The sequence below is a fragment of the Coregonus clupeaformis genome, unplaced genomic scaffold (genome assembly GCF_020615455.1).
Source record: "Coregonus clupeaformis isolate EN_2021a unplaced genomic scaffold, ASM2061545v1 scaf0043, whole genome shotgun sequence".
Classification (NCBI taxonomy): Eukaryota; Metazoa; Chordata; class Actinopteri; order Salmoniformes; family Salmonidae; genus Coregonus; species Coregonus clupeaformis.
The window spans coordinates 4,186-114,998 of record NW_025533498.1 but is presented as its reverse complement, the minus strand read 5'-3'; the positions used below and the strand labels follow the sequence as shown (position 1 = coordinate 114,998).

General features: G+C 42.7%; 4 protein-coding genes, 1 long non-coding RNA gene and 1 pseudogene across 7 annotated transcripts; 3 read left to right on the top strand and 3 right to left on the bottom strand.

Moving 5' to 3' along the window:
- Positions 1-26,884: 26,884 nt before the first annotated feature.
- LOC121577805 (citrate synthase, mitochondrial) lies at positions 26,885-38,106 on the bottom strand. The gene is made up of 11 exons (XM_041891710.2): positions 37,915-38,106; positions 37,034-37,081; positions 36,766-36,873; positions 36,578-36,643; positions 35,057-35,188; positions 34,349-34,537; positions 33,926-34,125; positions 33,625-33,754; positions 29,479-29,580; positions 29,057-29,266; positions 26,885-28,697 (listed from the first exon to the last, which is right to left on the bottom strand). Exons 1-11 carry the CDS (start codon positions 37,966-37,968, stop codon positions 28,524-28,526), a joined length of 1,413 nt encoding a protein of 470 aa, XP_041747644.1. The 5' UTR covers positions 37,969-38,106; the 3' UTR covers positions 26,885-28,523.
- A 607-nt stretch (positions 38,107-38,713) lies between these two features.
- LOC121577806 (protein canopy homolog 2) lies at positions 38,714-41,295 on the bottom strand. The gene is made up of 6 exons (XM_041891711.2): positions 41,061-41,295; positions 40,659-40,764; positions 40,394-40,509; positions 40,003-40,200; positions 39,607-39,703; positions 38,714-39,427 (listed from the first exon to the last, which is right to left on the bottom strand). Exons 2-6 carry the CDS (start codon positions 40,762-40,764, stop codon positions 39,384-39,386), a joined length of 561 nt encoding a protein of 186 aa, XP_041747645.1. The 5' UTR covers positions 41,061-41,295; the 3' UTR covers positions 38,714-39,383.
- Positions 41,296-42,824: 1,529 nt separating this feature from the next.
- LOC121577807 lies at positions 42,825-45,373 on the top strand. 3 transcript variants are annotated; one of them, XR_006002680.1, is made up of 4 exons: positions 42,825-43,427; positions 43,754-43,977; positions 44,347-44,551; positions 44,639-45,373. It is a non-coding gene; the product is annotated as an uncharacterized LOC121577807 (long non-coding RNA). The 3 variants fall into 3 exon arrangements; XR_006002681.1 differs by having other exon boundaries at positions 42,825-43,442; XR_006002679.1 differs by having other exon boundaries at positions 42,825-43,977.
- A 4,035-nt stretch (positions 45,374-49,408) lies between these two features.
- On the top strand, positions 49,409-95,639 carry LOC121578798 (synaptotagmin-6-like). The gene is made up of 10 exons (XM_045212711.1): positions 49,409-49,574; positions 50,336-50,343; positions 50,927-50,978; positions 71,448-71,486; positions 83,088-83,508; positions 84,230-84,788; positions 86,038-86,158; positions 86,749-86,920; positions 89,128-89,278; positions 94,347-95,639. The coding sequence occupies exons 1-10, from the start codon at positions 49,409-49,411 to the stop codon at positions 94,416-94,418; spliced, it is 1,761 nt and encodes a 586-aa protein (XP_045068646.1). The 3' UTR covers positions 94,419-95,639.
- Positions 95,640-98,085: 2,446 nt separating this feature from the next.
- On the bottom strand, positions 98,086-100,951 carry LOC121578800 (annotated as a pseudogene).
- A 4,502-nt stretch (positions 100,952-105,453) lies between these two features.
- On the top strand, positions 105,454-107,538 carry LOC121578575 (probable G-protein coupled receptor 25). The gene has a single exon (XM_041892943.2). The coding sequence runs from the start codon at positions 106,074-106,076 to the stop codon at positions 107,274-107,276; it is 1,203 nt and encodes a 400-aa protein (XP_041748877.2). The 5' UTR covers positions 105,454-106,073; the 3' UTR covers positions 107,277-107,538.
- The last annotated feature ends 3,275 nt before the right edge of the window (positions 107,539-110,813 follow it).

The following is a 110,813-nucleotide window of genomic DNA, read 5'->3' as shown; positions in this document are numbered from 1 at the left end:
ATGTCTGCAATGAATATTATACTCTCTAACGTTATCTGTCTTCTTCAAGAAAACTAGCTAGACTAGTTTTTTTTGTGTTAGGCAGATATTTCAGCTTCTTTTTGGGGGGGTTGAGAAAATTAATCTTCTGTAGCAAGATTTACAAAGTGATGAACATAGAAATAGAATGATCATTATATTTCTATGGGGATGAACGCATTTCATTGACAACAAAAAAACAAATGAATGAGTCAGGTGGTTAACTACTTACGCAATTTAAGTGGGAGTGGCCTGAATCTGCTCCAAGTCGACAGCAGTGAAGATGGAGGTTTCTAGCCTGTGACTATCAGTGGACCTGACCGGGCAAAGTAATAAGAAGGGCAGAGGAAACTGTTTAATATGTAACTAGGTAAACTGTTATGGCATTTCATTCGATTTAGGCAAGGAGTCGAGCAATGTTAGCTAGTTAGCTAGCAAGCCAAAATCAGCTGATTCTCCTGTCACTAAAATGACACAAAAAATGTCATTTTGATAACATCAGCCAGTTAGGTAGCGCGCATGCTTTACAGAACGTGTGTGTGTTGTGAACAACATTAGCGTGAGCAACAATAGTGGAATCGTCGGTTCGCCTTCAAATTAACATTAACATTTTACATTTTAGTCATTTAGCAGACGCTCTTATCCAGAGCGACTTACAGTTAGTGAGTGCATACATTATTATTATTTTTTTGTAAAAAAAAAAAAAATCATACTGGCCCCCCGTGGGAAACGAACCCACAACCCTGGCGTTGCAAACGCCATGCTCTACCAACTGAGCTACATCCCTTCCGGCCATTCCTTCCCATACCCTGGACGACGCTGGGCCAATTGTGCGCCTCCCCATGGGTCTCCTGGTCGCGGCCGGCTACGACAGAGCCTGGATTCGAACCAGGATCTCTAGTGGCACAGCTAGCACTGCCATGCAGTGCCTTAGACCACGAGTGGCGCAGGGAATTAAAAGTCCCACATTGAAACATACAAATCAGTAAAAATAGTGGAATCATGCCACAAATCAATCAAATCAAATTGTATTTGCCACATGCGCCGAATACAACACCTTACCGTGAAATGCTTACTTACAAGCCCTTAACCAACAATGCAGTTAAATCAAATCAAATCAAATTTTATTGGTCACATGCGCCGAATACAACAGGTGCAGACATTACAGTGAAATGCTTACTTACAGCCCTTAACCAACAGTGCATTTATTTTAATAAAAATAAAACAACAACAAAAAAAGTGTTGAGAAAAAAAAGAGCAGAAGTAAAATAAAGTGACAGTAAGGAGGCTATATATACAGGGGGGTACCGTTGCAGAGTCAATGTGCGGGGGCACCGGCTAGTTGAGGTAGTTGAGGTAATATGTACATGTGGGTAGAGTTAAAGTGACTATGCATAAATACTTAACAGAGTAGCAGCAGCGTAAAAAGGATGGGGTGGGGGGGCAGTGCAAATAGTCCGGGTAGCCATGATTAGCTGTTCAGGAGTCTTATGGCTTGGGGGTAGAAGCTGTTGAGAAGTCTTTTGGACCTAGACTTGGCACTCCGGTAAATAAAGAGTTAATAAAATATTTACTAAATAAACTAAAGTTAAAAATATATAATAAGAAGTAATACATTAAAATAACAATAACGAGGCTATATACAGGGGGTACAGGTACTGAGTCAATGTGTGGGGGTACAGGTTAGTAAAGGTAATTTGTACATGTAGGTAGGGGTAAAGTGACTATGCATAGATAATAAACAGCGAGCAGCAGCAGTATAAAAAGAAAGGAGGAGGGGGGTGTTGCAATGTAAATAGTCCGGGTGGCCATTTTATTAATTGTTTAGCAGTCGTATGGCTTGGGGGTATAAGCTGTTAAGGAGCCTTTTGGACCTAGACTTGGCGCTCTGGTACCGCTTGCCGTGCGGTAGCAGTGAGAACAGTCTATGACTTGGGTGACTGGAGTCTTTGACAATTTTTTGGTCCTTCCTCTGACACCGCCTAGTATATACAGTGGGGAAAAAAAGTATTTAGTCAGCCACCAATTGTGCAAGTTCTCCCACTTAAAAAGATGAGAGAGGCCTGTAATTTTCATCATAGGTACACGTCAATTATGACAGACAAATTGAGATTTTTTTCTCTCCAGAAAATCACATTGTAGGATTTTTAATGAATTTATTTGCAAATTATGGTGGAAAATAAGTATTTGGTCACCTACAAACAAGCAAGATTTCTGGCTCTCACAGACCTGTAACTTCTTCTTTAAGAGGCTCCTCTGTCCTCCACTCATTACCTGTATTAATGGCACCTGTTTGAACTTGTTATCAGTATAAAAGACACCTGTCCACAACCTCAAACAGTCACACTCCAAACTCCACTATGGCCAAGACCAAAGAGCTGTCAAAGGACACCAGAAATAAAATTGTAGACCTGCACCAGGCTGGGAAGACTGAATCTGCAATAGGTAAGCAGCTTGGTTTGAAGAAATCAACTGTGGGAGCAACTATTAGGAAATGGAAGACATACAAGACCACTGATAATCTCCCTCGATCTGGGGCTCCACGCAAGATCTCACCCCGTGGGGTCAAAATGATCACAAGAACGGTGAGCAAAAATCCCAGAACCACACGGGGGGACCTAGTGAATGACCTGCAGAGAGCTGGGACCAAAGTAACAAAGCCTACCATCAGTAACACACTACGCCGCCAGGGACTCAAATCCTGCAGTGCCAGACGTGTCCCCCCTGCTTAAGCCAGTACATGTCCAGGCCCGTCTGAAGTTTGCTAGAGTGCATTTGGATGATCCAGAAGAGGATTGGGAGAATGTCATATGGTCAGATGAAACCAAAATAGAACTTTTTGGTAAAAACTCAACTCGTCGTGTTTGGAGGACAAAGAATGCTGAGTTGCATCCAAAGAACACCATACCTACTGTGAAGCATGGGGGTGGAAACATCATGCTTTGGGGCTGTTTTTCTGCAAAGGGACCAGGACGACTGATCCGTGTAAAGGAAAGAATGAATGGGGCCATGTATCGTGAGATTTTGAGTGAAAACCTCCTTCCATCAGCAAGGGCATTGAAGATGAAACGTGGCTGGGTCTTTCAGCATGACAATGATCCCAAACACACCGCCCGGGCAACGAAGGAGTGGCTTCGTAAGAAGCATTTCAAGGTCCTGGAGTGGCCTAGCCAGTCTCCAGATCTCAACCCCATAGAAAATCTTTGGAGGGAGTTGAAAGTCCGTGTTGCCCAGCGACAGCCCCAAAACATCACTGCTCTAGAGGAGATCTGCATGGAGGAATGGGCCAAAATACCAGCAACAGTGTGTGAAAACCTTGTGAAGACTTACAGAAAACGTTTGACCTGTGTCATTGCCAACAAAGGGTATATAACAAAGTATTGAGAAACTTTTGTTATTGACCAAATACTTATTTTCCACCATAATTTGCTAATAAATTCATAAAAAATCCTACAATGTGATTTTCTGGAGAAAAAAAATCTCATTTTGTCTGTCATAGTTGACGTGTACCTATGATGAAAATTACAGGCCTCTCTCATCTTTTTAAGTGGGAGAACTTGCACAATTGGTGGCTGACTAAATACTTTTTTCCCCCACTGTAGGTCCTGGATGGGAGGAAGCTTGTCCCCAGTGATGTACTGGGCCATACGCACTACCCTCTGTAGCGCCTTACAGTCGGATGCCGAGCAGTTGTCATACCAGGCGGTGATGCTACCGGTCAGGACGCTCTCGATGGTGCAGCTGTATAACTTTTTGAGAATCTGTGGACCCATGCCAAATCTTCTCAGTCTCCTGAGGGGGAAAAGGTGTTGTTGTGCCCTCTTCACGACTGTCTTGGTGTGTTTAGACCATGATAGGTTGTTGGTGATGTGGACACCAAGGAACTTGAAACTCTCAACCCACTCCAATACAGCCCTGTCGATGTGAATGGGGGCGTGTTCGGCCCTCCTTTTCCGGAAGTCCACGATCAGCTCCTTTGTCTTGATCACGTTGAGGGAAAGGATGTTGTCCTGGCACCACACTGCCAGGTCTCTGACCTCCTCCCTATAGGCTGTCTCATCGTTGTCGGTGAAAAGGCCAACCACCGTTGTGTCGTAAGCAAACTTAATGATGGTGTTGGAGTCGTGCTTGGCCACGCAGTCGTGGGTGAATAGGGAGTACAGGAGGGGACTAAGCAAGCACCCCTGAGGGGCCCCAGTGTTGAGGATCAGCATGGCAGATGTGTTGTTGCCTACCCTTACTACCTGGGGGCGGCCTGTCAGGATGTCCAGGATCCAGTTGCAGAGGGAGGTGTTTAGTCCCAGGGTCCTTAGCTTAGTAATGAGCTTTGTTGGCACCATGGTGTTGAACACTGAGCTGTAGTCAATGAACAGCATTCTCACATAGGTGTTCCTTTTGTCCAGGTGGGAAAGGGCAGTGTGGAGTGTGATTGAGATTGTGTCATCTGTGGATCTGTTGGGGCGGTATGCAAATTGGAGTTGGTCTAGGGTGTCTGGGATAATGGTGTTGATGTGAGCCATGACCAGCCTTTCAAAGCACTTCATGGCTACAGACGTGAGTGCTATGGGTCAGTAGTCATTTAGGTATTACAGACTCAGACAAGGAGAGGTCGTTCTTAAAAATGCAGTGTTGGTTAAGGGCTTGTAAGTAAGCATTTCACTGTAAGGTCTACACCTGTTGTATTCGACGCATGTGACAAATCACATTTGATTTGAATGACGAGGATTTGGGCCTGATCTCAGAGAAGCAGTATCACGTCGGACTCATTAAAGAAAGAAATCTTCGTCCAGTTCAAGGTGAGTAATCGCTGTTCTGATATCCAGAAGCTCTTTCCGGTCATAAGAGACAGTAGCAGCAACATTATGTACACAATAAGTTACAAACAATAGACTAGTCATTGCTAAACAAGTTTGGAATGTTATATAAATTGAACAAAATACAATAATTACTTAATTTGACAAGTAAAAAATCTGTTGAAATCGCAATGGGTGTATTAGATTAAATAATTGGATTGGGGCAGATTTATATTCCAATGTACAGCCTTACCTTTTGGATCTTGGGTCCATGAAATGGGGAATCAGGCAGAGTATGTGAGCGGAGCATGCCCAATTTGAGCGGAGTGAGATTCCCAAAGGCATGCCCGGCCCAGCATGCGTTTGTAGTTTACTTGTGTGCTGCTATAGCCCCTTGCTTTAGCTACTGTCATGGAGTTCGCTAAATATTTTCATAAAGAAACTGATAGAACACACAGGTGCTAAATCAAGGTGACTTCCAAAGATGACGACCAAGAGCAAGAGAGGGAGTGCAGTGATGTAGTGTCCACAACTAAAGAATCATTGTGGAATCTGAAAAGACACGTATCCCGAAAGCATGATTGTGTACATCCAGTCATCCAAGGTACCGGTACCCCCTGTATGTAGCCTCTTTATTTTTATTTTATTGTTACTTTTTATTAAAATTTTTACTTTAGTTTATTTAGTAAATATTTTCTTAACTCTATTTCTTGAACTGCATTGTTGTTTAAGGGCTTGTAAATAAGCATTTCACGGTAAGGTGACACCTGTTGTATTCGGCGCATGTGACAAATACAATTTGATTTGAATTGATTTTGGCCCAATAGGCCTGGCATATTCCCACTTTCAAGGAGCTTTCCATTTTGATTGGGTTATTTTGCCTAAAAACCTTTAGGCCTACCTATAAAAAGAAGAAATAAAAAATAAGAAATAAAAAAGAACTCTGCATCTCTGCCCAGCCTGGCAAGAGTGGCCAAAGGGTGTTTAGCATCCCCAGTGGCTCTGCAAGTGTGGAGAGCGTATTCTCCGCCACTGGCCTGCTCTCCTGACACCATCGCATGAGCCTAAAGGCACAGACTGGCCAAACTCCTGTTTCTAAAAATGAATTCTAAAAATGAATTCAAAGGCACTAATAAGTCATTTTTCATTTAGTTTGTATTTAATTCTAAGTAAGTCACAGCCTATATGCACAATCTATAGACTATAATGATTTAATACTACGAAATGTCGTTTAAATGCTGAGCCCTACCAGCCTATTGTGTCGCACTCGCAAATGCTTCACAATGTATTTCTTTGTAGGCTATAGCCTTGAAATAACCAAATTTTTCCAGCCTTTGGAAAAAAATAAATAATAATAATAATAATATAGCCTAAATAATAAATGTTAGTACCTTCTTAGGCTCCCTGTCTGGCTCCTGACCTATTTAGAGTATTTATGTGCTGTTTAATATGACATGTAGCCTATTTGAAATTATGTGCGCTTCTTACATTCACCTTTTCATGTTTATTCAAATATTTTTCATTCAAATACATATGGTTTGGTTTCAATACTTCAAAACCAAATGGTAGGTCCTGGTAGTAAAAAAAAAAAATCGATGGGTGTTGGTTAAGGCCAGGAGCAGTGTGCAAGCACCGCTCCATGAGCGATGAGCGGGATTTCCAACTGCTCAACTCCGCTCACATGCTCTGGTATCAGCCTACTCAGTGACAGTTAACACAATTATTAGCGTCGTAGCTCTTATTGCAGGATGATGGCGCTGCTGTGGATAGCTGCCGTCTTATGGGTTCCTGACCAATTCTGCTATTTTATGTTTTTTTTACGCTGATCGTAATATTTTTTAACATAATATTTCTGCCATTTCCTATGACCGAAAACAGCTTCTGGACATAAGAACAGCAATCACCAACCTCGATTTGGATGAAGATTTCTTCTTCAAAGAGTCGGCAGCTGTGGATGTACTGCTCATTCCGGACCAGGCCCTAATCTGTGGGAGAGAGGAAGAGATGTCAAAAGAGAGGCAAACTAGTGGGCTTCCTGGTGAGACTAAAGCGCCTCTACCCTCCGTTCTAATGGCAAACGTACAATCACTTGAGAACAAGCTGGATGAGCTCTGTTCGAGACTATCCTATCAACGGGACCTGATGAACTGTAATATCCTATGTTTCTCAGAGTCGTGGCTGAACAAGGACATGGATAATATACTTCTAGCTTTTTTTTCTATGCATCGTCAAGACCAAACGGCACTTTCGGGTAAGGTTAATGGGGAGGTGTGTGTCTCTTTGTTAACAACAGCTGGTGCGCAATCTCTAATGCTAAGGAAGTCTTGAGGTTTTGCTCGCCTGAGTTAGACTACCTCATGATAAGCCGCAGACCATACTATTTACAGAGAGAGTTTTCATCTATATTTTTCGTAGCTGTCTATTTACCACGACAAACCGATGCTGGCACTAAGACCGCTCGCACCAGAGGCTCCGATCCTAGTGGTCGGTGATTTTAATGCAGGGAAACTGAAGTCCATCTTACCTCATTTTTAGCAGCTTGTCACCTGTGAAACTACAGGTGAGAACTCTAGATGACCTTTATCCACACACAGAGATGCATACAAAGCTCTCCCTTGCCCTCCATTTGCCAAATCTGACCATAACTCTTTCCTCCTGATTCCTGCTTACGAGCAAAAACTCAAACGGGAAGTACCAGTGACGCGCTCAATATGGAAGTGGTCTGATGAAACGGATGCTAAGCTACAGGACTGTTTCTCTAGCACAGACTGGAATATGTTCCGGGATTCTTCCGATAACATACATATCCCAACCAGAAGCCATGGATTACAGGTAACATCCGCACAGAGCTAAAGGCTAGAGCTACCGTTTTCAAGAAGCAAGACAGTAATCCGGACGCTTATAAGAAATCCCGCTAATACCTCCGACGAGCCATCAAACAGTCAAAACGTCAATACAGGACTAAGATTGAATCCTACTACGTTGGCGCTGAGGCTCGTCTGACGTGGCAGGGCTTGCAAACTATCACGGATTACAAAGGAAAACCCAGCTGCGAGCTGCGCAGTGACGCAAACTTACCAGACAAGCAAAATTCCTTCTATGCTCGCTTTGAGGCAAGCAACACTGAACCATGCATGAGAGCACCAGCCGTTCCGGACAGCTGTGTGCTCTTTCTCTCCGTAGCCGATGTGAGTAAGACCTTTCAACAGCTTAACATTCCTGTGGGGCCAGATGGATTACCAGGATGTGTACACCGAGCATGTGCTGATCAGCTGGCAAGTGTGTTTACTGACATTTTCAACCTCTTCCTGACCCATACTGTAATACCTACATATTTCAAGCAGACCACTATAGTCCCTGTGCCCAAGAATGCCAAGGTAACCTGCCTAAATGACTACCGCCCCGTAGCCCTCACATCTGTAGCCATGAAATGCTTTGAAAGGCTGGTCATGGCTCACATCAACACCATCATCCCAGACACCCTGGACCCACTCCAATTCTCATACCGCCCCAACAGATCCACAGATGACGCAATCTCTATTGCACTCCACACTGCCCTCTCCCACCTGGACAAGAGAAACACCTACGTGAGAATGTTGTTAATTGACAATATCTCAGCGTTCAACACAGTGGTGATTTTAGCATGTACATTTTGGGTGTGGGTGGGATGCATGCCAGCAAAGCCACTACACAACACTTAACAATACATTAATTGCACTATAACGGTGACAAATGGTACCCACAATCTGTTAGGGGTTACATAAAGTCGTCCCAACACCTTACTGCTGCTACACCTGGCGATCAGCGGAGCCTTGTCTGGCAGCGAAACAGTTCATTCAGCCTCATTTACTGCCATTAAAAAAAACATAGCTGATATGGCTGACTTGCTTAAACAAATATGGTTTCTACTGACAATTGAGATGTACAAATTATGGCATAAGGGGATGACGAGCGGATAAGAGGCAATCCGTAATTTCGATTAAGCCATTAATGAGTGAGCTAGGACGGACGTAGTCAATATAACTATTTGTTCAGCACTTTTGAAATGTACATCGACAAAATTCAAAACATTGGCCGTTCTTACAGTATTCTCCCTGTACACCAAGTCAGAACCGTAGGATAAATAAAGGGGGCTTATAAGCAGACAATGAAAGCTCTTACAATATTCGATGAGGACATTTCTCTAAAACAGGCTATAGGCTACATGTGCACCACCAAGTCAGAACAGTAGGCTAAATTATGAGGGGAAAAGGGACCAAATTATTAGGGTGAGGCACATGGGCTACTAACAGCTTACTACACAACATACACTTAGTATTACTTTCTTAGCTACAGTATACATATCTGCCCACGTTCACCTCCAACGCGCCGTGCGTCGTCAGAAGGCCAACGCTGACCGCCACCGCAGTGAGGCCCCCGTCTTTGTACCGGGGGATCGGGTCTGGCTCTCGACCCGGAATCTGCCCCTCCGCCTGCCCTGCCGGAAGCTGAAACCGCGGTTTGTGGGGCCGTTCAAAGTCCTGAGGAGAGTCAACAAGGTCACATATAGGTTATTACTTCCCCCTGATTACCGTATTAGCCCCTCGTTTCATGTGTCTCTCCTCAGGCCGGTGGTAGCTGGTCCGCTTCAGGAGTCTGAGGTGCGGGAGGTCCCTCCACCTCCTCTGGACATCGAGGGGGCCCTGGCATACTCGGTCCGTTCCATCCTGGATTTGAGGCGTCGGGTGGGGGGCCTTCAGTACCTCGTGGAGTGGAAGGGGTACGGTCCGGAGGAACGGTGCTGGGTCCCGGTGAGGGATATCCTCGATTCCTCCATGTTACGGGATTTCCACCGTCGCCATCCAGCTCGCCCTGCTCCGCGTCCTCCTGGCCGTCCCCGAGGCCAGGGTCGGTGCGCTGCTGGAGCCGCGCATCAAGGGGGGGGGGTTTGTCACGACTTCCGCCGAGGCTGCCTCCCCTCCTTGTTCGGGCAGGTTTCGAGTTCGTCGTCACCGGCTTACTAGCTGCTGCCGATCCATTTATCATCACTCCACTTGTCTTGTCTAATTAATCACACACACCTGGTCCTTATCCCCAATTAGTAATTGTATAAGTGTTCCCTCTGCTTCCTTGTCTGTGTGGTTGGTTGATTGTAGTGAGCTGTGTGTAGCTCGGTTGAGCTACCCTTACCTTGTTGTTGCCAGGGTAGATATTTCCCCTGTGCCTGAGTTTTGTTGTCACATGCTTGCGCAACTGTTTATCGACGGAATAAACTCTTTGGATGCGTTTTACTCTCCTGCGCCTGACTCCTTCTATCACACGCATCACAGATTCCTTTTTTCCCCAATGCATTTCTCTGGGCTATAGTATTAAAGGCCAAATTCAATATTTTATCAAATAGTTTTTAAACATATTTTTTTGATACTTCAAGGGGGTGATTGAAAGGCTGGAGTACTGCTGAAAGGTGTGGGAGGAATCTTCTGTAGTAATTGATCAGTCCAGTGAAAGATCTCACTTCTGTCACATTTTGCGGTTGTGGTGCCTATACCACTGCATCGATTTTGTCCTGTGTTTTGTGCAATCCATTGCGGTCAATTTCATGTCCACAGAAGACAATCTTGTCTTTGAAGAACTCACAATTCTGTAAGTTTGCCTGTAGTCCGTACTCTTTCAGTCTTCTCAGGACTTCTTCCAGGTTAGCCAGGTGCTCTTTGTCTATGCGTCCTCTTATGATCATGTCATCCAGGATTCACTGGGTTCCTGGGATTCCTTGCAAAATCTGGTCAATAGTTTGTTGCCAAATGGCTGGGGCCGTTGCAATGCCAAAAACCAGATGGTTATACCCGTATAGACCTTTGTGTGTGTTTATTGTCAGGTACTATTTGGAGCTCTTTTCAACCGGTAGCTGCAGGTAAGCCTGTTTCAGGTCGATTTTACTGAAGTGTTTCCCACCAGCTAGTGCAGCAAAGATGTCATCCAGATGTGGCAGGGGGTATTGGTCCACATGCAACATTGAATTCACAGTTACCTTGAAGTCCCCACACATTCTAACTGACCTGTTTTTCTTTACAATAAGAACAATGGGTGTTGCCCATTCGCTTCTGTCCACTTTCGTCAGGATCCCTGTACCCTGCAAGCGATCGATTTCCGCTTCCACCTTTGGTCTCAGGGAGTATGGAACAGATCTGGCTTTGCAGAATTTTGGGGTTGCATCATCTCTCAGTACGAGTTTGGCTGTGAAGCCTTTTACTGTTCCCATCTGATCACTGAAAATTGTGTCATATTTCTTCAGCAAGTGTTCTAGTGTTTGGTCTTTAGGCTGGGACGTGTGGAGCATTTTCAAGTCACACCAGTTCAGCTTTATTGTCACGAATTCAGCCGAGGCTGCTCCTCCTCCTTGCTCGGGCAGGCTTCGGCGTTCGTCGTCACCGGAGTACTAGCTGCCACCGATCTATGTTTCTGTGTTCTACTTGTTAGTCTGTATTGCACACACCTGGTTCCAATTACGATAATAGTTTCCCTATTTTACCTTCTGGTTCCCTCATGGTGTTGTGCGTGATGTTCATTGTTTTGTTGTCATTAACATGTGAGTCTGTATTTTCTTCCCTGCATGGAAGATATGTTTATTTACTTGTGACAAGTAAAGTACGTCGTTGACTAAGTTCTGTGTCCTGCGCCTGACTCCGTCCTACCGCTTTACACTGACGCATGACAGAATCACGCACCATTATGGAGTCAGCAGGTACATCCATTCCTCCAGGATCAGTAGATGAACGCATCCAGCAGCACTCAACCATGCTACAGACTCTTGGCACAGCCATGGATCGAGTGGTACAGACTATGGAGCGATGGGAGAGGGGTTTTTTTTTCTACACCTCCTTCCACTACTATTCACTCCATACCGCTGTCCACCCCTTCACCATCTGTATCCAGTGGGATTCGGCTCTCGCTCCCGAGGGCATATGATGGAACAGCTGCCGGGTGCCAGGGGTTTCTGCTCCAGGTGGAGCTCTACCTGGCAACCATCCACCCGGCTCCCTCGGGATACGAGATCGTGTCTGCCCTCATCTCCTGTCTGTCGGGGAAAGCGCTCAAGTGGGCCAACGCTGAGTGGGGAGGAATAGATGCAGCATTGGTGCTCTATGAAGATTTCACCCGCTGTTTCCGGACGGTATTTGATCATCCACCGGAGGGGAGAGCGGCGGGGGAACGGTTGTTCCACCTCAGACAGGGGAAGAGGAGCGCACAGGACTTCGCACTGGACTTCAGGACCTTGGCAGCCAGCGCGGGATGGAATGAGAGGGCCCTGATCGACCATTACCGATGCAGCCTACGGGAGGACGTTCGTCGGGAGCTGGCCTGCAGGGACACCACCCTTAACCTGGACCAGCTGGTAGATTTATCGATACGACTGGATAACCTGTTGGCCACCCGCGGACGTCCAGATCAGGGTCCGTCCAGTCCATTCCCCAGCACTTCCGACCCTACACTGATGGAGCCCGGAGGTGCTGATCTAAGGGTGACCGGAAGGGGGGCTGTTTCCTGCACCAACTGTGGCCGCAGAGGACACACTGCTGGTCGGTGCTGGAAAGGGTCCTCAGGGAGTCGAGGCGGCAGGCAGGGCACTGGTGGACCATCCCAGGTGATTAGGCACCCGACTCACCCAGAGCTCCCTGTTGCGCACATGTGTGTTCACGTAGAATTTCCGGAGTTTTCCCCGCATTCCCAGCATAAGGCGCTCGTAGATTCAGGCGCAGCTGGGAATTTTATGGACCGTCTATTTGCACATAGATGTGCCTGTTGATGTGCCCTTCCCTATACATGCCTTAGATAGTCGCCCTTTAGGGTCAGGCCTGATTAGTGAGGTCACAGCTCCACTCTGGATGAAAACGCAGGAGGGTCATGAGGAGAGAATTAGTCTCTTCCTGATCGATTCTCCTGCGTTTCCAGTGGTGTTGGGGCTTCCCTGGTTAGCCTCTCATGACCCCAATATTTCGTGGCAACAGAGGGCTCTCAAGGGATTGTTTTGTTGTCATTGACATGTGAGTCGGTATTTTCTTCCCTGCGTGGAAGATATGTTTATTTACTTGTGACAAGTAAAGTACGTTGTTAAGTTCTGTGTCCTGCGCCTGACTCCGTCCTACCGCTACACACTGACGCATTACATTTATTTTGGACAGCCATTCCCTGCCAAATAATGGGGGGCCAGTTCCAGGCACCACATACAGCTGTAACTGTTGTGTTTGCTCCCCATAACTCACTCTGACCTGCAATGCCCCCATTGGGCTCAATCTCTCCTGAGTATGTCTTCAGCAACACATTTGTTTTCTTCATCTTGATAGCCTTGAAGTGCTCATAGTAGACAGTAGTGGAAATTATAGACACTGTAGATCCTGTGTCCAGCTCCATTTTGAGGGGTTTGCCTTTGATTTCTGGTGTAACCCATATTATGCTACTGCTGGGAGAAGTCACTGTGTGTAACTCCATTGTACCAAATAATTGTTTATCTAAATCACTGCCACTGTTCTCTGCTAGTGCATTCACAGACCCTTTCATTTTCTCAGTTTTCCTGTTGTGACTGTATTTTGCTCTGCATGCTCTTTGAATGTGCTCCCTTCTATTGCATTTGAGACACATTTTTGTCTTTGAAACGGCAGTCCTCTGCTCTGTGACCATCTCTATCATACCTGTCGCTACGGGGGCACTGTCGGCTGCGTGAACTTGTGCAGAGAAGTTTGTGAGAGGAGGTCAGTATTTATTTTACTTTGCAACTCAATTGCATATTTGGTCGCGATTTCCATAGCTACAGCAATTTCAATAGCCTTTGCAAAAGTGAGATCTGATTCTGTGAGCTAACGTTTCTTAATGTGTTCATGTTTCAGTCCACAAACGAATCTATCCCTTAATGTGTCATTTAGGTTTTCTCCAAACTGGCTCAGACAGTTTTTTCAACTCTGCTACATATGTCCTAACAACCTCCCACTCATTCTGGTTTCTCTTGTGGAAACGAAAACATTCCGCGATGAGGAGTGGCTTAGGTGATACAGTGGGGAAAAAAGTATTTAGTCAGCCACCAATTGTGCAAGTTCTCCCACTTAAAAAGATGAGAGAGGCCTGTAATTTTCATCATAGGTACACGTCAACTATGACAGACAAATTGAGAGAAGAAAATCCAGAAATCCAGATTTTTTATGAATTTATTTGCAAATTATGGTGGAAAATAAGTATTTGGTCACCTACAAACAAGCAAGATTTCTGGCTCTCACAGACCTGTAACTTCTTCTTTAAGAGGCTCCTCTGTCCTCCACTCGTTACCTATATTAATGGCACCTGTTTGAACTTGTTATCAGTATAAAAGACACCTGTCCACAACCTCAAACAGTCACACTCCAAACTCCACTATGGCCAAGACCAAAGAGCTGTCAAAGGACACCAGAAACTAAATTGTAGACCTGCAACAGGCTGGGAAGACTGAATCTGCAATAGGTAAGCAGCTTGGTTTGAAGAAATCAACTGTGGGAGCAATTATTAGGAAATGGAAGACATACAAAACCACTGATAATCTCCCTCGATCTGGGGCTCCACACAAGATCTCACCCCGTGGGGTCAAAATGATCACAAGAACGGTGAGCAAAAATCCCAGAACCACACGGGGGGACCTAGTGAATGACCTGCAGAGAGCTGGGACCAAAGTAACAAAGCCTACCATCAGTAACACACTACGCCGCCAGGGACTCAAATCCTGCAGTGCGAGACGTGTCACCCTGCTTAAGCCAGTACATGTTCAGGCCCGTCTGAAGTTTGCTAGAGTGCATTTGGATGATCCAGAAGAGGATTGGGAGAATGTCATATGGTCAGATGAAACCAAAATAGAACTTTTTGGTAAAAACTCAACTCGTCGTGTTTGGAGGACAAAGAATGCTGAGTTGCATCCAAAGAACACCATACCTACTGTGAAGCATGGGGGTGGAAACATCCTGCTTTGGGGCTGTTTTTCTGCAAAGGGACCAGGACAACTGATCCGTGTAAAGGAAAGAATGAATGGGGGCATGTATCGTGAGATTTTGAGTGAAAACCTCCTTCCATCAGCAAGGGCATTGAATATGAAACGTGGCTGGGTCTTTCAGCATGACAATGATCCCAAACACACCGCCCGGGCAACGAAGGAGTGGCTTCGTAAGAAGCATTTCAAGGTCCTGGAGTGGCCTAGCCAGTTTCCAGATCTCAACCCCATAGAAAATCTTTGGAGGGAGTTGAAAGTCCGTGTTGCCCAGCGACAGCCCCAAAACATCACTGCTCTAGAGGAGATCTGCATGGAGGAATGGGCCAAAATACCAGCAACAGTGTGTGAAAGCCTTGTGAAGACTTACAGAAAATGTTTGACCTGTGTCATTGCCAACAAAAGGTATATAACAAAGTATTGAGAAACTTTTGTTATTGACCAAATACTTATTTTCCACCATAATTTGCAAATAAATTCATTAAAAATCCTACAATGTGATTTTCTGGATTTTCTTTCCTCATTTTGTCTGTCATAGTTGACGTGTACCTATGATGAAAATTACAGGCCTCTCTCATCTTTTTAAGTGGGAGAACTTGCACAATTGGTGGCTGACTAAATACTTTTTTTCCCTACTGTAGGTGATTTTGCAATATCTCCACAATCTCCGTAAATGTTTTATTGGAGGGCTTCAGAGGGCCAATCAAACTCAACAACGCTGGTACTCTCTTGTTATCAGCAATGTCGTTTGCAATGAAGTACTGTTCCAGTCGTTCAATGTAAGTTGCCCAGTTTTCTTGCGTGTCATCAAACACTTCTATTTTCCCGATGCTAGCCATTTTCTTTACCTCCGGCTCTGCGGGTCTTTGATCTGCCACCTCGTTCTCGTCAGCACTCCCCTCGTCATCACTGCTTGCTAGCTGCTGTGCTACAGGGTTAAAATCTTCCTCTCTTTCTACGAGCTCCATCTGCATTTGTGATGCACACTGTAGGTAATCATCCTCGTCGCCATTGTAGTGTCTTAGCTCTTATTACTAATGGATATAGTAAGAAAGACTCAGAATACAAGGAAGTGAACTGGAGATTCACATTTACTAAAGCTAGTTAGTACAAGAATAACAGAGCAACACTGCACATGACCAAAGGCGCTCCGTTCTTAAAAGGGACATCCGTAATTAACAGAACATAACATTCTTAATGCAAAAGATGATGTGGTCTGATGAGACAAAAATGTAACTCTTTGGCCTGAATGCAAAGTAGTATGTCTGGAGAACCAGGAACAGCCCATCACCCGTCTAACACCATCCCTACCGTGAAGCATGGTGGTGGAGACTGGTAAGGACAGAGGGAACAATGAATGGAACCAAATACAGGCAAATCCTTGAGATGAGAACCTGCTTCAGAGTGCAAATGACCTTAGACTGGGGCAAAGACTTACGTTCCAACAGTACAATGACCCCAAGCATACAGCCAAAGCAATGCTGTAATGGCTTCAGAACAAGAATGTGAGAGTCCTTGAGTGGCCCAGCCAAAGCCCAGACTTGAATCCCATTGAAAATCTGTGGAAAGACTTGAAGATTGCTGTACACCACCACTCCCCATCTAACTTAACAGAGTTTGAGAAAATCTGCAAGGAAGAATGGGAGAAAACCTCCATATCAAGATGTACAAAGCTGATGCAGACATACCCAAGACAACTCAAAGCTGTAATCACCACCAAAGGTGCTTCTGGAAAGTATTGACTCGGGTGTGAATACTTATGTAAATTAGAGATTTTTGTATTTAATTTACAATCAATTTGCTAAAATTTCTAAAAACATGTTTTCACTCTGTCATTATTGTGTGTAGATTGGTGAGCAATAAAAAAGTTCACGCTGTAACAATGTGGAATAAGTCAAGGGGTATGAATACTTTCTGAAGGCATTATATATAAATATATAATACAACAACTATAGCATGTTCTGTAGTGTAACCTAATGTACAGTGCATTCGGAAAGTATTCAGACCCCTTCCCTTTTTCCACATTTTGTCACGTTACAGCATTATTCTAAAAATGATTAAATAAAAATGCTCCCTCATCAATCTACACACAATACCCCATAATGACAAAGCGAAAACAGTTTTTTTGAAATCTTTGCAAATGTATTAAAAATAAAAAACAGATAAAAAGATACCTTATTTACATAAGTATTCAGGCCCTTTGCTATGAGACTCGAAATTGAGCTCAGGTGCATCCTGTTTCCATTGATCATCCTTGAGATGTTTCTACAACTTGATTGGAGTCCACCTGTGGTAAATTCAATTGATTGGACATGATTTGGAAAGGCACACACGTGTCTATATAAGGTCCCACAGTTGACAGTGCATGTCAGAGCAAAAACCAAGCCATGAGGTCGGAGGAATTGTCCGTAGAGCTGAGAGAGGATTGTGTTTGCACAGATCTGGGGAAGTGTACCAAAAACTAATCTGCAGCATTGAAGGTCACCAAGAACACAGTGGCCTCCATCATTCTTAAATGGAAAGAAGTTTGGAACCACCAAGACTCTTCCTAGAGCTGGCCGCCCGGCCAAACTAAGCAATCGGGGGAGAAGGGCCTTGGTCAGGGAGGTGACCAAGAACCTGATGCTCACTCTGACAGATGGGAGAACCTTCCAGAATGACAACCATCTCTACAGTACTCCACCAATCAGGCCTTTATGGTAGAGTGGCCAGACGGAAGCCACTCCTCAGTAAAAACACATAACAGCCCACTAGGAGTTTGCCAAAAGGCACCCGAAGGACTCTCAGACCATGAGAAACAAGATTCTGTGGTCTGATGAAACCAAGATTGAACTCTTTGGCCTGAATGCCAAGCGTCACGTCTGGAGGAAAGATGGCACCATCCCTACGGTGAAGCATGGTGGTGGCAGCATCATGCTGTGGGGATGTTTTTCAGCGGCAGGGACTGCGAGACTAGTCAGGATCGAGGGAAAGATGAACGGAGCAAAGTACAGAGAGATCCTTGATGAAATCCTTCTCCAGAGCGCTCAGGACCTCAGACTGGGGAAAGGTTCACCTTCCAACAGGACAACAACCCTAAGCACATAATGCAAAGACAATGCAGGAGTGGCTTCGGGACAAGTGTCTGAATGTCCTTGAGTGGCCCAGCCAGAGCCCGGACCTGAACCCGATCGAACATCTCTGGAGAGACCTGAAAATAGCTGTGCAGCGACGCTCCCCATCCAACCTGACAGAGCTTGAGAGGATCTGCAGAGAAGAATGGTATAAACTCCCCAAATACAGGTGTGCCAAGCTTGTTGCGTCATACCCAAGAAGACTTGAGGCTGTAATCGCTGCTAAAGGTGCTTCAACAAAGTACTGAGTCATATTGATCCATTTTAGAATAAGGCTATAATGTAACAAAATGAGGAAAAAGTCAAGGGGTCTGAATACTTTCCGAATGCACTGTATGTTATTCTGTCATTACAGAGGTGAAGTGGAATGGTCAAACAGAGGGGAGGATGTTCTCCGCGTTTCTCTCCCTCTAACAAGATGTTAGACCTGGCCTTACCTGGTGCACAACCTGGAAGGGGACACACACACTCACCGGGCCAATCCCAAATTGTCCTCTAAATCCTGCACCCTATGCACTTGTGGAGATCTGAGAGGATTTGATTGGTATAGGCAATATGGTCTAACTTCCATCTAGGGTGGCAAGGTGGACCTATTATAATATTGCTTACACCTGTCAATCTCAGATCTCCACAAATTCGTAGGGCGTAGAGTTTAGAGGACAATTTGGGATTGGCCCTGTGACTGTGTGTGTGCATGATGATTTGGGATTGGGCCATTCTTACACTCTCACACGCTCAGTCACTGTTTCAGGGCCAGGATGTTCTCTGCATCTCCCTCTGTGTTTCTCTATTTGTCTGTCCTAGTTAACAGGATGTTAGACCTGGCCTTACCTAGTGAAACCTGGAAGGGGACACACACACACTCACCGGGCCAATCTCAAATTGTCCCCTACACCCTAATGTACTTGTGGAGATCTTATTTGATTGGTATAAGCATTATGGTGTAACTTCCTTCTAGAGGGCCAAGGTGGACCTATTATCATATTGCTTACACCTGTCAAATCATCTCATACAAGTTAATAGGGTTTAGGGGATGATTTGGGATTGGGCCATTCTTAAACATTTACTGATATCCTCCTCTTACTTTTTCGCTGAGGGCATCAGGATGTTTGTTTACCTGGCTCCACTTCTGAGACACCACACGCCCACTGCTATTGTGTATTGTTATGCATTTACATGCTCTACTCTATTACTATTAAACGTTTGCTCTACTCTACTACTATTAAACGTTTAAACTGATTATTTTGTCTAATTTGTTTTGTATTACCTAGATAAATGTCCTCTCACTAAACGTAATCACTAAGCGTCAATGGTTTGTTGGTTTTTGTTTGAAAGCTTATTAACAAGAAAGGTCAGCACTCACACTCAGGTATTTGCAGTGGTCATCACTGTTTATTTTCAAATTAAAACACTTTATACATGGGGCTACAACATACAGTTGAAGTCGGAAGTTTACATACACTTAGGTTGGAGTCATTAAAACTAGTTTTTCAACCACTTTACCAATTTCTTGTTAACAAACTATAGTTTTGGCAAGTCGGTTAGGACATCTACTTTGTGCATGACACAAGTAATTTTTCCAACAATTGTTTATAGACAGATTATTTCACTTATAATTCACTGTATCACAATTCCAGTGGGTCAGAGGTTTACATACACTAAGTTGACTGTGCCTTTAAACAGCTTAGAAAATTCCAGAAAATTGTGTCATGGCTTTAGAAGCTTCTGATAGGCTAATTGACATCATTTGAGTCAATTGGAGGTGTACCTGTGGATGTATTTCAAGGCCTACCTTCAAACTCAGTGCCTCTTTGCTTGACATCATGGGAAAATCAAAAGAAATCAGCCAAGACCTCAGAAAAAAATGGTACACCTCCACAAGTCTGGTTCATCCTTGGGAGCAATTTCCAAACGCCTGACGGTACCACGTTCATCTGTACAAACAATAGTACGCAAGTATAAAGACCATGGGACCAAGCAGCCGTCATACCGCTCAGGAAGGAGACGCGTTCTGTCTCCTAGAGATGAACGTACTTTGGTGCAAATCAATCCCAGAACAACAGCAAAGGACCTTGTGAAGATGCTGGAGAAAACAGGTACAAAAGTATCTATATCCACAGTACAACGAGTCCTATATCGACATAACCTGAAAGGCCGCTCAGCAAGGAAGAAGCCACTGCTCCAAAACCGCCATAAAAAAGACAGACTACGGTTTGCAACTGCACAAAGATCGTGCTTTTTGGAGAAATGTCCTCTGGTCTGATGAAACAAAAATATAACTGTTTGGCAATAATGACCATCGTTATGTTTGGAGGAAAAAGGGGGTAGCTTGCAAGCCGAAGAACACCATCCCAACCGTGAAGCACGGGGGTGGCAGCATCATGCTGTGGGGGTGCTTTGCTGCAGGAGGGACTGGTGGCCATCACTAAGCCCTGACCTCAATCCTATAGAAAATGTGTGGGCAGAACTGAAAAAGCGTGTGCGAGCAAGGAGGCCTACAAACCGGACTCAGTTAGACCAGCTCTGTCAGGAGGAATGGGCCAAAATTCACCCAACTTATTGTGGGAAGCTTGTGGAAGGCTACCTGAAACGTTTGACCCAAGTTAAACAGTTTAAAGGCAATGCTACCAAATACTAATTGAGTGTATGTAAACTTCTGACCCACTGGGAATGTGATGAAAGAAATAAAAGCTGAAAGAAATAATTCTCTCTACTATTATTCTGACATTTCACATTCTTAAAATAAAGTGGTGATCCTAACTGACCTAAGACAGGGAAGTTTTACTAGGATTAAATGTCAGGAATTGTGAAAAACTGAGTTTAAATGTATTTGGCTAAGGTGTATGTAAACTTCCGACTTCAACTGTAATTAGGGTGCAGCCATAACAGGTGATGAGAAAATCAATTGTGTGATGAAGTGCTTATTTTGGGATTTGATAGCACAAATCATATAGGTGTAGGAATTAATATACTGTCTCTCTTATACAACGGGTGGGTCTAATCCTGAATGCTGATTTGTTAAAACCGCATTCCAGCCGCTGTCTATGCCACAAGTTACCACAGGCTAAATCTATGACGTTAAAATGCCTATTTAATCTGTTCCATCTGACTGCGCAATCCACTCTCTCATCAGCCCAGCCAAGCAATTTATAAACTTGATCTCCACTATAAAAAGCATCTAGACATTATCTCACATTTCTTTTAAACTAACATTTAGTTTTCAACAGCGGAGATTTACAGCAGTGCTTCCAAACCCTCTCTGGGACAACCAGGCATGTCAAATCACATATTTGTTGCAGTTCTAAACTGGCACAACTGATTCAATTAGTCAACTATCACCAAGCACTTGCCTAAATCAGGTGTATCAGTTCAGCGCTACAACAAGTATGTGAAACGTCTGGTGGTCCCCGAGGAGAGGGTTGGGAAGCATTGCCCTACAGTATAATCTCTATTTTCTTTCATTGCAGTGTTATTGTAAGTCATTAAAAACCAGTTTGTTCTGAAGTTTGTTATGTGGTTAATACATTTTACTATGTAAATAAATCTATGCACACTAGTGGAGGCTGCTGAGGGGAGGACGGCTCATAATATTGGCCGGAACAGAGCAAATGGAATGGCCCGTACCATAACCCCACCGCCACCATGGGGCACTCTGTTCACAACGTTGACATCAGCAAACCGCTCGCCCACACAACCCCATACATGCTGTATGCCATCTGCCTGGTACAGTTGAAACCGGGATTCATCCATGAAGAGCACACTTCTCCAGCGTGCCAGTGGCCATCGAAGGTGAGTATTTGCCCACTGAAGTCGGTTACGACGCCAAACTGCAGTCAGGTCAAGACCCTGGTGAGTATGACGAGTACGCAGACAAGCTTCCCTGAGACAGTTTGTGCAGAAATTCTTCAGTTTTACAAACCCACAGTTTCATCAGCTGTCCGGGTGGCTAGTCTAAGACGATCCCACATCTAAGCCGGATGTGGAGGTCATGGGCTGGTGTGGTTGCACGTGGTGTGCGGTTGTGAGGCCGGTTGGACGTACTACCAAATTCTCTAAAAATATGTTGGAGGCGGCTTATGGTAGAGAAATTAACATTACATTCTCTGGCAACAGCTCTGGTGGACATTCCTGCAGTCAGCATGCCAATTGCATGCTCCCTCAAAACTTGAGACATCTGTGGCATTGTGTTGTGTGACAAAACTGCGCATTTTAGTGGCCTTTTATTGTCCCCAGCACAAGGTGCACCTGTGTAATGATTATGCTGTTTAATCAGTTTCTTGATATGCCACGCCTGTCAGGTGGATGGATTATCTTGGCAAAGGAGAAATGCTCACTAACAGGGATGTAAACAAATTTGTGCACAACATTTGAGAGAAATACGCTTCTTGTGCATATGGAAATTTTCGTGGATATTTTATTTCAGCTCATGAACCGTGGGACCAACACTTTACATGTTGCGTTTATATTTTTGTTCAGTATATTTAGCATTGGTCAAATGTGTGGGTAGGCAGGCATGTTCCCATTCAGTTGTCAAAACGTGGGTTGGGACAAGCATGCATTGGCAGGCAAGCTGCAGAATGGCAAGCAGGCCACTATTCACCATCGTTTATCAGTGCAATTTTGACAGTCAACTACACTCTGAAAAAGTTTGAGAGGGTTCATCTACTATTCCCTCATTAGATTTGAGATCAATTGTTGAACTTGTTGATGGGCATAGGCAACTGTGTGAGAGATAGCATACCTTTTCATGGTTCTTTGATCAATAGGACTCAATGGTGTAAAGTACTTAAGTAAAAATACTTTAAAGTACTACTTAAGTCATTTTTTAGGGTATTTGTACTTTACTATTTATATTTTTGACAACTTTTACGCCAATACATTCCTTAAGAAAAGAATGCACTTTTTACTCCATACATTTTCCCTGACACCCAAAAGTACTCGTTACATTTTGAATGCTTAGCAAGACAGGAAAATGGTCCAATTCACGCACTTATCAAGAGAATATCCCTGGTATCCCTACTGCCTCTAATTTGTCAGACTCACTAAACACAAATTCTTTGTTTGTAAATTATGTCTGAGTGTGCCCCTGGCTATCCGTAAATAATAATAATAATAATAATAATAATAATAATAATACAAGAAGTTGTGCTGTCCTGTTTACTTAATAGAAGGAATTTGAAATAATTTATACTTTTACTTTTGATACTTAAGTATATTTTAGCAATTACATTTACTTTTGATACTTAAGTATATTTAACTAAATACTTTTAGACTTTTACTCAAGTAGTATTTTACTTGGTGACTTTAATTTTCTATGAAGGTATCTTGACAATTGGGTACTTTTTCCACCACTGATAGGACTGTAAAGTTCCCAAATGTAAGAGGACTCCCATGGTACCTATTTGCAGAAATCCATTCAGGTGTATTTTGTGGCTTTTGGCGAATACTTTCTAATGATCTAAAGTCACGCTGTTGCTACTGCCTGTAAACACACAATCCAGATCGAAGTGAATGATGGCAGGCCTGTGTGGCAAATGTCTTATTTGCATATAGGCCTAGCTAATTTCCCCCCAACATTGGACACCCCCTAACTACGGACACTCTCTAGCGGTTGGAAGACTAAATCACCTCGAGCTCAACATTTAAATGGACTGGAAAATAACAGTACGTTTTGTGATTAACGACCCTTCTAGCTAGCTGACCACCGATTTTCAGTGGAATTTATGTAAGTGAAGTTAGGTTTTGAGAGTTTTATATGTAAAAATTTTGTGGAACACGCTGCATATTGTAAAATTCGACTGCGCGACAGACACATCATTTAATATCAAACTTTTTACCTCTGAAATATAGCTAACAGATTTTCTAATGTTGCTAGCTTAGTTGTTAAATGTTGATAGAACTACTAAGACAGCAAAAAGGAAAGAAATTGTAAGCGTTAGATAATACATATCACGAAAACAGCTGAATGTTGTCAAGCTTTACCGTATCAGCACCTGCTGTGCTCGCGGGGAGCATGATCCGCCTGCAAGCTCCCCTCAGGAGTGTAGATCCGAGGTGCCATGGGTGTGCTGTGACTTCTGCCAGCACTGGTTCCACTGCAGGTGTGTGCAGTGGGATCCAGAGGTAGAGGTGGAGCTGGATGTTTGTGATTTTTGTGACAATATAGGGATGGAGGTCGAGATTTAATTGTTTGTTTTGTTTGTGTTCACATTATTTATTTGTTTTAGAAACTGTTCTTCATTCTGTAAGCATTACATGGCAACACGTAACTTTTGATAGTGCAAAGTGTTATAGATCACTTGATATAATCCGATCCGTTTTATTTTCTTCAAAGTCTTAAGCTAACAAGGGGTAGGCCAGTGTTTTTTGACATTTCCTTTAATAAAAGGTAGGCCTATGGCAAACCCTCTCATACCCCCTCAATTCCAGTCTTGGTTTTAACTTAACAGCCCTTCACTGACACTGAGGTAGGCTATTTAAAGACTGCATGGTTGGTGGAGGAATTGACTGACAGATCTATGGATATAGCAGCCTATAGCCTAATTTCTTCTGTCAAACAGTAGGCCTACCTCTTATTTCTTAAATAGGAAAAAATAGGCTCTAACACAATGCCCTCTTGTTGTTAGTAAAGGCTGATTAAAATGAAGACATTGAAATGAATTATGCCTACTCGAATTTGCCTATTTTCAGCACCATGAGCTGTCCATTTCCGATTGATTGTGCCGGCTGCTGCTTCAAGTTTCAGCACCACAATGTAAGTTGAATCTGGCTTATTGTGAGGTCAATAACTCTGATAAATACATAATGGGCAAGAAATATATTGTTTTTAATCAAATCAATTATAGTAGTAGCAAGCTATCAAAGTTCACGCTCTCCTTCTCAAACTGAACAGAACATAGGCTATGGGCTAGTCCGCGTGCAAGACTAGGCCTAATCAACATTTATTTTCGGAAGAAACCTTTGACTCTCCTCTTGAACTGCCACCATAGCCCTACACAGCACAGCCATTGGTTAAGCAGCAGACAAAACGTTTTTGATCAGCAAGAGCAGAGCAGGCTGGGGATCAGGGTTGGAATATCCAGTGCAGTGTGTAATGCAGCCTAGTTTTATTTACACTTCCAGCAGCTATCTTAGAAATATAACTTTGCTTTGTGCTTCTCCGAGCATGCACTTCGCAGCCTATAGCCTATACATAATTTGATTGAGACCACACTAAATAGCCTATAGGGCCAATTGATATTACGTGCCCTGCAGAGAATATATAGCCTAATAAGCAACTTCTAAAACACTGAGAAATGTTGACATTTAATCAATTACAAATGACATGATCCCCCCTGGACTATATTGAAAAATATACTAAACCCTCCCCTTGACTGAAATGTTAAAAGCATGACCCACCCCCATTTTCCTCCAGATAACCATTCAGTACATCTCGATCCATCCCTAACTGACACCAACACAGATACAACTTTAATGGAATATTTTTGCTCATTTTGTGATACCTGTGGGTGGCTCTTAAAATATCATTTTGGGGTGGCACTGTGGAGGAGGAAGAGGATGGTCATGGATGGATCACACCACCGCCTACTGCCATGGGACTGCACCAGCTGGAAAGAATAAGTATTTGGCCCCGTTCTAATTTTCTCTACTTTGCATATTTTTGATGAAACCAAAACCTAATATTAGATAAAGGGAACCTGAGTGAACAAATAACACAATTACATACTTCCCGCCAATATCCAGCAACTTCGCACAGCCATTGAAGAGGAATGGGACAACATTCCACAATCAACAGCCTGATCAACCCTATGTGAAGGAGATGTTGCGCTGCTTGAGGCAAATGGTGGTCACACTAAATACTGACTAGTTTTCTGATCCAGGCCCCTACTTTATTTATTTATCTGTAAACAACATATGCATATCTGTATTCCCAGTCATGTGAAATCCATAGATTAGGGCCTAATTTATTTATTTCAATAGACTGATTTCTTTATATTAACTGTAACTCTGTAAAATCTTTGAAATTGTTGCGTTTATATTTTTGTTCAGTGTAGTATTATGGAGGAATATGATATTCGTGGTGTTTACATGTAAAATTCCGAAAATTCTTATTTGTCACATTTAATTAAAAGATTGCAGGGGACATTTATTTTACTGTCCTATAACACTTCCCTGATTTGCATTAAATGTTTATTTTGGTGGCTAAAGTTAAGGGTTAATATAGGTGGCGACTGTTGGTGAGAATCAGGGCTCCTAAGGTGCTGTCAGCCATTACAACTAGTCAGTGCTTCCCTTTATGTATTTTAGGCTCTGTAAAACCAAAGCCAATATACTACTACAGTACAACTGTTTGGTCGCATCTTTGTCAATATCAGGACATTTAGTTAACAGGGTTGTATGTCACAGGAGTGATTGGCAAATTAGGAGAAAGACCATCGATATAGTCAGCCCCCATCATTTTTAGGGCACCTCGTGAGCCCATTTGTAATTTGAACCCACAGTTGCTACATATAGCGATTTTATATTTCCTGACCAAAGCACACTGATTTGTTGTTTATTTGGACTTCAGAAGAATCCAGAGTCTCTGTACTACAGGCGCATGATGTCTTGACTAGGCCAAAGGGAAGCAGAAACCTGAGTGCTGTGGAGAAATGTCTGGAACACTATTAATAACAACTGAGACATCCTCAGAATACTCCACCCAGCCAACACATATGCAGTATGTACTATACACAGCCTGCACTGAATAACATGAGGCTTTGCTCTGTGGTACCCCGTTATGACCACACATTACGGTGTAGTCATTTACCTGACACTCTTATCCAAAGCACCTTCTAGAAATGCATTCAGCTAAGGAATGTGAAACAACCACATCTCCATAAATGTTGTGATAGGCAGTTAATTGTGGATTTCTATTGTAGGAAAGAATGAGTTGTTGCAGTTACATAAACACAGCAATAATCAGAGTATTAGAAAAATAGTAATTGTTAATAAAAACATTTATTGGACTTTTTGTTTTGTTTTCCATTTTCTCTCCCACAACTGCTACATTACAGTTCAGATTCCTCCTTCACTTTACAATGATCTCACATAAGATGTATCTCTCTTTAAACCAGAATAACCTGAGGTTTGATTAAAACAGGATAAAATACAGGAACAGGACAAACTTCTAAAACCTAAAATACATATATACTATGTGGGAAGGAATCAGCTGGGAAAAGACAGTGTGAGGGGGTAGAGAGTGTGAGGGGGTAGAGAGTGTGAGGGGGTAGAGAGTGTGAGGGGGTAGACAGTGTGAGGGGGTAGACAGTGTGAGGGGGTAGACAGTGTGAGGGGGTAGACAGTGTGAGGGGGTAGACAGTGTGAGGGGGTAGACAGTGTGAGGGGGCTGTTTGAAAACAAATTAAATGAATACCCAGGGGGTGGTGTTGGGCCCTCTGTGCCCAATTGGAGTGTATTGGATATGGTCTGCATTGAAACAGACTATTACAAACACATAAGGCCCCCCACCACTAGACCGGAGGGCAACCTTAAAACTAAACCAAGCAAATATGGTACCTTAACAAACAATCCAGTTTAACACAACCATGAGATTATTTGGTATGGCATTTCAGATGTGTACTTGCTTCATGAGCAACATGAGAGATCACAGTTGGATGTAGTAAAACCAGCAAACGTTCTAAAGCAAACATTTACAAAACATTCTAAAAGTACATTGATTTAACGGGTCACGTGTGCCATTAGTCAATGCTAGCCATCTCTTGAATTACATTCATATTGCTGATAAAAAGGGAAAATGTTACACATTCTCATAAGAAATTGATTGAGTTCAATTGATGTTTTAAGGTTGTCCTCAGGTCTTGAAGAAAAAGTCTAAAAGGAAGATTAATTCTCCCCCCCCCCAATCTGATAGAAAAATTTTAAATCAGTCAAAGTCCTTTCAGCTCGGCAAAGTGCCGTCTTACCCTGTTGATCACTTTTCAAAACAACCTCCCTTCCCAAGAGAACAGAGCTATTTAAGAGCCATTTGTGAAGCACTGTACAAAGCAACCGGCAGAGTATTCTGATTACCAGATGTGCCATGGGGTTGGTGAATACTGCCAGAAAGAGGTGGTGTAATAAGTGAACTCTGCCTTAATTGATAGCGGTGTGACGTCAGTCATTGATGAAAGGGGCAGCAGTACCCTATTACTAACCTACACACCCTTGTCATTTGCATACTGTACATATTCTAACCTGCTAGGCCATATTAGAGTGGTTATATTACAGAAGGACCTTGCCTGCCATGGAGTGTTGTCTTTTGTTTTGGTATTTTGGATAATTCCGTCAGACACAATGTGAGTGCCCCAGATTCTAGAACTGAAAAATGGACATGATATTTTGATTTCTTTACAAAACCAAGTCAGCTTAAATATCTCAAGACAACTACCATGGCTCAGTCTAACGAAAGGAAAAATATAACCTTGGTGTCACGGACATGAACCGACTAAATCCAGCAAAGGCCCTTTAATGTTTTCATAAGTGTACTATATATTTATCATCCCACTCCCCCTCCCCTATTCCTCCCCCCTTTTGTTATTCTTTGCCCTCCTCCTTCCCTCTTCCTTTGATACTTCATTTTTACCCGGACTTGTTGGCCCCCACCAGGTTCATGAGTCCGTCCGTGCTCATGGATTTGGGGCGCTCCAGGGGGAAGCCCAGGGCTCGGCTCCAGATCAGCTGGGCCAGCACCCCCAGGGCTCGGGACACGCCGAACAGCACCGTGTAGTAGTTCATCTCTGTCATCCCATAGTACTGTTAAGACAGGAGAGAGGGAGGGGATGGAGGGTTAATTTCACAGCACAGGGGAAGGTATTTCATTATAGTGCTCCCAATTGTATGTGATATATATAAGGGCTTTGCAGAAAGATAAAGGACAGCTAAAGTAGAGTAGGAGAGTGGCTATACTTTTTTTTTTATATGTCTCTGACAGTTCACTAGGATGGAACAAACTATGAAAAGATGCTGAAATTAGACTTTTTAGATTTTCCTTCATCCCTTGAAGAGATGGTGGAGGCCTTTCTTGTAACCTTTACACAGTGTCTCTCCCGATCAGTTGAAAGTGTACCGCAATAGTTGGCTCCATCCTCCTGTACCCCCGCCCCACCACTCACCTGTAGCAGCACTCCACTGTGGGCGTCCACATTGGGCCAGGGGTTCTTGGCCTTGCCCTGCTCCAGCAGCACGTTGGGCACGATCTTGTAGAGTTGGTGCACCAGTTTGAACATGGGGTCATCGGGCAGGTGCTTGAAGGCAAACTCCTGCTGGCAGGTGTACCTGGGGTCTGTCTTCCTCAGGACGGCGTGGCCGTAGCCTGGAACCACCTAAGAGAACACAAACAGAAGGTCAAAAAGTTAGGTTGAATATCTTAGAAGTTACATATCATTCCCCTTGCAGCTTATTCCTCAAATGAAGACATAAATGCGTCCTTTACTTTGTGCACCTGTTCACTCCACTTTTAGGTAGATGGAAACATTTCCTTTGGGTTTCCTTTCATTGACCCAACTTGGCATGACCTCCAGTCTAGACCACTTACCCTTCCAGACTTGAGGGTGTTCCAGATGTAGTCTCGCATGGCCTCGTCAGACACCTCTCCTCCCATCTCCTTCTGCAGGGCCGTCAGCCACACCAGCACCTCCTACAAGGGGCACAGTCAGAGGTAATGTAGGGGATCACTCCAACCTAGACAAATCACTGCTCTCATTCTCACTACTGAAGTTGTTAATAATCACAATAACAGAAAATTAGGTATTTTTAAGCAACTCCGATAGCATTGCTTTGAATGAAAACATTACATAATCATAGCTTTGGATAAAAGTGTCTGCTAAATAGCACATTATGTATATACACAGTGCATTCGGAAAGTATTCAGCACCCTTGACTTTTTCCTAATTTTGTTACATTACAGCCTTACTCTAAAATGGATTAAATAAAACATTTTCCTCAATCTACACACAATACCTCATAATGACGTGAAAACATAATAAAGTGAAAACATGTTTTTAGATTTTTTTGCAAATGTATTTAAAAAAAAGAAAAAGATACCTTATTTACATAAGTATTCATACCCTTTGCTTTGAGACTCAAAATTGAGCTCAGGTACATCCTGTTTCCATTGATCATCCTTGAGATGTTTTTACAACTTGATTGGAGTCCACCTGTGGTAAATTCAATTGATTGGACATGATTTGGAAAGGCACACCCCTGTCTATATAAAAGGTCCCACAGTTGACAGTGCAGGTCAGAGCAAAAACCAAGCCATGAGGTCGAAGGATTGTCCATAGAGCTCCGAGACAGGATTGTGTCGAGGCACAGATCTGGGGAAGGATACCAAAAAATGTCTGCAGCATTGAAGGTCCCCAAGAACACAGTGGCCTCCATCAGTCTTAAATGGAAGATGTGTGGAACCACCAAGACCCTTCCTAGAGCTGGCCGCCCGGCTAAACTGAGCAATCGGGGGAGAAGGGCCTTGGTCAGGGAGGGGACCAAGAACCCGATGGTCACTATGACAGAGCTCCAGAGTTCCTCTGTGGAGATGGGAGAACCTCCCAGAAGGACAACCATCTCTGCAGCACTCCACCAATCAGGCCTTTATGGTAGAGTGGCCAAACGGAAGCCACTCCTCAGTAAAAGGCATATGACAGCCCGCTTGGAGTTTGCCAAAAGGCACCTAAAGAACTCTGACCATGAGAAACAACATTCTCTGGTCTGATGAAACCAAGATTGAACTCTTTGGCCTGAATGCCAAGCGTCACGTCTGGAGGAAACTTGGCACAATTTCTACGGTGAAGCATGGTGGGGGCAGCATCATGCTGTGGGGATGTTGTTCAGTGGCAGGGCCTGAGAGACTAGTCAGGATCGAGGGAAAGATTAACAGAGAGATCCTTGATGAAAACCTTCTCCAGAGCACTCAGGACCTCAGACTGGGGCGAAGGTTCACCTTCCAAAAGGACAACAACCCTAAGCACAGAGCCAAGACAACACAGGAGTGGCTTCGAGACAAGTCTCTGAATGTCCTTGAGTGGCCCAGCCAGAGCCCGGACTTGAACCCGATCGAACATCTCTGGAAAGACCTGACAATTGCTGTGCAGCGACACTCCCCATCCAACCTGACAGAGCTTGAGAGGATCTGCAGAGAAGATTGGGAGAAACTCCCCAAATACAGTTGTGCCAAGCTTGTAGCGACATACCCAAGAAGACTTGAGGATGTAATCGCTACCAAAAGGTGCTTCAACAAAGTACTGAGTAAAGGGTCTGAATACTTATGTAAATGTGATATTGCCTTTTATTTTTTCCTTTTTAAAAACCTGTTTTTTCTTTGTCATTATGGGGTATTGTGTGTAGATTGAGGGGGGGAAACTATTTAATCAATTTTAGAATAAGGCTGGAACGTAACAAAATGAATACTTTCCGAATGCATTGTGTATGTATGTACAGTACCAGTCAAAAGTTTGGACACACCTACTCATTCCAGGGTTTTTATTTTTACTATTTTCTACATTGTAGAATAATAGTGAAGACATCAAAACTATGAAATAACACATATGGAATCATGTAGTAACCAAAAAAGTGTTAAACAAATCCAAAACATATTTTATATTTGAGATTCTTCAAATAGCCACCCTTTGCCTTGACAGCTTTGCACACTCTTGGCATTCTCTCAACCAGCTTCATGAGGTAGTCACCTGGAATGCATTTCAATTAACAGGTGTGCCTTCTTAAAAGTTAATTTGTGGAATTTCTTTCCTTCTTAATGCGTTTGAGCCAATAAGTTGTGTTGTGACAAGGTAGGGGGGGTATACCGAACATAGCCCTATTTGGTAAAAGACCAAGTCCATATTATGGCAAGAACAGTTCAAATAAGGAAAGAGAAACGACAGTCCATCATTACTTTAAGACATGAATGTCAGTCAATCCGGAAAATGTGAATAACTTTGAACGTTTCTTCAAGTGCAGTCGCAAAAACCATCAAGTGCTATGATGAAACTGGCTCTCATGAGGACCGCCACAGGAAAGGAAGACCCAGAGTTACCTCTGCTGCAGAGGATACATTCATTAGTTACCAGCCTCAGAAATTGCAGCCCAAATAAGTGCTTCACAGAGTTCAAATAACAGACACGTATCAACATCAACTGTTCAGAGGAGACTGCATGAATCAGGCCTTCAAAGTCGAATTGCTGCAAAGAAACCACTACTAAAGGACACCGATAAGAAGAAGAGACTTGCTTGGGACAAGAAACACAAGCAATGGACAATAGACCGGTGGAAATGTGTCCTTTGGTCTGGAGTCCAAATTTGAGATTTTTGGGTACAACCGCTGTGTCTTTGTGAGACGCAGTGTAGATGAACGGTTGATCTCCACATGTGTAGTTTCCACCGTGAAGCATAGAGGAGGTTTGATGGTGCTTTGCTGGTGACACTGTCAGTGATTTATTTAGAATTCAAGGCACACTTAACCAACATGGCTACCACAGCATTCTGCAGCAATACACCCGCCTCTGGTTTGGGCTTAGTGGGCCAATCATTTGTTTTTCAAGAGGACAATGACCTAACACTCCTCCAGGCTGTGTAAGGGCTTTTTGACCAAGAAGGAGAGGGATGGAGTGCTGCATCAGATGACCTGGCCTCCACAATCCCCCGACCTCAACCCAATTGAGATGGTTTGGGATGAGTTGGACTGCAGAGTGAAGGAAAAGCAGCCAGCAAGTGTTCAGCATATGTGGGAACAACTTCAAGACTGTTGGAAAAGCATTCCAGGTGAAGCTGGTTGAGAGAATGCCAAGAATGTGCAAAGCTATCACTAAGGTAAAGGGTGGCTACTTTGAAGAACTCAAATATAAAATATATTTCGATTTGTTTAACACTTTTTTGGTTACTATATGATTCCATGTGTTATTTCATAGTTTTGATGTCTTCACTACTATTCTACAATGTAGAAAATAGTAAAAAAATAAAGATAAACTCTTGAATGAGTAGGTGTGTCCAAACTTTTGACTGGTATTGTATATACACACATATATACACACACTGAGTGTACAAAACATTAGGAACACCTGCTCTTTCCATGACATAGACTGACCAGGTGAAAGCTATGATCCCTTATTGATGTCACTTGTTAAATCCACTTCAAAACAGTGTAGATGAAGAGGAGACAGGTTAAAGAAGGATTTTTAAGCATTGAGACAACTGAGACATGAATTGTGTATGTGTGCCATTCAGAGGGTAAATGGGCAAGACAAAATATTGACGTGCCTTTGAACAGGGTATGGTAGTACGTGCCAGGCGCACCGGTTTGAGTGTGTCATGAACTGCACGCTGCTGGATTTTTCACGCTCAACTGTTTTCCGTGTGCATCAAGAATCCAGCCAACTTGACACAACTGTGGGAAGCATTAGAGTCAACATGGGCCACCCATACACAAAAAGATAAATTTATGCACGCATGACTAAGTCGCTTTGGATAAAAGCGTCTGCTAAATGGCATATTATTATTATCCCTGTGGAACGCTTTCGACACCTTGTAGAGTCCGTGCCCCGACGAATTGAGGCCGTTCTGAGAGCAAAGGGGGGTGCAACTCAATATTAGGAAGGTGTTCCTAATGTTTTGTATACTCAGTTGACAGCATATACACACACACACTAGTAGGTTGGATGTTAACTTTGACATCAGCATCCGTACACACCTGGTTAGCCAGTCCATGAAGGGGTCCGGCCAATCCGTTCATAGCTGCGCTGAAGGAGAGGTAGGGGTCAGACAGGGCACTGCCCACTAAGTGGCTGGTGTGGGCACTCACGTTACCACCCTCATGGTCACTAGCGAAGGAGAAAAGGGGAGTGAGTGAATAAATAAGTGATGTAGCCACATAACTGCATTGTGCAATGACAGAGCAGGAGCTGAATATGCACATCTTAAAGTTAACAAGGTAATGGATGATAAAGAGAAAAAAAGATTATGAATGAAGTAGAACGCTCTATAAAACTGACCTGTGGATGGTGAGGTACAGGCGCATAAGCTCAGTGAACGTGGTATCGCTGTAGCCCAGCATGTTGGTGAAGTTGTGGGACCAGTCCAGACTGGAGTCAATTGCGCCAATGCTGCTGCCCTCGCGGTAAAGGTTGCGGTAAATCTTGGCCGCAACGCAAGGCAGTTTAGCGATCAGATCCATGGAGTCTTCATAGACAAACTGAGAAAATAGAATAATTTTCATGTCAATAGTGTAATCGGAAAAAAGGAACTCTTTCAATAGATCAATTAACACATGTTCAGATTCCACCATCTCGACTTCTTATAACTGGGGCGCGTTCAGACATTTTGCTACATTTCACAACGGTTTGTCCTACTGAACATGTTTTCCCACAACAGCGTGCACTGTTCAATATTCTTCAGGGTATGTTTCCTGAGCTCACCTCCCAGTACTTGGCCTTGTTGACTCCCTCAGAGTAGGCCCGAGCGAAGCTGCTCTCACTGTTCAGAGCTGTGATGGCGGCGCTGAACTGAGACATAGGGTGGAGGTTGGTGGGGAAGTTATCCAGCATGGTGACCACGTGGGAGGGAAGAGCTGCACGCTTGGCCCACTCCTTGGACAGCCAGTTCACCTGGGGACAGATACAATACACAGAATCAGCAATAGGGTAATTGGTCAAGCTATGCACACCAAACGTATGTATTAAGTCCTTACAATTACATTTTAGTCATTTAGCAGACGCTCTTATCCAGAGCGACTTACAGTTAGTGAGTGCATACATTTTTCATACTGGCCCCCCGTGGGAAACGAACCCACAACTCTGGCGTTGCAAGCGCCATGCTCTACCAACTGAGCTACAGGGGACCTACAATCACAGAGAGGGCCACTGAATATAGTTTTCTATGCAAAATATCATCCGTCACTAAACCAAAATGGAAGAAAACCTCCTCCCACAGATAAAAAGATCAAGAGCTATTGTCTGTTGTAAAGCTTTATGTTGTGGTTTATGCTATATGGGTCAACCTTTTTTATTGAATATATACATCATGTGATCTGTTCTCTGTACCATTATGAAAAGGGTTGTTGTATCAACATTTAAGCTGCTGTGCCATACTCTCTCTCCATAATGAGTTGCCTAGCTAACACTCACCTGTTCCTCTGTGGGCACCTGGCCTGTCACCAGCAGCCAGAACAGACCTTCAGGCAGGGGCTCGGCACCTCCTGGAGCCTTGGGCAACAGCTGCTGGCACTCCGGAATGCTGTAGCCACGGAAACGAATTCCCTTAAAAATAAAGAATAATAATAACAGACCCATATAAATAGCTACTTAGTCATAATCATTGCCATAAATAGATATCTACACTCCCCTCCATATGTATTTGGAAAGTTAGGCATTTTCATGTGTGGGGGGCTCTATACTCATCATGAGGCAACAGTACAGAATGTCACCTTTTATTTGAGGGTATCTTCATGCATATGTTTTACCGTTTAGAAATGACAGCACTTTTATGTATCAAAGTAGTCCAAATATTAGTATTTGGTCTCATATTCCTTGCACGCAATGACTACATCAAGATTCTGACTCTACAAACTCGTTGGATGCATTTGCAGTTTGTTTTGCCCAATAGTAACTGAATGATGACTGAAGCAATTTTCTTTATAAGTGAGTAGATAAGATGTTTCTAAACACTTCTAAATTATTTCTGATAATGCCAGGATTAAGAAAAATCATGAAAATCATTTTATTTTTATATCAGATAAAAATATATAGATTTGTGACAAAAGAAAGAAAATGGTATGTGCCTCATTAACATATATACACTGGGTGCATTTGCATGCATTAATAAATTCATATAAAGGGGTGGGACAGGGCTGCAACCACCAAAAACTTCCCTCTGTCTGTTTTATTGGTGGTCCTCTGTAGCTCAATTGGTAGAGCATGGCGCTTGTAACGCCAGGGTAGTGGGTTCGATCCCCGGGACCACCCATACGTAAAAATGTATGCACACATGACTGTAAGTCGCTTTCGATAAAAGCGTCTGCTAAATGGCATATTATTATTATATTATTATTATTCAAATACCTTTGACCCCACTCCCCACATTGACATTACATAACCCATAGGCCCTGTCACATGAGTGTTATCTTATGACTTTCAAGCCAATATCCACAAGTAGTGCTGACTGCTGAAATGACTGCCATCTCCCTCAGGGGAGTACTAAGCAAGTGTGCAAATCATTCTGTTTCAAAACAATTCTCTTCAGCTCAGCCACAGGAAATGAATCACTAAAGGGCAAAGACTTCAGCAAAAAATTAGTTTAATATAGGAAATCTGTTCCCAAGTATTCCTACAAATAAAATAAAAAAGTTACTTATGTGATCGTGTCTTTAATGTAATCAAGGTATGAAATGATTATTTGGCTTAGTTGTCATCAATTTGCAGTGTAGAAATTATTATAATTATGTTCCAGCCCCACCGACCATCCACTCGGACAAAAATCAGCCTACAGCTGAATCTAGTTGCCTACCCCTGATCTAGGCTAAGTGTAAACAATCTAAGATACTAACAAGCAACTGAAAACGGCTAAAATGCCCAATCTATCCCCCTACCCAATACTGAGCACGCATTCAATTCTCTGTCCAGGGGCTTTCCCTGCAAAGACCAACTCACCTCATCTGCATCCAGCACAGAGGTCTCATACACCAGGCCCTTCATACCTCTCATCCCACCGTAGATCTGTAAAGACAAGGGCACACACACTTAACATCAACAGCTACCATATTCACACTACAACTGGCACTGACAGGGGTACACCTAGAATGTAGAATGTTTACAAATGACAGTTGAACTGAATGTACCATATCCACAGTGATTGAGCCGATGTTGGTCTTGCCATACTGCGTTTTGAAATTCTTAATCCTACTCTGTTCTTTAGGGACGAGATCCGAGAGCACATCTCTCAGGTTCTGCAACAGCACAGAGAAAAATACAATAAATCACAGTTAGAAAGACAACTCATTTATGAGGGCCACTCATTTCAAAATGACCTCATCACAGCACTGCTAGGTAAAAAGCATGTGTGTAAATCAAATTGAATATTGAAGGAGGTCCAGCCAGAGTCCTTACTGTTGATGTAGTGGCATTTCTGGAAGCGATGAAGAGACATGCTGCGCTCTGCAAGGCACAAGATGGGTTGTGTCAGGAGAGAGGCAATCAGTCAAACCAGGTTGACTCTATCCCCAACAATGACCTAGCCTGTATCCCCAACAATGACCTAGCCTGTATCCCCAACAATGACCTTGCCTGTATCCCCAACAATGACCTTGCCTGTATCCCCAACAATGACCTAGCCTACCTAATCACTGCAAGACAGACTGAAGCTTGAGTTCCATGACAAATCAAATCAAATTGTATTTGTCACATGCGCCGAATACAACAGGTGTAGACCTTACCGTGAGATGCTTACTTACAAGCCCTTAACCAACAATGCAGTTAAGAAAAAAGATTTACTAAATAAACTAAAGTAACAAATAAAAGAGCAACAATAAAATAACAATAACGAGGCTATATACAGGGGGTAACGGTACCGAGTCAATGTGCGGGGGCACCGGTTAGTCGAGGTAATTGAGGTAATAGGTACATGTAGGTAGGGGTAAAGTGACTATGCATAGATAATAAACAGCGAGTAGCAGCAGTGTAAAAAAAAGTTTAGTCTACGGTACATAGTTTAGCTGGCTAACTAATAACAACATAGTTGGATTTGGCTACCTGAATGCGAACTTGTTCTAACGCGTTAGCAGTTTAGCAATCTACACATCACTTAGCTAAGGCCTAAAGTATTTTAACTAGTTAGCTAGCTACTATGGCTAAATGCTAACTTCACGTATGTTCTGATTGGTAAGTGGCTAACTAACTGGTTGGGCTAGCCAACGTTTTAGCATACTAGCTAGCTAACGTTATGGCATGGGCCGGGACAATGCAGCGCCCATCTCCTTTATCGAGCTCACCTTCGTTGAATTTAAGACCTTCGGGGCAAACCTGCAGGCGGACAGTAGGGACATGGTGGATGTGATGAGTTTGTCTTGGTAGATTCTGACTGTGCTGGTAAAAGTCCCCAGTACCTCGTTGAAGGTGCCCCTCCTGAGTTTGATGGTAGGTGAAGGTTGAGCGAGATGAACAGGCCAACAAAGGAGATTGGCTGGGAACAGGCATGGTTTGGGTGACGTACATAATCTGCCTGTGGGTAGGTGTCTGGTTGAATCTAGCGTCAAGGATTTAAATAGGTTGCATAAGTGTGATCTTCACCGACATGAGATTGTAATTGTAACATGCAAATGTTATTAAACGTTTAAAACACAATGGCTTAAAGATGCACTATGCATACATCCCTCCGCCATATCCGCTAAAATTCTAATTGCCTAATTTCAGTTTGTGACAAACAAGCAAGTATAGTGTAGAGAATCATTGTACCATCTAAACCGCTTTGAAATATCTCTTCCATAACTAAAAATATTGTATTTTTCAGCTGGTCTACAAAACCGAAAGTCTAGGACACAAAAACCTAAACTTAAAAACGGGAAGCATAGAAATAGCACACAGAACAGATCTACTGCTTCTTAGACTTTCTTTCATTGAGAATGACAGATCTATACCTCACTTTCTATGTGAATTGTCGGGTCGCCCAAAAAGTTAACATATTGCAGCTTTAAACTGCATGAGTATTGTCTGATTAGTTATTATTCTTGTCTTAACACAAACCCACTTGTGTGTAATGCAACACTAAAACACAACACTGAAAACAATGACTCCAGATTGTAGAAATATATTTCCATCAAAGTATGAAAAAAAGATGACTGTGACAAAAGATGAATACACAAAATAGAAAAGAGGAATGAGAGTTGCTCGAGAAAGTATAAATCAAACCTTTCCATCATTCACAGGATACAATTAATCAAAGCAACAAGCACAGCAAGATTTGCAACCATGTTGAACAATTTCAGTATCTAACTACTGTTACAGAATTTGATTCACCATCTGCTTCAAGAGTAAGGTTAAGAATGTTTAAACTCCTGAAATCATCCAGAGTGATACCATTTTTTTCATAGCTACAGCTGTGTTAGACATACTATAAATAGCACCCGCAATAACATCTTCTAAATGTGTATGCGACCAATACATTTGATTTGAATTCATTGCAGTAATATACACATTACAAGAGTGCTCTACCCACATCATACACACCTGCATAAGGACAATATAAATTGAGGCACAAAAGCACAAATGTGTGAGAATATAGTTGATGTCATGAGTTTTCTTAACAGTAGTCGCCCAATAAGTTATACCTTGCATCTATGACTTGTGATTGATAGCGCAGATCGAGCTAGTGTGTTGAGTTCTACATTTCCACCTCCCCACACACTAACGTGGTGGAAGGTAGCTGTGTGTAAAGCTGAGCTGCGTGAACTGCAGGATGGAATCATAGCTCATCATGAGGGATTTGCAGAGCATGGTCGCAAAGGTCTGCAGAGAAAAACCATCAATGAGTTACATTATTTTAGTATTAATTTTTCACTTTACACGTATTGTATTACAATTAGTTATGCCAAACACAATTTTGTAAGAGGTGTATCCCCAATAGCAGTGCATGTAGTCTCTAGTGGTCAATATAATGTATTGGATCAAGTAAGAGGGTGGCATACCTGTTCTCTTGCTGCAGAGTTTGTCTTTCACGTTGTCCGTTTCATGGGCAAAGAATTCGATGACCTCGTCTTCATGTTGTTCAATGATGGTCTCACACTAGGGGTACGACAGAAGATAATGGTTAAATAAGATGTAGTTGGTCACACATTTCAGTGAGATGCAGGAGCTTGGAGCCACTGGCTTGTAACCTACAGTACAAACATATGGATGTGGAAAGTTTCCACTGCATTGGTATGTTTGGGTGAAAGTTGCAACAAAGATGCAATCAACTGTAGTCATTATCATTCACTACATTATCAGAGGTTCTAGAATGTCACACTGATGAGCTATAGCATGTCATCATCCCTAGATCCTACCCCCTAACATGTGAAAATGAAAACAAAATGGCTACCCACAGCAAATTTCAGGCTGGATGTGACTCTGGAATCCAGTTTAGCCTCTGAGAGGTCCATGGGTTTGCCGTTCCGAGACGTGACCCTCTCATAGGTCTCCCTGCTGGTGATGGGGTCCAAGCGTTCCCCGTAATCCTTCATCTTCTCACATATCTCCTCCATTAGCTCCAGGAGGTTACCCTCCGAGCGGGCGAGAGGAACCTGGGGGGAACACAATGTTGGTGAGCTCAACAAGAGAGAAAGATGATACCCCTATCATAGGAAACACTGTGATCATACATTACTATTACTATGTTTTAAAAACAATGCTGTAGAATCCCAGCCTCCAAATAAATAACATTGAATGTGTAAAATAAGGCCAATGAAGGACCCAGTAGCCATCAGGTACAATTACCTCTCTAATAGACTGGCTACCATCTGGGTTGATTCTAAAGGACCCGGTCTGGATCATTTTGTTAGGATCCACCTGGGATATTGCCCACTCCATCTCATCCACCATGGCCCTACATGCTGATGGACAATAGCGAAATGTTAGGTAATTAAATTAAGGTATGCAGACCAAAAGTGGACGCACAATGTAGAAAATAAGGGGGTTGGGATCAAATTATGAGATTAAACAGGATCTAGTGTAGTAAAAAGGTATTAGTCCAAAGACTTACCTCCACATTTGAGATCCTGGCCCTGCCTGGTTCCTTGGCCGTGGCTCACAAGAAAAGCAAGTAGCACACACAGAGGAAGTGATTGCAAGGGATGCCACATCTTCATCTAAGCAAAATTAGAGAGGGTTGGAAAAACACAGCAAATATACATTATACTGAAGCAGATCATTTTATCAATAGTATGGCGTCATGCAAGTAATTTCTCAATGGGTTGTCAAAAAATTCAGGGGAATCGTTCAGGAACATTTTTTTTTGTCAAATTCAGGGACTATAGCTAGCTAATTTAAATCAAAAGAAAATAATGGTACATCACACTCACTGACCATTCATGCATTCTACTGTGCTGAACCGTCTCTGACGTGTAACAAAGACAAAATGCAACTTTTAATGATCAGTAATTACCTGTTGTTTGTTAATTTCAGCCACCGCTACAACGATTTGGAAATGTTCATTCCACGCTGTTCAATCCCATTTGGTAAAAACTGGTGACGTAGGCAACGGCCGGGACGCTACCGAGAGGTGTCCGAGTTTATGCCAGAGGCAATTAGGACCCAAACCACATTTCATCAGAGAACCAAAAACAACTTCGATTTCATGGCAAATATCCACCGGTCTTTCATGTAAAAAGTCATACGCATCACAGACAGAGAAACAGAGGTTTTTATTTAAAATATTAAGTGTATTGCATTCTAATTGCTAATGTACAATGATCCATGGCTGTCTTTCGTTTCGCCAGTTTGCATTTGAACTTTTTTTTAGCTAACCCTTCTCCTAACCTGCTACGTTAAATTAGGCAAATTCGAGTAGGCATAATTCATTTAAACCGTCTTCATTTTAATTAGACTTTACTAACAACAACAGGGCTTTGTGTTGGAGCCTATTTCTTCCTATAGTATTTAATAAATAAGAGGTAGGCCTACCTGTTTGACAGACGAAATTAGCCTATAGGCTGCTATAGTCATAGATTTGTCTCAACTCATCCACCCACCGTGCACTCTTTAAATAGCCTACCTCTGTGTCAGTGAAGGGCTGTTAAGTTAAAACCAAGACTGGAATTGAGGGGTTATTATAGTTTTTTTTTATTAAAGAAAATGGCAAAAAGCACAGACCTACCCCTTGTTAGTTTAAGATTTTGAAGAAAATAAAGCGGATCCGATTATATAAAGTTATCTATAACAGCGCTTTGGTCCGCGGTGCTTTATGCTAGACACAAGCCGTAAAATACCCGGAAACTACGTGACTCCGATACATATGGGGATATCGTTGTTCCGTTTCTTTGACATTCAGAGGCTGAGTTACGACCTTCTATAGCCGAGGAGACAAAAAATAGACTTTGCTTGTAGAGTAATCTAATTCTGTCACTATCAATTGATTAAGCTATTCACTTTCTGTACAATAGAAGATGTTTAAACCCAGACAGTTTTTAGGGAACCACTTATGACCTTCTCTCGTTGGGTTAAGCCACAGAAGAAGAGTAGCCAGCAGTTAAAGCTTAACATTTTTTGCATTGGTAGGCCTAACTTTTGAATGTACCATGCTCAGACTCCAAATGGCGTCTCAGATTTAATTATTTGCAAACAGGGACAGTTTCGTTGCAAACAAGACACTCATTTGGCATTGGAGAAATATGATAAGATGAACACATAGGCCTATCTCTCTGTCCATTCTTAGCCTGTCATTTCAGAAATTTGTGTGGTATTAAAAAATCTGCTAATTTGTAAAATGACGTAGAATTGCATGAAATGTTTATAAAAGGCAATTTTTCTCTAACCTGCAAATACGATAATAGATTCATGCAATGGTTTTACTATACAGGAGATATTTCCACCCCTACTCTTGTCCACGGTGGCCTGCGAATCCACAACCTTCTGGCCCGCAGCCCTATGCGCTATCAAAATGCCTACATTGTCATGTAATGCTTACACGACGAAGAACCGTTTCTAAAACTGCATATCTAAGGCTCTGGTCTGTCCTAGGAGTGAGGGTAAACGGGAGACGTTCTCTGCTATCCACTTTATTTAAAATTATTATTTTGGGAATAGGGGAGGGTCACTTTTTTTTTTTTTTCAAGCGTTCAGGGAGGGTTTAGGTCAAATGTATTTTGCTGAAGGGAGGGCCATCCATTTTCATTTCAGAGATGTCCGATTTTCTCAATGTAACCCTTATTATAAATAACGTTCACTCCCTAAATTCTCCTAACCTGCTATGAAAAGTATATTTTGAAAAAAAGCTGGACAAAACCCTCCAAACTGAACCGAGTTTGGCTGTGTTCAAGAGCACCAAAACGACTGCGTACTGACTGGTCTACAAATCACCTTGTATCATAAATAACGACTCATTATTATTTGTAGATCAGTCAGTCAGTCACAATTTAACCATGATACATTGTGGTTTTGATCCTCTCGGACAGGGCCACTGCTGAAGGCGCACTTGGGTGAGTGCTCTGTCATCAACAGTAAACAAACAAATAAATATGTATTACCATCTCAAATGCACTTAAGAAACAAGAAAACATTCTTAAGGATCTTTGAAATAATCCGGTTCTGCAATATCGGTCATGCTAAATATTATTGAACGCGTCAAATAACAATATGCAACCTATATGCAAATAGTGGCCAATCACTAATAAGGCGCATGTGAAGCCAGCTATATGAAAGACATCTCACCAACAAACGAATAAGTTATGTCGAACCTTTAAACCATGAGAGACCTCTTTTTAAGTTTTGCCAACCAAGTACAACCACCCCAGGAGGATCGGGTGGTTCAAAGGTAGGATTAATTCTGGTAGGTAATACCTGGCAAAAGTCAACATTGACTGGTACAGCTACCTAACGTAACGCTCTCCCCTTTCTATTATTAGCCTACCTAGCTAGCTATGTTATCGTTTGTTATTTAACAGTATGCCCGTTCCAGTAAACTAGGCCTTTCTATTGCTGTTATGTTGTGTTAAGATTTCGTTGACTTTTTCTTCAAATTCTTGTGATTAAACATAGACTTATTGAATGTTATTTTACTGATTTTAAATATCATGGACTGTTTCCCTGTGTATATTAGGATACTTTTTATTACATTTAAATAATGTTTCCATATCTCAGTATCTTTAGAGTATCCTGTGAGGCAGATCAAAGTGCCCTGTGGTCAGGAGGAGAGCAGCATCTTGAAGGTTTTCGGGGAAACATTCCCCCAGATGAATCCAAATGTAGAGGCCTTTAAGACAGACAGGAGGAGGAGGCTCGTTCCCCTACAGCTGAACAGCATGTGTCCAGCTGCAATCAAATCAGCTGGGCTAGGGAGGTCTGTCCTGTACTTAAGATTGAAGGTATTTCATAGCTTATGTGTTAGGAAGGGGGAGGTAGATTGAGCTTTATTATGTCACGTGATAAATGCCAGAGGTAATGAATTAATTTAAAAAGAAACTGGATTTCCCTCTGTATACAAAAGTAAAAGTATTTGAGCGCTTAAGGAGGCGTTTATCCCGCTTATACCACAGTTGCCAAAGAAAATAATACTAAAGCACACATTTATCGGCAGAAATCCTGCTGCTGCTTGCGGCTACTGTGAAGTACTTGTCATTATTTCCTCTAACATAAGTATTTTGAATCGGTCCACTCCCCTAAATCAATACACATCACTATATTGTCCTTAACACTTTAAAAAATATATACATACTGTCTCTAAACCATAACAGGTTCAAATATGGTCTCAACTCTCTTGTGCTGCTGGAGGCATTGGGGAACCACCCGGACAGCTTCCGAGCACTTCTTGTAGACTCCATAAATCTTCCACTGCCAGGGACCTGTTTAAAGTAACCTATTCCATACCTGGCAGCAACCGGCGGTGGTTGGAGAATGACACCATCTGCCACTGGTTCAACTGGCTGGCTGAGGAGCAAGGTAAGATAGTAGCTCAATTGTTCAAGTTGATCGGTAACTGCGTATTATTCCATTTGTGATTTAAATGTTTTACTGTGTACTCCTCAGATGGAGAATGTCCTCCTCTAACAGTGGCAATGGTGTTGGGAGTTTGATACTGGGGCAACGCTGGTGCCACCCCTGGGGTTTGAGGACCCCCCCGACCATCGAATTCCTCCACACAGCGCGAGGGAGTCTCGCTGGGCAGCAGAAGAAAAAGTACCCAGAGGCAAACACGTGTGCTGTGACACTAAGGCTCCCTCTTCATAGCACCTACAATGCCTTTAGGGAATTCATGACCTCCGGTATTGTGAATTCCCCACATTCCGGTGTTGCATAAACACACCTTAGTGGAGAGTGACACATAATAGTTAGAACATTGGAGGGTGAATTACTTGTATTCACAAGTCTGTGGGACTTGTTCTGCCTTCTCTCTTCCACTGTTTCATATACAGTATGTACTGAAGACTTGTATATTTCCGACCCTGTTCTTTGAATGTCTTAATGTACCTCTTTCTGCCCACTTGTCAGACTAATGGAGAAAAGTGAGCAGATATATTTGGCCGCTAAATTCATTGTTTTTCAAAATATTTATTTGTATGATACATAATTTATAGAATTGTAGCAGTAAGCTACAGTAGCAATTGAGTGTTTGAAAATGTAGCTGCACAACCACATTTAAGCATTTATCTACTTACCGTCTATGTATTGTTAGTATAGTGCATTCTGACATTATTCAGACCCCTTGACTTTTTCCACATTTATTATTATTCTACAATTTATAAAATGTTTTTTCCTCATCAATCTACACACAATACCCCATAATGACAAAGCAAAAACCGGTTTAGACATTTTTGCAAATGTATAAGAATAAAAATACATGGAAATATCACATTTACATAAGTATTCAGACCCTTTACTCAGTACTTTGTTGAAGCACCTTTGGCAGCGACTACAGCCTCAAGTCTTCTTGGGTATGACGCAACATTTTTATTTATTGAATCCATTTTAGAATAAGGCTGTAATGTAACAACATTTGCAAAAAGTCAAGGGGTCTGAATATTTTACGAATGTACTGTATATCCGTATTGGCTGTTAATGTTCACGTAATGATCGTTAATATTAAATTAATTATACAGTCCATATTGTTGTTTGTCTTAGTGTTTTATGGTTTAGTTTTTTTACAAACACTTTACTGACACTGAAACAAATAACCAAAATCGTTTGCTGATATTGACTGAAGTACTGCTGCCATATTGCAGCCAACTCATCCAAATCTGAAAATGTGATGTCCTATATTTAAGAACAAATTAACTTACACCATTTTCATTAAATTAGAACTACATGCAATGATGAGGCTTCCCATCCATTGCATTAAGTGACAGCTCCACTTCTGGGAACTACACCTTTGTAGTGACTTAACAAATTTCAAATGCATTGATCTAAAAACTAGATCCATTAGTCCAAGGCTCTCCAACCCTGTTCCTGGAGAGCTACCTTCCTGTAGGTTTTCAATCCAACCTCAGTTGTAACTAACCTGATTAACCAGGCAGGGTGTGGACTCGAGTCTGTCTTGGCTCGCTCGATCATTTATACTTCCTCGTTGTACTTGCACTCGACTTGATTTAATCAATGCTCAATGGCTTGCTGAGGATTTTAATTTTAACTGATTTTATGGCTTCTCTCTATGACTTAGTCGAGGGCACTATGTTGTCCCTCTTAACCAGTAATTATTTAAATCAGGTGCGCTAGATTAGGATTGGAGTGAAAACCTACAAGACAGTAGCTCTCCAGGAAAAGGGTTGGAGAGCCCTGCACCAGTCCATCTTCAACCACATTATTCACACATTTACGTTATGTTGCTAACTGTAATAGGTTGCTGTTAATCACTGATATAAAATGTAATGGGAGCCGAACCACTGGTCCAGTAGAATCCCGATCTTCATTTTAAAAAAACTGAGGAGAAGACTGTAGGGCGTTCCACACATTTATTTTAACAATTTATAAAAGTCCCGATTGGGCATTACAAAAGGTAAAGTTATGTTTTAATAATGTCCTTTCAGAATGTTCCGTTGTCCTCCCACGGCAGGCACGCTCTGAAGGCTCCAATCCAGTGCTTGCAGTAGGCCTCTCCTGGGTCGTGTTGTACCGAGTGGAAGATAAATATTGTGTCAGCAGATGGGGCTGTTCTGCTAAAGCGCCATAGAGCAAAATACAATAACCATAAGCCGTATATCTTAAAAGTACCTGACTCTCCAAATATGACCAAACAAAATCGTAATGAAATTGAGAAGTACTTAACTTTTGTTAAGGCCACCTGTGTCTAAACTCTGTTCCCCATCCATTTAGAGTTGAAGTTGTCTGTCGTACCTTTACGATATAGGGGGGAGGTTGGATGGGGTTTCCAAACGCAGGAATACAGTAATGGCAAAGAAAAAGAAAACATTGAATAAGAGTGTACGGCTTAAAGTGGTCCTATGGACAGATACTCCAATCTCCGCTGTGGAGCCTTTTAGCTCCTTCAGGGTTATCTTTGGTCTCTTTGTTGCCTCTCTGATTAATGCCCTCCTTGCCTGGTCTGTGAGTTTTGGTGGGTGGCCCTCTCTTGGCAGGTTTGTTGTGGTGCCCTATTCTTTCAATTTTTTAATAATGGATTTAATGGTGCTCCGTGGGATGTTCAACGTTTCGGATATTTTTTTATAACCCAACCCTGATCTGTACTTCTCCACAACTTTGTCCCTGACCTGTTTGGAGAGCTCCTTGGTCTTCATAGTGCCACTTGCTTGGTGGTGCCCCTTGCTTAGTGGTGTTGCAGACACTGGGGCCTTTCAGAACAGGTGTATATATACTGAGATCATGTGACACTTAGATTGCACACAGGTGGACTTTATTTAACTAATTATGTGACTTCTGAAGGTAATTGGTTGCACCAGATCTTATTTAGGGGCTTCATAGCAAAGGGGGTGAATACATATGCACGCACCACCTTTCCGTAATTTATTTTTTAGGATTCTTTGAAACAAGTTATTTTTTTCATTTCACTTCACCAATTTGGACTATTTTGTATATGTCCATTACATGAAATCCAAATAAAAATCAATTTAAATTACAGGTTGTAATGCAACAAAATAGTAAAAACGCCAAGAGGGATGAATACTTTTGCAAGGCACTGTAAATCTATATATTCCTAATCTGGACTCCGATTTCGTAATCCTGCCTCAGATTACGAAATACTGAAAATCCGACCTCTGTGGCTGGAGCCTCTCTCTTTCTCTGTCTGTTTCTCTCCCTCCAAACTCTCTCTCTGTTGCTGTCTTGCTCTCTCTCTCTCTGTCTCTCTTTCTTTTTCTCTCTCCCTCGCTCTCTCTCTTGCTTTTTTTCTCTCTCTCTTTGCTTTCACACCTATTATGTCACCAGCAGGGTGCAGTATGAGTGGGTTAACAGCTGTATTTGATGTCATTATCAGTTTTTGAAATGAATAGATTTCCTAATAAAGCAACACCAATTTGATTAATTTGTTTATGTATCACATGTGATTCAGACCATGTACCACAATTCATATGCATATTTGTCTCACACTTAAATACTTATTTCCATTAATACCCACATTAAAAAAGACTACAGTTTACTATAGTATAATACTGTAGTAATACTATAGTTAAAAAAAAACTGCTGTGTTTTTGTGGACTGTAGTATACTGTAATATTAACTATACTGTAGTGTTTTACAGATATTACTATAGTATACTATAGTAGTATACTATAGTCTGAACGGATAGTTCAGAGCTTCTGCTCTTTTCTGTAACCTGTATTGAACACAATATATGGTCTATACTTGGCATGTAGGTTTCTAACTTATTGGTGGCACAAATTGGGATATGGGGAAGGACAATGGGCAGGGTATATGCAAATTAATTACTGTAGTATTACTTTAGTTAAAAAACTTTTTGTGGACATTACTGTAGTATTTACTGTAGGGTTTTTGCGGACTGTAGTATACAGTATACTACACAATTCTATGTTAAAGAATACACATGATCAAGGGATACTACAGTGTGTATTATAGTATTCTACAGTATACCACAGTTTACTACAAAGGTATATAGTATGTACTGTAGTATTCTATAGTAAACAGTAGTCCTTTTTCATGTGAGCACCTTCCATTTATGTCTTTTTATTTTATTTTTTACATTTGGAATAATTTAGAACTAATTTGCATGCGTCACACCTGCATGGTTAAAAAAAAGTGCAGACATGTTCAGTGTTTGAGAACAGTATTTAAACACCATTTGAGTTGTATTGTTGAAATACAGTGACTCCTATCATCCCTAGTCAAAGTAACATGTACACTCTTCTACACATCTACTTACACATGAGTGCATAAGATAAATACACTCAGTCTGTAGAAAGACCTCTAGAGACTCGTTCTCTCTCCTTTCTCTCTCCTCTCTCTCTCTCTCTCTCTCTCTCTCTCTCTCTCTCTCTCTCTCTCTCTCTCTCTCTCTCTCTCTCTCTCTCTCTCCACCCTCTGTCTCTCTCTTTCTAAGCATGGATATGGCATGATGCAACACTCCTGCTCCAGGAATACCTGGGGGGTCCCACTGCTTCATCAAGCCCCCTCACACACACTCTCTCTCACGCACACACAGACAGACACACATACTGATACTGACTGGCTGTACATTCAGGAGCCTGAGAGCCAGAGAGAGCCAGAGTGAGTTACAACAAGAGGAGAGTGGCAAGTAGCATCTATTTTTTTATGCAGCACCACCACCACCCCTCCTCCACGTTCTCCAGTCCTGGATGAGAGCTAAAGACTGTGTGGGACTCCCGTAGGAGGATGAGTTCTGCGGAGGAGAGAAAGGACCATGACATGTACTGTGAGAAGGCGGTGGCCCTCATCATTGACCTCTGTCTGGACGACAGCCCCCTGTTGCAGCCCAACACCTGCCAGGACTTCATCACACTGCTGGCCACCAACCAGAGCCCAAACTCTGCATGGTCAGGTATGCCCCACAGCCCAACAGCCTCCCTCTGGTCACCACTGTTTGTTTGTGTTGTGTTGTGAGTGACTGGGAGCACGTGTTGTGTTAAACATGCTAACTTCTATGTTTGTTTGTTGTGACTGACTGGGGGCAAATGTGTTGTGTTAAACATGCTAACTTCTATGTTTGTGTGTTGTGACTGACTGGGGGCACATGATGTGTTGGAAATGCTAACTTCTATGTTTTTGTTAGTGGTCCAGTGCAGGTAATTTATCATTCCTGCCAGACAGGATATTCACCTGGGGGATACTCAGAGGTTGGCTTGGTTGGCTAATTGAGCTAGGGTACTTTCTTAGACTTAATTACTTATTTCTGAAACATGGCAGGAAAGAAAATAAAATATGTCGGTTGCTAGGGTGATTTATTTAAAGAAAATGCAAAGTTGTTGAAATCGAAAAGATAGGTTCCTTGAAAGATAGGCTTTGTTCCTGGAATGAAAAGAGAAAAAACAATTCATTTATTTTAGGTTGGTGACAGAATGGATGTGGATTGACAGATAATGTATTTCCCCAGGGAAATAGATGACATAAAATATAATATGTTTTTTCTATCATTGTGTTAACTATTGGCTCTCAATAGGACTCCCTTGTCATACTGTTGCACATTCCTCGATGGCAGATGCAGTCTTGATGACAGCAACCCCTGTAACCCTTTCCTCTAGTCAAAGGAAAAAAGCTGTTTTTCTCTACCATATTCTCCTCCCACATGTGTGTGTTTCTCAGACATGCGAGTGAGGTCATCTGGAAATCCCCTCTGTGCCATAATTGTATCATACAAGAAGATGTTTCTCTGAACAAAGCTTTGGGCCACTTTCTCCCTACAACACACTTTTCCTCCTAACTCCAGGAAGCTTTTTATGACGTGCCAGCCAAGGGGAAACTGACTGACTGACACTACCCCATTAGTCATCATGGGGGTGGCCTTGCCCTTTACAAAGTATCACACAGTTTACTTCACATTGGTCTCCAGTTCCACACAGACAGACATCCACTGTCACTCTCTTCTCTCTCTCTGTCAGGTGTGGGCTCCACAGTGCTGCTCCGTCTTTACATTTTAGTCATTTAGCAGACCCTCTTATTCAGAGCGACTTACAGGCGCAATTAGGGTTAAGTGCCTTGCTCAAGGGCACATTGACAGATGTTTCCCTTAGTCGGCTCGGGGATTCTAACCAGCAACATTTTGGTTACTGGCCCAACGCTCTTAACCGCTAGGCTACCTGCCGTCTTAACCATGGGGTTTATTGGCAGATAATTGAAGTGGCATTAGCTCAAACTGATTGTGCTCTAATTAAAGAGCTGTGCTGTGTCTGTCAGAGGGAGCGCCCGCAGCTCAGCCAGGAAGAGACCAGAGTGCACCAGTCCACAGGTAGTAATACCACATGAATAGAAGACTGCCACTGCCTCCGCATATGCCCTCGCATAGCGCTGTACACGGCTTCCAAAAACCAAAGGTCGCAGATTTGGATTGGCAGGTTGGGCGCCCGTTTGTGCTAAGGCGAATGTTAGAGTTGGATGTGGATGAGTTTCTCGAAACTAAACTGGCTGCTTTGGTTTGTTCTGCCTTTCAGACACACACACACACACACACACACACACACACACACACACCACTCTGATAGCATCTGGGAGGGGAGTGTTGTTGGTAGTAGTAGGGTTGGCAAAAACAATTATTTTCACCATGGGGGGTAGTAGTTGTTGTAGCTCATAGTGTAGTGTTAGTATAGGTAGTTGTTGTAGCTCATAGTGTAGTGTTAGTATAGGTAGTTGTTGTAGCTCGTAGTGTTAGTATAGGTAGTTGTTGTAGGTGCAGTACAAGTAGTGCTATGAAGCAGAATAGCTCTGGACAACATCACAGCTAAAAGAAAGACAGCCGTTGTTTACAGAAATTCTATCATGGAGTTGTCTGTCTCCTCTGACCAAAAAGTCACCATGATGACCCAGGCTGTTCTCTCGCTCTCTCTCTGTCCTTGTTTTGAACGTATTCAATATAGTGCCAGTTTGGATGAATAGACGTACATCTTGGTGCAGATGAAATCGAATTCCTGCTAAAGCACGTCTTCTCAATAATTCTGATTGTTTGATAATTCAATAATTTATTGATGCTTATATGCTTTGCAGTATCTTATGGGGGATCTGTATTTTGTTCTATTGCATTAGCCTTTATTGTATGGATATGGTAGGGTTTACCGTAACTGCTCTTGATTGAATAAAGGGCCTGAGGTTGCATCATTATTTGAGTGTGTGCAGGCAGTGAAATTAGGTCATGGTGTTATCCAGCGTTAGGAGCATTAGATCAATCACTTCCAGTCTCTGAAGAGGGATAACCAAGAGTGGAGACGGAGGGCAATGGAGGAGGAGAAAAGATGCCTGGGTTTATTTGACAACTGGAATCTAAATAAAAATCATACAGGAGAGACAAACACCTGCACTCGTACGAGAACATCTCTGCACCGCCACAGTCACCTCTTTTCTTTAGTTTTCCAATTTAGGTTGTAAAATGCATCTGGAAACAGCAAATATTACAGAAGGCTGAAGTCTTATCTTTAACATCTAGAGGAGTAGCAGCAGAGCTGTGCAGTGTGCTCCCCACCACCACCACCACTGCAATATGTGACCATGAATAAATAAAGTAGTTGGGCTGAGAGTATGATAGGAAAGAAAATAGCATTCATACAGAATGTACAGGTCGTGGGAGAGTAGTCTAGTCTCTGTAACCCACGGGGGATTATTACAGCGATGTTAGGCAGCAGGCCTATTGAGCCACATGTAAATAATTCAGCTGAGTGAGGCGCTGTTTTCCAGCCATGTCAATGGCATGGATTGGTGACTTAAGGCTTGCACCTGGCTCCCTAAGCCGATGCTTAGCTACTTTTGTATCCCAGGTATGGATTTTAGAGGGCATTGGCTGAGTTGACACAAAAGCCCATTGGGTAAAAGCCCACTTATGTAAAAAAAAAAAAGATCTGATGTTGTGCTGAAGCCCATAGATTAGAGGTGTGTGTGAAGTGCTACAATGAATACTTTATTGTTGATGCCGAATTATAGCTGAGCACAGGAAGAAGTTTACTGGCAGGTGCCCAAAATTCTAGGCTTTGATATCATACGATACATTGTGTTGAGAATTTGATTATGAAGGGAAATGCTGAATCCTTACAGAGGAAGGGATGGGGATGTGTAATGCTTAGAGGAAGGGATGGGGATGTGTAATGCTTAGAGGAAGGGATGGGGATGTGTAATGATTAGAGGAAGGGATGGAGATGTGTAATGCTTAGAGGAAGGGATGGGGATGTGTAATGCTTAGAGGAAGGGATGGAGATGTGTAATGCTTAGAGGAAGGGATGGAGATGTGTAATGCTTAGAGGAAGGGATGGAGATGTGTAATGCTTAGAAGAAGGGATGGGGATGTGTAATGGTTACTTTACATTCATATGACAGTCATCAAGATGATGACTGTCATATAAATGTGTCAGATACAGGCCTCTGCTCAGATACCCAGACTGGCCAGGGAGTTCTGTGTCATTGTGAAAGCATTATGTCTCACAGACAAGTCAGTAATGTGAATGAGACAACAGCGCTCAGTATTCACCGGCGAGCCTTGAAGCATCTTAGCACAAGAACATTAGCCCCTGATGACCGCTAAATTCTACCTCATTCCAATTTCCAGGAAAATATTGTGCTTTGTTTTTCAAAAACACCACTTAAGACCTGAGGTTATCCTGGGGAAAAAAGCAAAAGGACAATTGAAAAAAAGCCTGAGACCAGTCAGTCGGTCTGAGGTAAATTGAATAATAAGCCTTTCTGATGGAAGGTGAGGGAGGGATGGAGCAAGGGAGGGAGGGGAGACAAGGGGGGAAAGACCAGGGAGGGGACAGAAGATGAGAGGAAGGGGGAGTGGGGCAGGGTGGAGGAGGTACACCCACATTGACTGATTCCAGAAATCTAATTTTCAGCCAAGGGCTGCCTGGCAAATGCTGCTCTGACATTTCATCCTTGATTGTGTTATATTTCTCCTCTGCTAAACTGCAGCAGACAGAGGTTACCAAGGCTCATAGACATTGACAAGCCTGTGGAGGAGATGGGGATTATGACACTTTTATTGCCTCAAAAGCCAGCAAGCTCAATAAGAGAGAAGATATTTCCCAGTGTTTTCAAATACTGAGTGTGTATGGGGCAACGTACAGTTTAGGTTTTGCACTATTGTACGTTATACGAGAGTTACATTGTTATAAAGTGGAGGGTTGTTGTAACTTTCAAATCTATTGTACAAATTTGTACAAGTAGCCTAGTGTTGAAAGGATTCCTGTTGACATTTGAAATTGGCTGTAAATATTCTGATTTTAAATACTGAGGAATCCTAGCTAATTGTGTTATCCTTTTCCCTGAAAAATTGAATATGCAATGCTGAACAATGGAGATGCCCTTCCACACAGTACTAATTACATTTGGACCGGACATATTCCTATCTCCTGTCTTATATCCTATCTATGACCATGTGTGACTGGCCAATAAGGGCTGCATTGGTGTGGGGGTGGGGTTGAAATGGTAACCAAAGCATACATTCTCATGAAGCCTGGATATTCTACTAGAAGCTGTGTTACGAACCCCGTGGCTTTAAAAGTCTAGGGTGGATGGAACAGAGACCCGTAACATAATTAATGCAAATTAGAATCATGACATGGAAACAGTGAGAACCAAAAAATACACCGACAACCATAAACTACCGTCAAACACAATATGTTTATTTTGAACACACGGTAAAGGTTTGGGAAAAAGGGCTGAGCAGGACCCAAGAAATGAAACAATGTAAAAAAAAAAACTGATCTTGCCTGCCTCAAGAACCGCTAAGCTACTGTTAATCATACAAAAATTACAGTGGGTGGTCCGCTTAGGTCTAACTAGTGTTTTTAGACAATTTTCTTCCTACGGGTAATGTATGCCCAAGGGCAACTTGCTTAAATCCCCCTTTTCCCAGAACCACACAACAAAGTTACCAAACAGAGTAACCAGCAAATGAGTGCGTACACAGGACACCACAGTACCCATACTCACATATGGAAATTGTCTCCCTCAACAAACACAACTGACTGGCTTTTAAAACAATGGGAGGTGTAAGTGAAAAACCAGAAACAGGTGGTGCAATACAGAGGAATGTCCACTGATTGGTCCACCTCAGCAATCAGCAGACAAACGGATGTCGGACAGGTGGGACACCCCAACGACCACCAATCAGGAACATAAAGGACACCTGTGATTAGGGCAGAAGGAGAGGAAAAACACAAAAACACACACAGGATACCTGTATCCGTAACAAGCTGACACAATACTACATCAGGGTCGTATTCATTAGTGCACACCATAGCAATACATAACAGCAACAGAAAACAAAAACAAGCGTTTCTTATTGGACAACTTCATACAGTCCCTCCCTCTTTCAGTCAGTTTTATTCCGTTTGGTACCTAATGAATACGACCCAGAGGCCTTTAATAGACAAATTTCCCAGAGCCAGCTCAGCAGCAACCACGGCTGTGAATTACAGATACATTAACATGATCAATAGGAGCCTTGAATCTCGGGTCAACACGTCATGATGGGTATATTATTTAATATAAATGTGGCATTAGGTAACTTCCCTTAGTCTCTCCCAAGGTGATCCTCAATGATGTGTGTGTGTATTCTGATCCTGAAAGGAGCCATGTGTTGTATTCCTCGTTGTCATGTGATAGCCTTGTCAGTAATTAACTGAACAAAAATATAAACGCAACATGCATCAATTTTAACGGTTTTACTGAGTTACAGTTCATATGAGGAAATCAGTCAATTTAAATAAATAAATGAGGCCCTAATCTATGGATTTCACATGACTGGGCAGGGGCGCAGCCATGGGTAGGCCTGGGAGGACATAGGCCCACCCACTTGGGAGCCAGGCCCAGCCAATCAAAATTAGTTTTATTACAGACAGAAATACTCCTCGGTTTCATCAGCTGTCCGGGTGGCTGGTCTCAGATGATACCGCAGGTGAAGAAGCCAGATGTGGAGGTCCTGGGCTGGCGTGGTTACACGTGGTCTGTGGTTGTGAGGCCGGTTGGACATACTGCCAAATTCTCTAAAATGATATTGGAGTTGGCTTATGGTATCAACATTAAATTATCTGGCAACAGCTCTGGTGGACATTCCTGCAATCAGCATGCCAATTGCACGCTCCCTCAAAACTTGAGACATCTGTGGCATTGTGTGACAAAAATGCACATTTTAGAGTGGCTTTTTATTGTCAACAGCACAAGATGCACCTGTGTAGTGATCATACTGTTTAATCAGCTTGGAAGAATGACGCCGGAAAAGATGGCTGCCGTTTTACAGCCCTCTAACCAATTCTACTATTATGTGTGTTTTTGGCGTTATTTGTAATTTATTATGTACATAATGTTTCTGCCACCGTCTGTTATGACCAAAAAGAGCTTCTGGATATCAGGACAGCGATTACTCACCTCGTATTGGACAAAGATTTTTTCTTCAACGAAGGATATCCTACAGACACCCGACAAGGCCCAAATCCCTGTCATTCGCATGAGAAAGAGACAGAGATATCATGGACGTAGGTCGGGGTGCCTTGTAAGGATCCGACGGTGAGCGAGAAAACTGCCTCTTCCATCAATCCTATTAGCCAATGTTCAATCATTTGAAAATAAGGTAGACGACCTAAGATTACGGTTATCCTACCAACTGTAATATCTTATGTTTCACCGAGTCGTGGCTGAACGACGACATTGATAACATACAGCTGGCGGGATATACGCTACATCGTCAGGATAGAACGGCTGACTCCAGTAAGACAAGGGGTGGCGGTCTGTGTCTATTTGTAATAACAGCTGGTGCAACAAAATCTAATACTAAGGAAGTCTCAAGGTTTTGCTCGCCTGAGGTAGAGTATCTCATGATAAGCTGTAGACCACACTATTTACCAAGAGAGTTTTCTTCTATATTTTTCGTAGCTGTCTATATACCACCACAAACCAATGCTGGCACAAAGACGGCACTCAATGAGCTGTATAAGGCCATAAGTAAACAGGAAAACGCTCATCCAGAGGCAGCGCTCCTAGTGGCCGGGGACTTTAATGCAGGGAAACTTAAATCCGTTCTACCTAATTTCTACCAGCATGTTAAATGTGCAACCAGAGGGAAAAAAAACTCTAGACCACCTTTACTCCACACACAGAGACACATACAAAGCTCTCCCTCGCCCTCCATTTGTCAAATCTGACCATAACTCTATCCTCCTGATTCCTGCTTATAAGCAAAAACTAAAGGAGGAAGCACCAGTGACTCGGTTAATAAATAAGTGGTCAGATGACACAGATGCTAAACTACAGGACTGTTTTGCTAGCACAGACTGGAATATGTTCCGGGATTCTTCAGATAGCATTGAGGAGTACGCCACATCAGTCACTGGCTTCATCAATAAGTGCATCGATGATGTCGTCCCCACAGTGATCGTACGTACATACCCCAACCAGAAGCCATGGATTACAGGCAACATCCGCACTGGGCTAAAGGCTACAGCTGCCGCTTTCAAGGAACGGGACTCTAACCCGGACGCTTATAAGAAATCCCGCTATGCCCTCCGACGAACCATCAAACAGGCAAAGAGTCAATACAGGACTAAGATTGAATCGTACTACACCGGCTCTGACGCTCGTCGGATGTGGCAGGGCTTGAAAACTATTACAGACTACAAAGGGAAGCACAGCCGCGAGCTGCCCAGTGACACAAGCCTACCAGACGAGCTAAATCACTTCTATGCTCGCTTCGAGGCAAGCAACACTGAAGCATGCATGAGAGCACCAGCTGTTCCGGATGACTATGTGATCATGCTCTCCGTAGCCGATGTGAGTAAGACTTTTAAGCAGGTCAACATTCACAAGGCCGCAGGGCCAGACGGATTACCAGGACGTGTACTCCGAGCATGTGCTGACCAACTGGCAAGTGTCTTCACTGACATTTTCAACATGTCCCTGACTGAGTCTGTAATACCAACATGTTTCAAGCAGACCACCATAGTCCCTGTGCCCAAGGAAACTAAGATAACCTGCCTAAATGACTACCGACCCGTAGCACTCACGTCTGTAGCCATGAAGTGCTTTGAAAGGCTGGTCATGGCTCACATCAACACCATTATCCCAGAAACCCTAGACCCACTCCAATTTGCATACCGCCCTAACAGATCCACAGATGATGCAATCTCTATTGCACTCCACACTGCCCTTTCCCACCTGGACAAGAGGAACACCTATGTGAGAATGCTATGAATGTTCATTGACTACAGCTCAGCGTTCAACACCATAGTGCCCTCGAAGCTCATCACTAAGCTAAGGATCCTGGGACTAAACACCTCCCTCTGCAACTGGATCCTGGACTTCCTGACGGGCCGCCCCCAGGTGGTAAGGGTAGGTAACAACACATCTGCCACACTGATCCTCAACACGGGGGCCCTTCAGGGGTGCGTGCTCAGTCCCCTCCTGTATTCTCTGTTCACCCATGACTGCATGGCCAGGCACGAATCTAACACCTTCATTAAGTTTGCCGACGACAAAACAGTGGTAGGCCTGATCACTGACAACGATGAGACAGCCTATAGGGAGGAGGTCAGAGACCTGGCCGTGTGGTGCCAGGATAACAACCTCTCCCTCAACGTGATCAAGACAAAGGAGATGATTGTGAACTACAGGAAAAAAAAGAGGACTGAGCACGCCCCAATTCTCATCGACGGGGCTGTAGTGGAACAGGTTGAGAGCTTCAAATTCCTTGGTGTCCACATCACCAACGACTATCATGGTCCAAACATACCAAGACAGTCGTGAAGAGGGCACGACAAAGCCTATTCCCCCTCAGGAGACTGAAAAGATTTGGCATGGGTCCTCAGATCCTCAAAAAGTTATACAGCTGCACCATCGAGATCATCCTGACTGGTTGCATCACCGCCTGGTATGGCAACTGCTCGGCCTCCGACCGCAAGGCACTACAGAGGGTAGTGCGTACGGCCCAGTACATCACTGGGGCCAAGCTTCCTGCCATCCAGGACCTCTATACCAGACGGTGTCAGAGGAAGGCCCTAGAAATTGTCAAAGACTCCAGCCACCCTAGTCATAGACTGTTCTCTCTGCTACCGCACGGCAAGCGGTACCGGAGCGCCAAGTCTAGGGCCAAGAGGCTTCTAAACAGCTTCTACCCCCAAGCCATAAGACTCCTGAACAGCTAATCATGGCTACCCGGACAATTTTACTCTGCTGCTACTCTGTTTATTATTTAGGCATAGTCACTTTAACTCTACCCACATTTACATATTACCTAAATTAACTCGACTAGCCGGTGACCCCGCACATTGACTCTGCACCGGGACCCCCCTGTATATAGCCTCCCTTCTGTACATTTGATTTTACTACTGCTCTTTAGTTATTTGCCTTTATTTTTTTTGCTTAACACTTTTTTGTTTTACACATTGTTGGTTAAGGGCTTGTAAGTAAGCATTTCACTGTAATGTCTACACCTGTTGTATTCGGCGCATGTGGCAAATACAATTTGATTTGATTTGATTTGATATGCCACACCTGTCAGGTGGATGGATTATCTTGGCAAAGGAGAAATGCTCACTAATAGGGATGTAAACAAATTTGTGCACAACATTTGAGAGAAATCAGCTTTTTTGTGTATGGAACATTTCTGGGATCTTTTATTTCAGCTCATGAAACATGGGACCAACTTCACATATTGCATTTATATTTTTGTTCAGTATGCAGCTGAAGTCAGAAGTTTACATACACTTAGGTTGGAGTCATTAAAACTCGTTTTTCAACCACTCCACTAATTTCTTCTTAACAAACTATAGTTTTGGCAAGTCGGTTAGGACATCTACTTTGTGCATGACACAAGTAATTTTTCCAACAATTGTTTACAGACAGATTATTTCACTTATAATTCACTGTATCACAATTCCAGTGGGTCAGAAGTTTACATACACTAAGTTGACGGTGCCTTTAAACAGCTTGGAAAATTCCAGAAAATGATGTCATGGCTTTAGAAGCTTCTGAGTGCAAATCAATCCCAGAACAACAGCAAAGGACCTTGTGAAGATGCTGGAGGAAACAGGTACAAAAGTATCTATATCCACAGTAAAACGAGTCCTATATCGACATAACCTGAAAGGCCGCTCAGCAAGGAAGAAGCCACTGCTCCAAAACCGCCATAAAAAAGGCAGACTACGGTTTGCAACTGCACATGGGGACAAAGATCGTACTTTTTGGAGAAATGTCCTCTGGTCTGATTAAACTAAAATAGAACTGTTTGTCCATAATGACCGTCGTTATGTTTGGAGGAAAAAGGGGGTCGCTTGCAAACCGAAGAACACCATCCCAACCGTGAAGCACGGAGGTGGCAGCATACCAAATACTAATTGAGTGTATGTAAACTTCTGACCCACTGGGAATGTGATGAAAGAAATAAAAGCTGAAATAAATCATTCTCTCTATTATTATTCTGACATTTCACATTCTTAAAATAAAGTGGTGATCCTAACTGACCTAAGACAGGGAATTTTTATTAGGATTAAATGTCAAGAATTGTGAAAAACTGATTTAAATGTATTTGGCTAAGGTGTATGTAAACTTCCGACCTCAACTGTATATCAGGTCAATTCCAAGCTAACAGAATGATGCTAAGACGTGGTCCTATGTAGCTCAGCTGGTAGAGCACGGCGCTTGTAACGCCAAGGTAGTGGGTTCGATCCCCGGGACCACCCATACCCAAAAAAATAATAATTTATGCACGCATGACTGTAAGTCGCTTTGGATAAAAGCGTCTGCTAAATGGCATATTATCATTATTAAGACTCAGCTCTTTCACTTTAATGTATGTCAAACAAAAACCAATGATTGCAAAGTGAAACAAACCATACAACTATATGCATAATAACTACTTTTAACAAGGAAATGTGTTTTAGTGCATATAGTTGTATTCCAGCTAGCACATAACGTTCTGAGAACTATATGTTTCTTAGAGCTTGGTGAGAGCGTGGTTGTCCTATGGTTATATTTTGTACACAACCGTCCAACGACTTTCAGGGAATGGTACAGGATAGTTGCTTCGCTTTGGAACATTCTCAGCACATTTAGGTAACTTCACAAAAAAAATGTTATTTTCTTGGTATTTCATACTTTAACAGAACGTTTCCTAAAAGTTAAAACATATTTCATTTCAATTTTGGTAATTTTCTAGAAACGTTCTCCAACTGATTTGACATTGGGAATGTTTTCAAATAGTTCAGAGAACATTAAAGCTGCACTATGCAGAAATCGCTCCACCATTCCTGGTTTCTAATAGTTCGCCTAATTTCCATTCATGTGACAAAACAAGCACGCATAGTGTATAGAATCATTGTACCATCTAATCTGCTGTGAAAATATTTTCCATAACCAAAAATATTTTATTTTAAGCTGTTTGAAGCTGGTGTACAAAACTGAAAGTAAAAGACGCAAAAATGAAACTTAAGAACGTGAGGCATAGAAATAGCGCAGATAGAACAGATCTCCCACTTCTTAGACTTGCTTTCAATGAGTGACAGATCTATAACTCACATTTCTATGTGAATTTGGTTGGGTCGTCCACAAAGTTACATATTGCAGCTTTAAGAAACAACGTTCTTCTATGGGATATTCAGTACTTCGGGATAACGTTTCCTAAAGGCTTCCTCATGGTTCTATTTAAAGTAATGTTCTCAAATTGTTCTGAGAACTTTAAAAAAAACTTTCCATAAAAAACACAAAACCTTAGTAGTGTTCAGAGAAAAAAACATATATTCCTTTCTCAGCATCAACAAAACTCCTCTATCTTGTTAAGTGTGTTCAGGTATGTTGCCCGTGCCCACTAATTAAGATCAGGTGTGGCCAATGAGTACTTGTTTCCTTTCAAATGGGGTCTGTTTGAATAGACTAAAATTAACAGCTTTGTATGTGTAAAAAGACATGGGATGCTGGCTTCATCCTGGTGGCACAGGGGCCTAATTCCATGGATAGAGAACAGAAGATTATAGGTTTGAATCTCACTGATGCCGTGTCACAATAAAAAATACATGTGTTTGCATGATTAATGCCTAAGGAAATTAATTTCTATCAGTGCTTGGTGTTACCAAGGTCCCCTTATACACTGCTCAAAAAAATAAAGGGAACACTTAAACCACACAATGTAACTCCAAGTCAATCACACTTCTGTGAAATCAAACTGTCCACTTAGGAAGCAAAACTGATTGACAATACATTTCACATGCTGTTGTGCAAATGGAATAGACAACAGGTGGAAATTATAGGCAATTAGCAAGACACCCCCAATAAAGGACTGGTTTTGCAGGTGGTGACCACAGACCACTTCTCAGTTCCTATGCTGGCGGTGCTTTCACTCTAGTGGTAGCATGAGACGGAGTCTACAACCCACACAAGTGGCTCAGGTAGTGCAGCTCATCCAGGATGGCACATCAATGCGAGCTGTGGCAAGAAGGTTTGCTGTGTCTGTCAGCGTAGTATCCAGAGCATGGAGGCGCTACCAGGAGACAGGCCAGTACATCAGGAGACGTGGAGGAGGCCGTAGGAGGGCAACAACCCAGCAGCAGGACTACTACCTCCGCCTTTGTGCAAGGAGGAGCAGGAGGAGCACTGCCAGAGCCCTGCAAAATGACCTCCAGCAGGCCTCAAATGTGCATGTGTCTGCTCAAACGGTCAGAAACAGACTCCATGAGGGTGGTATGAGGGCCCGACGTCCACAGGTGGGGGTTGTGCTTACAGCCCAACACCGTGCAGGACGTTTGGCATTTGCCAGAGAACACCAAGATTGGCAAATTCGCCACTGGCGCCCTGTGGTCTTCACAGACGAAAGCAGGTTCACACTGAGCACATGTGACAGACGTGACAGAGTCTGGAGATGCCGTGGAGAACGTTCTGCTGCCTGCAACATCCTCCAGCATGACCGGTTTGGCGGTGGGTCAGTCATGGTGTGGGGTGGCATTTCTTTGGGGGGCCGCACAGCACTCCATGTGCTCGCCAGAGGAAGCCTGACTGCCATTAGGTACCGAGATGAGATCCTCAGACCCCTTGTGAGACCATATGCTGGTGCGGTTGGCCCTGGGTTCCTCCTAATGCAAGACAATGCTAGACCTCATGTGGCTGGAGTGTGTCAGCAGTTCCTGCAAGAGGAAGGCATTGATGCTATGGACTGGCCCGCCCGTTCCCCAGACCTGAATCCAATTGAGCACATCTGGGACATCATGTCTCGCTCCATCCACCAATGCCACGTTGCACCACAGACTGTCCAGGAGTTGGCGGATGCTTTAGTCCAGGTCTGGGAGGAGATCCCTCAGGAGACCATCCGCCACCTCATCAGGAGCATGCCCAGGCGTTGTAGGGAGGTCATACAGGCACGTGGAGGCCACACACACTACTGAGCCTCATTTTGACTTGTTTTAAGGACATTACATCAAAGTTGGATCAGCCTGTAGTGTGGTTTTCCACTTTAATTTTGAGGGTGACTCCAAATCCAGACCTCCATGGGTTGATACATTTGATTTCCATTGATAATTTTTGTGTGATTTTGTTGTCAGCACATTCAACTATGTAAAGAAAAAAGTATTTAATAAGATTATTTCATTCATTCAGATCTAGGATGTGTTATTTTAGTGTTCCCTTTATGTTTTTGAGAAGTGTATATGTATTTTGGGCAATACAGACATTGGCGACTTCTATCAACAGAAGTTCTATAATTTAGCCCTTATAGTGGCATTTTTTTTATTGCTCTGCACTGGAAATCACCCGATCCTCCAACAGTTGCCCATTGGTTTGTAGAATTATCGAGCTATGTTCTCCTAGATTGCGTGCATTATAATATATGAGGCAAACCCAGGATATTTGAATATATATGGGCAGAATACATGGATTATGTTCAACATAAAGAGTTTAATGTATGAATTTGTATAGTCCCTAAAAATAACTGTGTTTACTAACTGAGAATCTATGTAGATGGGTGACTCTGATAAATAAAATAAATAAATGAATTGAAATCTACCACTAAATGTAGACCAATTAGTGTACTTCTATCTTCTTCGTTTGCTTTTATTATAATTATTATAATTATTTGTTTGGTTTGTTTGGTTTTGCTTGGTTTCTTGTGTTATTATTTTTTATGTTTATCACTTGCTGTTATGATTTGTCTGCTCTTTTCCCATCCATGGGAAGATATGGGTTGGTGGGAGGGAGGGTGGGGTAGATGGGAAATTGGGTGAGGGGTCCTGTAGGATGAATTATTGTTCAATTGTATATTATCTTATTGTGCAGGAATAATTGTGAAAATGTAATAAAAATATTATCAAAATAAAAATAGAAATGTCTTATTGAAACATTCAGTGAAAGTTTTAAGAAAGTTATTAAAAAATCTCAAAATAACCTATAATATTTAATAAAACCTCCCAGGGAAACTTTCAAGGAACTAGAGTAAAACGTTCTCAGAACCTCCCTGCAACCTAAAAAAAACATTCCCAGAACAGGCGAAATGTTCACTTCTGTTCTCAGAATGTTAAAAAAACTTTCAATTTTACCAGTCAGGAAACGTATTGCTTCGTTCCCACAACCAATGTGAAACCAAAAACATACATTCCCACAACTTCCAAGGAACGAAATGTGCTAGATGGGATGGTTTGTTTAACTTTGCAATCATTGGTTTTTGTTTGGCATACATTTTTAAAGTGAAAATCTGAGTCTCAGCATCATGGAATTGTACATTACTGGAAATCATAGAGGGGAGGGCAAACGGAAGACTGGGAGATGTCCAACCGACTGAATGATAGAATAAAAGTAAAGACAGTACAAATAAAGAATAATGGAAACTGAGGAGTCATTGTTGGAGAAATGAAAATGATCTTCTCCTGTGGTATAGTCGATGCCCTCCAAATGCTGTATCTCTGCACTCCCTCCCAGCTCTGCGGGAGAGGTTCGCTTTATAACACAGACAGCGCTGCTCAGAAACAAAGATCACAGCAACAATGCGGGATCTCTGGGTGCCAATTCAAAGGCACTTCCTCCTCTCATCCGATCGATCAGTATTCTGTGGACATGTGCAGGCCCAAGGCCAAGTGACACTGCTTAAAAATGTAAATCCCATAATAGTATTTTCTTTCACACTATTCTACTAACAGCCGTCTGGATCGACCCAGCATAGGAAAGCCTGGGATATGCAAATGAGTACATGCATAATTACACAATGATCTACATCAAAATAAGCCTTGTCATACAAGATCCCCTCTGGGAGGTACAACTATGGCTCAGCACGAGCCACAACCTTCATCTGCCAGATAGCTAGATACTGTACTTAGGCTTCTCTCTCTGTGAGATTGTGAGATTGCTTTAGGTGCAATGCATCACTCTTTCCCTCTGCCAGGCAGATATTAGTCACATCACAGCAGCTATCATGTGTCTCACCTCCAGATCTATGTGAGATTAAGGCTCAGGCTTGACATGTGAGAAACTAACAGCCGTAGCTGGGAAGACCATAGTGAAGCATAAGGTGAATACTTTTTTATATTTTTCCTCAGGGTATAGTCACACGGAATCAGACAGTGTTTCATTACAGTTATACACCTGCAGTGAAATGGGCCAAATGCGTTGAGAGAGCAGCAGATGAAGTCTTCCAACCATGTGTCTCCCTGCGTGCTGATGCAAAAACATGATTTTAAATAAACATTTCTGACACCATCAGTTAATCTGTTATGAATCCCAATGAATCATGACTCTCTTTCCCCCTTCCAATCTCACTCTACTCCTCAATAACTGATGTGGGTCAGCAGCTGGCTGTGTGTGAACAGTGTAAATGTACCTTCTTGGTGTCACGAATGTCAGTGAAATGCGGTGGAAGAAGTCAGGCGCAGGACACAGAACTCTCGGAAACGTACTTTACTCAGAATGCAAAGAACACGAAACAGAATACCTCCACACAGGGAGGAACTAACCCGCTCACCAACGACACACGTCACAAAGAAACAATCACACACAAAATCCAAATGAGAGACAGGGGTAAATATATGGCATACAATCAAACATAATGGGGAACAGGTGTAAACAATACAGACTAAACTAGACAAACACAGAAACATCGATCGGCAGCAGCTAGTACTCCGGGGACGACGAACGCCGAAACCTGCCCGAGCAAGGAGGAGGAGCAGCCTCGGCAGAATCCGTGACAGTACCCCCCCCCTTGACGCGCGGCTCCAGCCGTGAGCCGACCCCGGCCTCGGGGACAGCCAGGAGGACGCGGAGCAGGGCGAGTCGGATGACTCCGGTGGAAATCCCTCAACAGGGAGGGATCTAGGATGTCCCTCCTAGGGACCCAGCACCGTTCCTCCGGACCGTACCCCTCCCACTCCACGAGATACTGCAGACCCCCCATCCGACGCCTCGAATCCACGATGGAACGGACTGAGTACGCCGGAGCCCCCTCGATGTCTAGTAGGAGCGGAGGAGCCTCTCGTATCCCATTCTCCTGGAGTGGACCAGCTACCACCGGCCTGAGGACAGACACATGGAACGAGGGGTTAATGCGGTAATTAATGGGCAGTTGTAACCTATAACATACCTCGTTCAATCTCCTCAGGACTTTAAATGGCCCCACACACCGCCGACCCAGCTTCCGGCAGGGCAGGCGAAGGGGCAGGTTTCGGGTCGAGAGCCAGACCCGATCTCCCGGTGCATAAACCGGACCCTTTTGCCGTCTGATGGACGCTGCAGATGGACATGCGCAGCGTTCCATGTCTCCTCCGAGCGCCGAAACCACTCATCCACCGCAGGAGCTTCGATCTGGCTCTGATGCCAGGGTGCCAGAACCGGCTGATAACCCAACACACACTGAAAAGGCGTAAGATTAGTAGAGGAGCGTCGGAGTGAGTTTTGGGCTATCTCTGCCCAGGGGATTTACCCCGACCACTCCTCCTGCCGGTCCTGGCAATAGGACCTCAGAAACCTACCCACATCCTGGTTTACTCTCTCCACCTGCCCATTACTCTCAGGGTGAAAACCCGAGGTAAGGCTAATCGAGACCCCCAAACGTTCCATAAACGCCCTCCAAACTCTAGAGGTGAACTGGGGACCCCGATCAGACACTATATCCTCAGGCACCCCGCAGTGCCGGAAAACGTGAGTAAACAGGGCGTCGGCCATTTGTAGGGCTGTAGGCAGACCTGGCATAGGAATGAGACGGCAGGCCTTAGAAAACCGATCCACAACGACCAAGATCGTGGTATTCCCCTGGGAGGAGGGAAGATCCGTGACAAAATCCACCGACAGGTGAGACCACGGCCGTTGTGGAACGGGTAGAGGTTGTAACTTCCCTCTGGGCAGGTGTCTAGGCGCCTTACACTGGGCACACACCGAGCAGGAAGAAACGTAAACCCTCACGTCCCTAGCTAAGGTGGGCCACCAGTACTTCCCGCTAAGGCAGTGCACCGTCCGACCAATACCAGAATGACCAGAGGAGGGTGACGTGTGAGCCCAATATACCAGTCGATCACGTACCTCGAGCAGCACGTACCTCCGCCCCTCTGGACACTCTGGGGGAGTAGGGTCGGTACGTAACGCCCGCTCGATTTCCGCGTCGACCTCCCACACCACCGGTGCCACTAGACAAGACTCCGGAAGTATGGGAGTGGGCTCTCTGTGTCATATCGCATATAACCCTGGGATATAAGTGAGCTTAAATACAAACCGGGCAAGAAACATGGCCCACCTAGCCTGACGAGGGTTCAGTCTCCTCGCTGCCCGGATGTACTCCAGGTTACGATGGTCAGTCAGAATGAGAAAAGGGTGTTTAGCCCCCTCAAGCCAATGTCTCCACACCTTCAGGGCTTGAACCACCGCTAGCAGCTCCCTGTCCCCCACGTCATAATTGCGTTCCACCGGACTGAGCTTCTTAGAATAGAAAGCACAGGGGCGGAGTTTTGGAGGCGTGCCCGAGCGCTGAGACAGTATAGCACCGATCCCCGCCTCGGACGCATCCACCTCAACTTGGAACGCCAAAGAGGGATCCGGATGTGCCAGCACCGGAACCGAGGTGAACAGGTCCTTCAAATGTCTAAACGCCCTGTCCGCCTCAGCCGACCACTGCAAAGGCACCGGGCCCCCCTTTAGCAGGGAGGTGATGGGAGCTGCTACCTGTCCAAAGCCCCGGATAAACCTCCGGTAGTAATTGGCAAAACCCCAAAAATTTTGCACCTCCTTAACCGAGTCTGCCAATTACGCACGGCTGAAACGCGGTCAATCTCCATCTCCACCCCTGACGCGGACAACCGATGTCCCAGGAAGGAGATGGACTCCTGGAAAAACAGACATTTCTCCGCCTTCACATACAGGTCATGCTCCAACAGTCTACCCAGCACCCGACGTACCAGGGACACACGCTCGGTTCGTGTAGCAGAGTATATTAGAATGTCATCAATATACACCACTACCCCCTGTCCATGCAAATCCTGGAAAATCTCGTCCACAAATGATTGGAAGACTGAAGGAGCATTCATTAAACCGTATGGCATGACGAGGTACTCATAGTGACCCGAGGTAGTACTGAATGCTGTCTTCCACTCATCTCCCTCCCTAATGCGCACCAGGTTGTAAGCGCTCCTGAGATCCAATTTTGTGAAGAATCGCGCCCCGTGTAATGACTCCGTCATACTAGCAATCAGAGGGAGAGGATAGCTGTATTTAATTGTAATCTGATTGAGACCACGGTAATCAATACACGGGCGTAAACCCCCATCCTTCTTCTTCACAAAAAAGAAACTCGAGGACGCAGGGGAAGTGGACGGCCGTATGTATCCCTGTCTCAAGGATTCGGTGACGTATGTCTCCATAGCTGCCGTCTCCTCCTGAGACAGAGGATACACATGACTACGAGGGAGCGCAGCGCCAACCTGGAGGTCTATCGCACAATCCCCCTGTCGATGAGGTGGTAATTGAGTCGCCTACTTCTTACAGAAGGTGAGTGCCAAATCGGCATACTCAGGAGGAATGTGCATTGTGGGCATTTGGTTCGGACTTTCCACCGTCGTTGCCCCTACGGAAACACCTACTCACCGCCCCACACACTGATCAGACCATCCCTTGAGAGCCCTCTGTTGCCATGAAATGTTGGGGTCATGAGATGTTAACCAGGGAAGCCCCAACACCACAGGAAACGCAGGAGAGTCAATCAAATACAACTGTATAATCTCCTCATGGCCCTTCTACGTCTTCATCTTAAGTGGCGCTGTGACCTCCCTAATCAATCCCGACCCCAAAGGACGGCTATCTAGGGCATGGATGGGGAAGGGCACATCGACTGGTACAATAGGGATCCCTAACTTATATGTGAAATGGCGATCGATAAAATTCCCAGCTGTGCCTGAATCTACTAGCGCCTTATGCTGGGAGTGAGAAGAAACCTCTGGAAACACAACTTTAATACACATATGTACAACAGAGAGCTGTTGTACAGACTAAACTAGACAAACACCGAAACATCGATCGGCCGCAGCTAGTACTCCGGGGACGACGAACGCCGAAGCCTGCCCGAGCAAGGAGGAGGAGCAGCCTCGGCAGAATCCGTGACACTTGGGAAGGCAGAGAGGGGACTTGGAGGCTTCCCTTCCCCCAACACTGGGCACTTCCCCCGCTTGAATGCGCATTGATGCTAATCTGGCCAGAAGTAGTCTACAAGGGACAGTCACATCTCCACTACACACAGAGAATGGCAAGCAGAGGCAAAGCAGGAAAATTTCATGGCAGTGGAACCTACTACTGTACATAACAATAACTACAGAAGACTGGGGATGAAGGCAGCTGCTCAGAAGCATATTAATGCAATGATACACAATTGTAACAATGTTCAAAATAGAGCAATCCGCTGCTTTCTTGGTGTGTGCAAACTGACTCCAAACCTGGCCATCTGTGGAGATATGGGTTGGGAACCATGTGTGGTTAGGAAAAAGGTGACGTCTGTGGAACAAAAATGCCAGAACACAGAATCACCAAAAAAAGTATTTGACTGGGACTTTACTCATAACTATCCGTGGGCTAGAGAATTGTTATCTATTTTTTGGGAAACTGATTTGCAGTATATATTCAGGAACAAATTACCATGTGGTGTTAACCAAATCAAGGACACACTTTTTCTGATCCACAAGGAAAAATGGACAGTTGATGTTTGGTTTAAACCTAAACTTAGAACGTACACTCTCATCAAAGAGAACTACACCCCTGAACCATATGTCCGCTTGAACCTAACAAAAAGCCAAAGGTCAGCTTGTGCACAACTCAGATCCGGCACCCTCCCTCTGGCTATAGAGACGGGTAGATTTAACAGAGTGCCTGAAGAGGAGAGAATTTGGCTACTGTGTGATCTTGGAGAAATCGAAAACGAAATCCATTTAGTGTTTTATTGCCCTCTGTATGATGATCTGAGAACATCTTTTTTGGTGATAAACCTGATGTATTCTGGTTACGGGATGAGCAGAGGCTTCAATTTTGTTTCAGACAGGGCGTGTTTGAGATTGCTCAGTTTGTTCACAATGCCTGGAGAATAAGGAGAAATGTACTGTTTGTGTAGTGTGGCTAGATGGTAGCTGTACTTGCAATGGTTTATGTATGCGTATAATTTGTCAAATGTTATTTTGTTCTGTAGTGTCTTGTAAGCCCATGTGGGCTGGGCACCGGTAGGTGTATGAGACAAATCATATCAATCATCAGATACATGCTTCACAGACCAGTCTACATACATGTGCCACACTGTGTCCCCATTGGTTCATCTGCCCATTATTGATTATATAAGCCTGTGTATACAATTGATAAGGTTATCTCTCCTGCTCTCCTCCAAGTTTCTCCCTATTTCTGTGTTTGATGATTTTCTCCTCCTCCTCCCAGTCTTTTGTATTAGCCCTGGTGTAATATCCAAGGCACCCTTTCACAGATGTGTCTGATATTATAATATAATAATAATATAATATGCCATTTAGCAGACGCTTTAATCCAAAGCGACTTACAGTCATGTGTGCATACATTTTTATGTATGGGTGGTCCCGGGGATCGAACCCACTACCCTGGCGTTACAAGCGCCATGCTCTACCAATTGAGCTACAGAGGACCACCATATTCATAAGCTTATTTCATTCATATGCATGCAGTCCAACATGTGCACCCTCCTCCTCTGTTAGCCTCTTTCTCTTAAGGACATAAAAGGAATGAAAATGTGTTTTTCCTGCTCGCCACAAAAAAAAGGTATAGGAGGAGAGACGGAGAACCTCAATAGGCTAATTAATAGGGCTAATAACTGCCAGGGCTGCACACTGGCAGTTAATATTATTATTATTATTATTATTATTATTATTATTATAAATAAAGGGAGCCAGTGCATATGTAATATGTAATGGATCAGCTGTAGGTCTTATCTATAAAAGGTTGGTAACTGCTCTCCAGGCTTGGCTGAAGTACCTGCCCCTGGACAGTTGCAGTAGGCTATCAGCATCTGCACACTGGCTGGATGGCTGGATGGCTGGATGGCTGGTTGGCTGGCTGACTGACTGTATGGCTCACAGCTCCATAGAAACGGGGTCCCAGTTGAAAACTCATTTGGTGTGGAGGCAGGGGAAGGAGAGCATCCTTTGAGTGAGAGAGGGAGAGTAAGAGGGGCAGAGAAAAAGAGAGAGAAGCCGAGAGTGAGAGGGATAGTGTGAGAGGCAGAGAGAAAGAAAGAGAGCTAGAAGCAGAGAAAGAGAGAGCGCTTGTACAGAGATTCAAAGAGGGAGAGAGAGGAGAGTGTTCATCACCGGTGAGTGCTATCACTGTCACTTTGCATGATATTAGCTGCTTGTTGATGTAATATTATAACAATGTTGATATATTGGGGGCATATAATAGTATGACTGGGTAAAAATCTGATTTTAAATGAAAACAGGACAATTTGTGACTTAGAAGAAATGCAGAGTTTTAGTCTGTCCTTTTCCACTGTTGCCTGTCGTGTGTCGCACCTGCGGGAGTCAGAACACTTTATCAATCTTATCTCAGATCTTTTTTACTTTTTACTTTTTTTTCTTACTTCAAATGTGAAAACCTAGATAAAGAAACAAGGTAAGACATTTGTTTTTCAATGTTCCTCCAAAGCCCTTTGGTGTTTTGCTTTGAAACATCTCTAAGCACAGCCTTATTGGTGTAGTGTACTGTAAGAAGTCGATTTGGTATTATCTTGTGTACTGTGTTTGTATTGATCTCACTGTACTGAGCTGTGTCTCAATCCATTACCCTTCAAGTGCATTAAATATATTGCAGTCAGATGAGCGATTGCTACATTGCTGCTGAAGGGCTGCTTAGAACGAGACGATTGCATTTCATGTTTGTGTGTTTGTGTTTGTGCCGAGTTCATTCACAATTACAGCATTGCAGTTAGTCTGCATGGGTCTGGTTCCAACTCACTCATGAATGAACCTCCAGATAAACACCTCAGCCCCAGTGGGATCTATGTGCTGTGCAGACACTATCACAAACAAACCCACATGAAAAATTCACATTCTCAGTGACTGCAGCTCTACTTGCAGGAGTGTGTGAGTGTTTTTCTGGCACTCAGGCCACACGGTCTGATGAATAAGGATGGCCTTGTGACATGTTGCTGGCCGGGATCCCATGGTGGTGGCCTGACTGACTGACATGGCCGTTTGGGCCGTGGTTCTGTTTAATGTTTCCAGACTCGGGGTGCAGCTGGAAGCAGCTGCTGCTCAGTCTTCTGGTAGAAGAGGGTTCTGGGATTACATAGAATGTAGGAGAAGTAACAGTCTATCTCAAAACTATCTAAGTCTAAATCTTACATAAGTCTATCTTTAACACTCTAGCTAAGTCTAAATCTTAAATAAGTCTATCTTTTACACGAAGTCTAAATCTTAGATAAGGTTATCTCTAACACTCTATCTGTCTAAATCTTAGATAAGACTATCTTTAACAGTAAATGTTAAAAACCTGACATAGAGTGTCGTGTTGAGTTGCATTTATCTTTATGCTGTCAAGATGAATTGCTGCGTCTGGTAGACTGTCTGCACACACCTGGTGTAGGTCACTCAGTAGCTTTAAAAGACTACGCTCCTGAGACTCTACCAATTCTACATACTGAGGAAGACAATCAATATAACGCGGAGCAAAATGTAGCTCCTTTATCAATAAAGTTTTCAGCTCAGATCAATCAATGGGATATTGTAGACAGACAACCAAAGTCATGACCTCCTGTCCACCCAATAGATCAGTCAGGAACGTGTAATTGTCCAATAGTGTGGCTTATAATCAGCATGGTGTCTTCAGATAGGTTTATAGATTAAGCCATCTACAGGGAAGCTTGTGATGTCCGACTTATATAAGGGTTTATTGAGACAAATGGTGGGGATCTTCAAGCACTAAAGTAGGTAGATATTGGTGTGAGGAGGGAGGCCATTTCTAAGGGAAAGGTTTTACTGCAATGGGAAGCTAAGGGCAGGCGGGTAGAGATAAGATGAGAGAGAGAGTTGGTTCGCTAACTAGCGTAGACGGCCTGTTGTTTCCTGTAGACACATTGTGGAAGAATGGGATCCAACCCAAAGAACACAGAAAGATAAACCAATACCATGTTATAAAGGGATATAATAGTAACTATTGTCTCAGAACAGAGAAAATGCCTCAGGGACGAGAGGAATACTTAAAGGAAGAGACAGACAAAAAGCAGAGTGAATGTATTATACAGTGCTTCGTCGTGTAAGACTTTGCAAGACTCCTTGTCATGTTTTATGCATACTGATTTGAAGGGCCCCTGCAACTGTTACCATAACAGCATGTTGATATGGTCTGCAGTGACTCGTGAGTCTCCTTTGGACCTGTATGACTGGTGACAGCTACCACTCCAGATAAGGCCCCGGTAACGTCTGATTTATTTAACATTGTGGTCAATGTAATGTAATTAGGATGTAATTGGGGATTTCTTTTTGATGTCGCAGGAAGCACTTTGTGTATTTACGATGGGCACATAAGTGCATTAACAAAGTGTAACAGAATTTGCCTGTGCACGTGAACTTTCTCGAGGTGCAATAAAGGTGCATCTGGACTGCATCAATCAATACCAGGCAACCATTCATTCAGCCCACCAGGCATGAATAGAAATGTGTCAGGAGGTGAGGGTGAGCATCCATTGGTCAGTGCGGAGGTTGGGCCTGTTATACAGTATGCCTCTATCATCCCCCAGGTACTGGGCAGATACACACAGAGTAGGTCACATCCCAAATGGCACCCTATCCCCTATATAGAGCACTGCTTTTGACCAGAGCCCAATGGGTGCAGAGTAGGACTGGATCTATTCTGCATCAAAAACTCAAGCCTGAGCCTTGATCATGTGAGCCATGGATGTCTTCACATTCAGGATCCAGTCATCGAAGCAATGCGTTGGTTGATTTAGGATAAATCATTTTGAATTCAATCACTTTTTGACAGCATCTCTTTTGATTTAAACAAAACTTTCCATACATGTTTGCCCATGGAAGAAGTGGTCAGAAAGTGACCTTTTGGACCATAAATGATATCAAACTCAACTGTTTATATTTTCCAGTGATTAAAACATGGATGTCTCATGGTATGGTGGGGTATGCAAAATGGTTCAGCTTTGAGCATCTCTATCTCTTGAATGTTTTGGCATTCAGGTCCAAAAAGTCACTTTCTGAGCACTTTTACCATGGGCAAATATGTATGGACGGTTTCAAAAGGGGTGCTGTCAAAAAGTGATTGAATTCAAATGGGTTTACCCTTTATTCAAGTCAGCATTTGAGCAACCAAAGCGTTTTTGACACAAGAGATTGGCCATGACTGATCGACTGTGCAAACTCATGCATTGTGCCGACCAGAAGAGAACAAGCTATACTCCCTATCTGGTGGTCACCCTCAATCTGTCAGTCTTGGGAGATTTTCTTTGCCACTGTTGCCCTTTTCTTGTTTCTCTGAGCTCCAGGAGCAGGATTGGCCATGTTTAGTTGTCAGCCACCTAAAACATTTTTTTTTACAAGAGATGTGAATCTATTCACTGTTGTCTAATTAACGTTAGAAATCAGGTTTGGCTGTTTTGGCTGCAGGGGATGATCACTCCATTTGTTTATCCACACAAACTGTCAGTCATACAGATCCCTGAGAGAGGAGAACATATTGAATGGTGTTCAACAGAAGGATGGCTAGCAAATCCTTCTGCTAGTGTCAATGATATATGTATAGTACATCATTGCTTTCATACAGTAACTCACCACTCAATATGTTATCTGTGAGTTCTGTAGCACGTTTAACCTCTACGGGATCGGTGTCCCTATACCGGGACAGTTGCAGCTCAATATGCGATATGTGAAAAGAATGGCATTGTAAACAACAGCCAACTTTCCGGGACATAGATGTCTTATATGGGCAGAAAGCTCAAATTCTTGTTAATCTAACTGCAGTATCAAATTTACAGTAGCTATTACAGCAAAAAAATACCATGCTATTGTTTGAGGATAGTGCACAACAACAAAACACTTTTATCACGGCAACTGGTTTGATACATTCATCTCTGAAGGTAAATAATGTACTTACATTCAGTAATCTTGCTCTGATTTGTCATCCTGAGGGTCCCAGAGATAAAATGTAGTGTTGTTTTGTTTGATAAATCTATTTTATATTCAAATGTAGGAACTGGGTTCTACAGTCTGACCACACTGCTGTCTCTGGCTCCACACCCACCCCCGCCCGACCATCTAGAGGTGTGAAGGTTAGTGTATTTTCTGTAGGGAAGCTAATGATCCATCATGTATGACATTCCTGGGAGTGTGTAAACTTTAATTTTTTATTACCATAGCATTTTTGTATGTTCTCTATAGTTATGTACATGAAAATGAATACATTTACCAATTCGGCACATTTGGGAAAACTCCTGGAAGACTTGATACAAAATATTGTGTAGTGATGTAATTCTTCACTGGACCAGTCTGAAACTTTGCACACACACTGCTGCCGTCTTGTGGACAACATCTAAATTACACCAAGAATCCTACATCACTGTCTGGCCTTTCTCTTGCATTTCAAAGATGATTCAACAACAACAACAAAATAGAAAACGCATGTTTTCTTGTTTGTATTATATTTTACCAGATCTAATGTGTTATATTCTCCTACATTAATTTCACATTTCCACAAACTTCAAAGTGTTTCCTTTCAAATTATATCAAGAATATGCATATCCTTGCTTCAGGTCCTGAGCTACAGGCAGTTAGATATGGGTATGTCGTTTTGAAAATTGAAAAAAAGGTCTGATCCTTAATTAAGGTGTAGTAGAGTTTGACTATCAAGGCTACTATAAAAGCTTTATTTTTAAAAGGCTCTATTTTTGACCATGCCTGGCATATGTTGTGTAGGGTGTTGGAGTTGGGTTTGTAAATTGCATGAGGCGCTTTAGCACTCAGGGACAAGTCTTCCGAGTCACAGTGTTTACTTCAGGAACTTGCCCTCTGTGTCTTTAGGGGAAGATGGGGTATATCTGGTTGGTTGGACAGGGCATTCATCAGGTAGCATTGTTTGGGCTCTACTAGTTTAATAGTCTTTGCTTTCCAGCTTGGTAACTGAGACAAGGCTAGCCTAAGGCAATGTTTCAGAGTCCATTCTTGGTTAAATTCACATGGTTTCATTCTCAAACACTCGCCCCCTATTAGAGCTGTGAATAACTTGACTTTTCCCAAAATATGACCTTTTTTTATTTTATAACAGTCCTGGTCAGATTTAGGGACATTTGCTCAGCCGAGCGCTCTTATTGGCTACCTCTCGGCAGCTTCTCTTCAGAATGACCGGCTATGTCCATCAAAACCTGAAAGCCTGGCCTTTCTCTGTCTTATCTCCCGTCCACACTCTCCTCAGTCTCCAGCCCAACAAATACTAATCTAACCCACTTTCACACACATAAGAAAGGGACAGGATACTCAAGGCATGTTGCATCATCCCCCTACCCCTCTGCTTTATCTGCAAGGACACTTTTCTGTTGTATGTGTGTGTACCTCAATGATACTTCTTATTTATGTAACCCAGGGGTTGGAGACAATGCTGTAGGTTGCTGTAGGTTTTCACGTAATGAGCTATATTCGTAAGAGGTTCCAGTGTGCATTTCCTGCTCGAATCCTACCGATTGAGCTCTCATTTGGCTTGGGGGAGCGTTCAAGTCGAGAAACATGTTAATAATATGTTCACGAAATCACGCTGTAGGATTCCCAGCCTCGTTTAATTACTAGGCTCAACAACTCAGCATGATTTTGTCCCACATTATCATCCTCTGGGTGGCTAGACCAATTATGGAAATTAATTGCTGAAAACCAACTCTGGAGTTCAATTTATATTCCCTGGTGTTAACTGCTTTTTTGGTGTGTTTAATTTTTCATTGTATTTTTATTCCCACAACACTTAAAAAAATTCCACTAAATGCAACATTATTTCTTAGCATTGTTATTATCTTGAGACAAATGTATTTTAATGTAATTTTAATTGGATTGCATGAAAATATATAACATTGGCACTCTCTGAATTGAAAAAAAATTATCAGAACTGCCCTTTTGAGTTTACTGTTTTGTTTATTCTAATGATAATGTGATTTTTTCTGTTTGCTCTCTCTAATATAATGTAAATATCCTCACACTGGAGGGAGAAGTGTGCCTTTCTTTCACCCATACTATACTGTACACAGGGTCACCAGGGCAGCAGCCCAGGGAAAATGTTGTCTGCAATTTTACTGACGCACTTAACCTAAATGTCAGTCTGTGTGGAGGCTGCAGTGCACAGTTAGGAGGAGCTATAGGATGGAGGCTGTACTATAATAGTAACACATACTTATTTTATGGTCCTTTGCAGCTCAGTTGGTAGAGCTCTTGTAATGCCAGGGTAGTGGGTTTGATTCCCAGGACCACCCATATGTAAAATACCTTGTGTACAAAACATTAAGAACACCTTCCTCACATTGAGTTGCACCCACCAACTCTTTTGTTCTCAGAACAGCCTCAATGTGTCAGGGCATGGACTCTACAAGGTGTCGAAAGCGTTTAACAGGGATGCTGGTCCATGTTGACTCCAATGCTTCCCACAGTTGTGTCAAGTTGGCTGGATGTCCTTTGGGTGATGGACCATTTTTGATACACACTGGAAACTGTTGAGCGTGAAAAACCAAGCAGTGTTGCAGTTCTTGACCCAAACCAGTGCGCCTGGCACCTACTACCATACCCAGTTCAAAGGCACTTAAATCTTGCCCATTCACCCTCTGAATGGCACACATACACGATCCATGTCGCAATTGTCTCTAGGCTTAAAAATCCTTCTGTAACCTGTCTCCTCCCCTTCATCTACACTGATTTAGTGGATTTAACAAGTGACATCAATAAGGGATCATATCTTTCACCTGTTCGGTCTATGTCATGGAAAGAGCAGGTGTCCTTAATGTGTTGTACAACCAGTGTACCTTGGATAAAAGTGTCTGCTTAAAGAGATACTTCGGGATTTGGCAATGAGACCCTTTATCTACTTCCTGTTACGTTCCCAGCTGACAATCTCAAAATGTCGCTCACAACAAAGGGAACTAACAAAGAAAAACAAAACAAAACAGAAAGGGGTTCAATAGGGGTTCTGAAAAGGCATCCATGTGGGTGCCCACTGAAAGTTGGCAAAGCCACTAGTAAGGGGTTCTAAAAGACATCCATCATGGATGCCCACTAGGTTTGCCTCCGAAAAGACAAACTAAAAGAAAAACCCACAACTTAGCGTCTTGCCTTGTCTTGGAAGTAAAAGAATATGGCGCAAAGTAAACAGGGGGAACACCAAAAATCAGGCTTCTTTCAAACCCAAATAGGTTGAGCTTGAAATAGCACCTCAGCTGACGTGACGTGTAGGTCTCCCAACATCTCTCAAGCTCAGCTGGAGCACTGGGCCAGCCACTCTTAAATATCACCTGGGCTAGCACAGGTGAAACACCTTCCGACTAACGAGATGGACAAGCCAGCACAGATATAACACATACTTACTAACGAGGTGACACCAATCGGTGCACCCTATGTGCTAATGTTCTACCTCGAAATATAAATGGAAAAACCAAAACTGGTAACATTCCCCAGAGTCAGATGAACTTGTGGATACCATTGTTATGTCTCTGCATGCAGTTTGAAGGAAGTTGCTAACTAGTGAAAATAATGTTTCTGTGCTCTTGTCTTGCCTTTTGATGGGCTGTGTTTTCTCCAACACAGCCACTATAACCAGCTGGATAATGTCTATTTATTTTTCAGACAGGTAGCCTATTTCCTGTGTATTGTCAGCCCTAATCATGTGGCCACTGTAGATGAAGGGACGATCCCATACCCATTTTATTTTTGTCCCGTCTATATAGTTAACTGGGCAATTCCTCATAAGTATCATCTCTGTGGGTAAATCCCAGGTGCAAAGGTTTGAGTGGGGAGGATGATAAAGGTTTGAGTGGGGAGGATGATAAAGGTTTGAGTGGGGAGGATGATAAAGGTTTGAGTGGGGAGGATGATAAAGGTTTGAGTGGGGAGGATGATAAAGGTTTGAGTGGGGAGGATGATAAAGGTTTGAGTGGGGGAGGATGATAAAGGTTTGAGTGGGGAGGATGATAAAGGTTTGAGTGGGGAGGATGATAAAGGTTTGAGTGGGGAGGATGATAAAGGTTTGAGTGGGGAGGATGATAAAGTGGCCGAGGTGTGAGGCGGCTGAGGCCTATAAATAGTCGAGAAGGCTGCTGCCACTTGACTCCTGATGAGACACCGCAAATCATCCCAGTCAGGGGTGATTAGCTGTTTTTTGTGTGTTTTTTATCGCACATCATCCACCAAGATGTAGAGAATTAGTGAAGAACGAATGACGCGGATTGCTTATATGCAGTCAGGTCCCAAATTATTGGCACCCTTGATAAAGACTGTATAAAATAAAGAATACAACTAATGAGCTTTATTGTACAAAAAAATGGGAAATGATATATGATATACTAATACAATTTAAAAAAGAAAGAGATTTTGTTTAACAAGTACTTTTTTTCTCTCAAAAAGATAGGGGTCAATATTATTGGCACCCCTGTTTTCAATACCTCACCTTGCGAGGATAACGGCACTGAGCCTTTTTCTAAAATGTTTATGAGATTGGAGAACACATTGGTAGGGATCGTAGACCATTCCTCCTTACAGAATCTTTCCAGATGCTTGATATCCTTCGTCTGCGCTTCTGGACTGCCCTCTTCAATTCAAACTACAAGTTTTCAATGGGGTTCAAGTCCGGAGACTAACTTTTCCCTTTTTTTTGCACACAATGTAGCTCAGTATTTGTATTATTTATTTTATACAGCCTTTTCTGCTCATCTTTATCAAGGGTGCCTATAATGTTGGACCTGACTATATACTTGGCATGTTGTGTTTGAGACTGTAGCTCTCAGAATTAAGGGGTGGGTGGAGTGGGAGTGGAAATGTCTAATGGACAGGATTCTACAGAGACCAGGTTGTATATGAGGGCACTTTACGAGGAGAACAAACCCTGGGGCTTTGGTTTCTCTCTGTGTCACTGCTACAAAGCAAGGTTTATTTAGATTTATGAGTACCTGAAAAAGCTCTACATGTCTGGTCTGGTCTCACTGCAGGTTCTTTCTGCCAAAGCAGTGCAGCAGATACATTAAATGTGGTCGTTTCCCCCATTTTGCAGACAGTAAGATCCAATTGTACTGCATCATGCCTTTATGTCCAGTCATTTTTCACAAATTTCATTTGTTCCTTTTTTTACACAGAAAACATCACATAAGGTTAAACGATTTTATGATGAATACAGTAAAACAGTAGACATACCCCTTGACAACTATTGAATTAAAAAGACACGCTAGATTCAATTACTATTTGAACACTGAATACCATCTATTGTCCAGGCCATGCTCTTGGCTTTGGGTCTTGCATGGACAATTAGGCAGAGATGTCAAAGGTGTGAGATGTGTAATAATTGTACAAGCTTGCATCGCTCTCACATCAATATTTCATTTGAGGTGTGTGTGTGTATGTGCCTGGGAGACCAATAAATGCACATCTCAATAAACTGCTGGTACTTGAAATTGTATTACAGCAATACAACTCTGTATTACAGCAATAAAACACTAAACATAAATACACTCAGAGGGCTAATTTGTTCTGATGGTTTTTGTTTAGGGTTTTGAGCACCGGCGGCGGGAGATACTTAGAAGCCCTTAGCTATATCACTCATTGATACATTGAAGGTACATTAAACTTCATAGGGGGTTAGTCACCCAACTACCCACTCAGATAATTCCAATATCCCAAAAGTTAATCACAGTGTAAGTAAGCCACAGAATTTTTAGTGACTGTGAAATTCCAGCATTTTATTTTAGAGTATGCAGGGATTACCAGTTGTCCTACATTCTCTCCACCACGAGGATGTGCTGACTGGACTGTTGGGGGAAAATGTGTCTCCCAAATCCAGGTTGCGTCCCAAATGGCACCCTATTCCCTATGTAGCACACTACTTTTGACCAGGGCCCATAGGGCTCTGGTCAAAAGTAGTACACTATGCAGAGAATATGGTGCCATTTGGGACGCAAGCCAGATCCTGTGCCACAGCAGCAGGCTCAGCACCTTCCCTTATGATAAACAGAGCTTATTAAACCACCACCAGACCAAGATTCAGCCTTATAGCTCCACCCTTTGTGCTACTTGCTTTATCTCTGCCTCAGTAAAGAGATACAAAATCTTAATTTAAAATCTCACTTCTGAGATTAAGGGCAAACAATAATTTGAGATAGCATTCGTTCAGTTAGGTTTATAGAAAAAGAGTCTGGTTATGAGTGAAGGCAATGCTCCCCTGTGATTCAATTCTAATTTCTGCCTATTTAATCAGTATCTGGATCCTTAACCTGGAAATGTTCAATTAGAAATATAAAATATTATCACCTCCAATAGGGAACAGAACACTTCGGCCTAATGTTTTATCAGCACTCCAGTCTGATTAGTTAGAGTAGCTATTTTCTACAAGCTTCCATTTCTTTTTTTACTTAGGCTACCGTAGGAGACTTTAGTTACTGGTTGTGAATTTGACAGCTTTACTAGAAACCTAATGTATAATTCATGTGTTTTCATCATGTATAATTAATTAGACAGGACAGCTGTTTTAGGGAGATAGTAACCTACATTCTAATGCTTTCCATCTCTACACTCAATTTATGGCCTTACATTTTCCACTGGGGTTGGAAGGTCACATCCCCCCAAAGCCACCCAATAGCAATGCCCCAATCCTTTCATAGACATTAATTACATTCTATCAATATGTTTGGTTGTGACGCTCCACTCATTATCCCTATGGGAAATGCAGATAAAGACTGAAGCACTTTTTGAATTTATATTGATGCGGTAACAGTTTTTCCATACTGGCCCCACTCCAATATGTGTTGCGAGTCCTATGCAAACACATTTGTAATAATCATAGAAAGAACGGTTATTCTACCTGTGTGGCTCTGCTCCTTGGTAAAATGGATTGTGGGGCTGTTTCTGGAGTAAGACTGTAATTACATTTAGCTCATTTGAAAGTCAAACAGTGAGCACTTGCACTCTGCGCCTGTATGTGCGAGAGAGAGAGAGACAGAGAGAGAGAGAGATGGCTGAAGGCTTATTTCTCATTACTTTAAATTCCTGCAAGGATTATTTGTAGTCAAAGACATGTAACTCAGTCCAGACTTGTATTATTCAGGGTTCAAGCTGAATCGTGCCAGAGCATGACACCTGAATTAGCACCATTTTAGGCCTCTGCCCTTTAGGTGAGGACAGACTTGGCAAAACAAATAGCGCATTAGAATAGGCATCGGCCCACAGAATAAGCATTTTATCATTAAGATATATTTTATCATTTGATTTAGAGACATGTTGCTCACAGCACCCATTTACAGTGCAATAATGTACAACAAAAGAAAATCAACTAATTTATGAATAAGGTCCTGCTGAACTCTGTTAAACCACCAGGAGGCAGGCTGACCGATTTTGTGACAGATGATTGACGACTAAACTCCTACTGTACATCATGTGCCATGCTTATTGATCCCCATCATGATTGTATTTCTCAATAATCCATTGAAATGAATGCTATGACATGGCTTATTTGGTGGCGGCAGCTCAGTTGCAATCGGATTTTGAGCACTTTCAAAACACATTGCTCAGCAGTGTGATGTCTGTAAATGAAACCATTGCCATGCCTGTATCTGATCTCACTCATGCCTACTGTATCTTTCTTTCCAATCCAACGCCCTTCCCTTTCCATTTCTCTTTCTTCCCCTTTTCTTTCTTCTCAACCATCTCCATCCCTTCATACATCCCTCCATTGCCTCCTCCAGAAATCTCCTTCAGCTTCCTGCTCCTGGTGTTCGTGGCCTGTGGCCTGGCCCTGCTGGGCGTCATCGTCTTTGCCTCCTGGAAGCTGTGCTGGGTGCCCTGGCGCACCAAGGACCTCTCCTCCAGTGCCACCAACCTTGCCCCTGCCGCCGGTCCCCCCTCCTCTGCTTCTGTGAGACCCTACGACAGAGCCTTCCCAGCACATGCCCACAGGCCTACACTTGTACGCGCACACACGCACGTGCACGCAATGGCGTCTGACAAGCTGAATCCTTCGGACCCAGCAAGTTTCCTGGAGGCGGCAGTGAAGATCAGCCACACATCACCTAACATCCCTGCCGAGGTGCAGCTGTCCATGAAAGACCACTTCCTACGCCGCACGCGCATGGCCAGGCAGACCACCGAGCCTGCCTCCTCCAATAGGTCAGGCTCCGTGAGGAAGTTGCCCTTAGACACAGACCTAGGCTGCGTCCCAAATTGCATCCTATTCCTAATATAGTGCACTACTTTTGACCAGAGCCCTATGGGCCCTTTTCAAAAGGAGTGCACTATACTGTATAGGTAATAGGATGCCATTTGGGAGGCATCCCTAGTATCAGCTTATTACTGTATCCTTCCCAAATCCTAACCATTTGGGTGGAGTAACACAAAACGGACCTAATATCCGTGTCTACGGGCATCCTACTTAAATAGGTCATCCAGGGCTCCTCTGATCCCCAGTGTTTATGCCCCGGCCATGTATTAGTATTGAGGTAATAGTTTGTGATGTTGTCAGGAAGTGGCTATTTGTAGTGTATCATAGTGGTACAGAGATATGATTCATTACGCATCATATCTACCCCTGTAATAACTCAATTTGTGACTTGTAAGATGAGATAGATAAAAAAGCAATGAGGTTGTCAGTTGAATGCCCATACTGTCGTGGCGCTCCTATTGAGCTAAATGAAGAAAAATCTAAATCATCTAATATCAGAAAAAGCAATTACATTTACTCTAAATTGGAATCTGACAACGTTATTCAGCAGGGATGCCAGGGCACAGATTTCCCAGGCATGCCATATGGTACTAAAATTATTCCACTGTTTGAGTGTGTAAATTGTCCATGATAATGATTTAACTGGCAAAAATGTCTCCATGTCTCCAGGCACAGCTCCTTTAAGAAGCACCTCCCCCGACAAATTCACCATGTCACCAGCCTTGACCGAGGCAGCGACTTCCCCTATGCAGAGGACCAATCCACCAGCCTAGCCAGTTTGGGCCGCATCCAGCCAGAGCTCTACAAGCAGAGCCTCCTGGAGGCCGACGAGTCCTCCAAGACCTGTGGCAAGATCAACTTCTCCCTCAAGTACGACTATGAGTCCGAGGCGCTCCTCGTCAACATCCTCAAGGCGTTCGACCTGCCCGCCAAGGATTTATGCGGCAGCTCCGACCCCTACGTCAAAATCTACCTCCTGCCTGACCGCAAGCGCAAGTTCCAGACCCGCGTCCATCGCAAGACGCTCAACCCCATTTTTGACGAGTCCTTCCAGTTCACCGTGCCCTACGAGGAGCTGGGCAGCAGGAAGCTGCACCTGAGCATCTTTGACTTTGACCGCTTCTCCAGCCACGACATGATCGGCGAGGTCATTCTAGAGAACCTGTTTGAGGCGTCGGACCTCTCTCGCGAGACGGCCGTCTGGAAGGACATTCACTACGCCACCTCTGTAAGTCAATCAATGAACCAATCAAATGTATTTTATAAAGCCCTTTTTACATCAGTGTAGCCGGCGCGCTCTGCTCGTTGCCGACTACTGCGTTGTGTTCCGGTGCACTGAAGACAACACACTGGCGTACTTGAAGGCACTTTATTGTGTACAACTCTCTCAATCTGTTCAACATCAAAGAGAGAAAATGTTCAAAACTCTACCCTCGACCAGAATCCGCCTCTCCCAGCCGAATACAATGCAGACTGAGTATAATCACATTCAAAAATACAAGGAATAAAATACAACATCATTGGAAAATAAACATTGCATCTGGTGTATATCTTATGTATGTGTCATATTCATGTTATCTCTGCCAAAAACTCTGAGCTTTTAGCCTTTACATTAATACTGTGCAACATGACATAAACCATCTTTCAAATAGGTAATACATACAGTAATATGCACGAAGCAACATGTAATCCTTCACATTTGAGCTTTTCAGTGCCATTAAACACTAATCAATACTTAAAAACATTTTAAATGAACACATATTTTTAACCTGATATAGGGAATACATACCTGTTCAACATCAAAGAGAGAAAATGTTCAAAACTCTACCCTCGACCAGAATCCGCCTAACATAAAAAGAACAACGTGAGCTTCGTCACAAGAGGATAGAATGATGATTGCTAACTTACAGCTAAACAGAACACGAGGTTAGCTAAGTTAGCAATTTCTCAACTCTCAAAAATGGCTATATTCACGACACAGCTTGATTAAATGTACGTACACTCATCATATAATATACATACAAGTTACTATGTGCACTGAAACGTTTTAGTTTTAACAGGTATATCAAGTTTATGTCACGCCGAAGTGAACACGTACCTCTCCCAGCCGAATACAATGCAGACTGAGAAAAGCATGACATCCCTCCGCATATAACCAAACCAACTCTAGAGGGCGCACTTACACAACTAACTCTCCCAATATCTGTAGACTACACGAAATGCTGAACAATACAATATTTTGGTGAAATCAACTCACAAAATAAAATAAAAAATAGAAAATGAACGGTTGCAAAAATCTGTAATTCTTTGACCTGTTACATCAGCAGTTGTCCATAGACTGCTTTCAAAGTAATGAAACAAATATCTAAATATGTAAAATCATTACTACACTTTTAAAAATATTAGTGCCGCCATTGTAATGTGTGATAGCTGTTTCCTTCTGTTCTGATGTGTTTTGTCTGTGGCCTTGAACACAGGAGAGTGTAGACCTGGGGGAGATCATGTTCTCTCTCTGTTACCTGCCAACCGCAGGCCGACTCACCATGACCATCATCAAGTGCAGGAACCTCAAGGCCATGGACATCACAGGATACTCAGGTATAGTTGTGTCATTGGGTTCACTTTAAAAGGTTTTGTGTTTTTTTTTTTTCCTTAAACGCTGTTGTCCACTCTTGTTCTAAGCATTGATTTGGCTATCTCTCTGGTAAAAGAGTGTAGGCCTATGCTAAATTACAAGACACAAATGTAATCTGGTTTGGTATCACATCTCTGTTTTGGTAACATCTCTGGTTTGGTAACTCCCCCACGACGCCAGGACAGCGGAGTCACTGACCACCTTCCGGAGACACTTGAAACCCTACCTCTATAAGGAATACCTGGAATAGTATAACAGTAATCCTTCTACCCCCCCTCCCCCACCCCCCATTTAAAAAAAGATTTAAAAAAGAAACAACATTTTTTTTTTAAATAAAGGGTGGTTGTCCCACTAAGTTGAATGCACCAATTTGTAAGTCGCTTGGGATAAGAGCGTCTGCTAAATGACTAAAATGTAAATGTAACACGAGCCATACTTAGCTAATTTACATATTCCATAATGTAGCTAGAGTCAGATCAGCTTGATCCTTTAAGTAGCTAAGCACTTTTAGTTTGAAAGAAATCGAATAATATTTTTTCTTGTTTATTGACAGACCCATATGTCAAGGTCTCCCTCGAGAGTGAAGGACGGCGCTTAAAAAAGAAGAAAACCACCATCAAGAGGAACACTTTGAACCCCACCTATAACGAAGCTATCATCTTCGACATCCCCCCTGAGAACATGGACCAAGTCAGCCTGCACATATCCGTCATGGACTATGATTTGTATGCCATTATCAAATCAAATCAAATTGTATTTGTCACATGCACCAAATACAACAGGTGTAAACCTTACAGTGAAATGCTTACTTAACCAACAATGCAGTTTTAAGAAAGAATACCTAAAAAAAGTAACAAATAAGTAAAGAGCAGCAGTAAAATAACAATAGCGAGGCTATATATACGGGGTAAAATGTAGATGTAGTTAGAGTTATTAAAATGACTATGCATAGATAATAAACAGAGTAGCAGCAGTGTAAAATAGGGGGGGGGGGCAATGCAAATAGCCTGGGTAGCCATTTGATTAGATGTTCAGGAGTCTTATGGCTTGGGGGTAGAAGCTGTTTAGAAGCCTCTTGGACCTAGACTTGGCGCTCCGGTACCACTTGCCGTGCGGTAGCAGAGAGAACAGTCTATGACTAGGGTGGCTGGAGTCTTTGACAATTTTTAGGGCCTTCCTCTGACACCGCCTGGTATAGAGGTCCTGGATGGAAGGAAGCTTGGCCCCAGTGATATACTGGGCCCTACGCACCCTCTGTAGTGCCTTGCAGTCGGAGGCCGAGCAGTTGCCATACCAGGCAGTAACGCAACCAGTCAGGATGCTCTCGATGGTGCAGCTGTATAACTTTTTGAGGATCTGAGGACCCATGCCAAATCTTTTCAGTCTCCTTAGGGGGAATAGGTTTTGTCGTGCCCTCTTCAAGACTGTCTTGGTATGCTTGGACCATGATAGTTTGTTGGTGATGTGGACACCAAGGAACTTGAAGCTCTCAACCTGCTCCAATACAGCCCCGTCGATGAGAATGGGGGCGTGCTCAGTCCTCTTCTTTTTCCTGTAGTCCACAATCATCTCCTTTGTCTTGATCACATTAAGGGAGAGGTTGTTGTCCTGGCACCACACGGCCAGGTCTCTGACCTCCTCCTTATAGGCTGTCTCGTCGTTGTCGGTGATCAGGCCTACCACTGTTGTGTCATTGGCAAACTTAATGATGGTGTTGGAGTCGTGCCTGGCCATGCAGTCATGAGTGAACAGGGAGTACAGGAGGGAACTGAGCACGCACCCCTGAGGGGCCCCCGTGTTGAGGATCAGTGTGGCGGATGTGTTGCTACATATCCTTACCACCTGGGGGTGGCCCATCAGGAAGTCCAGGATCCAGGTGCAGAGGGAGGTGTTCAGTCCCAGGGTCCTTAGCTTAGTGATGAGCTTTGAAGGCACTATGGTGTTGAACGCTGAGCTGTAGTCAATGAATAGCATTCTCACATAGGTGTTCCTTTTGTCTAGGTGTGAAAGGGCAGTGTGGAGCACAATAGAGATTGCATAATCTGTGGATCTGTTGGGGCGGTATGCAAATTGGAGTGGGTCTAGGGTTTCTGGGATAATGGTGTTGATGTGAGCCATGACCAGCCTTTCAAAGCACTTCATGGCTACAGACGTGAGTGCTATGGGTCGGTAGTCATTTAGGCAGGTTACCTTAGTGTTCTTGGGCACAGGGACTATGGTGGTCTGCTTGAAACATGTTGGTATTACAGACTCAGACAGGGAGAGGTTGGAAATATCAGTGAAGACACTTGCCAGTTGGTCAGCGCATACTCAGAGTACACGTCCTGGTAATCCGTCTGGCCATGCAGCCTTGTGAATGTTGACCTGTTTAAAGGTCTTACTCACATCGGCTACGGAGAGCGTGATCACACAGTCGTCCGGAACAGCTGATGCTCTCATGCATGTTTCAGTGTTACTTGCCTCGAAGCGAGCATAGAAGTGATTTAGCTTGTCTGGTAGGCTCGTGTCACGGGGCAGCTTGCAGCTATGCTTCCCTTTGTAGTCTGTAATTGTTTGCAAGCCCTGCCATGAGCGTCGGAGCCGGTGTAGAACGATTCAATCTTAGGTGTATGTAAACTTCCGACTTCAACTGTAGGTAGAGTTATTAAAGTGACTAGGCATAGATAATAAACAGAGAGTAGCAGCAGTGTAAAAGGGGGGGCAATAAAAATAGTCTGGGTAGCCATTTGATTACTTACTTCAGGATGTATTTGAAAGTAATTGAGATATTGGAAGTAGTATTTGAACCTAGGTCTGGTTTGTTTATGCTACAACCATGAGAGTCCAACTAATACTGTATGTTCTGCTAATAGTAGAAGAGAAAATGTGAAGTTACATTATTCCAGATGTGGCTGAAGTGTTAATGGGTGCATTTTGCCTTTTTTCTACACAGGGTGGGACACAATGAAATCATAGGTGTGAACAGAGTGGGCAGTCATGCGGAGGGACTGGGCAGAGACCACTGGAACGAGATGTTGGCCTATCCCCGGAAGCCCATCGCTCACTGGCACCCTCTACTGGAGGCCACCAAGTCTCAGAAAGAGGTAGGTTGGCTACTCAAAGTTTCCCTGATAGCTGCTTTATTAAGGAAAGTATAACTTGCAATGACTGTGATATGGTTGATGTGGTTGTCTAACCTACCTTAGTTGAATGCACTGACTGTGTGTCACTTTGGATAAGAGCATCTTCTATGTTATCAAAATGTAAATGTATGTACACTGAACAAAAATAGAAATGCAACATGTAAAGTGTTGGTCCCATGTTTCATATACTGAAATAAAAGATCCCAGAAATGTTCCATACGCACAAAAAGTTTATTTCTCTCAAATGTTGTGCACAAATTTGTTTACATCCCTGTTAGTGAGCATTTCTCTTTTGCCAAGATAATCCATCCACCTGACAGGTGTGGCATATCAAGAAGGTGATTAAACAGCATTATCATTACACAGGTGCACCTTGTGCTGGGGACAATAAAAGGCCACTCTAGAATGTGCAGTTTTGTCACAACACAATGCCACAGATGTCTCAGGTTTTGAGGGAACGTGCAATTGGCATGCTGACTGCAGGAATGTCCACCAGAGCTGTTGCCAGATAACGTAATGTTAATTTCTCTACCATAAGCCGCCTCCAACTTCATTTTAGAGAATTTGGCTGTACGACCAACGCAGAACACGTGTATGGTGTCGTCTGGGTGAGCGGTTTGCTGATGTCAATGTTGTGAACAGCGTGCCCCATGGTGGCGGTGGGGTTATGGTATGGGCAGGCATAAGGACAACGAACACAATGGCAATTTGAATGCACAGAGACACCGTGACGAGATCCTGAGGCCCATTGGAGTGCCATTTATCCACCGCCGTCACCTCATGTTTCAGCATAATAATGCACAGCCCCATGTCGCAAGGATCTGTACACAATTCCTGGAAGCTGAAAATTTCCCAGTTCTTCCATGGCCTGTATACTCACCAGACATGTCACCCATTGAGTATGTTTGGGATGCTCTGAATTGACGTGTACGACAGCGTGTTCCAGTTCCCGCCAATATACAACAACTTCACACAGCCATTGAAGAGGAGTGGGACAACATTCCACAGGCCACAATCAACAGCCTGATCAACTCTTATGCGAAGGAGATGTGTCATGCTGCATGAGGCAAAATGGTTGTCAACACCAGATATTGACTGGTTTTCTGATCCATCTGTGACTAACTGGTTTTCTGATCCATCTGTGACTAACAGATGCATATCTGTATTTTCAGTCATGTGAAATCCATAGATTAGGGCCTAATTTATTTATTTTAATTGACTGATTTCCTTATATGTACTGTAACTCAGTAAAATCTTTGAAATTGTTGCATGTTGCGTTTATATTTTAGTTCAGTATATACAGTGCATTCGGAAAGTATTTAGACCCCTTCCCTTTTTCCACATTTTGTTACATTACAGCCTTATTCTAAAATGGATTAAATAAAAACATATCCTCAATCTATACACTACCCCATAATGACAAAGCGAAAACAGGTTTTTAGAAATCTTTGCAAATGTATTAAAAATAAAAAACAGAAATACCTTATTTACATAAGTATTCAGACCCTATGCTATAAGACTCGAAATTGAGCTCAGGTGCATCCTGTTTCCATTGATCATACTTGAGATGTTTCTAAAACTTGATTGGAGTCCACCTGTGGTAAATTCAATTGATTGGACATGATTTGGAAAGGCACACACCTGTCTATATAAGGTCTCACAGTTGACAGCACACAGCCAAGACAACGCAGCAGTGGCTTCGGGACAAGTCTCTGAATGTCCTTGAGTGGCCCAGCCAGAGCCCGGACTTGAACCCGATCAAACATCTCTGAAGAGACCTGAAAATAGCTGTGCAGCGACGCTCCCCATCCAACCTGACAGAGCTTGAGAGGATCTGCAGAGAAGAATGGGAGAAACTTTGTCATTATGTGTGTAGATTGATGAGGGAAAAAAACAATTTAATCCATTTTAGAATAAGGCTGTAACGTAACAAAATTTTGAAAATGTGAAGGGGTCTGAATACTTTATGAATACACTGTATACACTACCAGTCAAAAGTTTGGACACATTCAAGGGTTTTTCTTTATTTTTACTATTTTCTACATTGTAGAATAATAGTGAAGACATCAAAACTATGAAATAACACATATGGAATCATGTAGTAACCAAAAAAGTGTTAAACAAATCAAAATATAAATCAAATCAAATTTTATTTTCCACATGCGCCGAATACAACAGGTGTAGACATTACAGTGAAATGCTTACGTACAAGCCCATAACCAACAATGCAAAGGACCTCAACTCAATATGTTATATTTGAGATTCTTCAAATAGCCACCCTTTGCCTTGATGACAGCTTTGCACACTCTTGGCATTTTCACAACCAGCTTCATGAGGTAGTCACCTAGAATGCATTTCAATGAACAGGTGTACCTTCTTAAAAGTTAATTTGTGGAATATTTTTCCTTCTTAATGTGTTTGAGCCAATCAGTTGTGTTGTGACAAAGTAGGGAGGGTATACAGAAGATAGCCCTATTTGGTAAAAGACCAAGTCCATATTATGGCAAGAACAGCTCAAATAAGCAAAGAGAAACGACAGTCCATCATTACTTTAAGACATGAAGGTCAGTCAATACGGAACATTTCAAGAACCTTGAACGTTTCTTCAAGCGCACTCGCAAACACCATCAAGCGCTATGATGAAACTGGCTCTCGTGAGGACCACCACAGGAATGGAGGACCCAAAGTTCCCTCTGCTGCAGAGGATAAGTTCATTAGAGTTACCAGCCTCAGAAATTGCAGCCCAAATAAATGCTTCACAGAGTTCAAGTCACCGACACATCTCAACATCAACTGTTCAGAGGGGACTGTGTGAATCAGGCCTTCATGGTCGAATTGCTGCAAAGAAACCACTACCAAAGGACACCAATAAGAAGAAGAGACCTGCTTGGGCCAAGAAACACGCGCAATGGACATTAGACCGGTGGAAATTTGTTCTTTGGTATGGAGTCCAATTTGGAGATTTTTGGTTCCAACCGCTATGTCTTTGTGAGTCGCAGTGTGGGTGACCGGATGACCTCTGCATGTGTAATTCCCACTTTAAAGCATGGAGGAGGAGGTGTTATGGTGTGGGGGTGCTTTGCTGGTGACACTGTCTGTGATTTATTTCGAATTCAAGGCACACTTAACCAGCATGGCTACCACAGCATTCTGCAGCGATGCACCATCCCATCTGGTTTGGGCTTAGTGGGGCTGTAATTTGTTTTCAACAGGACAATGACCCAACACACCTCCAGGCTGCGTAAGGGCTATTTGACCAAGAAGGAGAATGATGGAGTGCTGCATCAGATATCAGATCACCTGGCCTCCACAATCCCCCGACCTCAACCCAATTGAGGTCGGGGGATTGTATATACAGTGCTGTATATATGGTACCAGTAAAAAGTTTGTACACACTTACTCATTCAATGTGTTTTTTAATTTTTACTATTTTCTACATTGCAGAATAATAGTAAAGACATCAAAACTATGAAATAACAGATATGGAATCATGTAGAAACCAAAAAAGTGTTAAACAAATCTAAATCTATTTTATATTTGAGATTCTTCAAAGTAGCCACCCTTTGCCTTGTTCACAGCTTTGCACACTCTTGGCATTTTCTTGACCAGCTTCATGAGGAATGCTTTTCCAACAGTCTTGAAGGAGTTCCCACATATGCTGAGCACTTGTTGGCTGCTTTTCCTTTACTCTGCGGTCCAACTCATCCCAAACCATCTCAATTGGGTTGAGGTCGGGTGAATGTGGAGGCCAGGTCATCTGATGCAGCACTCCATCCCTCTCCTTCTTGGTCAAATAGCCCTTACACAGCCTGGAGGTGTGTTGGGTCATTGTCCTGTTGAAAAACAAATGATAGTCCCACTAAGCGCAAACCAGATGGGCTGGCGTATCGCTGCAGAATGCTGTGGTAGCCATGCTGGTTAAGTGTGCCTTGAATTCTAAATAAATCACTGACAGTGTCACCAGCAAAGCACCATCACACCTCTTCCTCCATGCTTCACGGTGGGAACTACACATGCGGAGGTCATCCGTTCACCTACTCTGCGTCTCACAAAGACACGGCGGTTGGAACCATACATCAGACAAAAGGACAGATTTCCACCGGTTTAATGTCCATTGCTCGTGTTTCTTGGCCAAAGCAAGTATCTTCTTCTTATTGGTGTCCTTTAGTTGTGATTTCTTTGCAGTAATTCGACCACGAAGGCCTGATTCACACAGTCTCTTCTGAATAGTTGATGTGTTGATGTGTCTGTTACTTGAACTCTGTGAAGCATTTATTTGGGCTGCAATTTCTGAGGCTGGTAACTCTAATGAACTTATCCTCTGCAGCAGAGGTACCTCTAGGTTTTCCTTGTCTGTGGCGGTCCTCATGAGAGCCAGTTTCATCATAGCACTTGATGGTTTTTGCGACTGCACTTGAAGAAACGTTCAAAGTTCTTAACATTTTCAGGATTGACTGACCTTCATGTCTTAAAGTAATGATGGACTGTCGTTTCTCTTGGATTTTCTGAGGTGTTCTTGCCATGATATGGACTTGGTCTTTTACCAAATAGGGCTATCTTCTGTATACCACGCCTACCTTGTCACAACAAACTGATTGGCTCAAACGCATTAAGAAAGGAAAGAAATTCCACAAATTAGCTTTTAACAAGGCACACCTGTTAATTGAAATGAATTCCAGGTGACTACCTCATAAAGCTGGTTGAGAGAATGCCAAGAGTGTGCAAAGCTGTCATAAAGGCAAACGGTGGCTACTTTGAAGAATCTAAAATATAAGATATATTTTGATTTGTTTAACACTTTTTTGGTTACTACATGATTCCATATGTGTTATTTCATAGTTTTGATGTCTTTACTATTATTCTACAATGTAAAAAATAAAGAAAAACCCTTGAATGAGTAGGTGTGTCCAAACTTTTGACTGGTATTGTATCTATCTATGTAGGATTTCTGATGGTAGGTAAACTCCTAACAGTGACAGCAATTTCCATGCTGGTACACTAATCTTACCATGTGAAATGTTTCCTACAGTGGAAAACCCGCACAGCAAGCTTTGACAGCCAAGGCTCCTGCCCCTCTCCAAGACTCCTGTCTAGTCCATGAGGGAGGAGTAAGAGTTTATATTCCACTACTCTACAAAGCCTGCCCTGCAGCAAGGCCTGAAATATTGGAGTGTCCCAGACCCACAAATTCTGTGCCTCAAAATAAGTAAATTGCAGTAAGTTGTTCTGGAATAACAGTCGGTCTACACTGGACATTATCTCCAAAGCACACAGACAGACACAGAAACACACACACACACACATTTCTCTTGTGCCCTCTTGGACAGCCACTTTGCCATGGTATGTATAGCTTATAGTGTATACTGGGTCTGGTGGGATCATTGTTATTGCAACAATATTTTTGCAGTTGAGCTCAGCCTGGTGTGTTTATACATCTGAGGTTAACATCTATGTGTATATGTCTGAAGTTTGGTCAGGGAGTTGTGTTGTGGCAGTCTTGTGAACATACAACATCATATTAAATAGGTCAAATGTTATAGTTGCTGCTGTTGAGTGCAGGACGTTCTTGAAGTACCCTACGACTTACAGTACCCTACCCTACAGCAAGTCCAAAACAATCAACAGGGTATTATGAAGTGAACAATTTTATACACATTTGTTTTGTTATTGAAATCATTGTTGGTTTACTACAGTGGATGGTCCAGGAGGACAAATGTTACATCCCTTTACTTTATTTGTATTTGTTTTATGTACACAACATACACCACACCTGGCCATCATATATTTTTGATGTCTTAAGTGTAGCTGCATTACGTGCTAAATACGTAGATAGCGTCATTACAAACACTGTGGTTTAGTTTGTGGCGGTACAGTACTGTTAAAATTACACTGAAGGTATGGACTTAAAATGTACAATAGTATATGTATATAATGCCCTTTGATACTGACATCAATAATAGCACTGTATTTAGAATCACATATTTATGATATTATCCACATGACTATCCCCTGACCTTACTTTTCTGTTTCAATTTCACAGTGACTAAAGCTTCACTGCTCTGTTGTTTTTCCTATTACCTATGAAGTGTTTGCCAATAGTCTCCTGTTTAGGCAATGTCATGTACTTTGTTGAGGGACTTGGCTTGACCCTTGACCCCTTTGCCTCATCAGCCTTGTGATAAGTGTTTAAAATAATTACTCTCCTCTGTTTTTTCTAAGCAATTAAGAGTAACTTTCCACTTTTGTATTGAACATTTGTATTTGTAACATAACTGTTTCCAGGCATCCCTTGTATTTTAAACAAGTGACAATAAAGTTGTTGATTCTGGTTCTAACATTCCAAATTGAGTGCCGATATACACTACCGGTCAAAAGTTTTAGAACACCTACTCATTCGAGGGTTTTTCTTTATTTTTACTATTTTCTACATTGTAGAATAATAGTGAAGACATCAAAACTATGAAATAACACATGGAATCATGTAGTAACCAAAAAAGTGTTAAACAAATCAAAATATATTTTATATTTGAGATTCTTCAAATAGCCACCCTTTGCCTTAATGACAGCTTTGCACACTCTTGGCATTCTCTCAACCAGCTTCATGAGATAGTCACCTGGAATGCATTTCAATTAACAGGTGTGCCTTCTTAAAAGTTAATTTGTGGAATATCTTTCCTTCTTAATGTGTTTGAGCCAATCAGTTGTGTTGTGACAAGGTAGGGAGGGTATACAGAAGATAGCCCTATTTGGTAAAATACCAAGTCCATATTATGGCAAGAACAGCTCAAATAAGCAAAGAGAAATGACAGTCCATTATTACTTTAAGACATGAAGGTCAGTGAAAACGGAAGATTTCAAGAACTTTGAAAGTTTCTTCAAGTGCAGTCGCAAAAACCATCAAGCGCTATGATTGACACTGGCTCTCATGAGGACTGCCACAGGAATGGAAGACCCAGAGTTCCCTCTGCTGCAGAGGATAAGGTCATTAGAGTTACCAGCCTCAGAAATTGCAGCCCAAATAAATGCTTCACAGAGTTCAAGTAACAGACACATCTCAACAGCAACTGTTCAGGGGAGACTGTGTGAATCAGGTCTTCGTGGCCGAATTGCTGCAAAGAAACCACTACTAAAGGACACCAATAAGAATAAACTTGGGCAATGGACATTAGACCGGTGGAAATGTGTCCTTTGGTCTGGAGTCCAAATTAGAGATTTTTGGTTACAACTACAGTGTCTTTGTAAGACGCGGTGTGGGTGAACAGATGATCTCCGTATGTGTATTTCCCACGTAAAGCATGGAGGAGGTGTTATGGTTGGGGGTGCTTTGCTGGTGACACTGTCAGTGATTTATTTACAATTCAAGGCACACTTAACCAGCATGGCTACCATAGCATTCTGCAGAGATACGCCATCCCATCTGGTTTGCGCTTAGTGGGACTATAATTTGTTTTTCAACAGCACAATGACCCAACACACCTCCAGGCTGTGTAAGGGCTATATGACCAAGAAGGAGAGTGATGGAGTGCTGCATCAGATGACCTGGCCTCCACAATCCCCCGACCTCAACCCAATTGAGATGGTTTGGGATGAGTGGGACCGCAGAGTGAAGGAAACGCAGCCAACAAGTGCTCAGCATATGTGGGAACTCCTTCGAGACTGTTAGAAAAACATTCCAGGTGAAGCTGGTTGAGAGAATGCCAAAAGTGTGCAAAGCTGTCATTAAGGCAAAGAGTGGCTATTTGAAGAATCTTAAATATAAAATATATTTTGATTTAACACTTTCTTTGTCACTACATCATTCCATATATGTTATTTCATAGTTTTGATGTCTTCACTATTATTCTACAATGTAGAAAATAGTAAAAGTAACGAAAAACCCTTGAATGAGTAGGTGTTCTAAAACTTTTGACCGGTAGTGTATGTTCCTCTTTTACTGTAACATGGAAGAAAAATAACTTACACACTTTCATCCAAGTATGTTTTTATTCAACATGAAGGCATAGCCAGAGAAAAAGGTAAAATTGTGGTTTTCAGAAGTGCCAAACAGAGAGATAAAACGGAAAACATACATATTATACAGCTGTGCTGTTTTTACTTTATATTCTCTGTCCACACACCCCTAGATCTTTTTTGATCATCATATCAATATTTAATAACAAGCAATACCTAAAGTAAATGGATGTTTTTTCTCTTGGTAATCGACACAGGAAATACAATATGACAATGATCTGATTTCATTTAGGACAGTGTTCAAAATCATAACTGCAGCTGCAAGGCCCTGTGCCATACAGATGTAGGATCTTAATTTGAGCCAGTTTTTCGACAGCAGAAAAATTATCCTGCAGGAAACAGGACATGTGAATTATTATGTGGATTATAATAAATTGACATTTTTGAAGGGGTGATAAAAAATGTGTTAGGGCAAATCAAGTTTAAAGTGGAAATTACAAACTTTAGAAACCTTTTTAAACCTCGGATACACTACAAGCTTGCATTTCCTGCTGTGCAGGAAAATTCCTGCAACAGCAACATTATCAAATTTAGATACGGCATCTGTAGTTGAACAAACCATGTTAGTAATTTCATAACTTTGGTCATATCTATGTTATTGATCTTTGCTCCAGGCAAGATATAATATTAAAACATTCCACTGAATATGACAGTGAAAATATGTTTTATTTTCATCTACACAGACATTTCTGGGCTTTTACTCAGTACAGATGATAGAAATCTCAAACCCACCTCAACACTAGGCGGCGCTGCTGAGCTCATGCCTCCAGTTTCTTCTTCATGGCCAGCTTGTAGAGGATCTGGTAGCCATCGTCCCAGGCGTAGATCGGCTGCTCCAGCAGGTTGTACTTGAGGCTGGAGTGAGCGCCGTAGCGCTTGGGAAAGTACACTAGCGGTGCGTCGTCGTTGGTCACCATATCACTGACGTCAAAAACGCACAAGCGCTTTTCAGCGCAGTGTTGTAGACCACGTACACCGTGCCGCAGATGATGAAGGCAACCTCGGTGTTCTCCCTCGGGCACGACGTGTCCCACATCTGTTCGATGTCCAGCGTGTTGGCGTCCATTTTGGCCAGAGAGATGTGCCTCTCAGTCTCCTTTGTGGCGTAGATGGCCCAGAGGCCCTCCTTGTCTGCCGCCAGGACAATGACCGTCTCTGGGGTTAGGCCATAGATGGGGACGTGGTCCTGGACAGGGAACACGGCGCTGTCCGCCACTGAGCCGTTCCGCATGTCGTACTTGATCAGCCGCAGCTCCTTGCCCTCCTTCACGTAGTACGAGGGGTTGTTGTAGACGGTGTGGCCGCTGCCTCGCCAAGGGAATGGCAGCTTCATGGTCTTGCCCATGGATGTGCCCAAGGAGACGATGAGGTCCCTGATGGAGCCAAACTCATAGATGGTGTCCTCATCTGTGCCGTTGAAGACATAGACCTTGCCCGAGCTGCTACCCACATCTTTGGTCCACATGCCCTTTGGGCCTCTAACTCACTTCAAAATCTTCATGGCTTTGATGCTGGATATCATGTCCCTGCAGTCTGGGAGAGGAGAAGAGAGGTACATGACCCTTCCTGGTCCCACTTTAAATTTAGTTGGGCTAAAATCATGTTTTTTACATGGTAGTTAACATTACACAGCAGGTTCAGTGTAATTACAATGTACACATTGTTACAGTCGAACTGTGATATCTGTTATACCAATATCATAAGACAAACTACAACATACCATATTGATAAAGCAACCAGAAGTGATACTAAGGGACTAGGTAAAGTTCAAGGGATAGTTCCATTAAAAAAAAATAGTTTTAGCTTATTTTCACTCCTCAGGCTTTTACATGATCTGAAGTATGTTTCAGATGTTCAACCTGATTGTGTCAGAAGAAAATGCCCCCCTAGTAGGCAACAGCACTCAGCTGATTTAATTACTGGGGAAATTAAAAAACAATTTAATTACAAGTGTGTGGCTACATTTATAAGGATCATAGGCAATTAAATCTGACGAGTCACTGCATATAAATTTTTGCTCTAGTGCAACTGAAAGCAGATATTACAATTAAAGTGGTGCATAATTTAGAGAATAATATTTGAATCAGCATCGCATTTTCAGTCAGTCCTTCATCTATGTGCTTCATCAGCATGCTCTCATACAGTATCTCAGTGCAGTCCACCCACTTCCTGTACTTCAACAACCAAGTGTAAACAGTTTCCTGAATACCTGCTCTAGGTTTATAATTATGCCTGCCAAGAAAACCAGATGGTGTTCTCTATGTTATCAACCCTAACCTTAATGTTTTAGAGTAGAACGAAAAGTGTTAAGCACAACATTGAATGAAATCCACTTAAATTATTTAATAAGAGCCTCTGAGAGAAGAATCCTGATATGAGGGTAGATTGATTTTCTAACTTAGTTACATGACAGTACAGCAGCTAAGACACTTGGCCTGCTTACATGTTTATCAACATCTCATACCTGTGGCCCACTATATCTCCTCTCATCATGTAGAAGAAGACTTGTTAAGGAACCAAGGTCTCGCATTACCCCTACTGCTGAGTTTACGTCATATGTTTGTCCTTTCAGTAGGCCTATGCCAGGCATATTCAAATATGGACCTCGAAGCCAGTTCCACTGCTGATTTCTATTGATTAATTCTTCCCCTCTAGGGATTTAGACCTGGGACACCAGGTGGGTGCAATTAATTACCAGGCTTGCTATGATCCTCTTAGTAAGTAATCATGTGTCTTTGTCCCCTCAGTATGTCACCACGTCTGCCACCATGTCTGCCACATCTCACCTGTGGCCTTGTCGTACTTGGCCTTGTTCTTCTCCTTCACCACGGTCACCTGTTGTTCCACTAACTTGTCATCCACGTCCACGCAGGGCTGCGCCCCATTCTGTGTCTCAAGGTAGTCCATCTCGCGGTCCACGCGCGTCCCCCACACTGTCCAGGTCCGTCCTCAGGGTCTCCTTGTCTTTGTCCAGGGTCTCAATCTGGGCAACCATCTGCTGGTTGAACTCCCGCAGCTCTGTGGCATAGCGGTTGGTCTGCTCGTGCCATACCGAGATACCATCCTGGTGGGAGAGGTGAGAGGTGGCAGGTAGCTTAGTGGTTAAGAGTGTTGTGCCAGTAACCGAAAGGTCGCTGGTTCTAATCCCCGAGCCGACTAGGTGAAAAATCTGTCGATGTGACCTTGAGCAAGGCACTTAACCCTAATTGCTCCTGTAAGTCGCTCTGGATAAGAGTGTCTGCTAAATGACAAAAAGAAAAAAAAAAGAAGACAGTTAGAGCAAGTAGTTCTGGAGGCATATGGGTGTTGTCCCTATTTCACAGGATGAATTAAAACCCTGTTCCCTGGGGCCACTGCCACAGTCATCACCAATGGTATGGCTTCTAAAGAACCAATAGTATGGTTCTTTAGTATGGTTCCAATAGTATGGTTCTCTACCTGGCGCTTGCAACGCCAGGTAGAGCCTGGCGTTGCAAGCGCCATGCTCTACCAACTGAGCTACAGTGGACTTACCTCGATGTCTAGCAGACGCTGCTCCAGGTAGTCCATCAGGGCTTGTTGCTGGGCGTCAGCCAGACAGGTCAAGGTGACAAGGATGAGAAAAGCCCTCATTTTATGGTAAAGTGTTGTCCACTGATTGCTAAATACCACATTAGGGATGTTTATAGGTTACTTTAGGTTTGTTTTTATTAGTTTTCTATGTTTTGTAGAGACTGAAATACATTGAAACGTATGCTTGATGACTCGTATCACACTAAAATGCAATGTTTAGACAAGTTAAAGCAAAATATTGTTTGCATAGTTGTCACTCTTGATTAGAAATTGTCACTCTTGATTAAAAACTAGTTTTTCACTCCTGTTAGTATTTGATTTAGTTTAATGTTTTTCAAAGTAAACTCTTAAGCATTGATGGGAAGCAAATGCTGACGCAACGCTGAGAGTGGAGGAAAACCTTTTTGCCAAATAGAAGATCCTTTCTCCCCTCATGTTTTTATTGGAACACTAACGTTCTCTTACATAACCAACATTCAACTAGCTCAGGCTTAACATTGTCATTTTTTCCCCTTTCCTTTTCCTTTAACATAGTATTATATCATCAGTTTCACTATGTTCTATAACTGTTCATGTGATGATTTACATTTCTGACAGAGACCATTGTTCATGTTCACACACTACTATCAGTCAAAAGGAGAAGTTGTTGGTTAAAGGAAACTGTCATTACACGTATGGTTTTCACAGCCTATGAGCATATCAAGTTCTCATCAAGTTCACATTAGAGTAAGTTGTATCTATAATATGACTCATCTGATGACACGTCTGATTTATTAATGTACACGGTCATATAGGGTCTGGCAAGTCCCATTTTGATATTATTATATATACAGTGGCAGTGGCGGCTCCTGAAAAAATTCTCAGGGGGGGCAATTTTTCTGATGATTTAGGTGACCTACACACATTTTCAAAAAGATATGTCCAGCAACAACATGAAGACAGGGGCAGCATATAAGTCAATGCCAGAAGCATTTATTGACTGATCTCAAAAGTGTTGGCTTACAAAAGCAAAATAAGTTATCACAGTAAAAATAATCAAGGGTGTTCTTTCACATTCCTCAACACTGCATAAACAATATGCATTTCCATAAACAAATGAAATATCAGCTGAAAATACAGCATCTTGGTATTTGTTCAGATTGCAGGATCAACAAGAGCTTTTACCACATTTTTTGCCTCATGGTTGAATTGGAAATATGTGCACCTGAGCATAATTCACAACAAGCAAGCAGGAGCTTTTGATAGAGGCTACTGAAAACATTGATGCAAGTTATTGGTAATAAGAAATTTTTATAGACTTCCATATTCTGCCCTCTTGTATATATTTGTGAAAATGAACAGTGATAGACATTTTGCCTGAAAACAGAATTTGAAAATAATTTATAGAAAAGGTAAACACAGCTATCTGTATGGCTTTGTAAAAATGAACAACCATATTCTGGCCAATTGTATAGATTTGTAAATATGAACAACCATATTCTGGCCAATTGTATAGATTTGTAAAAATGAACATAAACAGATTATTTTTTTTTTTACTTTTTTTTAAATGAAAAATAACTATTTTAAACAACATCAACTGTGAACTGATTTGGGCGTGTGTGTGTTAAAGAGACAGACAGGGAGGGACAACGAGAGAGAGAGGCTACATTACTTGTACTGAAACTGTTCTCTTCTCTCTTTCAATGCAGCAAAGCGGTCAATGACTTTCTCATTGAAATCAGGCATGCTGAGGACTAGTTCCCTCTCCATGGAAAGCATGGCCAGTGCATTCAGACGTTCCTGGCCCATTGAATTTCGCAGGAATGTCTTAACTCGTGTCAAAGTTGAGAAACATCTCTCAGCTTCAGCTGTTGTCATTGGAGTAGTTATGAGGATGTTCAACAGAGTCACAGTCTCAGAGAACGTCTCCTGGAGGTTGTAGCTCATGAGAACCTGGTACAGTGCCAGTGCACCACAGTTTGACTTTCTCGCCGTCGGCAAAAATACCGTTCAGTCTCTCCAAAAGCACACTGGCGATTGAGACTGAGGTTGATTCCGAGATGGGAAGGAACTCAAAAAAGCGCTCCTGCACTTTGTGGTTGCTATCTATGTACCTCAGCACAAGCACCAGCTGTGTCTGTGTAGAAACGTCCGTGGTCTCGTCAGCTTGGATAGCTACGAATTTCGCCGACTTCACCTCCTCCACAATATGTTCCCTCATGACCGCTAGCATACACTCCAGTAGCTCGTTTTGAATGGTCTTTGATGTGAACTTCTTTCAAAAAGACAATCGAGTTGCACTGAACGTTAGCCATCTTGATAGTAGTACGTGAATTGATTGACGCTGCTACCCGCTCTTTTCTTAGTTACGTTCATGGTTATGTTACGTATGACGAAAGCGCGTAAGTGCAAGCCCTCAGAAACCCATAGAGATTGTATTGAAAGCTCTGATATTTGAAAAAAATTTTTTTACATGAGAGTCTATGAGAGACTTCTGGGGCGATTTTCAACCTGACTGAAATCGCCCCAAAAGGGGGGGGGGCATTTGAAGCACGACTTTAGCCTGATTGGACATTTAGTGGCAGATCAGACGTCTAGATTAGAACACTGATAACTACTGTTGCCGTGATATAATTGATTAGAAAAAAATCCCTTCCTTTTCCCGTTTGGCAGTGCGTCGCCCATATCGCCCTAATGAACACACCGCCCCTGTACAGTGGGGGGAAAAAGTATTTAGTCAGCCACCAATTGTGCAAGTTCTCCCACTTAAAAAGATGAGAGAGGCCTGTAATTTTCATCATAGGTACACGTCAACTATGACAGACAAATTGAGAGAAAAAAAATCCAGAAAATCACATTGTAAGATTTTTAATGAATTTATTTGCAAATTATGGTGGAAAATAAGTACTTGGTCACCTACAAACAAGCAAGATTTCTGGCTCTCACAGACCTGTAACTTATTCTTTAAGAGGCTCCTCTGTCCTCCACTCGTTACCTGTTTTAATGGCACCTGTTTGAACTTGTTATCAGTATAAAAGACACCTGTCCACAACCTCAAACAGTCACACTCCAAACTCCACTATGGCCAAGACCAAAGAGCTGTCAAAGGACACCAGAAACAAAATTGTAGACCTGCACCAGGCTGAGAAGACTGAATCTGCAATAGGTAAGCAGCTTGGTTTGAAGAAATCAACTGTGGGAGCAATTATTAGGAAATGGAAGACATACAAGACCACTGATAATCTCCCTCGATCTGGGGCTCCACGCAAGATCTCACCCCGTGGGGTCAAAATGATCACAAGAACGGTGAGCAAAAATCCCAGAACCACACGGGGGGACCTAGTGAATGACCTGCAGAGAGCTGGGACCAAAGTAACAAAGCCTACCATCAGTAACACACTACGCCGCCAGGGACTCAAATCCTGCAGTGCCAGACACGTCTGAAGTTTGCTAGAGTGCATTTGGATGATCCAGTAGAGGATTGGGAGAATGTCATATGGTCAGATGAAACCAAAATAGAACTTTTTGGTAAAAACTCAACTCGTCGTGTTTGGAGGACAAAGAATGCTGAGTTGCATCCAAAGAACACCATACCTACTGTGAAGCATGGGGGTGGAAACATCATGCTTTGGGGCAGTTTTTCTGCAAAGGGACCAGGACGACTGATCCGTGTAAAGGAAAGAATGAATGGGGCCATGTATCGTGTGATTTTGAGTGAAAACCTCCTTCCATCAGCAAGGGCATTGAAGATGAAACGTGGCTGGGTCTTTCAGCATGACAATGATCCCAAACACACCGCCCGGGCAACGAAGGAGTGTCTTCGTAAGAAGCATTTCAAGGTCCTGGAGTCTCCAGATCTCAACCCCATAGAAAATCTTTGGAGGGAGTTGAAAGTCCGTGTTGCCCAGCGACAGCCCCAAAACATCACTGCTCTAGAGGAGATCTGCATGGAGGAATGGGCCAAAATACCAGCAACAGTGTGTGAAAACCTTACAGACTTACAGAAAACGTTTGACCTGTGTCATTGCCAACAAAGGGTATATAACAAAGTATTGAGAAACTTTTGTTATTGACCAAATACTTATTTTCCACCATAATTTGCAAATACATTCATTAAAAATCCTACAATGTGATTTTCTGGAGAAAAAAATCTCATTTTGTCTGTCATAGTTGACGTGTACCTATGATGAACATTACAGGCCTCTCTCATCTTTTTAAGTGGGAGAACTTGCACAATTGGTGGCTGACTAAATACTTTTTCCCCCCACTGTGTATATATATATATATATATATATTACACTGACACTCTCATACAAAACCCACACACCACACACACACACTTTCACACTCGTCATATGCTGCTGCTACTCTGTTTTTGATTTTAGTCTTATTATTATCTATTCTGATGCCTAGTCTTTTGACCCTGCCTTCATGTACATACTGTATCTTCCTCAAATACCTTGTACCCTTGCACATTGATCTAGTACTGGTACTCCCTGTATATAGCTTAATTCCTGTGTATTTTATTCCTCTTGTGTTACTATTTTTATTTGTATTATTATTTTTAACTCAGCATCGTTGGGAAGGGCTCGTAAGCAAGCATTTCACTGTAAAGTCTACACCTGTTGTATTTGGCGCATGTGACAAATGCAAATTGATAAGTGTTTGGTGTTTTCACGCCTTTCACACAAGAGAATATGAGTAATATAAAGTTGATGTTCAATGTCATGTCTCAGTTAAATTTTATGATTGAAATTACAAACCCACTCTGTGAATGTATGTTTTTTAACATGTAGAAAATCATAATTAAAGTATGCCTACATCAATCCCTTGAATACCATAAACATCCTGTCCCTGTCAAATACTTTTAGCTTTTATTGTTTGGTCTGCTAGTATAATTCAGTCCTTAGTTGTTTTTGATTATTTTCATCCAAATGGCATTGCCCAGATTGTATATGTACTTTTTCTCTTGATATGTTTTTGTTTCTTCTTGCTTAACTTTTTGCCTGCATGTAAGGAAGAGTGTCTAAAGTGGTTCTACTTGAAAAATGATATGCAAATAGAGTATATTGTAAAAATTATCATGAGAAATAGTAGTAATTTGTGTCTGAATTTTGTGCAAGAATATGCCAGATAGAACACATGCTAGAAATCACAGAAGAAAACAGGACCTGGCAGTTTGTCTGTGGTTTTTAAGCATGTGACACAGAATAGTATGTCTAGAAGCATTGAGCTTGCCAGCCAGATACACAGAGCGCAAGCAGTTGAGACACTTCTCTTTGATCATAGAATGGAGATGTATGACAACGACGAGTACTTCTACAACGATGACAATGACACTGACATGCTGTACAGTGACAGCGACAATCTAACCAACCCTGGGGACCACTCCAGCTCCAGACTATCCTATTCTCACATCTACCTGCCACTGCTTTATTTCCTCATGTTTTTCACAGGCTTCCTGGGAAACCTCTTTGTGATCGTGGTCATGGGCAGCAGGGGGAAGAAGGGTGGTCGTCTGGTGGATACATTTGTGGTTAACCTGGCGCTGGCGGACCTGGTGTTTGTCCTCACCCTCCCTCTGTGGGCCGTCTCCTCCAGTCAGGAGGGACACTGGCCTTTTGGGTACCTCCTCTGCAAACTGAGCAGCTACATCGTCTCTGTCAACCGCTTCTCCAACATCTTCTTCCTGACCTGCATGAGCATGGACCGCTACCTGGCCGTTGTGCGCCTCATGGACTCCCGCTTCCTCCGCAGCAGCCGGTGTGTGCGTCTCACCTGCGCCGTAGTCTGGCTGCTATCCCTGGCTCTGGGTATCCCCTCCCTGGTTTACCGTAGCGTACGTACCCCCAACGGTGAACCCTTTTGTCTGGAGGACGAAGAGTCGTCCTTCTTCCTGGGTCTGAGCCTGACCACGATCTTCCTGACCTTCGCCCTGCCGGTGCTCATCATCCTCCTCTGCTACTGCTCCATCCTGGCCCGCCTGCGCCGACACTGTGTTGCCGCGGGAAACCCCCGCGCGAAAGCCCGACGCCGCCACTCTCTCAAAATGGCCTTCATCATCATTGTGGCCTTCGTGGTGTCTTGGCTTCCCTTCAACGTCTTCAAGACCATCCTAATTGGTTTCAGGCTGTCTGGGGCCGATCTGAGCAATGAGACCCAGACTGTCCTGAGCCAGGGCCTCACTCTCTCCTGCTGCTTGGCCTTCCTCAACAGCTGTGTGAACCCGGCCATCTACCTGTCCCTGGATCACCACTTCAGACGGCAGGCAGCGAGCCTGTTCCTGAGCTGCGTGCGGAAGCGTGGGCTGCACCAGGGCTATGCCTCGTCCACCGACTTCTCCTACAATGGCACCTCAGAGAGCTGCGGCACAACAGCCTCCAGAACTCGTCTCCAGTCGTTCGACCAGAAAGTCTGATAGAAGGGTTCTGCATATTTTATAGCCTTTTTGTAGTCCGAAGCCCTAAAGGTTGAGGTGATTTTAGGTGTTACTGTATGTATTTCAAAAGCTCAGTGAAAGTATTCACTGAAATATATTTTATGTATAACAGTTACAACTTGCATATCAGAATTGTATATTTCATTATCATTAATAGTTTGAATTGATGTTTGCATTTATATTACTTATTTATTTTGCTTTCTTTTTTAACCGAACAACCATATTTTGAATATGATTAATTCACGAGTAGCCTGTTTATTATGATTGTTGACATTCGTAAATTAATAATAATATTAAATAGCAATTTGTTAACAGTAACATTAATTTGTTAGTGGTTCCTTTCTGCTGTATGAAAACTATTACAATAATATTCAAAATGGTTTTCCATGTTCACATCATTAGTAAGATGACATTTTAAGCATTATAAATACAAATAATACACTTTTGTGTAATAAATTGGGTGTTTTTATGATTGCCAATAAGTACTTTTTCCCAAACTATTTCATAGTTGACTAAGTCTTTTTGCAGTTTAACAATGTGCATTTAGCTGAAAACATTCCAAATAAGGATAATATCAACTGTAATGCTTCGATTACATTTGTGTGTACCTTTTAAAATAAAGGAACACAGAAGAATAATAACAAAGTTAAAATGCTTTAAGCTATATTTTAGGCATATTGAAACAAAGCATAATAAGAAAGTAATGTATAAAATTCTCATAAGTAGTTCCTATAACTGTATTGTATTGAAATGCTTCTTTTTATAACATAACTTTACCATTCATAGCTTTTATAGGCATTACATGTTCACGCTACTTAGTAGCATATTGAGAAGTCAAAACACTTCTCAGTTTATTTCTTCAGTAACTATAGTAAACTTACCAATCAAAATAGATCCAAAAGCTCAACAATGTTTTCTCTGCTTCCTCAAAATGATTGGACTTTCACTCAAAACAGTGGCAAACTGCTGTATTTGCAAGTTGAAGTGCTGGTTGCTGACCAGCGGCAACGAAATAACATCCACTGCGATTGATAAAACAGATACTTCCATAAATTATACCAATTAAACTTCGTTGAGATAAGAATAGTTTTTTCGCATGGGAATTTGTTGGCTGGTTATATGATTTGAAAGTTCAAATGTTCATTCATGCCCCCATGTTTTTTCAGTTGCATTTGCACTATGAATCATCTGGTTTCAAAGGGCTTGAGAAACTTGGGTTAGATGCTAGTCTGTGGGAACCTAAAGCATAACTGTACTTTAGCCAAAGTTCCCTTTAGTCGTGTGAAAAAACAGCATTGGAGCCCAGACCTGACCTTCTGTTCCACATATTCAGAATGATGGCAGGTTGTTGAAATGGACAATGAATTTCACAGTTTAATGCTTGCTAGTCATGCCATTTTTCAAGTCTCTGAAAACTATACTGAATAAAATATATACGCAAACATGCAACAATATAAAATATTTTACTGAGTTACAGTTCAGATAAGGAAGTCAAGTCAATTCAAATAAATAAATTAGGCCCTAATCTATGGTTTTCACGTCTGGGAATACAGACATACCTTCGTAGGGGCTGGGGATCAGAAAACCAGTCAGTATCTGGTGTGACCACCATTTGCCTCATGCAGCGCGACACATCTCCTTCGCATAGTTGATCAGGCTGTTGATTGTGGCCTGTGGAATGTTGTCCCAGTCCTCTTCAATGCCCGTGACGAGTTGCTGGATATTGGCGGGAACTGGAACACGCTGTCGATCAAGAGCATCCCAAACATGCTCAATGGGTGACATGTCTGGTGAGTATGCAGGCCATGGAAGACCTGGGACATTTTCAGCTTCCAGGAATTGTGTACAGCATTATCATGCTGAAACTTGAGGTGATGGCGGCGGATGAATGGCACGACAATGGGCCTCAGGATCTCGTCACAGTATCTCTGTGCATTCAAATTGTCATCAATAAAATGCAATTTTTTTCATTGTCCGTAGCTTATGCCTGCCCATACTATAACCCCACCGCCACCATGGGAAACTCTGATCAAAACGTTGACATCAACAAACCGCTCACCCACACGACACCATACACTTAGTCTGCAGTTGTGAGGCCGGTTGGACGTACTGCCAAATTCTCTAAAATGACGTTGGAGGCGGGTTATGGTAGAGAAATGAACACGTAAATTCTCTGGCAACAGCTCTGGTGGACATTCATGCAGTCAGCATGACAATTGCATGCTCCCCCAAAATGTTGAGACATCTGTGGCATTGTGTTGTGTGATAAAACTTCACATTTTAGAGTGTGTGTAATGTGTAATGATCATGCTGTTTAATCAGCTTCTTGATATGCCACACCTGTCACATCCTTTAATCTCACTGCCAGGCACTGCATTAGGTGGCAGGGTGCGAGGCATCAGTCAGTTTCCGTTGATGCTTTCTGTGCGAGCAGTGATGAGAACAAACGTCCTGTCATTTTCTCATGGCCTTATCTGTGACCCGCTGGCACACAGTGTACACTCAGTTGCTCAATATGATAATGGTTGTGAAACCTGTTTGAGATAACCTTACTGGAGATTGACATGTGACGTGTAATCATTAGGCCTAGGTGAAGTCCTTCAACAAAACCATCACAAATTGAACATTGGATGATTGATAGGTGATATCCTTTTGAGAGATAGACGTGTAGCCTATACTCAATGACAGTAGCGCAGAGTATGTGTTTACTTCAATTCTGTGGGCAGAGCAAATGAAAAGAAGATCATATATTTAACCTAGATAAGATGTGAGCTTATGCTTTGAAGGAGTGTGCAGAAGGTGTGAAAACAGCCAGCACCACAAAACAGTCAACACCTCACACTCTGAAGTGATCACATGGCACTGGCAGCCTGTGGTTTGGTTGCATTTCCTTCATTGTAAAGGAACACTGGTCTACAGTTAGCAAATACAGTATTTTTTGTTTATACTGGTCAACACCTAGATCGGAAATTTAAATGAATTGGCTGATCGATTGTTTCATTTTAAAGGGTGAAAATGCAGTAATAGTATTTATCTACACTGGATTCCTAGTAGCTCATATACACTATATATAAGAAACCATCAGAAATTGATATTTGGCAGCACATTACATTTTACCAAACAATGTGCCTTCAGAAAGTATTCATACTGCTTGACTTATTCCACATTTTGTTGTGTTACAGCCTGAATTAAAACATTATTAAATATATGTTTTTTCTCACCCATGTACACACAACACCTAATAATGACAAAATGAAAACATGGGTAACACTTCATTTTAAGGGGTCCTTATTACAAGCATTGTAGTTAATTGTAATAACTCATAGTTACACTGTAATAACATGTAACTGGTGGTAATTGCAGTCTGTAATTACAGAGGTGTAACAACGAATGCTTGTTACTATACTTGTTACAAATGGGCAAGTTGCCACTAAATTCACCAATTTAGAGTTTTGTTTCTTCTCAGCTTTAATTACTAGGTGTTACACAGGATTTTAGCTAGTTAAAATGAAGTGT

What these genes read in the sequence shown, in the direction of transcription:
- LOC121578798 (XM_045212711.1), top strand. Translation starts at nt 49,409, where the DNA reads ATGAGTTCTGCGGAGGAGAGAAAGGACCATGACATGTACTGTGAGAAG. An exon ending in GAGGAGAGTGTTCATCACCG is followed by an intron (nt 71,487 to 83,087) that starts GTGAGTGCTATC and finishes TGCCTCCTCCAG; the next exon opens with AAATCTCCTTCAGCTTCCTG. An exon ending in TCCGTCATGGACTATGATTT is followed by an intron (nt 86,921 to 89,127) that starts GTATGCCATTAT and finishes TTTTCTACACAG; the next exon opens with GGTGGGACACAATGAAATCA.
- LOC121577806 (XM_041891711.2), bottom strand. Translation starts at nt 40,764, where the DNA reads ATGAAGATGTGGCATCCCTTGCAATCACTTCCTCTGTGTGTGCTACTT. An exon ending in CCAGGATCTCAAATGTGGAG is followed by an intron (nt 40,510 to 40,658) that starts GTAAGTCTTTGG and finishes ATTGTCCATCAG; the next exon opens with CATGTAGGGCCATGGTGGAT. An exon ending in CATCCAGCCTGAAATTTGCT is followed by an intron (nt 39,704 to 40,002) that starts GTGGGTAGCCAT and finishes TCGTACCCCTAG; the next exon opens with TGTGAGACCATCATTGAACA.
- LOC121577805 (XM_041891710.2), bottom strand. Translation starts at nt 37,968, where the DNA reads ATGTCCCTACTGTCCGCCTGCAGGTTTGCCCCGAAGGTCTTAAATTCA. An exon ending in CTGTACCTCACCATCCACAG is followed by an intron (nt 33,755 to 33,925) that starts GTCAGTTTTATA and finishes CTCCTTCGCTAG; the next exon opens with TGACCATGAGGGTGGTAACG. An exon ending in ACAGTGGAGTGCTGCTACAG is followed by an intron (nt 28,698 to 29,056) that starts GTGAGTGGTGGG and finishes CTGTCTTAACAG; the next exon opens with TACTATGGGATGACAGAGAT.
- LOC121578575 (XM_041892943.2), top strand. Translation starts at nt 106,074, where the DNA reads ATGTCTAGAAGCATTGAGCTTGCCAGCCAGATACACAGAGCGCAAGCA.